We start from the raw sequence: 144,179 nt of genomic DNA, 5'->3' as shown, positions 1-144,179 counted from the left end.
ATAAAGAGAAGACTGTGCTGGGGAAAGTCAGAGAGAGCCACACTGCCCAGCACCACCAGAGAGAGGGCCACACTGCCCAGCACCACCAGAGAGAGGGCCACACTGCCCAGCACCACCAGAGAGAGGGCCACACTGCCCAGCACCACCAGAGAGAGAAAGACTTTGTCACTGCCAGGGTACAGACGGGCTACACTACTGACCAAAGTCAGCCTGGTTAACCCAGAGGGAGCGAATGTCTAAACGGAGGGATCACTGCTGCATTTTTGCTGGTCCTGGCAGGATGGCCTGTCAGCCATTATCCGTTACTGCTCCTAGGGACTGAGCCATTAGGAAGTGCCTAACCTGCTATCCTGTAGGCCTTATTGACCGTCGCAACCTGCTACAAAAAACTCCAACGCTGAGCTGCTGCCCGGCCCGAATATGGGGGGGGGGGGGGGGGTGACACCAAGTTTTACCGCACCAGGTGACACCAACCCTAGTGACGCCACTGCCTACATCATAGGCTCTTCACTGTGATCGGAGATGCGGTGTGTCTAAGTGACACGCCGCACTGCTGATTGCCGCACTGTGCTAGACGTCATACCACAATGGGAGAGCGCCCGATGGCCGACACTATGCTATAGGCCGGGCGGAAAGGTGTTAAGTAAGCCTACGTTAAGGGAGGGTTCTAACCCCTGTCAGTATTGTTTTTTCCATTTGTGTTCCATAGGGGAAGATTTCCCTCCACTTCCTGACCCATAGCCAAAACCAGAAGTGGAAGGAAATCCCTCCAAAATGAAGGAATTTTTAGTTGCACCAGAACTAGTGTCCCCATTAGAAGATTTCCCCTCTATTTCCGTTCTGGTGACAATGTCAAATTTGGGAATTTATTTCACTTTGAGTCTCGGTGATAACAATAAACAGGACACATAGGGGACACAGAACGCAATAAAAAACAGACAGGTGTTTTATTCCATCTCCAATCTATTCAGAATAATAATTATATTAAAAAAAGGTTTGCCTTTAGTTACACTTTAACCGCTTCCTGACCATACGCCACCTATTTACTGGGGCAAGGTGGCTCTCCTGCGCAAACCGACGTAGGTCTACGTTGGTCACTCGCAGGCTGCTAGGGGGCGAGCGCAGGCCCCCGGTGGCGCGCACCCGCTCCCACTCGGCAGCGGGGAAGCTGATGCATGGGTCAGGGGGCTCCGATTGCCACCTGAAACCCGCGATCGCTCCCCGCTAAGAGAGAAGAACGGTCAGCTGTGTTAAAACAGCCGACCGTTCTTTTCCCTGGAATGATAATAGAGCCCCTGTGATCCTTCTATATAGGATCGCAGGTCTTTATGGTCATTTCAGAAGCCACGCCCCCCACAGATAGAATCACTCCCCTAGGCTCACATTTAACCCCTTGATCACCCACAATGTTAACCCCTTCCCTGCCAGTGTCATTATTACAGTAACAGTGCATATTTTTTAGCACTGATTACTGTAGTAATGTCACTGGTCCCCCCCCCAAAAGTGTCAAAAATGTCAGTTAGGGGTCCGATCTGTGCACCGCAATGTCGCAGTCCCGCTACAAATCGCAGATTGTCGCCATTACTAGTAAAATAAAAAAAATAAATAATAAAAATGACATAACCAAATGACATTTACCAAAAATATGTAGCAGAAAACAAATTGACCTAACATGTTAAAAAATGTTGATTTTTAATTTTATTTTTGAGAATGTTGTATATCAGAATGTGAAATAATTTTTTTTTTTTCAAATTTGTTGCTCTTTTTTTAAAAAATTAAAAATTGCACAGGTGATCAAATACCACCAAAAAGAAAGCTCTATTTGTGGGGAAATAAAGACGTAAATTTCATTTGGGTACAGCGTAGCACGACCGCGCAATTGTTCGTTAAGGTAACGCAGTGCCGACTCGCAAAATGTGGCCTGGTCAGGAATGGGGTAAAATCTTCCGGTCTTAAAGTGGATAAAAATACGCTCATTGAGAATATTTTTGTCAAAGACATGTAGCTAAATACATTTTGGTCTAAATATATGACAAAAATTGAATATATTGGATATTTTTTAACAGTCAAAGTAGAAAATGTAAATTTTTTTGCAAAATGTTTGCTCTTTTTTTATTAATATCACAAAAAATAAGAAGCGCAGAGGTGATCAAATACCACCAAAAGAAAGCTCTGTTTGTGGGGAAAAAAAAGGACGTAAATTTATTTTCGGTACAGCTTTGCATGACTGTGCAATTGTCAGTTAAAGTCATGCAGTGCCAAGTTGAAAAAAGTGTCCTGGTCATTGAGCAGCAACATCTGCTGGGGCTAACGTGGTTAAAGAAGAAGTAAACCCTCCTCTGACACTTTTACCTATAGGTAAGCCTATGATAAGGCTTACCTATAGGTACTGTAAATATCTCTTAACATGTACCGTTTAGGAGATATTTACCTTACATGCAGCCAGTGACGTCACTGGCGCACGTGCTCTGAAGGAACGGCCGCTGGTGCCGTTTCTTCAGAGCTCCATGCCGTGACCGTCGGCTCCCGTGCGCGTGCGCAGGCGTGACGTCACCGCGGCTCCGGCCAATCAGATGGCCGGATGCCGCGATCCCGGAAGACGGGCGACTGGACATGTCGCCCGTCATGCAGGTAAGCGGATGGCAAGGCGGGGGCTCGTTCTAAGGTAAGTATTTCATAATGAGCTAGTATGCGATGCATACTAGCTCATTATGTGTTTCTCTTTCAGGTTGCAAAAAGAAAAAAAAAAAAAAAAACATTTTTTCTGGTTTACAACCTCTTTAATAACATTTTTGAGACTAAGATGTCAGAAGATGAAGGGTTAATATTCTCCTATTATATATTTTTCTAATTATCTCATTACTGCCAAGTCCAATAGTGACAGGTTCTCTTAATATCAGAAGAAAACTGCAACCAATCATGTACAAACAGAAATGCTATCAGTGATCGATACACCTAGACAGGACATTGTGGGCTGCTAGGATTCAGTGCTGAGAATAAGAAAATCGTGTCTCTGTAATAATAAGTTACAAACTAACGATCATAAAGAAACACAAAGTTCGGATGCAGATGATAAACTCTGCACAGCATTCCATAGTACAAGGACAGGACATCTATTCATAGATCACAGGCAGGAGACGGATCAGCCAATCACAGGGAGCAGGAAGGAAATCACCGTGCGCTGCATCCAATGAACAATCAGCTTCCTCTGACTGTAAAGAGGAAGGCGGAAGTGTGTACACAGCTGAACAAGAAGAATAACTGAATATCACAGTGCAGGTAATACAGAGAGTGTTATATATATATAGAGATCACTGAGCTCTATAGAGGGGATGTGTTATGTATAGAGATCACTGAGCTCTATAGGGGGGATGTGTCATGTATAGAGATCACTGAGCTCTATAGAGGGGGATGTGTCATGTATAGAGATCACTGAGCTCTATAGAGGGGATGTGTCATGTATAGAGATCACTGAGCTCTATAGAGGGGATGTGTCATGTATAGAGATCACTGAGCTCTATAGAGGGGGATGTGTCATGTATAGAGATCACTGAGCTCTATAGAGGGGGATGTGTCATGTATAGAGATCACTGAGCTTTAAAGGGGGGATGTGTCATGTATAGAGATCACTGAGCTCTATAGAGGGGGATGTGTCATGTATAGAGATCACTGAGCTCTATAGAGGGGGATGTGTCATGTATAGAGATCACTGAGCTCTATAGAGGGGGATGTGTTATATATAGAGATCACTGAGCTCTATAGAGGGGGATGTGATATATATAGAGATCACTGAGCTCTATAGGGGGATGTGTCATGTATAGAGATCACTGAGCTCTATAGGGGGGATGTGTCAAATATAGAGATCACTGAGCTCTATAGGGGGGATGTGTCATGTATAGAGATCACTGAGCTCTATAGGGGGGATGTGTCATGTATAGAGATCACTGAGCTCTATAGGGGGATGTGTCATGTATAGAGATCACTGAGCTCTATAGAGGGGGATGTGTCATGTATAGAGATCACTGAGCTCTATAGAGGGGATGTGTCAAATATAGAGATCACTGAGCTCTATAGGGGGGATGTGTCATGTATAGAGATCACTGAGCTCTATAGGGGGGATGTGTCAAATATAGAGATCACTGAGCTCTATAGAGGGGGATGTGTCATGTATAGAGATCACTGAGCTCTATAGAGGGGATGTGTCATGTATAGAGATCACTGAGCTCTATAGAGGGGGATGTGTCATGTATAGAGATCACTGAGCTCTATAGAGGGGATGTGTCATGTATAGAGATCACTGAGCTCTATAGAGGGGGATGTGTCATGTATAGAGATCACTGAGCTCTATAGAGGGGGATGTGTCATGTATAGAGATCACTGAGCTCTATAGAGGGGGATGTGTTATATATAGAGATCACTGAGCTCTATAGAGGGGGATGTGATATATATAGAGATCACTGAGCTCTATAGGGGGATGTGTCATGTATAGAGATCACTGAGCTCTATAGGGGGGATGTGTCAAATATAGAGATCACTGAGCTCTATAGGGGGGATGTGTCATGTATAGAGATCACTGAGCTCTATAGGGGGGATGTGTCATGTATAGAGATCACTGAGCTCTATAGAGGGGGATGTGTCATGTATAGAGATCACTGAGCTCTATAGAGGGGATGTGTCATGTATAGAGATCACTGAGCTCTATAGAGGGGATGTGTCATGTATAGAGATCACTGAGCTCTATAGAGGGGGATGTGTCATGTATAGAGATCACTGAGCTCTATAGAGGGGGATGTGTCATGTATAGAGATCACTGAGCTTTAAAGGGGGGATGTGTCATGTATAGAGATCACTGAGCTCTATAGAGGGGGATGTGTCATGTATAGAGATCACTGAGCTCTATAGAGGGGGATGTGTCATGTATAGAGATCACTGAGCTCTATAGAGGGGGATGTGTTATATATAGAGATCACTGAGCTCTATAGAGGGGGATGTGATATATATAGAGATCACTGAGCTCTATAGGGGGATGTGTCATGTATAGAGATCACTGAGCTCTATAGGGGGGATGTGTCAAATATAGAGATCACTGAGCTCTATAGGGGGGATGTGTCATGTATAGAGATCACTGAGCTCTATAGGGGGGATGTGTCATGTATAGAGATCACTGAGCTCTATAGGGGGATGTGTCATGTATAGAGATCACTGAGCTCTATAGAGGGGGATGTGTCATGTATAGAGATCACTGAGCTCTATAGAGGGGATGTGTCAAATATAGAGATCACTGAGCTCTATAGGGGGGATGTGTCATGTATAGAGATCACTGAGCTCTATAGGGGGGATGTGTCAAATATAGAGATCACTGAGCTCTATAGAGGGGGATGTGTCATGTATAGAGATCACTGAGCTCTATAGAGGGGATGTGTCATGTATAGAGATCACTGAGCTCTATAGAGGGGGATGTGTCATGTATAGAGATCACTGAGCTCTATAGAGGGGATGTGTCATGTATAGAGATCACTGAGCTCTATAGAGGGGGATGTGTCATGTATAGAGATCACTGAGCTCTATAGAGGGGGATGTGTCATGTATAGAGATCACTGAGCTCTATAGAGGGGGATGTGTTATATATAGAGATCACTGAGCTCTATAGAGGGGGATGTGATATATATAGAGATCACTGAGCTCTATAGGGGGATGTGTCATGTATAGAGATCACTGAGCTCTATAGGGGGGATGTGTCAAATATAGAGATCACTGAGCTCTATAGGGGGGATGTGTCATGTATAGAGATCACTGAGCTCTATAGGGGGGATGTGTCATGTATAGAGATCACTGAGCTCTATAGAGGAGGATGTGTCATGTATAGAGATCACTGAGCTCTATAGGGGGGATGTGTCATGTATAGAGATCACTGAGCTCTATAGAGGGGGATGTGTCATGTATAGAGATCACTGAGCTCTATAGAGGGGGATGTGTCATGTATAGAGATCACTGAGCTCTATAGAGGGGGATGTGACATGTATAGAGATCACTGAGCTCTATAGAGGGGATGTGTCATGTATAGAGATCACTGAGCTCTATAGAGGGGATGTGTCATGTATAGAGATCACTGAGCTCTATAGAGGGGGATGTGTCATGTATAGAGATCACTGAGCTCTATAGAGGGGGATGTGTCATGTATAGAGATCACTGAGCTCTATAGAGGGGGATGTGACATGTATAGAGATCACTGAGCTCTATAGAGGGGGATGTGACATGTATAGAGATCACTGAGCTCTATAGAGGGGATGTGTCATGTATAGAGATCACTGAGCTCTATAGAGGGGATGTGTCATGTATAGAGATCACTGAGATCTATAGAGGGGGATGTGTCATGTATAGAGATCACTGAGCTCTATAGAGGAGGATGTGTCATGTATAGAGATCACTGAGCTCTATAGAGGAGGATGTGTCATGTATAGAGATCACTGAGCTCTATAGAGGGGGATGTGTCATGTATAGAGATCACTGAGCTCTATAGAGGGGGATGTGTCATGTATAGAGATCACTGAGCTCTATAGAGGGGGATGTGACATGTATAGAGATCACTGAGCTCTATAGAGGGGATGTGTCATGTATAGAGATCACTGAGCTCTATAGAGGGGATGTGTCATGTATAGAGATCACTGAGATCTATAGAGGGGGATGTGTCATGTATAGAGATCACTGAGCTCTATAGAGGAGGATGTGTCATGTATAGAGATCACTGAGCTCTATAGAGGAGGATGTGTCATGTATAGAGATCACTGAGCTCTATAGGGGGGATGTGTCATGTATAGAGATCACTGAGCTCTATAGAGGGGGATGTGTCATGTATAGAGATCACTGAGCTCTATAGGGGGGATGTGTCATGTATAGAGATCACTGAGCTCTATAGAGGGGGTGTGTCATGTATAGAGATCACTGAGCTCTATAGAGGAGGATGTGTCATGTATAGAGATCACTGAGCTCTATAGAGGAGGATGTGTCATGTATAGAGATCACTGAGCTCTATAGGGGGGATGTGTCATGTATAGAGATCACTGAGCTCTATAGAGGGGATGTGTCATGTATAGAGATCACTGAGCTCTATAGAGGGGATGTGTCATGTATAGAGATCACTGAGCTCTATAGAGGGGATGTGTCATGTATAGAGATCACTGAGCTCTATAGGGGGGATGTGTCATGTATAGAGATCACTGAGCTCTATAGAGGAGGATGTGTCATGTATAGAGATCACTGAGCTCTATAGAGGGGATGTGTCATGTATAGAGATCACTGAGCTCTATAGGGGGGATGTGTCATGTATAGAGATCACTGAGCTCTATAGGGGGGATGTGTCATGTATAGAGATCACTGAGCTCTATAGGGGGGATGTGTCATGTATAGAGATCACTGAGCTCTATAGGGGGGATGTGTCATGTATAGAGATCACTGAGCTCTATAGAGGAGGATGTGTCATATATAGAGATCGCTGAGCTCTATAGAGGGGGTGTGTCATGTATAGAGATCGCTGAGCTCTATAGAGGGGATGTGTCATGTATAGAGATCACTGAGCTCTATAGAGGGGGATGTGTCATGTATAGAGATCACTGAGCTCTATAGGGGGGATGTGTCATGTATAGAGATCACTGAGCTCTATAGAGGGGATGTGTCATGTATAGAGATCACTGAGCTCTATAGGGGGGATGTGTCATGTATAGAGATCACTGAGCTCTATAGAGGGGATGTGTTATATATAGAGATCACTGAGCTCTATAGAGGAGGATGTGTCATGTATAGAGATCACTGAGCTCTATAGAGGGGATGTGTCATGTATAGAGATCACTGAGCTCTATAGAGGGGATGTGTCATGTATAGAGATCACTGAGCTCTATAGGGGGGATGTGTCATGTATAGAGATCACTGAGCTCTATAGGGGGGATGTGTCATGTATAGAGATCACTGAGCTCTATAGGGGGGATGTGTCATGTATAGAGATCACTGAGCTCTATAGGGGGGATGTGTCATGTATAGAGATCACTGAGCTCTATAGAGGAGGATGTGTCATATATAGAGATCGCTGAGCTCTATAGAGGGGGTGTGTCATGTATAGAGATCACTGAGCTCTATAGGGGGGATGTGTCATATATAGAGATCACTGAGCTCTATAGGGGGGATGTGTCATGTATAGAGATCACTGAGCTCTATAGGGGGGATGTGTCATGTATAGAGATCACTGAGCTCTATAGGGGGGATGTGTCATGTATAGAGATCACTGAGCTCTATAGAGGAGGATGTGTCATATATAGAGATCACTGAGCTCTATAGGGGGGATGTGTCATGTATAGAGATCACTGAGCTCTATAGAGGAGGATGTGTCATATATAGAGATCGCTGAGCTCTATAGAGGGGGTGTGTCATGTATAGAGATCACTGAGCTCTATAGAGGGGATGTGTCATGTATAGAGATCACTGAGCTCTATAGGGGGGATGTGTCATGTATAGAGATCACTGAGCTCTATAGAGGGGATGTGTCATGTATAGAGATCACTGAGCTCTATAGGGGGGATGTGTCATGTATAGAGATCACTGAGCTCTATAGAGGGGATGTGTCATGTATAGAGATCACTGAGCTCTATAGGGGGGATGTGTCATGTATAGAGATCACTGAGCTCTATAGGGGGGATGTGTCATGTATAGAGATCACTGAGCTCTATAGGGGGGATGTGTCATGTATAGAGATCACTGAGCTCTATAGGGGGGATGTGTCATGTATAGAGATCACTGAGCTCTATAGAGGAGGATGTGTCATATATAGAGATCGCTGAGCTCTATAGAGGGGGTGTGTCATGTATAGAGATCACTGAGCTCTATAGGGGGGATGTGTCATATATAGAGATCACTGAGCTCTATAGGGGGGATGTGTCATGTATAGAGATCACTGAGCTCTATAGGGGGGATGTGTCATGTATAGAGATCACTGAGCTCTATAGGGGGGATGTGTCATGTATAGAGATCACTGAGCTCTATAGAGGAGGATGTGTCATATATAGAGATCACTGAGCTCTATAGGGGGGATGTGTCATGTATAGAGATCACTGAGCTCTATAGAGGAGGATGTGTCATATATAGAGATCGCTGAGCTCTATAGAGGGGGTGTGTCATGTATAGAGATCACTGAGCTCTATAGAGGGGATGTGTCATGTATAGAGATCACTGAGCTCTATAGGGGGGATGTGTCATGTATAGAGATCACTGAGCTCTATAGAGGAGGATGTGTCATGTATAGAGATCACTGAGCTCTATAGAGGGGATGTGTCATGTATAGAGATCACTGAGCTCTATAGAGGGGATGTGTCATGTATAGAGATCACTGAGCTCTATAGGGGGGATGTGTCATGTATAGAGATCACTGAGCTCTATAGGGGGGATGTGTCATGTATAGAGATCACTGAGCTCTATAGGGGGGATGTGTCATGTATAGAGATCACTGAGCTCTATAGAGGAGGATGTGTCATATATAGAGATCGCTGAGCTCTATAGAGGGTGTGTGTCATGTATAGAGATCACTGAGCTCTATAGGGGGGATGTGTCATATATAGAGATCACTGAGCTCTATAGGGGGGATGTGTCATATATAGAGATCACTGAGCTCTATAGAGGGGGTGTGTCATGTATCACTTACATAGTTAGTGAGGTTGAAAAAAGACATCAGTCCATCCAGTTCTACCTATGATGTGTGTGTGTGTTTGCTGTTAACCGTACATTGTATACCCCTGTATGTTGTACACTGTATACCCCTGTATGTTGTACATTGTATACCCCTGTATGTTGTACACTGTATACTCCTCTATGTTGTACACTGTATACCCCTGTATGTTGTACATTGTATACCCCTGTATGTTGTACACTGTATACTCCTCTATGTTGTACACTGTATACCCCTGTATGTTGTACACTGTATACCCCTGTATGTTGTACACTGTATACTCCTCTATGTTGTACACTGTATACCCCTGTATGTTGTACATTGTATACCCCTGTATGTTGTACATTGTATACCCCTGTATGTTGTACATTGTATACCCCTGTATGTTGTGGTCTTTAAGGTGCCCATCTAATAGTTTTTTGAAACTATCAACGCTCCCTGCTGATACGACTGCTTGTGGAAGAGAATTCCACATCCTTACTGCTCTGACAGTAAAGAACCCCTTACGTGTTTTAAGGTTAAACCGTTCTTCCTCTAGTTTTAGTGAGTGGCCACGTGTCTTATTGTATTCCCTTTCTCTGAATAGTTTGTTCCCTATGCTAGGGTCACCAGTACAGTATTTGTACATTGATATCATATCCCCCCTCAAGCGTCACTTCTCCAGAGAGAATATTTCAGTGCTTGTAGTCTTTCCTCATAGCTGATGTCCTCCATTCCCCTAATTATTTTTGTTGCCCTTCTCTGGACTCTCTCCAGTTCCAGCACATCCTTCCTGAGGACCGGTGCCCAGAACTGGACAGCATACTCCAGATGTGGCCGGACCAGAGTCTTGTAGAGTGGGAGAATAATCTCTTTATTTCTGGAGTGAATCCCCTTTTTTATACATTCATCACTGAGCTGGCAAATGTTTTTCAACATTGTTAAGGCTGCTAGATAACTATAAACCCAATGTTTTACAATGTATCATTTCCTTCTTTTAGATCAAAGGAATGAACTTCCGTCTGTACGTGAGGGCAGTTTAAACTCTTAGCCCCGGTGTTCCGTGAGAATTACCTACCCGTGAGAAAAACCTACCCTCGTCACTTCAGGGTCGCACGGCAGTGTGTTTAATGCGGCGGTTAAATTAAAACAGCTGGCCTGCAATACGAGTCATCACCGCTCCTGTCCCTGTCACTTCCCTGATCTTGGCTAGTAAATATAAAAGCGGCGGCGGCTGTATGAAAAGATAAATCACGGAGCCGAGAGCCGCTTTTATATTTACTAGCCAAGATCAGGGGAGTGACAGGGAGAGGAGCGGAGATGACTGATAGTGCAGCCCAGCTGTTTTAATTGAACCGCCACACCGGACACCGTGATAATTTCATACTAGTGCGCATGCGCACTAGTCTGATCCTCAGCTGCTCCATTACGTATCGGGAGCTCTGAGCATGCGCACTGTGGCGCTGCTCAGCTGTTTCTGGCCGGAAGTGACGAGGGTAGGTTTTTCTCACAGGGTAGGTAATTCTCACGTTACACCGGTTCACACTTATGCGATGCTGGAAGGCTGCGAATTCGCAGCCTGTTTCCGCATTGCAAACGCACCCCCGGCAGTTCACACTGCCATATGCGATACGCTGGGGGTGTCAATGTAATCTTAATGACACCCCCAGTTTGATCGCATATCGCAGTACGATCTTGCAGTTCGCACAGGATCGGATCGCACAAGTGTGAACCGCAAAAAAGGGTCCTGTGCGTGTTTGCTGTGGGTGCAGTGCGAATTTAGCCATACAAAGTGTATGGCTAAACTCGCACCGGACAGCCGATCGCATGTAATGAAGGAGCAGTGCGCATGCGGCTGCGGCGTTCGACATTACATGCGAACGCCGCAGCCGCATGAGTGTGAACCGGCTCTTAGAGCCAGTCCACACTAGCGCGACTTGTCAGCCTGACAAGTCGCGCTCCCTCGCGGTCCATTGACCGCTACAGGACCCGTTCTAATAGAAGCGACACAAGTCGCTCCGACTTAGAAAAAGGGTCCTGTACTACTTCGGGGCGACCTCGGAGCGACTTGCATAGACTTCCATTATGTAAAGTCCCTGCAAGTCGCTCCGAAGTCGTGGTGCATGGCAATGCACAAATTGCCCCTGAAGTAGTACAGAGTCGTGTCGCCTTAGTGTGAACCGACTCTTAGGGCTCTTTCACACTGTCCCCCTCCGTTGGCGGACTCCGTGCTGCTCAGCGGGGGATCGATCCGCCAATCCCCGCTGAGCAGGCAGGTGACAGCTCCGACTCTGTGTGCAGTGAGGGAGGTGTCAGAGCCCCACTGCTCTCTATGGGGGAATCGGATGAGAACGGACCGCCGGTCCACTCTCATCCGATCCCATCCCCTGGACGGATGGAAAATAAGGATTCCATCCGTCCGGATTTCATGGACAGGATCGGATACGGATGGCAGCAGGTGTCAGCGGACATGTCTCCACTGACATCCGCTGCCCCATAGGGAAGCATGGAGGATCCAATCATGTCTGCCTAAAAAACTGACATTCAGATCTGATCGGATCGTTCGTGTGAAAGGGGCCTTAAAGACTAAGCATTTTTCTGACACTTGTTGCTTGTTGTAAAATCTGTATTTTTTGCTATGAAATTACTTAAAACTCTCAAACATTATATAAATGTTTACCTTAGACTCCAGAGAATAAAATGGTAACCGTTGCACTCTACATACAGTAGGTAGCAGAAAACAAATTGGCCAAAATTTAAAAAAAAATTAGATTTTTACATTTTTTGGGGGGAATTTCATATAAAAAAATGTGAAAATATTGTTATTTTTGCAAAATTGTCGCTATTTTTTTGATTATAGCGCATGATCAAAAAATTGCTCAGGTGATCAAATACCACCAAAAGAAAGCTCTATTTGTGGGAAAAAAGGATGTCAATTTTGTTTAGGTACAGCGCGCACGACCGCGCAATTGTCCGCTAAAGTCACGCAGTGCTGAATCGCAAAATACCCCCTGGTCAGAAAGGGGGTAAAATCTTCCGGGGCTTAAGTGGTTAAAGTGGATGTAAACCCGATTCATGAAATTTGACCTGGGCACATGTACTGTATATCTGTAGGGTTTACTTATCTCTCTCCAAAGCCTTAAGTCCTGTGTCTTTATTCTGCTCAGTTCCTCTGTTATCAACATAATAACTTCTGACAAGTTCTCAGAGAGAGGAGATAAAAGCAGCTAAAAATTTGTGCCGGGTTCATAGAGCTGTATTAACCACTTAAGCCCCGGAAGATTTTACCCCCTTCCTATTTTGCGATTCGGCACTGCGTGAATTTAACGGACAATTGCGCTGTCGTGCGACGCTGTACCTAAACTAATTTGGCGTCCTTTTTTTCCCACAAACAGAGCTTTCTTTTGGTGGTATTTGATCACGTGTGCGATTTTTGATCATGCGCTATAAACAAAAAAAGAGCGTCAATTTTGCAAAAATAACAATATTTTTCAAATTTTTTTCATATGAAACCCCCCCCCCAAAAAAATGTAAAAATCAAAAATTTTTAACATTTTCGGCCAATTTGTTTTATGCTACATATGTTTGGTAAAAAAATCGCAAAAAGCGTATTTTGATTGGTTTGCGCAAAAGTTATTGCGTTTACTAACAAAGGGAAAGATTTTGTCATTTTTGTTGTTTTTTTTTTTAACGCGTAATGGCGGCGATCTGCAATTTTTTTTTTTTGCGACATTGCGGCGGACAGATCGGACCCTTGACTGACATTTTTGACACTTTTGGGGTTACCAGTGACATTTCTACAGTAATCAGTGCTATACATATGCACTGTTACTGTAAAATTACACTGGCAGTGAAGGGGTTAACTTTTTTTGAGAGGGAGGGGTTATGTGTGTCCCTAGGGGCGTGATTCTAACTGTGATTGGCTGTGGCTTGAGGTGTAGGAACAGTGATCAACGGTCCTACATAGTAGAACCGTATAATCACTATTCCTACACAGGGGAGAATGACAGGCGGCTTGTTTACATCAGCCGCCTGCCTTTCTCCCTCTGCACTGACGATCGCCGAGTGACCGGCGGACATCGTGTCCGCCAGTCACACGCGCGCGGGGGGGTCCGTGACGTCGATCTGCCTGTGAGGGGCTGACCGCTGCAGTAAATAGTCGTGCGGGGGTCGGCAAGCGGTTAACAGAGAGCAGGTCTATTCATAGCACAGCTCTGCACATTCCTTCCTTCCTTCCTCTGCCTATGTAGGGGGGGGGTGCCTTTCCTTCAATCAGCTGTCACACAGTGTATGCCAAGACTACACTCCCACAACTGAAACAGGAAACAAAAAATTTAACAAGATGTATACTTTCTAAACAGTATATAAAGCTGAAGACAGCAGATATACACGTAAAACGTATTTAGGGAGATTTGTTTCATCCCTGTATATCATCTGAGGCTGTTCACTTCACTGGGTATATGTGAGGGTTTACATCCACTTTAAGGCTTCATGTACACTGCAGCTCCTAAACTTGAGTTTATGAGCTTTTGGCATTTTTTTTTGCCAAAACTCCTAAACTTAACTCCATAAAAGCCTACAGTATGTGTCACATAGGCTTTTTACAGAGTTTAGGAGCTGCTACGTTTAGGGGAGCTTCAACCTCCCTCTCCTGAACATGGAAGAATTGTGCTCAGGAAAGGAATGTTTGGGCCACCGTAAAAAGCAAACTGCTGTGTCCTGACATCGACAAAAGGGCCGCACATAAACTTCAGTGAATATTTAGCCTCAGAGACAGCAGACAGACAACAGGATAAGGTCAAAAACCATGGACGTGATACAAGACATGTTCAGAGACTGTAAACATAATACAGAAGGTGGTTAGACTGCAGACATGGTACAAGAGATAGTCAGACTGCTGACAGGATATAAGAAATGGTCTCAGAGAATGTGAATATGCTATAGAGGTTGTTGGAGATTGGGGACATGTTTCAGGAGACATTGATTAGAGATATGTTACATGGCACCACTAGAAATCACTGTAAACATGGTACAAGAGATGGTCAGAGACTGTGGACATGGTACAAGAGATGGTCAGAGACTGTGGACATGGTACAAGAGATGGTCAGGGACTGTGGACATGGTACAAGAGATGGTCAGAGACTGTGGGCATGGTACAAGAGATGGTCATAGACTGTGGGCATGGTACAAGAGATGGTCAGACTGTGGACATGGTACAAGAGATGGTCAGAGACTGTGGACATGGTACAAGAGATGGTCAGAAACTGTGGGCATGGTACAAGAGATGGTCAGAGACTGTGGGCATGGTACAAGAGATGGTCAGACTGTGGGCATGTTACAAGAGATGGTCAGAGACTGTGGACATGGTACAAGAGATGGTCAGAAACTGTGGGCATGGTACAAGAGATGGTCAGAGATTGTGGTCATGGTACAAGAGATGGTCAGAGACTGTGGGCATGGTACAAGAGATGGTCAGAGACTGTGGGCATGGTACAAGAGATGGTCAGAGACTGTGCGCATGGTACAAGAGATGGTCAGAGACTGGGGACATGGTACAAGAGATGGTCAGAGACTGGGGACATGGTACAAGAGATGGTCAGAGACTGGGGACATGGTACAAGAGATCTGGAAGAGCCTCATAACCAAATGCAACGCACGCAATGGCAGTGTGCTAGAGTGGGGTTCAAGCGGTTAAAGCAGGCAGTGAGGAGGTCACCGCCTCTTCACCACCTGGCAAATGCTCTTTATAGAGCGATCGAAATGTAGATTGCTCGTTTAGAGAACAAAGCTAGTGTTAATGAGCATAAATCTTTTTTTTTTTTTTTAAGTATGTAGATAGCATTTTAATCATGTACTGTCCTAAGGGCTGCATGTGGTCCCCGGGCTCTCAGGTGAAGAATTAAAGCTCGGATTGGAGTATTTAGTATAAAGAGTTGCTTTAGAGTAGCTAGAATGTATTATTATGCAAAGTGCTCTTAGTGCTGTACTAAAAAACTTCTCATAAAGCATTTAAAAACCATCCTGTTAAGTGAAAGTGCTTTTCATTCCTTATCTCTTATTACAATTTGGCATGCTGTTATTTTCAAGCAAAAGAAATATATATATTATTTTTAGATACATTTTAAATGCTAAAGTACTCTGCTTTACAAACCCGAAAAAGTAGAAAAGTATGTCTGCTAAGAGAAAGAAAAGTGAAAAAAAGAAAAAAAAGAATTACATAAAATTGTGCACTTCAGAAGATTATCCATGGTAAGGCGGAACTTCGGGCAGTTAGCAAATAAAAAAAAAAAAAAGTTGAAATTTGCATGTGAAGTGTCTTGCGTTCTAAAAGTTTTGTAATTCTGATTAGCTGGTCTTGTGGTCCTGACACTTCTGCTAGACAGAACAGTTCTGGACCTCCTCAGCAGTCCGGGACCATCATTTGTTCCAGGATACACGCCAACCTGCTGATTTTGACTGTGAAACACACTAATCAGGGCTCATTATGTTCCCTGTAAGCCTGCATGTTAATGCACACAAAATCGAATGTTACGCCTTCGATGCCATTCATTGTTAATGGCAACTCAAACACAGCAGGCAGACACAAGTGTTTTGCGCAAAAAAAAAAAAAGCTGCTTGGGAAACAATAAAAGAAAAAAGCACAAAACTCAAAAAGGTGCATGAACTACTGTACTTTGCTGCCTTTGTGGTGTGTAGAGCAACCCACTAAAATGGACGAGCCAGCTCATGTACGTAGCACAAGGCACTTTTTTATTCATTTTTTATTTTTTTTTGTACTATTCATCACCGCCGCTTACACTGTATGTGTGGTTAACTTTTTTTTCTCACAGGGATGGAAAGTGTAGGAAACTGGGGACTGCACCGATGTCAGGGAGAGGATCTCTGGCCTCCTGGTCTTTTTTGTCTCCCCAACCAGAGTTCTCTTTTCGGCAGAGCCCTCCACCAAGTACTTGTAGGATTGGTTTCAGCAGGTGCCTAATGACCGGGGTTCACCTGGCTAGGTAGACCATAGACTGCCTTGCCCCGGTCAGGACCCTTGTGCCCGGGGGGGGTTCAGGGAGCGATGCACTTGCTCATTGGAGGTCAGACGAGTGTGCCCTCGTGTGCCGTGATTTCACAGTAAATTTTTTTGCTCCTATGGTTTTTTTGCTCCTAGTGTTAACCACTTCAGCTCCAGGTGGTTTTACCCCCCTTCCTGACCAGAGCACTTTTTGCAATTTGGCACTGCGCTGACTTAACTGGTAATTGCGCGGTCATGCAACGCTGTACCCACTAATAGAGCTTTCTTTTGGTGGTATTTGATCACCACTGGGATTTTTATTTTTTGCACTATAAAAGGAAAAAAAGACAGAATATTTTGAAAAAAAAAAAATATTTTCTACTTTTTGTTATAGAAAAAAAAATACAATAAATGTAATTTTTGTCATACATTTAAGCCAAAATGTATTCGGCCACATGTCATGGGTAAAAAAAATTCTGTAAGTGTATATTTATTGGTTTGCGCAAAAGTTATAGTGTCTACAAACTATAGTACATTTACTTGAATTTACGCACCTTATAGTTTCTGACTGCCTATCTAATTTCTTTAGGTGCAAAAATGGCAGGGCAGTACAAAACCCCCAAATTACCCCTTTTTGGAAAGTAGACACCCTGAGGAATTTGCTGAGAGGCATAGTGATTAAAAAATGCCAAAAAAAGTGTGGAATTTCACCCCAAAATACATTCTGCTGCTTCTCCTGAGTACAGGGATACCCCATGTGTGAGACTTTTTAGCAGTGTAGCCGCGTACAGGACCCAGAAAACCAATCACCGCCTTCAGGCTTTCTAAGAATGTAAATTGTTGATTTTACTCCTCACTACCTATCACAGTTTCGGAGGCCATGAAATGCAAAGATAGCACAAACCCCCCCAAAAGACCCCTTTTCGGAAAGTAGACACCCTAAGCTATTTGCTGAGGGGCATGTTGAGTATTTTGCAGATCTCGCTTTTTGTCACAAAGTTTTGAAAATTTAAAAAATAAAAATTTCCTTTTTCTTTCTTTATTTTCCATATCAAATGAGAGCTGCAAAATGACATGCCTCTTAGCAAACACCTTGGGATGTCTACTTTCCAAAAAGGGATAATTTGGGGGGGGTTTGTGCTGTCTTGGCATTTCATGGCCTCCAAAACTGTAATCGGTTGTGAGGAGCGAAATCAACAATTTACGCCCTTGGAAAGCCTGAAAGCGGTGGTTGGTTTTCGGGGTCCTGTATGCGGCTAGACCGCCAAAACGTTTTTGGCATTTTCCCGAAACTTGTGGCAAAATATAAAATATTCCATGAACTCCACATGCCTTTCACAAATAGCTTGGGGTGTCTACTTTCTGAAATGGGGTCATTTAGGGGGGGGGGCGGGGGTTGTGCTATCTTGACATTTCAGGGCCTCCGAAACTGTGATAGGTAGTGGGGAAGTAAAATGAGCAATTTATTCCCTTAGCCTGATTTTTGGTGTCCACTACACGGCTAGGCTCCCAAAAAGTCTTAGGCTCCTTTCACACGGCCGCTCCGTGTGAAAGGTCCACTGCGAGACTTTTTTTTTTTTTTTTTCCATGGAGCGGATGACATTTCTGTCATCCGCTCTGTGTGCCCGCATATCATCCCATCCGTTTGCGGATGATATGCGGACATAATGTAAGTATATGGCACTGCGGATGTCAGCGGATGACACCGCTGACATCCGATTTTCCTTCCTTTCCGTTTTTTACACGGAAGGAAAAATAGGGTTCTGTTCCATTCGTAAAAACGGAACAGAACTGACAGGAGGAAAATCGGGTGTCAGCGGATGGTATTCCGCTGACACCCGCAGTGCCATTCACTTACATTATGTCCGCAAATCATCCGCAAACGGATTGGATGATTTGCGGACACACGGAGCGGCCGTGTGAAAGGAGCCTTACATGTGTGGTATCCCCATACTCAGGAGAAGCAGCAGAATGTATTTTGGGGTGTAATTCCACATATACCCATGGCATGTGTGAGCAATATATCATTTAGTGACAACTTTGGTTAAAACAAACAATTTGTCATTTTCCCAAAACGTGTGGCAAAATATAAAATATTCCATGGACTCAACATGCCTCAGCAAATGGCTTGGGGTGTCTACTTTCCAAAAAGAGTAATTTGGGAGGGTTTTGAACTGTCCTGGCATTTTATGCCAAATATTAGAAGCTCTTCCCACACATCACCCACTCTTCTAACCATTTGACGACCAAGCCCTTTCTGACACATTTTGTTTACATTAAAACATAAATTTTGTTTGCTATAAAATTACTTTCAACCCCCAAACATTATATATATTTTTTTTAAAGCAGAGTCTCTACAGATTAAAATGGTGGGGGTTGCACATTTTTTTACACAGTATTTGCGCAGTGATTTTTGTAATCGCAATTTAAAAAAAAAAAAAAACACTTTTTTTTATATTTTAATGCACAAAAACACACTATATTGCCCAAATGTTTGGTAAAATTTAAAAGATGACCTTATGCCAAGTACATAGATACCAAACATGAGATATGCTTTAAAATTGCGCATGCCCGTGCAGCAGCGACAAACTATATTTTGTAAAGCCTTTGCAAGCTACTTTGATTTACAGAGGAGGTCTACTGCTAGTATTACTGCCCTCGATCTGACATTTGCGGTGATACCTCACATGCATGGTGCAATTGCTGTTTACATATGACACAAGACCAATGCTTGTGTTCCCCTTTCCGCGCGAGCACGGGGGGGGGGGACAGGAGTGCTTTAATTTTTTTATTATTTATTTTGCTTTTTATTCTATTTTTGCAATGTCCCTTTTAATTTATTTTTATAGTTTTTATTGTTATCACATGGAACGTCAACATCCCCTCTGATAGCAATAGGTAGTGACAGGTACTCTTTTTTTGAAAAATGTGGGGTCTACTAGACTCTAGATCTCTCCTCTGCCCTAAAGCATCTGACCACACCAAGATCGGTGTGATAAGATGCTTTCCCAATTTCCCAATGGTGTTGTTTTATATATGGTGAAACTGAAGTCATGAAATGCTTGTAGCTTCCGGTTTCTTAGGCCATAGAGATGATTGGAGCCATTCTGGTCTCCGATCGGCTCTAATGTCAGCTGACAGAACCACCGGCTGCATTCTCGGGTTCCCCGGTGGGAAAGGAGAGCCCAAAAAAAAAAAACATGGAAGGCAGGGGGAGGGGAGGATATCCCCTCCTGCTGCTTGAAAAAGCAGTCTAGGGGCCAATTAGCTACTAGGATTGCTTTTATAATAAAGCAATACCAAGACGATGTCTAAACCTGCAGGCATCATTCCGGTATAACCACTCAAAGTCCAGCAACTTACCAGTACGTTGCTGGTTCCTGTTGGGCATATATTGTAATGTTGTTTTTTTTCATACAGCCTTTGGGCTGAATAAAAAAAGAGAACCTAAAATGTTCCTCCATTCACATCGATCGATCAGTGGTATGCCCACCAATAGATTACCGCCCTTATCTACCCACTTCTAAAGATGCACTGTTCTTTTTTTTTTTTTTCCATTTTTTTCCATTCCATGAACAAAAAAAAAAAGAACCTAACAGATTCCTCCATTCGCATCGATCAATGTGGATGAAGAAATCTTTGCCAAAAAAAGTGAATAAAAATATATGCCAAAGCATATATAGGGTAGATCTGTCCTCTGTGTCCACCCCCATCCCTTATGTTTCAGCATATATATATTTTTTTAACTACAATGGTGAAATCACCTTCTACAGTGCTGGAGTCATGGATATACGTATCGTGAGAGCAAACCCTGTTGCTGGCAAAATAAACAAATCAACGCTGCGACTGAGAATAGCGTACCTGCAAAGCAAACAACGGTTAACGATAAAACACAGTATCAATAAAACATTAACTCAATAAATCAACTTTTTTTATTGCAATCTGTGCCAAAAAAAGATTTAAAAATATATGGCGAAGCTTGGGGCTATCCACCCCTATGTCCACCCCAGCCCCTATGCTTTGCCATATATGCTCTTTTTTTTTTTACTGTGGTGGTGAAATCACTTCCTACAGCGCTGGAGTCGCTAATTGTACATATTGTGAGAGCAAGCTCTGTTGCTGTCAAAATAAACAAATCAGTGCTGCAGCTGAATGGCGTACCTGCAAAGCAAACAATAGTTAACAATAAAACACAGTAAGGCTCGGTTCACAGGGTGCAATGCGGGAAACCCTGCAAATCCACTGCGGGTTACACTGCACCCGACTTGCAGGCAGTTCACACTGCCATATGCGAAATGCTGGGAGTGTCAATACAGAGTTAATGACACCCCCAGATAGCTTTGCATATCGCAGTGCGAACTGTCAATTTGGACAGGAATCGGATCGCATAGGTGTGAACACCTATGCGATCATATTCTGGTGTGGACCAAAAAAAGGGTCCTGCATGAGTTTGATCCGAATGCGATGCAAATTCATCCATACAATCTGTATGGCTGAATTTGCATCGCAAAGATATCGCATGTGATTTGCAAAGCAGTGCTGTGCGAATCACATGCAATGTCTTCCATTGCACCAATGTGAACCGAGCCTAATAGTACAGTAAAACAGTAGAATGACATACCTGCAAAGCAAACAATGGTTAACATTAAAACACAGTAACAATAATTTTATTTTTTAAATTTTTTATTTTCTTTTTTTTTTTTACACTTTTTTTGTTACTGTAAATGTTCCAGGTTAGGGTCTCTCAAAATGTGATAGCCATCTAACATCTTTCGAGACCCTGTGTGAAAGTGTGCCCTAGACTGTGCCATGCTGTACCCTATCCTAATACTCTACTAGTGTTTGGTAGCGACAGAAACAGTCATAGATGCAGAGACCAAGCCTGGACAGGAGGGACAAAAATAGCGGGTGTCACGCCTATATATGTGCTTGCTACAGACATTGCATCTTCTTTGTGGTGTTCATTGGGTAGGGGAACCAGGGAGGACATCCAGAAAATGCCTCTCATGCAGCCGGCTCACTGCATCTTGATTGGGAAATTGGGCCACAGCACCTTCTGAATACAGAAGGGCTGTGATGATCTTTTCCTGGAATTTTAGGAAGGATCCACTTCTTCCTGACTCTTTGTATAGCACATAAGCATTGAAAAGAGCCAATTGGAATAAGTATACAGACACTTTTTTGTACCAGCGTCTGGCCTTACGGGCAACTAAGTACGGCCCCAACATCTGGTCGTTAAGTTCACCCCATCCCATTTTACGGTTGTAGTCATGGACACGGAGGGGCTTCTCAACAACACCAGTCGCCGTTGTAATTTGGACTGCCGTGTCTGCGTGAAGGTAAAACAGAACAAAAATGTTCCATTTGTCCTTCCACCTCAACTGCAAGCAATTCATCGCACCTCAAGCAGGCTCTCTCCCCCTGACTAAGTGGGGCATTTTCAAGCCATTGGGGATTAGATCACACGGTGCGACATGCAGCAATTCCTAATTGAAAGAGGTGGCTAAAAAGTGGCTTGTATAGAAATTGTCCACGTATAAATGGTACCCCTTTCCGAATAAGGGTAATACCATGTCCTAAACAATCTTGCCATTGCTCCCCATGTAGTCTGGGCAGTTGGGGGTTCCACATTGCTATCTTTTCCCTCATAAACCATAAAACTACATGTATAGCCTGTTGCCCTGTCACAGACCTTATACAGCTTGACCCCATATCTGGCACGCTTGCTGGGGAGAAACTGTTTGAAAGCAAGGCGGCCAGAAAACTTAATCAGGGACTCCTCAATGCAGACAGCTTTTTGGGGGATAAACAAGGCTGCAAATTTTTTGTTGAAGTGGTTTACGAGGGACCGGATTTTGTGGAGCCGGTCACATCTAGGATCACTGCGAGGACGACAGAGTTCATTGTCGTTTGAAGTGCATGAACTGCAATATTTGCTAATATCTAGCCCTGGCCATGGCAGCAGAGAACACGGGCATATGATGAATTGGAATAGTGAGATGTGGGGTGCGCTGACAAATCAAAAAGCTGCTACCTGAATAGTGTTAAATGATCTTGAGATGAAAAAGGTGCGCTAAATATTGTCTGTAGTGGCAATAACACAATGTAAGTGATAAACATATACCAAATACAGTGTAAATAGGTGTATTACAATAAGAGCACTATACAAATGAAAACGCAGAGTTCAAAAGTGCATCAATTGTCCCAAATAAATAAACCGTGGGTAGTATCCAAAATAATTCCAAATTCAAGAAGTGGATACAGGTGAATAAAAGTAAAGGTCCAATGATAATCTTCACCAAGTTCTACAAAAACGCCTAAACCAAATGGTGATATATCCAGTGTTGAATAGATAGAAATCCCACCACCAGCTAGTGTTCCCCCTTACCGGATAAAGTAAGGTGGAACGCAGAGAAGACTCTAAACCTTTAGATGGAAAGAGATACCTTTAAAACCTCACCCAGTGGTATAGTACGAATGGCTTCTTACCAGATGATGGATAAATCAAGTGCAGAGTAAATTCAATAATAGACGCTCATCCAATAGATAAGTGGCCAATAGTACTGTCCCGCTCCTAATGCCGGTTTGTGCTGTTAATTGCTCCCCCAGATGGACATGTGTGGGGCAAGAAGTAAACGGACCATAGTGCATTACCCCAGTAAAACGTTTATTGGATAAAAATTATGCACTTACATGTAGGACAGGAAATACCAGCGGTAGTAGATAATGGATGCGCTTAGCCCAGGCTGCAGACAGGGCTACGCGTGACGTCAGTGGCGGCGCGACACGCCTCCTCTCTAACGACGTTTCCTCTCAATAGGCTTCTGCTGAGATATTGATGAATTGGGTCAGTGGACCAATATGACTGCAACCCACTCTTTTTAGTAATGTCCATGCTGAGGGATAGGTCCAGAAAGGTCTTATATTTGGGAACTGTGATACGTTTCCTGGCAAGTTGTCTGGCAAGGCTCAAATTTGGATATGCAGCAATAAATTGATTAGCCTATAAATTGCTTTGGTCCATTGCTTTGAAAAAGCAGCTAAAAAAAAAATCAAGGGGAGTAAAATCCGCGGTTTCCACCTGAATTTCGGGTTGGCCATTGAATGGGGGAAGTACGGGCGCTGCAGAATCTGTAGACTGCCAATCAGGATTTTCAAGCACACCAGGAAGGACACTATGTCTGCATTCAAGCACATCAGAAAACGCACTATGCCTGCGGGCCAGTGTTCAAATTCTTGGTGGCTGCGGGCCACTACTTGTGCTAGCCAATGCACCAGCTTGAACTGCACTTATAGGACTCGCCACGTCACCAAGTGTTACTGAAGTGCTGGTTTGTCTACGACCAGGATGTACTAGGCCGTTGGTGCTTGCCAGTTCACCAGAAGGTAGAGCGGCACTAGTACCGACAGTCTGCTGCATACGAGAATCATGCAGTTGTTGCACCTCAGAGTTCCGGACACATTTTACACTTCCTATCATACATAACTTTTTTACATGCTAAAAACGATTTGGTGTGTTTTTTTTTTCGGTTCCTTTACCTTATTTTTGCTGAAAAATCTCTTCACTTCCTTTTTATTGCTCTGCGGCCACCTACGTCATTTTCTGCTTTGCATTTGCTCCTGGGAGATGAGTGTCATCAATCCCAGGAGTCAATGGGCATCGCCAGCTGGTAGCAAGCGGTGGGACTCGATTGCGATGCACTGCGCATGCGCGAGAACGGGAGGTGCATGCTGGGTAGCACAGAATCCCAGAAGAAGAATAGTGGGGCTTCAGATGTCCAGACTGCAGATGGCCGCGCTGTACAGGAGAAGAATAAAGTAAGTGAGACATGCTGCACATAAAACAAACAGGGAACAGTTTACAGGATAACTATACTAGGGGTGTTTTTAAAAAAAAAAAAAAAAAGATTCAGCCGAAAGTCCGCTTTAATCTACTGCTCATAGAATAAAAAGACCCATACACTCAATGAGAATTTCAGACAATTTTTTTTTTTTACATGCTAGTTTTTGGTTACAAAAATTCTAGTTAGAATACAACTTCAGAAATGATATATTGTAATGTATCCTTTCATTTACGAGCATGCATGCATTTTTTTTTTTTGTGTAAATACCATACTAATTACATTAAAATTGTTCGTGCTGTTATCTTACAAGAATTTTATTTTAGTCTGCATATTTTGTGATATTTTTACATGAACTGTCGTAATTAGCTCTTGAAATCTATGTACTATAATCAGATTTTAGATGATCACTCCCAATGCGTTTGTTCTTTTCATATTTTCTCATCATGTGTACTAGGCATTAATGAGCATTTAACCCATGCACTACGGAAGGCCCTATTGCAAGTGTTGATTTTTTTTTTTTTTTTTTTTTTTTTTTCCCTGGAATTGGGATTTAAGCCTTTATTATGAAGAAGTGTCAGGGAAGACATTTGGGTCAGACAGGTACTTAAACTGGTGGTTTTATGTATATATGTGAGTGTTTGTATCTGTGTGTATATAAATGTAGATGTTAAATGCCTCATAGGGGGTAAATTAATCAGTCCTAACCTTTGCACTCTATACATAGGTGTAATGATCAGGTGTTGTTTTCAGGCATAGGTAAGATGATTGGTCATGCAAAACCCGGAAGGGGGGGGGCGCAGTTTGGCATGTTCTTCCTGGCACTAAACAATGATGAAAATATCAGTGCTCCTCCCTAACTGCTAGCAGCTGAACACTAAAACAGGCACAGAAACAAACCTGGGTGACAAAGATATAAAACAATAGGCAGTGCAGCGCTCTCTGAAACACTAAATAAAATAGACAACAGTAAAACCAATGACACATGCACAGTCCATTGGAAAGAAACGAATGCAGGATCAGATAAAAGGTGTGATAGTCCTTAAGTGCAGGAATTCCCAATGTATTCCAAAGGAGCCAGGTGCAGACAGCCAGAAGAACACCACACACTCCCTCCACCTTCCAGAGTGGCCTCTCACCTTAATGAATATAATACGGGCATTGCACACATGAACAGATCACTGGCTGCGACCTCTTGTTAATCCTCTCACTGGTCAAACGATGGAAAAGGCAATCTCCCGTTCAACATAAGCCTGCTCCACTTAAAAGCTAAACACTCCTGTATGTCTCCCCAATGAAAGGGTAAGGAAGGAAAGAGATGCCAGGATAGTGTAATAAAGTCTTTAATCAGGCTAAAAACATATAACAGAGTGGCCTCTTACTTGAATAGATGGACATCGGGCATAAAACAGCAAACAGACCGGGACGGCGAGACAGACTCGGTGTCACTCGGTCTCCTCCGTGCCAAGACGCTAAGGTTCCTCCTCCCTCCGCACGCGTATCGCCTCCGTGGGTGGAGGCTTCGTCCTTCCTTACCCTTTCATTGGGGAGACATACAGGAGTGTTTAGCTTTAAAGTGGAGCAGGCTTATGTTGAACAAGAGATTGCCTTTTCCATCGTTTGACCAGTGAGAGGATTAACAAGAGGTCGGAGCCAGTGATCTGTTCATGTGTGCAATGCCCGTATTATATTCATTAAGGTGAGAGGCCACTCTGGAAGGTGGAGGGAGTGTGTGGTGTTCTTCCTGGCACTGTCCATTTTCACTATGGTTCTTTCCTCTTGCCTCCTATATAGTTGAAACCAAGCTGAGAGCCATGAATTTGGAGTGTACAGCCAGTGGGAGCGGTGCCACTTATAACACTGCAAAGCTTATTTAGAATTCTAGGATGCGTCACTAGAGGAATCACCAGCAGGAGGAAGGAGGCTCTGATTCCTCTATATAGATCTTTAGTTATCACTAGAGGGAACACCAGCAGGAGGAGGGAGGTTCTGATTCCTCTATATACAGTGCCTTGCAAAAGTATTCGGCCCCCTTGAACTTTTCGACCTTTTGCCACATTTCAGGCTTCAAACATAAAGATCTAAAGCCCCGTACACACGTACCGATCGTCGGCCGAACGATCGTCCGTCTTTTGTCCGAGGGCTGTCTTGTCTGTTGAAAAGTGCAAAAGACTGCACACGAATTTTGTCGGCCAACAACAGCCGACTGCAGAAGTGATGTCATGTGATGGTTAACTTTCCTTGTCTTTTTTCTTTTCTGAGCATGCCCAGTCTTGCAAATCTGCTGTCTGTCGGCCGAAATCTCTACTGACTGGCGAACAATCGGCCGTTCTGGTGTTGGCCAACAAAAATTTTAATGCTTGCACGACAGATTCTGTTCGGCTGAAAATGCGCTGTCGGCTGTTGGAAGCATCATACTAACAAGCCTACAATCGGCCGGCCGATCTGTCGTCGGCCAAATCTTTACGGCCGACAATCGGTACGTGTGTAGGGGCCTTTTGAACTGTAATTTTTTGTGAAGAATCAACAACAAGTGGGACACAATCATGAAGTGGAATGAAATTTATTGGATATTTCAAACTTTTTTAACAAATAAAAAACTGAAAAATTGGGCGTGCAAAATTATTCAGCCCCCATAAGTTAATACTTTGTAGCGCCATCTTTTGCTGCGATTACAGCTGTAAGTCGCTTGGGGTATGTCTCTATCAGTTTTGCACATCGAGAGACTGAAATTTTTGCCCATTCCTCCTTGCAAAACAGCTCGAGCTCAGTGAGGTTGGATGGAGAGCGTTTGTGAATAGCAGTTTTCAGTTCTTTCCACAGATTCTCGATTGGATTCATGTCTGGACTTTGACTTGGCCATTCTAACACCTGGATACGTTTATTTGTGAACCATTCCATTGTATATTTTGCTTTATGTTTTGGATCATTGTCTTGTTGGAAGACAAACCTCTTTCCCAGTCTCAGGTCTTTTGCAGACTCCATCAGGTTTTCTTCCAGAATGGTCCTGTATTTGGCTCCATCCATCTTCCTATCAATTTTAACCATCTTCCCTGTCCCTGCTGAAGAAAAGCAGGCCCAAACCATGATGCTGCCACCATCCTGTTTGACAGTGGGGATGGTGCGTTCAGGGTGATGAGCTGTGTTGCTTTTACGCCAAACATAACGTTTTGCATTGTTGCCAAAAAGTTCGATTTTGGTTTCATCTGACCAGAGCACCTTCTTCCACATGTTTGGTGTGTCTCCCAGGTGGCTTGTGGCAAACTTTAAACAACACTTTTTATGGACATCTTCAAGAAATGGCTTTCTTCTTGCCACTCTTCCATAAAGGCCAGATTTGTGCAGTATACGACTGATTGTTGTCCTATGGACAGAGTCTCCCACCTCAGCTGTAGATCTCTGCAGTTCATCCAGAGTGATCATGGGTCTCTTGGCTGCATCTCTGATCAGTCTTCTCCTTGTATGAGCTGAAAGTTTAGAGGGACGGCCAGGTCTTCGTAGATTTGCAGTGGTCTGATACTCCTTCCATTTCAATATTATCGCTTGCACAGTGCTCCTTGGGATGTTTAAAGCTTGGGAAATCTTTTTGTATCCAAATCCAGCTTTAAACTTCTCCACAACAGTATCTCGGACCTCCCTGGTGTGTTCCTTGTTCTTCATGATGCTCTCTGCGCTTTAAACGGACCTCTGAGACTTTCACAGTGCAGGTGCATTTATACGGAGACTTGATTACACACAGGTGGATTCTATTTATCATCATTAGTCATTTAGGTCAACATTGGATCATTCAGAGGTCCTCACTGAACTTCTGGAGAGAGTTTGCTGCACTGAAAGTAAAGGGTCTGAATAATTTTGCACGCCCAATTTTTCAGTTTTTTATTTGTTAACAAAGTTTGAAATATCCAATAAATTTCGTTCCACTTCATGATTGTGTCCCACTTGTTGTTGTTTCTTCACAAAAAATTACAGTTTTATATCTTTATGTTTGAAGCCTGAAATGTGGCAAAAGGTCGCAAAGTTCAAGGGGTCCGGATACTTTCGCAAGGCACTGTAGATCTTTAGTGAGACCTCATTTAGAATACTGTGTCCGAACCTGGAGACCTCACTTACAGAAAGATATTGATAAAATAGAATGAGTCCAGAGACAGGTAACAGAAATGATGAAAGGTTTGGGGGATAAAAGATATATTGAGAGTGACTTCAGGAAATTAATACAGTATGTACAATCTGGAGGAAAGAATGGAAAGAGGAGACGTGATTTTTAAATACATCAAGAGGGTGAATAAGGTTCAGGAGGGCAGTTTTTTCAATATGAAACCAAAATCAAGAACACAGGGACATGACCTCAAACCAACTGGAGGAAAGTTCAAAACTAATCTTAGAAAGTATTATTTTACTGAAAGGGTAGTTGATACTTGGAAAACACTACTAGGAGAGGCGGTGAGACAGTCAACAGTAAATGGCTTCAAACATGCTTGGGACAAACCTAGATCTATACTCAGACAATAAAATCAACGAAAAAACGAAAAGAAAAGAAAAACCCTGTAAATTTTCAAGGTTTCTATTTTTAACTATAATCATATTTATTTTTTAAAAAGTATGGTGATGGATAATTCAACATTCACAAAACCACACGGCCTCCCTGTCCCTCTTCCCTGTGTCTATATGCCATCAATTTAGCATGCACCTGAATGTAGCTTGTGGATGGATGTGCTGTGGGGCAATAATAATAACCAGGTATATTTTACATCAATGCAAGATTCCTAAAAAATGGATGTGGAACATTGCTTCAAAACCTCTGATGCAAAATGAAAATCTATGAATCGCCTCTAAATGAAAAAGCCTTCTGAAATGATTTTTCTCCCTCTTTAATAGTGACGTGATGGCTCTAGCTGGTGTTCAGGTGTTGGAGTTGGCAGGACTGGCCCCAGCGCCCTTCTGTGGGATGATACTTGCTGACTTTGGGGCCAAGGTAATCCGGGTGGATAAGGCCAAAAGTGCTATTGCAAGCGACACTATGGCACGTGGTAAAAGGTCTATAGCATTGGATCTCAAGAGCCCAGGAGGAATCAGTGTGCTGAAGAAGTTGTGCAAACGGTCAGATGTCCTTATTGAGCCATTTCGCCATGGTGAGTAATCATAACATAAAATATAACTGAGCTAAACAACATCAAGGTCAGGGGTCTCCACACTATGGTCCGAGGGCCACATCTGGCCTGCTAAAAGATTTTACTCGGTCCTCAGCCACCTTGTTCTGTGTATGCGCCATGTGTTTCCATAGTGCAGCTCAGCCGGCTGCACAACCAATAAACTGAGAGGCCAGGACACGAGGCATCATTTGTTGCTATGGTGCTGGTGTCTGGCCCGACCACACCATAGAAACACATGATGCAGATCCCTGGCAGCAACATCCAAGGCCACCAAAGCATTCAAAGGAGGACCTGCTCCACCTCCCGCTTATCATTCAGACCTGCTCCACCTCCTGCACTGTGCCATGCTGCTACTGTGATGAGGATCGTAAGATAGGATAGGGGTACTGCAGACTCTGATGTGAGAGGATGGTGTTTGGTTTGCGGGGTGGGATGCTCTGATATATAGTGGGGGGACCTCTGATGTAAAATGGGGCTCTGATGAAATGGGGGCTTCTGATTTGATGGGGGGACTTCAAATATTCAAGGTAATTTACGACTGCATTCAAAGTTAGAGAGGAGAGAAGTGGAAGACAGTGTGTAACCCTACTTATATTGCACCAATAAGCCCTGACTGAAAATGAAAATTCTGATATTCTGCCAAATATATGCATCTGAGAAACACATTTCATGACTCAGTTAATTAAAAGGGGCATGGGAATCCGATAAGCATCTTCCTTTGACAGGGTAGTTATAATAGGATTTAGCAGGGGGATGGGAGCAGGTTTAAGTTTAGTTAGGAATAGGCTGAACTTCTACTTTTGTATTGGTCACAACTCCTTCTATTATTTTGTGATGCCAGGATAGAGCCATGTCATGATATAAATTTTGAGCGCAGTTTAGCCCTCCTCTGTCTCCCGGGTGTAGCCTTCCTCTGTCTCCCGGATGGAGCCCTCCTCTGTCTGCCGGATGGAGCCCTCCTCTGTCTCCCGGATGGAGCCCTCCTCTGTCTCCCGGATGGAGCCCCCCCTCTGTCTCCTGGGTGGAGCCCTCCTCTGTTTTCCGTGTGGAGCCGTCCTCTGTTTTCCATGTGGATCCCTCCTCTGTTTACCAGGTGGAGCCCTCCTCTGTTTACCGGGTGGATCCCTCCTCTGTTTACCGGGTGGAGCCCTCCTCTGTTTACCGGGTGGAGCCCTCCTCTGTTTACCGGGTGGAGTCCTCCTTTGTTTACTGGGTGGAGTCCTCCTCTGTTTACCGGGTGGAGCCCTCCTCTGTTTACCGGGTGGAGCCCTCCTCTGTTTACCGGGTGGAGCCCTCCTCTGTTTACCGGGTGGAGCCCTCCTCTGTCTCTCGGGTGGAGCCCTCCTCTGTCTCTCGGGTGGAGCCCTCCTCTGTCCCCCGGGTGGAGACCTCCTCTGTCCCCCCGGGTGGAGACCTCCTCTGTCCCCCCGGGTGGAGACCTCCTCTGTCCCCCCGGGTGGAGACCTCCTCTGTCCCCCCGGGTGGAGCCCTCCTCTGTCTCTCGGGTGGAGCCCTCGTCTTTCTCCCAGGTGGAGCCCTCGTCTTTCTCCCAGGTGGAGCCCTCGTCTGTCTCCCGGGTGGAGCCCTTGTCTGTCTCCCTGGCGGAGTCCTGAAATATAGTCAGCTCTCCTAACATATGTTTTGTGCACACCTGCACAATCAGTCTTTGCTGGTCACCAACAAAATGTGGAACTAGGGTTGGAGGCTTCATCCTATCCAACACTTTATGAAACCTCTGTGCTCGGGGACCCTGAACAGAACTTACAAATCCCAGTAAAAAAATAGCAAAACCATTTTTCCCTTTAAGGAGCTCTTTACCCTGTATGGATGAGAACCCTAGGTGTCACCAAAACGTATCTACACCTCTGGCACAGCCTAAACTGTGCTCCAAATGATATCATGGCAGGTATCGCGTACCTGGTAACAGAGCCTGAAATGATTAGGAAGTTCTCTCTTACACCTCTGACACGGGGCCGCTGGTAGTGTAAACAGAAGGCACATGAGTGCCTGTAGTTCTTGCCAGTAGCAGAGCGGGTATCCACGCCAGGCAGGAGAGGTCGACAGTAGTCTTCAGTGAAGCAGGCAGTCTGGTAGACAGCTGGTGGATGACAGACTGAGGCAGGATGGTACTGGCGACAGTGGAAAGGTAAGGCATGCACTAATAGCAGACTATAGAACAGCAGGCACAGTAGGATGTGTAAGGAAGCAGAGTCAGGCAAGCCAGGTCATACACTGGCATGGCGAATCAGGTACAGAGGAGCAGGCAAGAGCGTGGACTGGGTACAAGCCAGGTCAGGAGCCAATCGGTGGAAGAGAAGCAAATGGGGCAGGCAGAAGCCAAGGTCAAGGCCAAGCTAGTGTTGGTGCAGGCAGAGTTCAGAGAGCAGTCATACAAGCCAGCGGTCATACAGCATCTGGTATCAGGATACAAAAATAACAAGGATACAGGGAAGGCTGAAAGACAAAGCAGCACTGATCCTGAGCACTGACACAGTTTAACCACTTCCCGCAAACAGACGTACCTGTATGTCGGCTTGAAGAAGTGGTTGAACCGGGATGATGCCTGCCGCTGCAGGCATCAACCCGATACTGTTTTTTAGAGCCCGCGATCAGGTTTCAGGATATAACAACCGATGCAGCTCAGCAGCCACTCAGTCGTTATCCCAGCGAGCAGGTGGGGACGTCCCCTTCCGCGGCTCTGCCCGGGTCTCCCTATCCATCCATAAAGAGTACCTGTCACTGCCTATTACTGTCAAGAGATGTTTACATTCCCTGTGACAGCAATAAAAGTGATCAGATTTTTTTTTTTTTAACCACTTAAGCCCCGGAGGATTTTCCTGCTAAAAGACCAGGGGGTATTTTGCGATTCGGCACTGCATGACTTTAACGGACAATTGCGCGGTCGTGCGACGCTGTACCTAAACGAATTTGTCGTCCTTTTTTTCCCACAAACAGAGCTTTCTTTTGGTGGTATTTGATCACCTGTGCGATTTTTTGATCACGCGCTATAAACAAAAAAAGAGCGACAATTTTGCAAAAATAGCAATATTTCTCACATTTTTTTATATGAAATCCCCCCAAAAAAAAAAAAGTTAACCCCTTCACTACCAGTGTATTTTTACAGTAACAGTGCATATATATAGCACTGATTACTATAGAAATGTCACTGGTAACCCCAAAAGTGTGAAAAAATGTCAGTCAAGGGTCCGATCTGTCCGCCGCAATGTCGCAGTACCGCAAAAAAAATCGCAGATCGCCGCCATTACGCGTTAAAAAAAAAACAACAAAAATGACAAAAATCTTTCCCTTTGTTAGTAAACGCGATAACTTTTGCGCAAACCAATCAAAATACGCTTTTTGCGATTTTTTTTTTTCTTTTTTTTTTTTTTTTTTTTTTTACCAAACATAGGTAGCATAAAACAAATTGGCCGAAAATGTTAAAAAATTTTGATTTTTACATTTTTTTTGGGGGGAATTTCATATAAAAAAATGTGAAAAATGTTGCTATTTTTGCAAAATTGATGCTTTTTTTTGTTTATAGCGCATGATCAAAAAATCGCACAGGTGATCAAATACCACCAAAAGAAAGCTCTGTTTGTGGGAAAAAAGGACGCCAAATTCGTTTAGGTACAGCGTCGCACGACCGCGCAATTGTCCGTTAAAGTCACGCAGTGCCGAATCGCAAAATACCCCCTGGTCGTTTAGCAGCCAAATCCTCCGGGGCTTAAGTGGTTAAGTGGTAAATAGCCCATTTGGAGCCAACATGTCACCTCTGCGTGTGCCCATATGCATGTGCATAAGTATTAGTCAAATTCCTACTTGTACAAAAGGAAGCAAGAATTAGCCTGTTAAGAGACACCGAAGTCCGTCTAGTGCAGTGATGGAGAAACTTGGCACCCCAGATGTTTTGGAACTACATTTCCCATGATGCTCATACACTCTGCAGTGTAGTTGAGCATCATGCAAAATGTAGTTCCAAAACATCTGGGGTACCAAGGTTTGCCATCACTGGTCTAGAGGAACCATGTTGTCTACTGGCATGCCCTTCCTAACAGCAGGGCGCTGTTCTGGCACACATAACAATAGGAGCAGTTGTGAACACACAGTCTTCTTGTGATCCCAACCAATTGATATCCAAGTGTATATCCCTATGGCGGATTTGTTTGCTCCCCATAAATGGATATGATAGTAAGCAGTTTAGGTATTGATTAGTCCTTAGAGCTTGGAAAGATTACACTTAAAAAAAAAAAACAAATGCAACAGATAATGCAAACTTCTTTTGTATGCCCTACAGTTCATCTGCTTTGTCAAGGTTATAATATATTATCATGAGCAAGAGTACAAGAGATGGGGAGATAAGATAACAATCTGTTAAGAGTTCAGTGACTTGCAGGTGCTACAGTACTTGTTGGCCATTCTATAAAAATTGTTTCTCTATAGGCTTCATTAATCTCAATATACCCTGCGTATAAGCTTGTCTTCATATCTGATACTGTTTCAGAGTAATGAGTTTGAGAGTGGGTCTGATACAAGGATTTTTGACACCCTAGGCCAGTGATGGCAAACATTGGCACCCCAGATGTTTTGGAACTACATTTCCCATGATGCTCAGCTACACTGCAGAGTGCATGAGCACCATGGGAAATGTAGTTCCAAACATCTGGGGGGCCAAGGTTTGCCATCACTGCCCTAAGCGAAACCTCATTTTGCCCCCCCACCCCGCTCCGCCCCTGACATCGCCCCCTTTGCCCTGCCCATGTAACCTATGTGTTTTACCTGACCACTACACTGACCTACCTGACCAACTACACTGACCTACCTGACCACTACACTAACCTACCTGACACCTATACTGACCTATCTGACCATTATACTGACCTACCTGCCCCCTACACTGACCTACCTGCCCCCTACACTGACCTACCTGACCCCTACACTGACCTACCTGACCCCTACACTGACCTACCTGACCCCTACACTGACCTACCTGACCATTACACTGACCTACCTGACCATTACACTGACCTATCTGACCATTACACTGACACACCTGACCCCTACACTGACCTACCTCACCACTACACTGACCTATCTGACCATTACACTGACCTACCTGATCCCCCTACACTGACCTACCTGATCCCCTACACTGACCTACCTGACCCCATACACTGACCTACCTGACCCCATACACTGACCTGCCTGACCCCTACACTGACCTACCTGACCAATACACTGAACTACCTGACCCCTACACTAACCTACCTGACCATTACACTGACCTATCTGACTATTACACTGACCTACCTCACCCCTACACTAACCTACCTGATCCTTACTTCCTGCAGTACTCACACTCCCCCCCCCCCCATCCCCCACACACACAGTACAATGTAGATTGGAGTATCAATGTAGATTGGAGGATCCATTCTCCTCCTTGCCTCTCCATGTCCTCATCGTCCATCTGATCAGGGCTTTCCCTATAACACAGGTGGGCCCACCAAAATCAAAAAGCCTGGGAACTAGGCCAAAAGCGCTTAACCCCTTTCCCAGCCTGGGCAGGCTACTAGAAATCAAATAAATGCAATTCATCCTGCCTACAAGTTACTTATGCCAAAAAAATTGTTTGGTTTACATGTTAAATGGCTCTTTCACTTTTTGCCTCATGTGGACTCAAAACAAGTTTCAGCACTCTAGACTTCTGCAAATCCATTACAGAGAAAAAAAATAAAATCTAGCAGCCTAGTCAGAGCTTGGGTACAGTTGGAAGAGTTTTCACACTTTTAGGGCAGAAAAGGAAAATTCCTTAAAAGTGTAACAAAATATTGCAAGCTAGTAGAGTGTTAGGTAGAAGAGATGTTGTACGTGTCTTGTGGCAAATTAATCTTTCACCATTCTAGCCATTTCTTTATTGTGTACTAGTGCAGTGCATACACTGTAAGATGCTGAGAAATGAGCCAGGTCTCTGCATAATATAACTCCAGCACAAACACCCAGAAGTTGCATATAGAAAGGTTCACGTCCGAGTGAAACAACGTAGAGGATGGTGGCGATGGAGCGATGATAACAAGCATGGATTTGTCAGTGCTGTAGCAGAATAGAACAGAAGATTAGCCAGCCATAATGTGGCAGTTTACTGTTTACTTGCACATTATGCTTGGAGTTTACTGTTCATCCCTCTGAATCCTGTAGGAATCTTTTGTGCAAGAATGCCCCATCCTCTTCCTGCTGCTGAATTTTTAGCATTGCAATGCTTGATGACTCCAGGATTCCCCGGCCTCTTCCTGCTGCTGAACTTCTAGCATTGCAAGGCCTAATGACTCTGAGTCTTCTGTGAAGCTGCAGTAAACAAGCTCCCAATGTGGACCTGCCACCTCCTCCTCCATTGAGAAAAGTTGTATCATAGTGCACACTGCATGTAAAATGATCTGTGAATGAGGGAGAGTTTGATGAAGACTTGATGCTATTACCATTGCAGCTGCAGGAAGAGGACGGGGCATCCCTGAAAAGTAGATTTCTACAGGATACAGCTGCCTGCATAAAATGAGGTGTCCCTCATTACAGGTAAGTTAGGTTACTAAAGCTATAGAGAATTTGTTCTTTAACTGTAGCACCCTCCTAGGTAGGTGCTAGGAAAATCCATAGGGGGGGTGGGGGCCTGCCTGCTTATTAGGGGGTTCTGATTGTTCAGCAGGCTGTCATGTGTTCCCAGGTGTGTCTGTTGAGCTTGGGGAGTCTCCCCACTGGGTCCAACAAGGGCTCTTATTGGGCAGTGGAGGAAACCTGACCAATAGCACACCAGGGCTTGTATCTATCCCAGAGGGCAGAATCTGCCGCAATGCATCCTGGGATGGGGTAGAAGTCCGAGGGGAGCACATGACAGGGTGTCTTTGTCAGGAAGCAGAGTCCCAGGAGGAGGGTGGACAGCTGTCTCTCCTCTGGTCAGCGCTAGAGAAGGTGTCCTTGGCGGTCGGCCTGAAGGACAGAAGGTTGAGCTGAGCTGCAGAGAGGGATCCAGTGTGCTGAGGACCGAGTGGAGCTGCTGGGGCAGAAGTTTCCAGGAAAGCAGTGTTGTTAGTATTGTACACTGCCCAGGGGTCTGCCTAGGATAGGGGACCACTCCAGAAGGTCAGAGGGATCCAGGAGCCAGCAAACCAGTAGAGAGGGCTTGGAGAGGGGGTGCCAGTGATTAAGCCCTGAAGATAACTGTGTGTGTGAAAGAGGGTGTGTGTGTGTGAAAGAAGTGTAAGCAATGCAGCAGTCTTACAAGTAGCTACCTCAGTGAAGAGGGGTCAAGGAAGCTTTGATTAGGACTTTGTGCCACATGAAAGTGTCAGAAGTCAGTTCAGCGTTAACAGACAGCAAGTCAGTGTTAACCAGCATCAACCGACGTTGACCAGCATTTAGCCAACGTCAAGTCAGCGCCAACGGGCGTTTTTCAGTTGTCCCACTCAAATTGTGTATAGTTGAGCCAGAGGAGTATCCCACTCATCCCTTCTCCCATCCAAGTTCAAAATAAATACAAAAAACCCAAAGATACTGAACTGTTCCTTGTCTCAGTGCTCACACTTGAAGAATATGCTTAAATGTGCTTTTGGTACTAGCGGTAACCCTGGCGGACCCTCATCCAGCAAAATGGCTGGGAATCCTGCTACATAACCTAACCTTGAGTATCCCTAACATTTACTTTTAATTTCCACCCTAAAATGCAATTTAACATTTAAAACCCATCATCATGCAACGCTCTCCCTCCCCCATCCTTCACTCCCACCCCCACTCTTTTCACCATATTTAAAGATTTAACTAGCTTCCTGACTGCGTTCTAGCCAAAAAACAGCTACAGAGCAGTTGGCCAGTTCTGGGAGGGTGTCCATGGATGTTCTCCCATAACCTCGCAGGGGGCGCGCATTTGGCACACTCTTTGGCCGTCTGATCAGTGCTATGATTATCTGTGTAGCTCCATCAGTGCAGCCTCATCAGTGCAGGAGAAAAATTACTTTGTTGCAAAATTTTACAACAAACCTTTTTTCTTTTTCAAAATTTTCGGTCTTTTTTCGTTTGTTTAGCAAAAAATAAAAAACCCAGTGGTGATTAAATACCACCAAAAAGATTTTCATTCAGAGTGTGAGAACGCTAAAAACTGAAAATGGGCCTGGGCAGGAAGGGCATGGTAGTGCCCAGTATTGAATTGGTTAAATTAAAATCCCTTTGCAAAACCTAACCAGCTTTAAAAATGCTCCCTCCCCCTTTGTAACACCTATTCTGAGTAACCTGCATAAGTAGGTCTGTATATTGATCCATTTTTAGGCCACTCTAGTCTGGTCAAGTGATCTCCCTGTGTCAGTCAGCGGTGGCTGAAGGGGAGTGGAGGGAGTGCCCTGACAATGGCTGGCAATGCCTTGAAGCTTGGACATCACACATATAGGCTCCTGTGGCCCATCCTTTGTTGGTGCTCCCTCCTCTCCCCTGCAGCAGCTGCTGACTGACAGAGGAAAATGATCACGTGACTAGACTGGAGCAGTCTGAATATAGGCAAGTGTACAGATCTTTCTTGCACAGATTAGAAAGAATAAGTGTTAGGAAGGGTGAGGAAGCATTTTTTTTTTTTTTAAACATAGTTAGGCTTTGCATGGAATTCTACATTAAGAAAAAAAAAAAATAAGCTTCTGAAGCTGGATTTTCCACACCCAATTTGGCTGTCGGTGTTTCTCTTCGTTGTCACTTTCATAAGTGATGAGTGGTGGTCCAGTGCCAAAGAAAATAGGTAATAATTAGATAAATGGGGTAATATAGCTACTGGAATTAACCTCACCGCATTGTAATTGCCAGGCATGCATGATATAACACAATGCAGGTCACATACCTGATGTCAGCAGGAAGTAGTACATGCAGAGATATTTTTTATTTGTTACATTAAAGAACCCCAGGAAACCCTATTTATACCTAAACCTTTCCCTTAACAAAATCCCACAGCAGCTTCAGAAAAACTGCAACCTTCTCTGTGTGAAAACATGGTTTAACTAAATGCTTTTGTTCACACATAATCGACATACAAAGTGCAGCATAAAGATCCATGAAAGAGTTCAGATAAAGGAATTAATTACTACAAAGAGGAAGCAAAGAATGCCAGGACTGTAATAGTTACTAGTAAAAAGACCAAAGTATAAAACAGTGAGGTTTTATGATATTGTTGTATAGCAAAACATTAAGGCGATTAAAGAAAAATATATAACACTGGCACTCCTGGCTCCTCCCCCACCGCTTGCTATGGGGACATGTGCTCGCTCCTGAGTCGGCTCTGTGTGTCCATTGACACACAGACTAACTCCCCACCTCCCCACTCCCTGCTCACTGGCTGTGATTGAGAGCAGGGGTGGGAGGGGCGCTGCTTACAGAAGGTTTTTTTACCTTAATGCATAGAATGCATTAAGGTAAAAAAAAAAAAACCCTTCTGCCTTTAGAACCACTTTAAAAGAGAATTATGGGCTTTCTAATAAAAACAAACCTTACACTTACCTAGGTGGATGCAGCATTGATCCAATGCTGCATCTGTCCCCCACCGACTCTGTAGTGAGAACTGAGCGACCAAACACTGCTGATCACTCAGTTCTCCCCCATCTGTGACATGAGGGGGCAGGGCCTCCCGATGACGTCATCGGGGGCCACGCCCCTAATGGCTATATAATAAGCTGCAGAGACCGGAGACCGCCATAATCACCGGAGACGTCGTCGGAGGAGGACCGAAGGAAGAAGAAGAGCCGACAGCAAAAGAGCAGAAGACCGGAGAGGAGAAGAAAAGAAGGGAGGACGGCAAAAGAGCAGAAGACCCCGAAGAGGAGAACACAAGAAGAGCGGACAGCAAAAGAGCAGAAGACCCCGGAGAGGAGAAGACAAGAAGAACCGGATGAAGATTTTTAATAAACTTTCCAAAACGTCTCCTGTCGTTATTTCCTTACACTGCCTTTTATGTGGTGAATGAGTAGGGGTACAGTGTACCCCATACCCATTCACATAGGGAGGCGGTCCGGGATCTAGGGGGCTTCCAGATTCTGATGAGCCCCCTGCCCGCAGACCCCCACAACCACCGGCCAGGGTTGTGGGGATGAGGCCCTTGTCCTCATCAACATGGGGGCAAGGTGCTTTGAGGTGGGGGGTGCAGAGCTCCCCCTGCCCCAAAGCACCAACACCCCCCATGTTGAGGGCATGTGGCCTGGTGTGGTCCAGGGGGGGTGGGGCCGCTCGCTCGTCCCCTCCCCTTTCCTGGCCTGCCGGGCTGCATGCTCGGATAAGGGTCTGGTATGGATTTTGGGGGGGGACCCCACGCCGTTTTTTCAGTGTGGGGCTACCCTCAAATTCCATACCGGGCCCCAAGGGCCTGGTTTGGAACCTGGGGGGGGGGCGCAGTTTTTTTCCCATTTTTGGCGTGGAGTTCCACCTCAAGATTCTCAGTGCAGGTCGCGCCGCAAGTCGGATCTGACTTGCGGTGCGACTTCCATTTAAATCAATAGGGAACCATTGTTTTTGAATGGAAGAAAAAAAACTTATAACGTGGCTGAACGTAGGTTCATCACGTTCAGTCACGTTTAGTCACGTTCGGCATTGTTTCTGCGTTTGAAACGCCGGGAAACACACGTTCGAACGCAAATAATTGCATTCTAAAAAAAGTCCCTGAACGCAACTGTCTGCAAATGACTGTAAACGACCATGTGTACATGGACAGATAAGATAACATGGAGCTGCGTTCAGGGGCTTCTGAAAAAAACAGCCATTTCCAGCGTCCCGTGTACATGGAGCCTTAGAGGGCTTCAGCGTCACAATGGGTATATTGGTACATAGGGGAACTGGAATTTAGAAAAAAAGTGAACTTAGCATTTAAAGTAGAACTAAAGGCAAACATTTTGGGAGTAAGGGAGGGTTAATAACCACTGTGAGATTTTTTTTTTCCGCCATCTGTGTCCCATTGCGGAGATTTCACTTCCTGTCCTGTAGCCAAATAGGAAGTGAGAGGAAATCCCTGAAAATTAAAGGCATTCCCTGGGGACCCCCCAGGTCACCAGAACTAGTGTGCCCATTGGAAGATTTCCCCTCTATTACTTCTCTGGGGACAACTCAAAATATGGAATTTTCTTTAACTTTAACTTTTAATGATGATGGTAAACAGGACAAATAAAAAAAAGGTAATTCCCCCCTAATGGGGGCACAGACAGCACTAAAAACTGACAGGGGTTCTAATACCTCTTTACTCTATCCAAAACTAATAAAAAAAAGTTTTGCCTTTAGTTAGTTATTCTTTAAAGGATAAGTTCACGTTTGGGAACATGTTACCTGTTTCATCCAATTTTAGGGTGGAACATGTAACATGTTCCCAGTGCTGCAGAACTCTGGTTTGGCCACATCTGGATTATTCCATCCAGTTCTGGTCCCCAATCCTCAGGAAGGATGTGCTGGAACTAGAAAGTGCAGAGAAGGGCAACAAAATTAATAAGAAGGATTGCAGAACCTCAAATCCGAGGAACGACTACAAGCCGTAAACCTATTCTCCCAAAAGAAAAGACGCTTGAGAGGAGATATGATAGCGGTATACAAATACCTCAATGGTGATCCCAGAGTAAGAAGAAAACTATTCAGTGTCAGGGAGTGTAAGAAGACACAGGGTCACACAATGAGATTGGAGGAGGAGAGGTTTAACCTTAAGATGCGTAGGGGGTTTTTCACTGTCAGGGTGATAAGAATGTGGAACTCTCTTCCACAATTGGTGGTGTCAGCGGGGAGTATTAATTATTTCAAAGACTAGTGGACTTGCATCTTAGTGAACACAACATACAGGGATATGGGAAATTATTATTGACATTGACACACCTACACCTACACAGGTTGAACTGGGTGGACTAGTGTCTTTATTCAACCTTATTAAATAGGAAACTATGAATTACATTTTTTTTTTACTTTTTTTTCATCCTGTTTTGTATCTCAGTACTGGTGATCTCCTCTCGCCTTTTTCAAGTTCTTCCTGTCTACATACTGTTAGGCATTGATACATTGATCTTCTTTTTTTTTTTTTTTTTTTATTCAACCAGCAGGATGGGGGAATCACTCCCACTGTGACATTTTGTTCTGAGGCAGGGAGCTTTTCCCACAGTCAGAACACATTGATCAGCCAGCGGCACTCATCGTTCAGGTAAGAACCCGACAGGCTGCCCATGCATGGATCGAAATTTGGCCGGTCCCTGGTGAACCAGCCGAATTTCTATCCATGTGTGGCTGCCTTAACTCCAGAATCAGCTGCACATTATAGCCCTAGACCTGCTTCCCGTGACAGCAGTGACAATGCCCATGAAATGCATACTATTGGCACAGCTGTCTCCATCAGGGAAGCAACACAGGAGCAAAACTGGAAGACAGTCATCCTAGAACAGGAAGTACCCTTGGCGGCAAGATCATCAGACTTCCTTTTAAAGAAAGCTGCAGACTTTTATCCAAAAAGAAATGTGCAGCTCATTCTCTTCCCCCCCCCCCCCCCTTAACAGTTTTTTTTCTAGGTGGGAGTGTTGTGCAGTTGCCCCCCCTCACCGCCTGCAGTCTCCTGGGACGTGTCACATGCCCCAGGAGGCTGCAGGACCAGTCTCACTGCACTGCTTGCTGTGCAACATTAGGAAGTCCGTTGGCTACCAAATCGAAGATGGCGCAGCTGGAGAGCCAAGTAGAAGAATCAGCTGCAGGGAAGGCCAAAGCTCCTAACTGTCTCTGATTTTGAAGGACTGTCCCTGATTAGGAACAAAGTACCTCTGTCCCTCTTTCCTCCTCATTTGTTTCTCATTTTGATCTGATCTATATAGTTATATATAAAATGCACTATTTAACTTTCGAAAAAAGTGTTTCCCAGTGCTAAACTTTTCATCCAATTTCTAAATTGTTGCATTTGTAAATTTCAAAAGCCAGTATAAAGGAATAGTAGTGGTTAAAAAAGCACTTGTGAGTTTAAAGTGATTGTAAAGTCTCATTTTTAAAAAACCCCCAAAAAAAACAAACATGTTATATTTACCTGCTTTGTGTAATGGTTTTGCACAGAGCAGCCTGGATCCTCCTCTTCTCAGGTCCCTCGTTCCTGTTCCTGGCCCCTCCCTCCTATCGAGTGCCCCCACAGCAAGCTGCTTACTATGGGGTCACCCGAGCTGAGCTGCAGATCCGCGTGTCCATTCAGACACAGAGCTGCAGATTGGTTCCCTCCCCCTTTCTCTCCTGATTGGCTCACAGACTTTTATTGACAGCCGAAGGATCCAATGGCGCCGCGGCTGGATCTCAGCCAATCAGGAGGGAGAGTTCCAGGACGGCTGAGGGACTTGTGGACATTGCATAACAGCCCATTCAGACTGGTGCGACAGGATTTTGTGGGGTGACCTGTAATTGAAGTCAATGCAAGTCGCCTCCAGGTCACCCCAAAGTAGCACAGGACCCTTTTTCTAAGTCGGAGCGACTTGTGTCGCTCCTATTAGAACGGGTCCTGTACTATTCAATGGCGAGCGACCGATCGCGACTTTTCAGGCGACCAAGTCGCCTGACAAGTCGCGCTAGTGTAAATGGACCCTTAAGGTAAAAAAACCTTCCTGACTTTACAACTCCTTTAACTCTTTTTTTTTTTTTTTTTTGTATAATTTTCTTTTGAGGGGGTGTGGCAAGGGATGTGTCCTATGCCTACATACTTTTGCTAATAGGTTTCCCTTGCCATCTCAAAAAGTTGGTAGGTATGGAAGACAGCACTGGACTTTATGGACTGGTGTGTTCCTGTTTCTCTACAAATACTGCAGCTGTTGACTTTAATTTTTTTTTACAACCCAAGTAAAATTCCTATTCAACACGATAGAGCCTAGTGGCTGGATTTGGGCTGCTCTTTTCGCGATTTTGAATTGTGGGCAGAATTAAATAATGCCCATGCAGACTCCTGAGATGTATGGCATCACTTTGGCCTAGGCCAGAAATCAGGAAACGATAAAAGAAATGTAAAAAAAAAAGAAAAAAGTTTAAAAAAAAAACAGTAAATATGACCTAACTTCTTATCCATTTACTAATGCTAGCAGCAAGGGAATTTAAAATAGTTAATGTTTAGGGTTTAGTTTCACTTTTTATGAGGGTATTTGCAAGAAAAGTGGTATGAAACTTTCTGGTGCATGTTCTGGTATTCTTTTGTAATGAAAGCTGTCTGTGGTTTTATGCACAGGTGTGATGGAAAATCTGGGGCTCGGTCCAGATGTCCTACTCAAAGAAAATCCGCAGCTCATTTATGCACGGTTGACGGGATTTGGGCAATCTGGAAAATTTGCCAGGGCAGCAGGTCATGATATTAACTACGTCTCCCTCTCAGGTATGCAGCAACATCACAAATACCATTTACACTTAAGGGGAACGTATTTGAATTTTTTTTTTCTCTCTCTTTTTAGCAAGTTTGCGAACTGTTGTTTTATACAGTGTATATTCCTAAATTGTTTGTATTAAAGGGAAACTCCACTCTTGTGGGAAAAAATAGCAAATAAAAAAAAAAAAAAAAAAAATATATATATATATATATATATATATATATATTTATATACATATAGCATATACAATTATGACACAAATCATATTGAAATTAAATGTTATTACAAATTGCCTTTCCTTTTCAATCTGCAGCTCTGTAATTTTCTGTAGAATGCAATATGGCGACCTGGAGGTGTTCTGTATACAGATGGTGTACAGAATGATCACCAGAATTTTAATTTCCTGCTTGTGTGATTGGTTTACTGACTTTCCCAGAAGTCTGCACTAAGATACAAGTCAGATTTTGGGCATCCCCTGGAACAAAAATGTCATTTTTGGTGGGATACTCCGAAAAGGGAAATCACTTCTATAGGGATGCAGATGCTGTCACTTTTCTCATTAGAATCCTGCAAGTGCAGCAGCTGATTGATAGCTATAGAATCACTTCCATACCGATTCACTGCACACATACACAGACAAACAGCAATTTCTTCAGAATAACAAAAGGTAGGAATCTGCAACAATGTTTGTTAAAATCTCTGAAATGTACAGATCACCCAGTGGAGAATGTTGTTTTTTTTTTTTTTTTACTCTTTAAAGTAGAACTATAGGCAAACTTTTTTTTTTCCATTTTTGGATAGAGTAAGGGAGGGTTATAACCCCTTTCAGATTTTGTTTTGCCATCTGTGTTTTCATTGCAGAGATATTCATTCACTTCCAGTCCCATAGCCAAACAGCAACTGAGAGGAAATCCTTACCAATCAAGGGAATTCCTTAGGGAACCCCCAGGTCTCCAGAACTAGTGTCCCCGTTGGAAGATTTCCCCTCTATTACTTTTCTGGGGACAACCCAAAATTTAGGATTTTCTTTTACCTTCACTTTCAATGATAAAAGTAAACAGGACAAAGAGAGAGGGTGAATCTCCCTAAAAGGGGTACAGACAGCAATAAAAACTAACAAGTGTTCTAATCCCTCTCCATTATATTCAAAACTAAAAAAATAGTTTTGCCTTTAGTTATACTTTAACACTTTTTTGCCAATAAAATTAACCTGAACTCAAAAGTGAAGATTTGCTATCTAAGGAGCATCTAAAAATGTTAACTGTAGACAGCGCCCTGAAAAATCGACCTCTTTTTTTCATTTCAAACCCTGCATAGATATAGCAGATCACTTCCTATGCCTAAGTGCTCTTGTGTTGTAGTTTAGCTGCAGTATGAGATCTTCAAGACACTGCTGTCAGTTCACACCATGAATAGCATATGCTATCTGGCTTCAGTTTGTTTTCGCATATACCCGGATCGCATGTACCTTGCACTTCTGTACCATGTAATCCAGTGCAGGCAAACACACTGCGTTTTGTGACCTGCATTTGGGGTATCGTTAGCATTTCACTGGCACCCACTACAGATCGCAAGTGCAGTGCATTTTGAACATGGTACGGGAAACATGCACAAAGCGTAAGTTTCCTGCACCGCTTTGTGGTGTAAACTGGCCCTGACGGAGTGAAGTTTCCCTTTTAGGCCCAGTTCACACTGGTGCAGTGTGGGAACCCCAAGCGATTCTGACAGGAATTGCACCGCATTCCTGTTCAAATCACATGCGATTCTGCAGCAGTGTGATTTGAGACATGAACCCTATATTGAACCCAGACCGATGTACAGCTGCCTGGGTCTGTCCTGAGGCCTAGGGATCCCTCCTGGGTCCCTGGAAGACTTGTGGTCTTGCGTGGGGCCGCCACTTTGTTGTAGCCTGTGTGTTTCTCTGCATGGCGGCCATGTTTGTGTAGTCCGGCAGCCATTTTGCAGTGGTTAGCCATTGAAAATAGCGGCGGCAATTTTGGCGGTGGGAGCCCCTCCTCATCCCCTGGTGCTGACTCCTGGATCCTTCCACTTCCTGAACGCCGCACGTGGAGTGCAGATTATCCTGGTGGCTGCAGGTGCCTGTTTCTGCTGGGTGGTGAGTCTGGGGGGGTTCTCTCCCTCTCTGCTGAGGATCGCTTGGTGCTTTGTGCCTGGTGACTGGATGGTGCTGCCAGCACGGTGGGGGTTGTCACTTGCAATGTTTTACACCTTTTTTATGGGGTTCCCCACCTGATCCCCTCTCTGAGGCTGCGGGCCCTCCGAGTCCCAACCATTAATCGATGCACTGACGTCTGGAGTCCTTTGTGTCTCGGGTGGAGGTGGCTTTCGAGCGACAGACTAGCAAAAAGGTCTCCCCGCCTTCCCTTTCCTCATCTGTCTCATCAGATCCTGAATCTGATTCGGCCACTGCGGACGTGGGTCACTATGCAACCAGGCACCCGGAATCCTCTGATAGTGAGGATGATTCCTCCACATCTGCAACCGCACACGAAAAGGCGTTGGTGGATGCACTGATTGTATCTGTGCGTGAGACCTTGAAGATGGAGGCTGCAGCTGCAATGGAGGCACAGGTTCACTTTGACGCTCACAAGCCATCCAGAGCGGCAAAGGTGTTTCCTTTCCCCGACTGTTTTGAAAAAGAGTGGGGACAACCAAAACGTCCCCTTGGGGTCCCTAAACGATTTTCTAGGCGTTACCCCTATGAGAAGTCCCTTATTAAGTAGTGGACTGTTCCACTGGTGGGGGACCCTCTGGTTTCCAGGTTGAACAAGTCAACCATGATTCCGGTTGAAGACTCTTTGGCCTTTAAGGATCCAATAGGGTGGCCCGCAATATGTACACTTTGGCTGGTTCGGCACTGAGGCCGGTATTCACCATTGCCCTGGTGTCTGACCGAGTGACCTAAGCCTTCACGCCGTGACCTGGAGGGAGAACCGCTCCCCCCTGCCTTTGCTGAGCTGGCGGTTCAGCTGGTCCAGGGGCTTCAGTTTATCTGTGATGCCTCTTTGGATGCAGCTCCCCTAGTGGCTCGGCTCTCCGTTTCGGCAGTGGTCCTTCAGCGTGTCTTTTGGCTCAAATGCTGGTCTGTGGACCAAACTTCTAAAAAGACCTTGACTGATCTACCCTTTCAAGAAGATCGCCTGTTTGGAGCTACCTAGGAAGACATTTATTAAAGGTCTCACAGGGGGGAAAAGTACCTTTCTTCCGTAGGCTACTAAGAGCAAGAAACCACGTCGTAGACGTGGGCCATCCTCCTCTGCTCATAGGAAGTTTTTTCATCCCTCGGGGTTTCACTGACAAAGGCTCAAAGCCTTTTAGGGCCTCCTCTGGAGGATCCAAACGAACCTGGTCTGGCAAATGTGAGCTTCTCCAGACCCGTGGACAAGGCTCCTTCACCATGAAGGTTCCCCCCTCACCTGTATCGGGGTTGGGGGGACGTCTTCACTGGTTTCTGGAACCGTAGACTTCCCTGGTACAAGACAAGTGGGTCCACAAAGTCATTTGGTCCAGCTACAAGAACGAGTTTCGCTCTTGTCCCCCGGGAAGGTTCTTTCCTTCCAACTTGCTCCTGTCCCCCAGACCGCTTACAGGGTCTGTTTGGGGTGGTACAAGACCTGTTACTTCCAGGGGTGATTGTCCCAGCTCCGACATCGGAACGTTTTCAGGGGTTTTACTCAAGCCTGTTTACAATTCCCAGGGAGGAAGGCAAGGTGCGTCCAATCCTGGACCTCAAGGTGCTAAACTCCTTTGTGCAGGTGCAGAAGTTCAGAATGGATTCCATTCACCCAGTGGTGGCATCCCTGCGTCAGGGGGATTTTCTTGCCTCTATCGACATCAAGGATGAGGAGCATTATTAGTTTGTGGCGTTACCCTTTGGTCTCGCCTCTGCTCCTCGGATCTTCACAAAAGTGTTGGCACCAATGCTAGTTTTGCTACGCCAATGGGGGATCACGGTACTGGGCTACTTGGACGACCTTCTGCGAGCGGAGTCTCCTACTTCTCTGTTGGAAAACCTGGAGATCACCATACGAACTCTGCGGGAGTCCGGCTGGATTCTGAATTTTCTGGGTCTGGTTCCGTTCACAAACTGGTATCTTGGTCTGACTCTGGGCTGTACCTTAGCCAGAGTGCTGCTTCTGTACAAACTCCAGAGATTGCAGGCTGAAATTCATCTCCTGCTGTCCAGCAGATGGTCATCCCTCCAGACTTGCATGCGGTTGCTGGGCCTAATTGTGTCTACCTTTGAGGCAGTTCCGTTTGCATAGTTCCATACAAGGTCCCTGCAAAGGGAAATTTGGGCCAAATGGGGCAAGACTCTGCATTTACTGACAATCATATCCTGGCTGAGTCGGGGATCGAAGGAGTCCCTGATATGGTGGCTTCGTTCTCCGTCTCTTCGTCTGGGCAAACCCTTCTTCCCCTGTGGGGAAGCTGGGGAGGCACCCCCGGCAAACATTCTGCTCAGGGGATCTGGACACTGAAAGAGTCCAGACTACCGATCAATGTCATTAGACGGATTGTCTTCAGGGATGCCCAGTGCACATTCCATCGGACAATGCCATGGCCGTGGCTTATGTCAATTACCAGGGAGGCAGAAGAAGTGTCCTGGTTGCTCTGGAGGTAGCCGGCATTCTAAAGTGGGCAGAATGGTATGTTCCAGCCCTCTCCGCCGTACACATTACTGGGGTTGAAAACTGGCAGGCAGATTAATTCATTTGGCAGTTGTTGGACCAAGGGGAGTGGTTCCTTCATCTGGAGGTGTTTCATCAGTTGTGTCTCCGTGGGGCAATCCCGAGGTGGATCTGTTGGCATCCCGACTCAAAAGAAAGGTGCAGAGGTTTGTGGCCACAAGAGTAGCCAGATTAATTTTCTGCCTAGTGTCCTACTCCTGTAGGGAGCAGTATAACCAATGGTTATGAAGATAAGGGGCTGTGTCCGTCAATGAACATCAGAGAAATGTTTTTTACGGTAAGTCAAAAATCCCATTTTTGCATCTTTGCAATCTCAGTGTGCAGTATCCCAGTTGCTGGTGCAAAGTTGATTGCTTGGTGGAGATGAACCAGCGCCTAAGTTGTGACTGTAGAACCTGACCTTGCCTGAAGTGACTTGGAGTATTAGGCCTCATGCACACTGGACGTTTTTGGAGCTGCTGTTAGCAGCGTCAGCCTTTTTTTTTTGCAGCTGCAGAACGCCCATCAATGTTATTCTATGGCCTCATGCACACATAGAGCTTTTAGGAGCTCCAAGTGGCATAGGCGTTTTACAGCTCCAAAAAAAAAACAGGAACTGTGCGTTCTGGAGCTGCAGTGTCAAGCTGTAAAAACGTCTGACGCTGCAAAAAGCTAAATAACGTTGCTTAACGTGCGTTAAGCACGTTATACGTTTTTTTTCTTCCATTCAAAATCAATGGTTCCCTATGGGAGCCTATTGATTTGAATGGAAGTCGCACCGCAAGTCGGATCAGGATGATCCGACTTGCGGCGCGACTTGCGCTGTGAGAATCTTGAGGGGGAACTCCACGCCAAAATGGGGAAAAAAAAACGGTGTGGGGTTCCCCCCCCAGGTTCCAAACCAGGCCCTTTGGGTCTGGTATGGAATTTGAGGGTAGCCCCACGCCGAAAAAACGGCGTGGGGTCCCCCCCAAAATCCATACCAGACCCTTATCTGAGCATGCAGCCCGGCAGGCCAGGAAAGGGGAGGGGATGAGCAAGTGGCCCCACCCCCCCTGGACCATACCAGGCCACACGCCCTCAACATGGGGGGGTGTGGGTGCTTTGGGGCAGGGGGGGCTCTGCACCCCCCACCTCAAAGCACCTTGCCCCCATGTTGATGAGGACAAGGGCCTCATCCCCGCAACCCTGGCCGGTGGTTGTGGGGGTCTGCGGGCAGAGGGCTCATCGGAATCTGGAAGCCCCTTTAACAAGGGGGCCACCCAGATCCCGGACCCCCTCCCTATGTGAATGGGTATGGGGTACACTGTACCCCTACCCATTCACCACATAAAAGGCAGTGTATGTGAATAACGACAGGAGACGTTTTGGAAAGTTTATTAAAAATCTTCATCCGGTCTTCTCCCTCTCCGGTCTTCTGCTGTTTTGCTGTCCTCTCTCTTCTCTTCTCCTCTCCGGTCTTCTGCTCTTTTGCTGTCCGCTCTTCTTGTCTTCTCCTCTCCGGTCTTCTGCTCTTTTGCTGTCCGCTCTTCTTGTCTTCTCCTCTCCGGTCTTCTGCTCTTTTGCTGTCGGCTCTTCTTCTTTCTCCGGTCCTCCTCTGACGACGTCTCCGGTGATTATGCCGGTCTCTGCAGCTTATTATATAGCCATTAGAGGCGTGTCCGCCAGATGACGTCATCAGGAGACCCCCGCCCACTTATGACACAGATGACCCCCCTGCCCCAAAGCACCCACACCCCCCCCCCATGTTGAGGGCGTGTGGCCTGGTATGGTCCAGGGGGGGGGGGCGCTCGCTCGTCCCCTCCCCTTTCCTGGCCTGCCGGGCTGCATGCTCGGATAAGGGTCTAGTATGGATTTTGGGGGGGACCCCACACCGTTTTTTCGGCGTGGGGCTACCCTCAAATTCCATACCAGACCTGAAGGGCCTGGTTTGGAACCTGGGGGGGAACCCCATGCCGTTTTTTTTCGCCACTTTGGCGTGGAGTTCCCCCTCAAGATTCTCACAGCGCAAGTCGTGCCGCAAGTCGGTTCACCCTGATCCGACTTGCGGTGCGACTTCCATTCAAATCAATAGGCTCCCATAGGGAACCATTGATTTTGGATGGAGGCAGAAAAAACGCTGCTAAAAGCTACTGTGGCCAAACGTGCAATAACGCTAATGGAAAAAAAATACTGAAAGCACGTTTTTTACAGCTGCTTTTTCCCGGCGTCAAGAAACAGCTTTGGAGCTCGTTTTTATGACACCCTGTGTGCATGGAGCCTTACAGTGGTGCACTCTTGCTCCGTGATTCTCTGTTTCTTGCTGTAAAAGCTTTCATCCTATACTGGACCACATTTAGCCCACGTTCACATTGGTCCAATTTGACATGCAAATTGACATATTAAATCGCATGTCAAATCGGAGCCCATTGCCGGCAATGGCACCGTCCAAGTCGGTGCAGCGCTGCAAAGTCCCAAAAGCCGATTTGGGATGGGAGATTTCCATAGACATCTATGCAAGGACCGGCACAGATGTCTGTGAAATCGCCCCCCGAAGTCGGACTGAAATGCCAGGTTGAAATCGTGTGAGTTCAACTGAACTCGCACGATTTCAAAATGGCCTCATTGTGAACCTGGGCTTTACATCAGAAGTTTTCCTAAGTCTCCATTTACAACTTGGCGATTCCAAATCACGGCAAAATGCAGGGTGCATTTGCGATGCCATTACTTCCTAATGGCACCTCAATCGCGGTGAGACAAAATGCGGCAAATCGCAACACGAGGCGCTGTCACCCAAAAGAAGCTTCTACTCAAAGCTTTGCGCGTTGCAATTTTGCCACGGTTGCAGTGTGATTTATCGCTGGAAAATTGCACCGGGATTGGGGGGGCCATTAGGATGTAATGCATCGCAAACGTGTCCCGCGTTGCGGCGATTTGGAATCGCCTAGGTGTGAGTGAAGCCTAATCTTTTTTTTTTTTTTTGTTTGCCAAGATGCATTAAACCAATCAGCTTCCAGGATTTTTAAACTACTGTTTGTTTTTTTTCTAAATCCTGCAAGACAATGTCATAATGTGCTAGTGTGCATCACACACTAGCACATTATGTGAAACTTACCTTAGAATAAAGCCCTCCAGTGGTGCGCTGTCACCGCTAAAGGCGCTTCCATCTTCATCCAGTCCTTTTTCCGTTTTTTCCGGACTCTGGCTGTGTGAGTGGCTGGAGCCATGATGATGTCACTTCTGCGCTTGTGTGTGGGAGCTGCCGTTCACGGCACAGGACTCTGAAGGAACAGCACGGTATGTCGTTCCTTCAGAGTGCCAGTGATGTCACCAACTGCATCAAAAGTAAATATCTCCTAAACGGTGCATGCTTATAAGATATTACTGTACCTATAGGTAAGTCTTACTATAGGTTTACCTATAGGTAAAAGTCATGCATGAGAGTTTACTCCCACTTTCACACTTGTACGATTCCAAAGCCATGCGATTTCCATTGTGACTTTATGATGAAACTTTGGATGGGTGTGACTGTGAATGCGATTTTGGCTTTGACTGTTGCATTTTTAAAATTAAGATGTGACCTTCTTGCGACTTTTGAGAGTTTGCATTGCAGTCTATGGCACTCGAGTCTAATAAAAGTCACATAAAAGTAGTGCAGGAAACTTTTTAAAGTCACTTTAAGTTGCTTAGATGTAAACAGCTTCACTTGAAATACATGTTCTGCAACTTATAATAATATTTAGTAATCATTTTAGATGTTTTTTAAATTTTTAGGCTAAATTCACACTTGTGCAACTTGTCATGTGACTTTCGACACAAAGTTGCATGACAAGTTGCACAAGTGTGAATGGAGCCAAAAAAATTTCAAAATTATTACACTAGGTGATGTGCCTTTTTGTGTTCCTTTTTTTATTACATGTATTGGTGAGCTCGGGCTGGTGTTTCTGGATATTACAGGTTGTCAAAGCTGTGTGTCAGCCAGGCATTCTTGGATCTCTAAGGCTGCATTCACATGTCAGCTTATAATCGCGGGCAGAACCGCCGCGGTTCCGCCCGCGATTCGGAGATTCATTGCAAATCGCGGGACGCCTAGCGTTGCCCGTTGATTTGCAATAGCCCCCCAAACGCCGAGCGATGTTGCCGCGATTTACGGCCGCCGAATCGCGGCAACATCGCGCAAACAAAATCGCGGGACGCAATACGCTCCAAAAAAGTACAAGAGCTTCTTTGGAGCGTATTGCGTCCCGCGATTTTGTTTGCGCGATGTTGCCGCGATTCGGCGGCTGTAAATCGCGGCAACATCGCTCGGCGTTTGGGGGGCTATTGCAAATCAACGGGCAACGCTAGGCGTCCCGCGATTTGCAATGAATCTCCGAATCGCGGGCGGAACCGTGGCGGTTCTGCCCGCGATTATAAGCTGACATGTGAATGCAGCCTCAAGCTGGATACACACTATACAACGTTTGTAGTTCGATTTCCATTAGATTTACCTTCAACTATGTAGTGCAAGGTGTAGTTCAATTCTCCTGCGCTCTAGTGCAATAATGGGAAGGAAGAGGCAAACTTCCAACAAATATCCAACAAATATGGATGGGTAGGACTGAAGGTCTTGCTGCCACCTCAGGACTAGGGGTGTCCGATACAAACTGAAGAAAAGATAACAAAAAGAGGGGCGCACCGACCTAGTGCATTACCACTTAAAATATTCATTAAAATAATAAAATGCACAAAGTGTGATGATACACATGTATCAACAATTCAATGTGTCAGTAAAGACGTCTCCAAGGAAGCCAGACACTGCGTAATGCTGGACGGCGTGCGGCAGAACCGCACGAAGCTGCTGTAGCTTAGGCTGGCCGGAAACAAAAAAAAAATATCAAAATTTATTGCACAATATCTTTAAAAATACTTTGTTGAAATTTAAAAAACATAGCTCTTGTACAGTATATACCACACAATCTAACAATCACTGTATTTATGCTGTATATTCCAAGAGATCGACACGTTTCACGTATAATTGCTTTATCAGGACTTAGGTAACTTGGCAGCACAGATAATTGTCCTAAGTAACAAAAGAGAGACATTATATTCAACAACTTTACATATAAAAAAGTGAGTCATGGGCTGTGTCACTGCATTGACTAACAAAACACCGTCAGAGCTCCAATAATGATGGCTGGATAGCAGTGTCTGTAAAATGTCAGGCAATTTTTCAAATATTGCATATGATTCCTATACTGGAAATACTGAAGTATAGCCTTATATAGTGTCAAACAAAATATGATTATAGCATCAACAAGCCATTTCTCCAAAATCCCACAGAACTATATACTAGGGATAGACCGATTATCGGCAAGGCCGATATGCACTTTTCCCGATATATCGGTATCGGCCCTGGAACTGGCCGATTATTGCCGATATTTTTGTGACGTCATTCTGCCTTCTTAGGCCGCCTCCCTCATCTTGGACAGCCTCGTCTGGAGTGGGGACTAGTCTCGCGGGAGTGTATCACAGCCATACACCGACCCACAGCAGACCGGTGGAGGCCAGCCACTCACATCCACAGGCACTGTACCAGCCAGCCAGCCACAGGCACTGTACCAGCGAGCCAGCCAGCCATCCACAGGCCCTGTACCTGCCAGCCACAGGCACTGAACCAGCCAGCCACCCATAGCCCCTGTGCCAGCCAATCACCCACCACAGGGTGCCAGACAGCCAGCCACCCACCACAGGGTGCCAGACAGCCATCCACCCACAGACAGGGTGCCAGACAGCTAGCCACCCACAGGCCCTGTAGCAGCCAGCCACAGGCACTGTAGCAGCCAGCCGCCCACAGGCCCTGTACCAGCCAGCCACCCCCAGCCCCTGTGCCAGCCAGCCACCCACCACAGGGTGCCACCCACCACAGAGTGCCAGCCAGCCACCCACCACAGGGTGCCAGCCAGCCAGCCACCCACCACAGGGTGCCAGCCAGCCACCCACCACAGGGTGCCAGCCAGCCAGCCACCCACCACAGGGTGCCAGCCAGCCAGCCACCCACCACAGGGTGCCAGCCAGCCACCCACCACAGGGTGCCAGCCAGCCAGCCACCCACCACAGGGTGCCAGCAAGCCACCCACCCACCACAGGGTGCCAGCAAGCCAGCCATTAAGCATTAAACAAAAATGAACATGTTCAGTACCAGATTTGTGTCAAAAATTGTCTTTATTTTTCAAAACTTTAAATGTACAAAATATCGGCCGATACCGATACGTTTTGACCAAAATATCGGTATCGGCCCTGAAAAAAAACATATCGGTCTATCCCTAAGACGTATCTACTTGCTTGCAATTATCCACTTACTTGGTATTCAATTGGACCAACTGGCCCAACCTAATATATATTGCAATCCTCCCACTGTTATTGAGTCAACCTGTGGGGCCATTATAAATAATATTATATCAGTATACTACTCAACTTTTTGATATCATCAACCTTTTTCAGCATAGAAATTCCCCAACACTGACTACAAAATAGTCCACAATACATATAAACCCTTTAATACAACTATAGATCTATGATATAGTCATGGTATGCTTGGTAAAATATTGTTTTACCAGAGACATTTAACAAACACTTCTCCACCATCAGCAGAGTGTTTGTTATTGAGTGTGTCTATTTATGCTAGTTTTGGCACCAAACCATGTGGCGTCGTAATTGTGCGCCCACCAATAGCAACAACTAGTTCACCTTTATGGCTTACAATATATTTTTTTTTTGTTTTTTTTTTCTTAAATTTTATTGAGAAATTGAACATGGAAAAACAGAGTTCACTGTAACTATAAGCAACTTGTACATCTAGACTAGAACAATCTTATTTTGTAACAAGGTGAACATGGTCTTTAGACTAGAGTTGGGTTATAATAACCCGCGCTTCAACTAAGAAGAAAAGAGCAATCATGGCGGATAGCATAAGACAAGGCAATTCTGAGGATGTGAAATGTGAAAAACGTATGCGTATTTCTATCATATAAACAAAATTTCGCTACAATCTCCTTAGTTGGAGGTAAGAGTGACATGTGCTAGTGTGCGATTTGCGAACAGTTGAATATTTACCTCTATGATGGCTTACAATATTAGCCCCCATATTTACAACATGAGAGGTGTCCGGGCAATCCACCCTTAGATACCCACCCAAATCACACCCTGCCCACACTTCCTTCGGCCACCCACCCAACATCAAGCTCCAATCAGGGTCCGATCGCCACGCAAGCGCACCGCGGGAGTAGACCCGCGCATGCGCACCAACGCTGCTCTCATCTGCACAGCGCTGTATCAGCACGCCAGGGCTCCAACCATGGCCCACCCAACACACTCACATCATAGGTTGAACTGGATGGACTGATGTCTTTTTTCAACCTCACTAACTATGTAACTATGTAACACACAGGCCTCGACCGGCCCCCAAAGACGTGTGACGATCAAAGGATTAAATGTGTTCCCTGGGAGTGATTACTAACTGTGTGGGGGATGTGCTTTGACTGGGGGGGGGACTGAGATCTGTGCATTTCCCCTTCTCACGGAGCAGCAATCTGCCTTGTATACATTGGTAGACTACCGTTCTGCCTTTCTCCCAAACGATCAGCGGGTCCCGGCGGATATCGAATCCCAGACCCGGAAGTGTCAGATCACGTACTATACACGATCTAGTGCAGAGCAGCCGCCCTGGCGCAGTAAATCTACGGTGGTCGGTCGTTTAGCGGGTAAAGTATGTGCTTAATAGTAAAGTCCATAAACTATTTAAAATCTGTGGGGTTGATTTACTGAAACTGTAGAGTTTTTTTTTTTGTCAAAGCTTTAAGGCTCTTTCACACAGGCGGACCGTTCAGATCCACCTGTCAATTTTTTTGGCGAATCTGAACGGTCCCCCATGCATCTCTATGGGGCATCTGATGTCAGTGGAGATATGTCCGCTGACATCCGATTCGTAAAATCTGGACGGATGGAAACCCTATTTTCCATCCGTCCAGCGGATCGGATCGGATGAGAACGGACCGATGGTCCGCTCCCATCCGATTTCCCCATAAAGATGTAGGTGGAACTGACAGCTCTGTCTCTGCACACAGTGCGGAGAACAGCTGTCATCCTCCTGCTCAGCAGGGGATCGGCGGATCGATCCCCCGCTGAGATAAACGGAGTCCGCCTGACACACGGACAGTGTGAAAGAGTGGTTTAAATACACCTATGGAGGTGTACAGAGCCGCGCTCATCTAAAGTGCAATAAGTGTAGTGTTTTAATACCATTAACCATTAACGAGTAATAGTATATATAAATATTAATAACAATTAATATGAATATAAATAAATATAAAGTGCATTAACAGTGGTGAATATAAAGTGCAACAACAATAAGTGAAATAATCACATATAAAGTCCCATACACAGTGAAATAAATATAAAGTGCAGCAGCAATAAGTGAAAAAATCGCATATAGAGTCCCATGCACCAACAGACTTCAGTGCAGTCTCCAAAGGATTCTTCCACACACAACCAGATCTTCAATCCCTTCACCACATGGACACCCAATGTGTGAAAAGGCTTACCAGAAATCACGACCCCTTAGTTATAGGGGGTCAGTGTAAGCAGAATGATATTCATCAGAAGCCAATATTCCAGAGTAGATTAGAGCCCTCCTGGAGGATCCACCTTGCAATCGCCAGTATAATATATAACTTCAGAATCCTTAGCCAGCCCCATGTTCCTTAGCAGTGTAGAGTAAAGGAATGGCCAATATAGTGAAGTACATACAGGCAATATTTTTTGAAATAAGGTAGATACACTTACATTTAGCAGGAAAAAAACAGGCATTGCATCAAACAAATACTGGGGATATTGGGTGGCGCTTCCACATCTCAATGCGTCTCATCCGGTCCCAGAAATAACCTGGCAGTGTGATTGCACTCCTAGGTCTCGACCGGTTTCGATAGCACACAGGCCGTCGTTGTCAAGGGTCATAGGGTCGCAATCGCACTAATGGATATCTTAATATACACTTCAACCCCCTCTTTCAGCCAATTGCCTCACGCCAGTAATCTTGCACGCCCTCACGCCAGTAATCTTGCACGCCCTCACGCCAGTAATCTTGCATGCCCTCACGCCAGTAATCTTGCACGCCCTCACGCCAGTAATCTTGCAGAGCCCTCACGCCAGTAATCTTGCAGAGCCCTCACGCCAGTAATCTTGCAGAGCCCTCACGCCAGTAATCTTGCACGCCCTCACGCCAGTAATCTTGCATGCCCTCACGCCAGTAATCTTGCAGAGCCCTCACGCCAGTAATCTTGCAGAGCCCTCACGCCAGTAATCTTGCATGCCCTCACGCCAGTAATCTTGCATGCCCTCACGCCAGTAATCTTGCACGCCCTCACGCCAGTAATCTTGCACGCCCTCACGCCAGTAATCTTGCAGAGCCCTCACGCCAGTAATCTTGCAGAGCCCTCACGCCAGTAATCTTGCAGAGCCCTCACGCCAGTAATCTTGCACGCCCTCACGCCAGTAATCTTGCAGAGCCCTCACGCCAGTAATCTTGCAGAGCCCTCACGCCAGTAATCTTGCAGAGCCCTCACGCCAGTAATCTTGCACGCCCTCACGCCAGTAATCTTGCAGAGCCCTCACGCCAGTAATCTTGCAGAGCCCTCACGCCAGTAATCTTGCAGAGCCCTCACGCCAGTAATCTTGCACGCCCTCACGCCAGTAATCTTGCACGCCCTCACGCCAGTAATCTTGCAGAGCCCTCACGCCAGTAATCTTGCAGAGCCCTCACGCCAGTAATCTTGCACGCCCTCACGCCAGTAATCTTGCACGCCCTCACGCCAGTAATCTTGCACGCCCTCACGCCAGTAATCTTGCACGCCCTCACGCCAGTAATCTTGCACGCCCTCACGCCAGTAATCTTGCAGAGCCCTAATTGAAAAAGCTGAAGTTAGAAACTAGTTGGTTTCTGTGCAGAGCTGCACCTGATTTTGCACTCTCCAGTTTTAGTAAATCAACACCATGTGTCGCTATGAATAAAGAAAGGTCAAAAGATTTGTGAATGGCACAGAACTTACTCATGTGTATAGAAAGAAAAGTAGATAAAAGGCCAAATAAAATGTATGTGCACACTTAATAGAGCATGTAATCGTTGAAATTACTATTATTCTATACCAGGGTTTCTCAACCAGAGTTCCGTGGAACCCTAAAGTTCCTCCTGAGGTTGCTAGGGGTTCCTTGAGTAATGGGCAATTCCTGCCTCTCAGATAAGTTCCCAATGACACCATTGTTCCTTTTAGCTATCTGTAAGGGGGTAATTCTTTCCAATGATAGAAACATAGAAACATAGAATGTGTCGGCAGATAAGAACCATTTGGCCCATCTAGTCTGCCCAATATATCTGAATCCTATGAATAGTCCCTGGCCCTATCTTATATGAAGGATAGCCTTATGCCTATCCCATGCATGCTTAAACTCCTTCACTGTATTTGCAGCTACCACTTCTGCAGGAAGGTTATTCCATGCATCCACTACTCTCTCAGTAAAGTAATACTTCCTCATATTACTTTTAAACCTTTGCCCCTCTAATTTAAAACTGTGTCCTCTTGTGGTAGTTTTTCTTCTTTTAAATATGCTCTCCTCCTTTACCGAGTTGATTCCCTTTATGTATTTAAAAGTTTCTATCATATCCCCTCTGTCTCTTCTTTCTTCCAAGCTATACATGTTAAGGTCCTTTAACCTTACCTGGTAAGTTTTTTCCTGCAATCCATGTACTAGTTTAGTAGCTCTTCTCTGAACTCTCTCTAGAGTATCTATATCCTTCTGGAGATATGGCCTCCAGTACTGCGCACAATACTCCAAGTGAGGTCTCACCAGTGTTCTGTACAGCGGCATAAGCACTTCTCTCTTTCTACTAGGGATGCACCGAAATGAAATTCTTGGCCAAAGCCGAAGCCGAATAATAATAAAATGTTTGGCCGAAGGCCGAAGGCCGAATACCGAACGCGGTGTTTTGCATTTTTTCCATTTATTTTGCCAATTTTTTGTCCTCTCTCTTGTCCTCTCGTGTCTCTCTCTCTCTCTCTTGTCCTCTCACTCTCTCTTGTCCTCTCATGTCTCTCTCTCTCTCTCTCTTGTCCTCTCTCTCTCTCTTGTCCTCTCATGTCTCTCTCTCTCTCCCTAAATGTTACTGTAGGGAATGGGATTCAGTGCACACTGCAGCCTTGTACCATTGGGTTAATGTTAGTGACACTGTAGGGATTGGGAAGGATGCTGGGAATGGAAATCAGGAAGCATGCAGGCAGCCTTTGCCTTGTAAATTTTAATTGCAGATACAGGGCACTGGGCAGGTCAGGGTTAATGTGGTAACATCAATTACTCAGTGACAGTCAGTCAGTGTCAGTGTGGACTCGATCAGATTATACAGTGACAGACAGTCTCTCATAGTGGTAGTAGTAGGAGGCTGGAGGTGGACTAGTAGTAGCCTGGAAAGGAGCACAGCCGCATACATACATTACTCACTCGTGCACTGCAGCCCGCCCCACACATTCAGTGAGTCTTACTTTCCTCCCTAGTTTTTTCAATGGCACATTCAGGAAGCCAATCACGCCGTGAGTAGCGGCACAGCGGAACCAATCAGGTGTGCAGGCACGCGTGATTGGTTCCGCTGTGCCGCTACTCACGGCGTGATTGGCTTCCTGAATGTGCCATTGAAAAAACTAGGGAGGAGAGTAAGACTCACTGAATGTGTGGGGCGGGCTGCAGTGCACGAGTGAGTAATGTATGTATGCTCACCGCTGAAGTGTCCCGGCTTCCCCTGCCTAACACGGAAGTCTGTGAGTCCTCCTGTCCTCCTCCGAGTCCCTTCCCCCTGTAAATATCGTGACCTCGGCGATATGAATATCGCCTACGGCCACAGAACGATAGTCAATATCATATCGACTATCGTTCAGCCCTATTATTCGGCACAAAATTATTCGGCCTTTTGACTTATTCGGCCGAACACCGAAAGTGCTATTTTTTCTATTTTCGGCCGAATAATGTTCGGCCGCCGATTATTCGGTGCATCCCTACTTTCTACTGCTTATACCTCTCCCTATACATCCAAGCATTCTGCTGGCATTTCGTGCTGCTCTATTACATTGTCTTCCCACCTTTAAGTCTTCTGAAATAATTACTCCTAAATCCCTTTCCTCAGATACTGAGGTCAGGACTGTGTCAAATATTCTATATTCTGCCCTTGGGCGTTTCCCTCCAGGAACATCAACCCTGTTGCATATCTTTGTGTCATCAGCAAAAAGACAAACCTTACCATCGAGGCCTTTTGCAATATCACTTATGAAGATATTAAACAAAATTGGTCCCAGTACAGATCCCTGAGGTACCCCACTGGTAACATGACCTTGTTCTGAATGTTCTCCATTGACTACAACCCTCTGTTGTCTGTCACTCAGCCACTGCCTAATCCACTCAACAATATGGGAGTCCATGCTCAATGACTGCAGTTTATTGATAAGTCTTCTATGTGGGACAGTGTCAAAAGCCTTACTAAAATCTAGATATGCAATGTCTACTGCACCTCCACCGTCTATTATTTTAGTCACCCAGTCAAAAAAATCTATAAGATTTGTTTGACATGATCTCCCTGAAGTAAACCCATGTTGTTTTTCATCTTGCAATCCATGGGATTTAAGATGTTCCACAATCCTATCCTTTAATAGGGTTTCCATTAATTTGCCTACTATTGATGTCAGACTCACTGGTCTATAGTTGCTCGATTCCTCCCTACTACCTTTCTTGTGAATGGGCACGACATTTGCCAATTTCCAATCTTCCGGGACGACTCCTGTTACTAATGATTGGTTAAATAAATCTGTTAATGGTTTTGCCAGCTCACCACTAAGCTCTTTTAATAATTTTGGGTGTATCCCATCAGGACCCTGTGACTTATTTGTCTTCACTTTAGACAGCAATCTTAGAACGTCTTCCTCTGTAAAGACACATGCATCAAACGATTCATTAGTCATCCTTTCAAGTGGAGGTCCTTCTCCTTTTTCTTCTGTAAAAACTGAACAGAAGTATTCATTAAGGCAGTCGGCTAGCCCTTTATTCTCTTCTACATACCTTCCGTCCTTTGTTTTTAATTTAGTTATTCCTTGTTTTAATTTCCTTTTTTCATTTATATATCTGAAGAATGTCTTATCCCCCTTTTTCATAGACTGAGCTAGTTTTTCTTCTGCCTGCGCTTTAGAAGTTCTTATAACTTGCTTGGCCTCTTTCTGCCTAATCTTGTAGATTTCCTTATCTTCATTGCTCTGGGTCTTTTTATAATTACAAAATGCTAGCTTTTTATTTTTAATGATTTGGGCCACTTCTGCTGAGTACCACAGTGGTCTCTTCCTTTTTTTGCTTTTACTGACAAGTCTAATGCAATTTTCTGTTGCCTTCAATAATGCACCTTTTAAGTAGTCCCATTTCTCCTGGACTCCATGTAATCCGTACCAGTCTGACAAGGACTCATTTATGACTAATTTCATTTTTGAAAAGTCTGTTTCTCTTACGTCCTCCGACAGTCGCCGCCTCTTCATATTCGTCACATATGGGGTATTAGACTTTGCTCCGAAGGAGTAGCTAGGCAACAGAATATGTTAACATTAAAGCTTTTAACATATCCCACCCTCAAGGGGTGGTCCCCTCAGTCAATACCCTCCTACTTCCTGCAACCATATCTCAGTTTTAATGTCTAGCTTGTCAGGAGTGGCTGGCTTTTCCTGTGCTGGGGCTTTCTGCCCCAGACTCTTTCTTCTTTTTGAAATTTTTTGAAAAGTCTGTTTTTCTAAAATCTAAAACTTTTGTTTTTGTGTGGTGTGACTCTTTCACAGTTCTTATATTAAACCACACTGACTGGTGATCACTGGATCCCAAGGTTTCGCCTACAATGACATCATATACCGAATCCCCATTTGTGAATACCAGATCCAAAATGGCCTCCCTCTGGGTTGGCTCCTCAACCACTTGTTGCAGAGACAACCCCAGTAGGGAGTTTAGAATATCTGTACTCCTGGTAGAACTTGCTATTTTGGTTTTCCAGTTTATATCTGGAAGATTGAAATCTCCCATAATGATAACTTCTCCTTTCATTGTCATTTTAGCTATTTCTTCAACTAGTAGATCATCTAGTTCTTTGACTTGACCAGGTGGTCAATATATCACACCTACACGAGTTACTGCATGATTAGCAAACTGCAACGTAACCCAAACTGACTCTATGTTGGCCTCACCAACTTGTATTAGGTTAGATTTAATGCTATCTTTCACATACAGGGCCACTCCTCCTCCTTTCTTGCCTTCTCTGTCTCTTCTGTATAAAGAGTACCCTGGTATGGTTATGTCCCAGTCATTTCTTTCATTAAACCATGTCTCCGTAACAGCCACTAAATCTACATTCTCAGATGCCATAATTGACCCAAGTTCATTGATTTTTTTACCTAAACTGCGAGCATTTGTAGACAGGACTCTGAGCTTATCATTTCTTAACCTCTGTGCTTCTGACCTGTTCTGGCATTGTTTCGGGGGGCAATTGGACTCTTGTAATTCCACTCTTTTGCCCCCCCTTCCTAGTTTAAATACTCTTTCGCAAATTCTTGGAGTTGTTCACTAAGTACATTTGTTCCTTTGAGAGAAAGATGCAAACCATCTTTTTTGTACAGTTCCTTTCTATTCCAAGTAGAGCTATCATGAGAAACAAAGCCAAATCCTTGCTCTTGACACCATTTACTAAGCCATATGTTGAACTCCTTTATGCGCCTCTGCCTATCATTCTGAACATTATGCACAGGCAGAACTTCAGAAAATGAAATGGTGGATGCAAAATCCTGTATGTCATTTCCAAGTGTGATAAAAGATTTTTTTACCTCTGACACTTCATTGCAAGCCAGGTCATTTGTCCCTAGATGGACAAGAACATCCACGTCCCCTTCCTGCTTTGCTTGCTTAACAATATTAATAATACGTCTTCTATCTCGTCTAGCAGTAGCACCAGGGAGACATCTCACAAAACCATTTTCCTTAAGCTCCACACTTCTTATGATTGAATCACCCAGCAACAGCTGCTTCCTTTGAGACTTCACTTTATCTTTTTTGTCCTTGGCTGCAGTCTTGCATACATTAGACATAGGAGTCGATGGTTTCTCACCCTCTGTGCTTGAGTCCATATCCATGTTGTCCTTACATTCTGAGAGTGCTGCAAATGAATTTTGGAGAACCACCGACTGTGGGACATGTCTTCTATCCACCACTCTAAGTCTTCCAGAACCTACAGTAACCCATCTGCCATTTCTGGGGGTCCTCTGTGGCAGTGGCATTGCAGCAGTCCCAGCTGGAGTTTGTTTAACAGATAATTTAAATATCTCTAATTTCAAAAATTCAATTTCCTGCTGCAGTAAGGAGAATTGTCTACAGATCTGACAGCATCCGAATCTCCAAAGAGTGGAACATGAAATAAATGCAAAACAATTCCTGCACTGAACCAAGTCTGCCATTTTAAAGAGGAGAGAGAAAAAAAAAAAAAATATAAGAAAATTTGTAAATTTAAGTCAAACAAATCTTACCTTTTTTTTTTTATTATTTTTTCCACCTTCCAGCCTACCTCCTGACTATCTCCCGCAATATCTCTTCACTGTACTTAAAATGTTGTACTTGCAATGGAGTACTTGCAGCTAATGAATTAGACCATAGAAGTAAGGAGCATTCTTCCCACTGACTGTCACACTAATGTGCCATGAGCTGTAGATTTTTAATTTTTAGCAGCGGTTCCCCGAGACCAGAAATTTATTTCAAGGATTCCTCTGTGTTAAAAAGGCTGAGAAAGGCTGGTCTATACTATTATTCTAATCTATACTTGTCCCATAGTTTGTAAAAATTAAGAGTCTTTATTGCTTACTGTAACAGAATATATGGAGCGTAGTAATGGAATATTGGAGTTTTGAAGGAACTGTCTATTTTCACTTGTATATTGATTTTCCCTGATTTATGGAAGGGCTTTATTTAGTAACTCTTTTTGTAAGTTAGGATTTGATTGAAAGTACTGCTCTGTTGGCTTTTGTACATTTTATGTATTTCCTCCGTTCATCTGCCACCAGATCAGTACCTTCAAGTCTAATTTGATTTTTCCTACAGGAAGTTGAATCAATAGTAGCCATACTGCCCCAAAACTTGCCTCTTTCCTCGTACCTCTAGCTCTCATTGGGTGAGGAGAGCATCCCTGCTCAGCTGTTGTGCTTGTCAAATGCAAATGAACAGGACACACGCTGATGCTGTCACAGATGTAAAACCAGCTTTAAAGAGTAACTCCACTTTTGTGGGGAAAACAAATAGCAAATAAAGATAAAACAATATAGAATATACAATTGTGACACAAATCATATTGTAATTGAATGTTATTAAAAATTACCTTTCCTTTTCAATCTGTAGCTGTTGTAATTTTCTGAAAATGCAATGCAATATGGCTGCCTGGAGCTGTTCTGTACACAGAATGTATACTGACCACACCCCAGAAACATAATTTCCTGCTTGTGTGATTGGCTCACCAATTTTCCCAGAAGTCTACACTAAGATACAAGTCAGATTTCTGGCATCCCCTGCAACAAAAGTTTCATTTTTGGTGAGATACTCCCAATAGGAACACATCTAAAGGGATGCAGGCCCAGCAGATTTCCTCATTAGAGCCCTGCAGCTGCCACAGCTGATAGATAATTATGAAACCACTCCCATTTCACCCACTCAGCACAGAGGAACAAACAATGATTTCTTCAGTATAACAAAAGGTAGGAATCTGCAACAAAGTTTGTTAAAATCCCTGCAATGTACAGAGATCACCCAGAGGGGAATGTTTTTTTCTCTCAACAAAAGTGGAGTTACGCTTTAACCACTTGCCGACCAGCCTCCGAAGTTTTACACGCCGATTGGTAACAGGGGAGCTAATCAGCGGGTCCGGCGGACACGATGCCTGCCGGCCACCCGTGGTTGTTCCCCTTGGAGACAGAACGGCGGTCTGCCGATGTAAGAAAGGCAGTCCACTGTTCTGATAGAGGTGAACACAGGGATCCTGTGTTCCTCCTACTTCCAGTGAGTCAATTCCCCACACTGTTAGAAAGCACCCCCTAGGGTCACACTTAACCCTTTGATCGCCCCTGGTGTTAACCCCTTCCCTGCCACTGTCATTATTACAGGAACAGTGCATATTTGTAGCACTGATTACTGTAGTAATGTCACTGGTACCCCCGAAAGTATCAAAAATGTCAGTTAGGGGACCGATCTGTCCGCCGCAATGTCACAGTCCCGCTAAAAATCGCTGATCGCCTCCATTACTAGTAAAAAAATAGATAAATGTAAATGGCATAACTCTTTCCCCTAGTTTGTAGACGCGATAACTTGTGCGCAAACCAATCAAAATACGCTTATTGGGATTTTTTACCAAAAATTTTAGCAGAATACAAATTGGCCTAAAATTATGAAAAAAAAATTATTTTTATTTATTTTTTTTTTTATTGGGAATGTTATATAGCAGAAAGTAAAAAATATTGTTTTTTTTTTTCAGAATAGCCGCTCTTCTTTTTTTTGTTTTTTTTTTTTTTGTTTATAGCGCAAAAAATAAAAATCGCACAGGTGATCAAATACAAGAAAAAGAAAGCTCTATTTGTGGGGAAAAAAGGACATCAATTTTATTTGGGTACAGCGTTGCATGACTGCGCAATTGTCCGTTAAAGTAACACAGTGCCGAATCGCAAAAAATGACCTTTGTCATTAAGGGGAAAAATCTTCCGGTCCAGAAGTGGTTAAAGCAACAAAATACTGACACAAGGGGGTGATCCTTTTTCCAACTCCGTAATTCTGTTTTTGACTTTTTAAGTTTTATTTCTGACATGTTGTTGTATCTTTAACTTGGATCTCAAGTTGCACACATACAGCTGGATAAAATAAAAATGGTATCTGTCTTCATTGCAGGCTGCAAAGCAACCAAATTTGATTATTTTAAAGGGGGTGGTTACTTTCTATACCCCCTGTATATCCAAGGGCAATAGTTAGGGGGCTCTTTTAGAGTCATGCATTGATGGGAATGTATTATGTGATGTGTAATATACCGTGCTATATAAATCTGGGATATAAAATAATAACTGAATCATAGTTACATCACTCAGATGTTATGTAATCTGGAGAATTTATGAATCCATTTATCTTATCTACATTTTGTAGTTTGAGATATTTTTTGCAATCTAGCCTAGTAAAAGAAATTAGCATTACTAGGGGTTGTACATTCTTATGTCCCTCTCCATGTATTCCACAGTGAAGAGCCTTCTGTAGAGATGAGGATAGAGTCCCCTCCAGGCGCTCCACCAATGTTATTAGGTTCAGATTGTGCAGCTCAAGTCAAAGACACAGTGTTCATTTGAAGGAGCTTTTTCAATTACACAATAGGACTTGATCTCGTATGTATTCAAATGAGTCACTCCACAGCAGAGGTGTTTCTCACCGGGGCTACCAGTACTTTTAGAAAGTTTGCAGGAGATGGGATGTCCAACCAAATGGAGTTGTCAGTTTTGAAAGGAATAATCCTCTTTAAAAGTATTCCAATATTAATAAAATTGCCATGTTATTCTATTTAAAATGGACATGTTACTGTCTATCGAATAATCTGTCCTAAGATTCTTATCTCAGTTAATTTGTGTAAAATGCTATTTCCTACATCCTTATAGGTTTATTGTCGAAACTCGGAAAGAAACACGAGGCACCATCTTTCCCCCTCAATCTCCTGGCAGACTTTGCAGGTGGAAGCTACATATGTGCATTGGGCATTGTCATGTCTCTATTTGAACGCAGTAAATCAGGACAAGGACAAGTCATTGATTCAAGTATGGTAAGTATTCTTTCTTTCTTGCTAGTCTAGACTATATGAAATTCGTACTCATAGTATTGTAGTCTAAGATCTTTTGCCTGTGTGTTGTCAGTCACCACAAAAAAAAAATGTAATGAAATGCACCTTTCATATATAGAAAGAAATTAGATTCTTAATCTAAAGAGTTGGAATGGACAGGCTGCATCAAAGCGATTCCATCGATCCATGGGAGTCAGTGATTCTACTATGCTGTCTCTCATGTAAGTCGGTAATGCTTATGCCTTCCTGAAGCAATGGTCATGTTGAGGTAGATCATCAGCCTTACTATATCATTAGTTGATTTTTTTTTTATTGGATTTATCCCATATTTATTGGATACACTTTTATAAATGCACAAAGTACAAAAGGTGTCGAACATGAAAATATAGAGTCAATGAGGTATTAAAGTAGAGAAAGTGTAGTTAGGGCTCTTTCACACAGGCGTTCCTTTTTTTTTTGCCCGATCAGGTCCTTTTTTTTTTTTTGTAACAGACACGGATGACACTTGTGTCATCCGGTCCGTATGTCCGTTTTTCATCCCATCCGTTTGCGGATGAAAAACTGACATAATGCATGTCTATGTAAATACGGATGTCTGCGGATGACACCACTGACATCCGTTTTTGCTTCAGTTCTGTTTTTTGAAAGGAAGAAAAAATAGGGTTTACAGACATCTGTAAACACATCTGAACATGGTTTTATACCAGTAAGAAAGTCAAAGAACTTTGAACTGGGAAACGGTTAAATTATTTTCAAGTGCCCATCAAGCGATTATATTCATCAGAATAAACAAAGATATGCCAAGCCTTCTAGGTTTTTTGATATTGGTTTAATCGATCATTAGCCATTGCAATGGTTTCTTCCATTGAATGGCTAATATTAACTTCTGTGAGCCATTCTTTGACCGTGGGGGTGTGGGTGGTCTTCCAAGATCTTAATATTTTTTGCATTGAGTAGGTGTATGACTAGTGAATGTTTGCAACGGTGAATAGGTTGTGCAGACATGTGTAGTAGGCATGTAGCTACATCAAATCAGGTATCCGACTCTTTGGATGAGATCGCATATTTTGTCCCAATAACTGGTGGTCAGGGGGCAATGCCACCATATGTGTAGCAAAGTGCCAGTTTCATCTTTGCATCTCCAGCAAATGTTACTAGAGTTTGGATACCAAACATGCAATCTATCTGGAGTGGCATACCAGTGGGTAAGTAACTTATAGAAAGTTCCCTTTAATTTAGTGCTGATAGAGCCTTTGTGTGTGCGTATGCAAGCTTTTTTCCATTGTGTGTCAGTAAATTCTCTTCCCAAAGCATTTTCCCATTTACTTCTAAAATGTACAGTTTGAGTATTTATAGATGATTGTAGCAAAGCATATGTTAATGGAAGTTGTTTTTCTCACTTCTGAAGCTTTAGGTCATAGAGTTTCAAATTGTGTTGGAATTTTAGAGAAGAGAGGTTAGAGAGTACGAGTGGAAAGAAAGTTGTGTAGTTGCATATCTGTCCTTTGGGGTAGTATTGGACCATTACACACTGTAGTTCTAGCCTAGATTTGATCATTCCTGATTGTAAGCAGTGGGATGCTAAGAGGCTGACCATTTTCCACTAGTTGATTTTTAGTAGATCATTTAAGTTTTTAATATATTTTTACAGTTCGAAGGGAAAAAGTAGTCTATTTTAGTGCATGCAGATTTACAACTTATCTGAGGCCACCCTGGTTATGTTGAGAAATCCATTTATTTTCTTTGAATTCCAAGGCTTTGTAGTTGAGATCACTTCTAGTTTCCCCTCTTTACAGGGCAGCAAAGGTTTTGAGTGACTACTGTGGGTAACCTGTGCGTTCTTGAACAGTACAGCCACCAGCGTGTCCCAATGCTTCATTGACAGCAACAATAAATTTACAGACCACATAGTAGGTGTTACAGGGTTGGTAAAGGCAGAATGGTAGAAGCCAATTTATGAACAGAACTTGAAGCACATCCTTGTAAAGAATAAACATAGGAATGACATTTTCAGGGAAAAAAAAAATTCAAGTTAGACATAGGCCTCATGTACACTACAGCTGCTAAACTGAAGTTTAAGAGCAGTTGGGCGATTTTTTTTTTAACAGCCCCTGAACTATGTTCTTCTAAGTGTACATGTACACTCAAGTCGTTTAAAGTAGTTTAGAGGCAATTAAGGTTACAGGCATTTTTTTTGAAAGCAGAAAAATTGCATTCGGGACTGTAGTTTACCGGCATTTCAAATGCCAAATGCTTGTAACCACGGTAAACTGCGTTTATGTGCGTTTGACTTTATAAGCTTTTTAAAGGGGAAAAAACTTCTGATGCTTTTTGAAACATATAAAAATGTTTTAAAAACACAAATTTCACCACATGCTGTTGCCTGCATCAATGGATGAGTCCAGTATCGACAAACTCAGGTCCTCTCATGCATATTCCTACGTCTTCGGAGCCACAGCAACATCAGGTGCATTTCCTAACACATGCTCATGATGAGATCCATTGTGAAAAAAACAAAATATAAGAGAGCTATCTACAAGCACACTGCTCTCTCAGCTCTCACAGAATGGCTGGAATTTTTGTAAAATCTTACCGTAAAATTCCTTTCTCTGAGTCCTCTGACAGTCGCCGCCCCTCTTTTGGGGTTTTATGGACTTTCACTGCTTGCTACCAAACTGAGTTGGGAAGGCTGATAGCAGGGGGGTATTGGGCCTAAGGGACAGCTCCCTACAGGTGTGTCTATGTAAATGACTGTCAGAGGACGTAAGAGAAAGATAATTTACCTGTTTTTCATGCATTGTGGGCCTTTGGGAAACTCTCCTAAGGTTATCTTTAAAGTTATTATAAACCTAAAATTCTCATAACCGCTGCTAAACACGCAAAAACGTGGTATGTAAAAGCTGTAAAACAGACGTTTTTCACTGTTGATTTCCAGCTGTCAAGTTTCCAGCATTCAGAAAAGGGTTTCAGCTGCCCTGTGTACATGAGCCCTTACTGGTAACTTGTTTTCTAGTAGTCTTTCAGGACAGCACGTGAGAGAACACACACAGTTCAAACTTGAAATTGGAGGCCTCTCCCCACAGCCCTCATATGTCGAAGAGTACCTCCGACCCATCTGAAAAACATAAGCACAACAGCATAACCAATATCAGGGCAGGCAATTATTGCTGCCATGAAAGGCTACTAGAAAACAAGTTACGATTAAGTCTAACTTGAATTTTCTAAAAACCACTTTCAGTACAGCAAATGAGGATAAATGAGAATTTACCCCCTTAGGGTGGGACCACAGCTTGCAAGACCTTCCTACTGAAGGCCTGCTCCCCAGCTGACAATAAATTTAGTCTATAGTGGCGCATAAACATGAACATGCTTAACCTCGTTGCTGCTCTACAAATTTGTTCTGGGGTGGCACCAGCCTTCGCTGCCCATGCAGATGCCAGAGCTCTCATGGAGTGAGCGTGAATACCCATAGTTCCTGTGTTCCTACCTGGCCGGGGGAAACACAATAACTGGGGCTGTGGTGAGAAGCCTTTAATTTATAGCTTGAAGTGGGTGTGTGTTTCTTGTATGAGGAGGAGAAGCTGTGTTCTCTCATGTGCTGTCCTGACAGACGTTATAGGAAAAAACAGCAGTCCAGTTCTAATGCGTGTAGTGAGGGAAAATCTTAATTTCTAAATGCACTACAGATTTCTAAATTCATACCCTCTCTCAGCCCACTATGGCCAAAATGTCATGAATTAGTGGGTCATTTTTGGCACATGCCCAGGGCTACTGTTGATTATTCTAGCCATTTTGGCAGATCAACTGAGGAGTAATACTAGCAAATGAGCATACTATGTTTTTAAAGAAAAAAATTTCTATATGGAATGTCTGTATGATTGTCTTTTTTTTTTTGCTGATTTTTTTCATTTTTTTTTTGTATGTCAAGAAATGCAATAAAATGTACAACTTTTTAAGAATTTGTTGTTTATCTGGTGAATATGTACCATTAAAGTCCGCCTAAAAAGCCCTCAAACTAAACCACCATGTGGTAGGACCTTTCTAGTCCTTGATCTAGATTTATAATTGGGATGTAGGTACCAGGTTATCTTAATTTAGTACTAATTACTACCCCAGAGACACACAACAATTTTTCAACTTAAATGTTTACTTTATTCTGATCACATTTGTATTTAACAAAACACTTCCAAAAATAGTATTGATTTTTCTAAGAACTGCAAAAAACATTTGCCTTTAAAAATATTTGCTTAAAAAAAAAGGACAAAATAAAGAAAAGACTAATTAATTATCTTAGTGTATATAAGCTAGGCAGAGTATCATAGGATAGTTGGGTTCTTAGATCTATCTTCCAGTGCAGCTCAGATCATTTGTACACTGGTAAATTGCCTAAGCTGGCTGAAGTACACAGGCAGTTTGTGGCCTAATAATCCTTCCTATGTATTTAGTTCTAATTAGTATATATATACAAAATTAGATGCGCCTTTAATCAGCCTTCCAATTTTCCACTTCAAGATTCTCATACAAGAAAGTATTTCATGCTGTAGATTTTTTTAGGATTCATTTCTTCATATTTTTCCCTGTAAAATAGTGTTTTAGGTTTAGCATGAAAGCCCTCCAAGCAGATTAAAGCTGGGGATATATGGTAAAATCCAGCCACCCAGTAAAATCTTGGCTTAGAAAAGAACAGCAGAGTAATTGATTATCTGTATAAGATGTAATGATTTAGCTACGAAAGTGTATTTTGTGGCTTTGCTGGTTCTGGGAGAACTCCTATGCCCATTTTTGCACCTTCAGGACTCCTGACAGCCTTACATATTTTTTTTCTATCCTGTTCATGCCTCAGGATGATTGTGAAGCAAATTTTCCATGATGATCCCTAAATTAGACATGTTTTTGGCGATGCCCTACATACTTCACATCAATAGATGACAAGGAGCCAGGTTGTCAGTTTATGTTGCACGCTTCTGATGCAGATTACAATCCGATTGCTGTCAGTCATGTCCACACTTCCAAAACACCCACCACTGCTTTACGCATCATCTGCTCTAGGTCTGTAATGACAAATAAAAGACTGGTACCATTTAATAGAGTTTGAGGTTTTCAGAGCTGTAAAATGTGTAATCAATAACTGCAGATGAGCTAACTTGAAGCAAACGTGTGGCCATAGCCTACTAAAGGAACTGAAAGTTATATTTTGTAGTTTGCATCTTCTGGTTATACATGGAGGTGGAAGCATCTCCCCATTGCTGCTCCTGCTTTTAAACCACAACATGGAATACCAGTACTTAGTCTGTTCCTGCTGCCTGCCAACCGTGACTTTGGTCCCCTCTTGTCATCCAACCCTTTTTGAGGCTCGGGAGTACCTAAGCCCTTTCCTTGTACCCTAAGCTTTAAATTGGATTTCCAGTCAAAATTTAAAATTTGCCTTTTGTTTCATACAAAAAATGAATAAACTTTCATATCCATTAATTGGATTGCTAAATTTGGGATTTAGAAACAACTGTCAGAATTAGAAAGTAGAATTGAATGCATCAGGCAATGCGTCAAGTGACAGACAGTAGATGGTACTACAAAAATGTAAAACTTGACGATTTTGGAAAAATGCAGCATAAGGATGACTTTGGTTTACATGAATGATTGCAGAGGGAGCATGTAAGTGTTTGGCTTTCCTTCCACTTTAAATTACCCTACTGCCATACAGTTGCAACATGTCTAGTTTTGGACATGGAGGGGGACAGTCCCACTGTAACATGTACCCCCAGCTCACACTCTTCTAATGGCCCTGGAGATGCTTGCAGAATGTACTGATGCTGCTGACATCTGCAGTCTAGATTCCTATCACTCTCTGGTCCTAAAGTCTATTCTAGCCAGAACACTCTGGTCAGCCCTGTCAACCATTGGCTGAGATTGCTGATTGGGAGCCGATTGGCAGACCTTTTCCAGTTGTGCCCCTTCGACTGCAGAGCACATGAGCCAAATGTCGGCCGGTTTCTATTCAACACCAATGCTGCCTGACATTCAGCCCATGTGTACTAGGCTTTAATGGTCCAAATCACCCAGTTATTTGCTGTCCTCTGACCTGACCACAGAAGCCACGAATGTGCTTGTGTGCCTTTCCCCGTAGAACCTGTATCTGATTTGCTTGTGGCCTTAGTGGTTGCTCAACCATCAGTCATAGAGACTTTGTCTGATTCTGCAATTACTACAAAATTAAGAAACCTTTTCAACTTTTTTGATGTTGCGTGCACCACTCTAAAACTAAAGGATCACTCTGTTGTTTCTACCAGTGTATTTTATTTTTACAGTCCTGGGTCTTAGAGCACCACTCTAAAACTAGAGGATCACTCTGTTGTCTCTACCAGTATGTTTTTTTTTTTTTTTTCCAGTCCTGGGTCTTTTAGAGCCTAAGGCTGTAATGGTCTTCCAATCAATTTTTTTTCTACAGATATTGGAAAGACTCTAACAGGCTCTTTGCTCCCCTTAAATGCTTATTAGCCTTGTTTTTGGAGAGGAGTGGGCTATCCCCATTGTGGATACGAGTGGATGTACCTGTCCTTAAGAAAACAACCGATAAGCAGTTGGAAACCATTTCAAGAGCGCTGTTTTTTTTAACTTGTGGGTCCTTCTCTTCACCCCTCTTGGCTGTAACTTTATTTTGCCATACCATGGCTGACAGGTAAAATTCCTTAAAAGGGTTTCTACTGCTGTGAAAACAAATGGCTGTAGCTTTGAACTTCAGTTATGACAGTTTGCAGCTGATATTTTGCATGGATCTCATGTCAATACACATGCCTAGCACACTTTGGCCAAATTCCTGGGCTGTGGAACCCTCCTCTAAAAGGGTCTGGTCCACATGGCCTTTGTAGCAAAGAATGCTACTGGTGGCAAAAGCGGAAGAAGCCTTTGGAATAGATTGGGTCTTCTCCCTCCTTATCTGTTAAGAAAATGTACCTTTAATTTCTCCACTCCCTTGAACTCCACATCCAGAACTGCCCAAGATTGGCTCCCAGTTCATCTGCAAGGTCTGGGGTGCAAAGCATGCCAAATCCTCAGACAAGGCTTCCTCTGCATGAAGATACACCCCCACTTTTCATGTGGACATTTATTAACCTTCTTGACACTTGGACAACTTGCATCTTAGATGCTTGGGTGCCGGAGGTAAACGCCCTGAGTCGCAGTGTACTCCCTGGCCGTCACCACCCCCACCCCAGGGAGAGAGGTAGTCTGTTTGGAGTGGTGCCCACCTGGTGCCACTGGTATGTAGGGACGCCACCACCGTGCGAATAGACTCCATTCAAAACTTCTGTACCCGCATGAAGTGGTTGCAGGAGAAAGGAGCTAAGCCATTCAGGTCTTCTGGGGGTCCCAAGAAGACATGGTCGGGTAAGCGGAAAACAGGCCAATCCGGATCTGCAGGAAAACCCTCGTCTGCAGGAAGGGACGCCCTCACCCGTTTCTGGGGTGGGGGGAACATCTTTGCTTATTTCTGGAACTATGGACTTTCTTGATTCAGGAAAAATGGGTTCACAAACTGATCCGATCAGGTTACAAGATCGAATTCAGGTCCCGACCATCGGAAAGGTTCTTCCCCCTCCAATCTCCGCCTATCTCCAGATCAGTTAACGGACCTACGAAAGGCGATGCAAGATCTGTTTTCACATGGAGTGATTGTGGCGGTTCCCTCTCGGGAAAGTTTTTAGGGTTTTGCTGTGCTCAGGAAGGGTGGCAAAGTGCGTCCAATCCTGAATCTCAAAGCTCTGAACCACTTTATGTGGGGTGTGGGTACAGAAGTTTTGAATGGGGTCTATTCACACTGTGGTGGCTTCCCTACATAAGGGAGACCTGTTGGCCTCTATTGATATCAAGGACGCATATCTACACATCCCTATCTATGCTGGACACCAGCGTTTTCTTCGGGGGGAGGAGCACTTTCGATTTTTTTAGCGTTACCCTTTGGTCTCACCTCTGCTCCCAGGGACTTCTATGTTGGAGGACAATCTCCTGTTAAGAGCAGATTCTCATTCATCTCTGTTGGGGGATTTTGCAATCACTGTAAGGACTCTGCAAGAGTTTGGTTGGGTCATCAATTTCGCAAAATCAGCCCTAGTACCATCCTTAATGCTGGTCTATCTGGGTCTGACTCTGGATTCCGCTTCAGTGAAGGTTTTTCTTCCCCTGGACAAGCTGCAGAAGTTGCAGGGGGCGATTAGTTTGTTGTTGTCCAGCAACCTGTCCTCTCTGTGGACTTGCATGAGAGTCCTAGGCCTGATTGTCGAGGCGGTTCCATTTGCTCAGTTATACACCAGGTCATTACAGAGGGAAATTCTGGTCAAATGGAACAAAGATCCAAAGTCGTTGGATTCTATGATTCGGTTGAGTCACAACAGAAAGACTGCTCTTCTATGGGGCTTCGCTCATTGGCATTCCGCCAGGGCAAGTCTCTCCTTCCATATTGGACTGTGGTCACCACGGACGCCAGCCTGTCCGGCTGGGGAGGAGTGCTGGGGAAGCTGTGTGCCCAGGGGTCTTGGACAGTGGAAGAGTCCAGACAACCAATCAATGTTCTGGAACTCAGGGCAATAAAGCCTATCGTCTACAGGGTTGTCCAGTCTGGGTTCAATCGGAAAATGCCACGACCGTGGCTTACATCAATCATCAAGGGGGCACCAAGAGTGTCTTAGCGGCCCGGGAGGTGGCCGAAATCTTAAAATGGGCAGAGAATTTTTTTCTGGCTCTCTCCGTAATACACATCCCAGGTGTGGAAAACTGGCAGGCGGACTACCTGAGCCATCGGGTGTATGATCAGGGGTAATGGTCTCCACACCCGGATGTGTTTCATCTCCTGTGTGCTCGATGGGGGACACCCAATGTCGATCTGTTGGCGTCTCGGCTCAATAAGAAGGTTCAAAGGTTTGTAGCCAGGTCACGGGATCCCCTAGCCGACGCCGTAGATTCACTAGTGGCTCCTTGGGGTCATTATCGGCTGACCTATGTGTTTCCACCGCTGAAACTCCTGCCGAAACTTCTGCACAGAATAGAGATGGATGGGATACCAGGCATTCTGGTGGCTCCAGACTGGCCTCTCCAGTCTTGGTACGCAGATCTAGTAAGCTTGGTCGCTGATGCTCCTTGGAGACTTCCTCTTAGGGAAGATCTGCTGTCTCAGGAGCCAATCTTCCATCCTGCTTTACAGTCGCTGGCTTTAACGGCGTGGCTGTTGAAAGCCAGGTGTTGAAGGATAGGGGTCTTTCTGATTCAGTGATTCCTACACTGTTGAAGGCCAGGAAGTCTACTTCCAGGAAGATCTATCATCGTACGTGGAAATCGTACATTTCATGGTGTGAATCCATGAAGGTGCATCCTCGCCTTTTTTCGGTTTCTAGGATCTTGGCTTTCCTTCAAAGAGGTGTCGAACAGAAGTTGGCCTTGGCTACTATTAAAGGCCAAGTGTCAGCCTTGGCTGTGTTTTTCTAATGTCCTTTAGTCTTGCATGCGTTGATTCACACTTTTATCCAAGGGGTCTGTCATGTGGCCCCTCCGAGGCGATCCCTGTTACCTCCGTGGGATCTGAATTTGGTATGTCTGTTCTTCAAAATCCTCCTTTTGAGAACATTAGGGCGATTCCTCTGCTTACCTTGTCTCAGAAGGTTGACTTTTTGGTGGCTATTACTTCTGCTTGCAGAGTATCAGAATTGGTTGTTTGCCTTATTTGCCTTATTTGGTGGTCCACAGAGATAAAATGGTACTTTGACCTAGTCAGTCATTTCTTCCTAAGGGGGTTTCTGATTTCCATCTAAATGAAGACATTTTAGGGGCTTGTTTACTAAAGATGTAGAGTGCAAAATCAGGCTCACTTCTGCATAGAAACCAATCAGCTTTCAGGTTTTATTGCCAAAGCTTTTTTGAAGAAGATGAGGTTCAAAGCTGATTGGCTACCATGCACAGCTGCACCAGATTCTGAGTGCACAAGCTTTAGTAAATCTACCCCTTAGTCTCTTTGAGGGTGTTTGTCCAGGTGAGCTCCTGTTGTTCCTGGTTGATCTCTATATTCTCTGGTTGGCTAAAGTTTTGGCCTTGTTGGGAATTACATTCTTTTCTGCTGCGTTTTTCCCTCCCCTCATGCAAATGCTGCTTTGGGACATCCCAATGGTCAAGAATTAAATGGAGCTGCGTCTGTCAATAAACGATAGAGAAAACTGGATTTTTGTCTTACTGTAAAATCCTTTTCTCTGAAGTTCATTGACAGACGCTGCACCCGCCCCTCCATCTTGAGTGGGTTGGGGTATTTCCTTTAAACACTGCTTGCAACGAAACTGAAACCTATAGCAGATTGTGTGGGTGTATGCCTGCAGGGACGGCCCCATAGGCGTGGTAAAACTTTTTCCTGCCTAGTATTCTACTCCTGTAGGTGGCAGCATAACCCAATGGTCAATTATATGGAGCTGTGTCTGTCAATGAACTTCAGAGTAAAGGATTTTAGGGTAAAACAAAAATCCAGTTATTTTTGCCCACAGGAGCCTACAAAGCATTGTACTCATGATCAGTCACCTGCAGACAAGGCCTTCAGCTTTCTGCCCATACATTTTAAATGTGCCAGCAGCTGTGGGGGAGAGGAACCCTTGGCTGCTGTCATGGTGGGTAAGGGAGAAGGTAACTTGCTGGAACATGTTAAAAGGTACACCCTAAATATGGGTTTAACAATATTACAAAGTTGAGCTTATACTTTAAAGTAGATGCTTTTCTTGGTGGAAATCAAAACTAGGACCCTGGTCACTAAGCTGCTACGTAGACACATAAGAAAGCATTGGAATGCGGGAAACCCATATTTATTAAAAGTGTAGCATATTTGTACTGCTGTTTTCATTTAAGAACTTAATGAAAACTGAATTAAAAAAAATTGTCTAGTTTTGTTTTGATGTTATATCTGTATGTGTTATGCTTTTTCTTGTGTGGGACTTAAAAGGGAGGACTATTTAGGTAACATAAAAGAGAATCATTTGTCATAGGAGGACAAATACTATGCTATAATTTCCCTTTATAATACTTATCTCTGTGATGTAAGTACCCATCTCCAAAAGTCAAACAGATTGTGATGTGAAATCCAAGGTTTTCTCTGACAGAAGGCCAGACAGATCTGTTTCACTTCGAAGACTGTCATATCTTTTCAGAAACCTGCCAACCTTTTCACCAAAAGGCCTGTTCTAATTGAAGGAAAAAAAATTAGTCAGACTTCTCACGCCTGTCACAAGCCTTTCAGGTGGTAGAGACCTACCATGCTTCGCTGTCTCCATATAACAGGGCCTATGACAGGCCACAACTGCACAACACAGGCCTGGAAAACATCTGAAGAGCCATTTTGATCAAGCACTTGGCCTTTTATGTGTGGGCCTGATAAATAATTCAGTGGCAGATGCTCTTGAGAAAAAGAAAATCATATAGCAAGGTTTATCCTTTGGCCTTAGTTCAGAGGCAGAGATATACCTCCTGAATGCTGTATACAGTAATCTCCCGCTCCATCGCGGTTCAGTTTTTGCGGTCCCGGTAATTCGCGGTTTTTTTTGTAATGTTATTTTACTATATAAATCATTAAAAATGAAATATTTTTGTGTTTTCCATAGCTCTTGCTCTGTCTCTTAGTATCTTTTATGTGTTTAAATGAGTTTCTATTGTTTTAAAAGTGTGTTTAAAGACCTTAAAATGCTTCTACACGTACAGTGACAGTAAAATAAACATGCCTACAATGCATTTTAACCTTCCTAGCGGTATTCCCGAGTGTGACTCGGGGTAAGATTTTAGTGCCAAAAGCGGTAACCCCGAGTCACACTCGGGGTAGCGCTAAGAAGATCGCTGGATGCTGGAGGATGTTTTACTTACCTTTTCTCCGGGATCCAGCGAAGACTGCGGGCGGTGTGCGGCGGCGGAGCTTCCTCCCGATCGTCTGCGAGCCCCGGCTTCCGTCTCCGGCGACGTGACGTCCGCTGGGGGGTGGAACCGGCGGCAAATTCAAATGTAAAATGCACCAAACACACTGATACCGTTCAAAATAAAATAAAATCACATTACATTGCCCCCAAGTGCCCTTTCCTGCAGTTTTACTGTACTTTTTATGTAAATATATGTATATATATATATATATATGTATATATATATATATATATATATATATACGTATATGTATATATACACACACATTATATATATATATATATATATATATATATATATATATATATATACACACGTAATTCTTGTGAATGAGCAGCCCAAACCAACTGTATACATTATATATATATATATATATATAATAAATGTATACAGTTGGTTTGGACTGCTCATTCACAAGAATTACATGCAAAATAATGGTACCGCTTTCAGCACCTAAAATCCAAAAGAATCATACCGCCAGGGAGGTTAATAGGGTTTTTCTATTTAGCGGAATTTCACTTTTCGCGGCTGGGTCTGGAACGTAACCCCCGCAATGGAGGGGGGTTTACTGTAGTGGGCTTCTGTTTGAAGTCCAATGGATAACTCCTTTCTTCTGGGCAATAAAACCAAATTAGTCACTATGCCTGATCTGAGAAAGTGAGATGTGAGGCTTGCAGCTGTTCTGGGGTATTCTGCAGCATCTAGAGTGTAGTAATTACATGTCATGTTCTTCAGGTTAAACTGTTCAAAATAATGGATGACCTGGTTTACATTACATGGAGAACAACTTTTTCATGGTATATGATAACCAAACTTTTTGTATTAATGACTTATTTTCCAACATTTATTAAAAGTCAATCTGTACCTGTTGAATTGAGATTATTTTGACTGAAAAAGACATTCTATTAGGAATGAAAAAACAGCCAATTTTAATTTTAATTTTCTAAACAGTAGAGAGTGTCGATCCTCTGGTCCCTCTCTATGCTCAGTGGTTCTTATCACTGACCACTCTACTGTGTTCTGTAGTGATGTAGAGGTTAGCGAGAGGAACCATTGACCACAATGAAGGACAAAGAAAGTGACCCTTCCAGCTATTTGGGTTGCAAAGCATTTACCTTGTCCTTTGCAGAGATCTCTTGTATGGCCACAGCCATTTGCTAATTTCAGTGCTTATATTTTATTGTTTTTAATTCGGAAGAAAAAAGTGGGGTAAAAAAATAAATTTTCTAGTTATGTTAAAACAGTGTTTCTCAACCTTTTTAAATTGGAGGAATCCTTGGCAAAAGTTGGTGTGATTGATGTGATCAGCAAGCTGTTGATATAACAATTATTTTTTTAAATACTGTAGCGTTAAATAATGGAATCAATCTTAAAGTGTACCTGTTTAATGTAAAACTTGTGTTTTCTCAGTTCTGGGTTAAACTTGAAATAAGCAGTGTACAGAGGGGCAACAGGGGAAAGCACAGGGGGTTAGGAGGGCACACTATGAAGGGGGCAGCAGGACACATTACGTGGGGCAGGGCAAATTATAGGGCACACAGCCGGGCACATTACATAGGATCAGGGCATCTTACATGAGATCAGAGCACCATATATGGAATCAGGGCACCTTAGATGGGAATATGGCACATGGAATCAGGGTACCTTAACATGAGCTTAGGAAAAATGGCAGGGCAGCAGTCATTTCATTTGCAGAGCTAAGGAGGGAAACGGTGCTGTGCTGTTTCCCACTGGCCCCTTCTGTCAGTCCTAGATGATGTCACATACAAGCACCCGGGTGGACAGGAAGGAAAGAGAGGCCAGTGGGAAGCCGTTTGCTTGTGCAGCTGTGCATGAGACAGCAGAGGGGATGCAATCTACCCACTAACTGCCTGTGACTGACAGATCGCCACAGAGCTCCTGGGGACCTCTCGCTGAACCTCAGTTGAGAAATAATGTTAGAACAACTAATGCTGTTTCACCAATATGAATTTAACAGCACAAGGATACTTGTTTTTTTTGGCTATACTACTTTTGTAAGTCACAGGAGTGCACATAATTTTGCTCTCCAATGACCAAGAGTCAGCTGACAGCAGGCAGAGCCACTTCAGGATCTGAAACGTTCAAACAATTTTTTTGGGATCCATCTAGATTCCCGAATGATAGCTGGCTCCGGCTCTCAGCTTGCAGCAGAGAGCTGCAGCCAGCTACATCCACCCCCTCTGCTGCCCATCACTCCAGTGAGCACTGGAGGAGTAGAGCATAGAGTGGTGACTGGTAGTCTCTTCTCTCTGCTCTGAGCAGACCTAGAACTTAGTGATCAGTGGTCATGTGTCAGTTCTCGGTCATAGAGCCGATGAGGCTGATGCTGCAGCATAGACGGGAGTAAGTAAGCTTCTATTCTTTTTATTCTGAAAATCCCAAACTTCTCCTTCAATAAAAAAAAAATACATTTACGGAGATATTAATACATACAGAATGCTCTGTAAATCCTGTCTCGTGGGTAATCTGTATTGAATTTTTATTTGGAAAATAGAGATGTTGTATAAATTGTAACCAAAAAAATATAATAGCGTAGTTTAAAACATATCAGTTTAAAGATATAAATAAAATTGACCTAAAACCATCATAGTTTGTCTTTAATAATAACCATCACATTTCTCGTTTAGGTAGAAGGTGCGGCCTACCTGGGGTCTTTTGTCTATAAGACAAAGAACATGGGCTTATGGGACCAGCCAAGAGGGGAGAACTTGCTGGATGGTGGAGCTCCATTCTACAGCACCTATATAACCTCTGATGGGAAATACATGGCTGTAGGTGCAATCGAACCACAGTTTTATAAAGAACTTCTAAAAGGTAAATTTATTGCAAGACTCAAATGCCACTCAGTAACCAGTTCAAGTGTATCCTGAAACCCAGTTTAGTATTTTTATTGCTTTTTTGCTGTCCGCGTCCTATTGAAATTTCCCCCCAATTCCTGTCCTACAAACACAATAGAAATTTGAAGAGCTGTCTCTCCAAAGTGAGGGGAAATCCTCTCTTAAGCTAGCCATACATTGTTAGAATTTCTTATGAACATTCATATGAAAATTCTTATGAAAACATTCTTAAAATGTTCTTTCTCTTACGTCCTCCGACAGTCGCCGCCCCTTCCCAAGTCTTCACCAATTGGTATTGACCTTTTCTCCGCAGGAGTAGCTAGGCAACAAGATTTGTTAATAACAAAAGCTTTTAGCATAGACACACCCCTAGGGGCTGTCCCCTTAGTCAATACCTCCCTGCACCAGCATTCCCAACTCAGTTTGATCTTGCCTAGCTTAGGAGTAGCAGGCTTTCCTGTGCTGGGGCTTCAGTCTCAGCCTTCTACCTTTTTTTTTTTTTTTGATTTTATTTCAAGTATTTTTCTTTTCTTTACTAGCTGTTATTTTGTCAGCTTTAGTTTAGGGATCTTCGGATGAAGATGATCATGCGGAGCTCGGTCTCGGACTGGCCGCCCTGGATCCCAGGGCTGAGGGCCAGATGGATCCCCAGCCTGCCATCGAGCGTTCAGCTACGGTTCGCCCTGGCGCTATGAACGACCCATCCCTGTTCACTGCAGGGATGCTGCCTGTGAGGTGGCTACCTCACTGGATGCCATTCTGCGGTCTTGTGCTGCGGTCCACTGCGTCCTGGCTGCGGCACTCCCTGTCATCCTGATAGCGGTTTGTCGCTTGAGAAGGCTCCCCACGCCATCCGGTACGGTAAGCACCTTCTATGTGGGAACCATCTGTGTGGGTGTCAGTCTTTGGCTGTGTGTACCCTCATGTCTGTGTGCTATGCGGGCTCCCTGTCAGATCCCTGTATGGAGCTAGGGGGGGGGCCCTCCCGCTCTGCTGTGAGTTCGGTGGAGCTGAATAGACAGACATGCCTGAGCGGCGACCGCTATGCGGCCCGCCATTTCTTTTTGCAGAAAATGCTATGGATGGCCCTGTCCTGTACAGCACTGTGTTTTGGAGCCAATTGCCGCCATTTTGGCGGGCCGCGCTCGCTCGAGCACATGTTGGCGCCATTTTCTTGTAGCCTCGATCCCTCAGTCTGAGCGGCCATTTTTGCGGAGCCTTCATAGGCTATATCACTTCCTCTTTCTCTGGGACATCGATCGGTGGCAGTAGCCTGGTTGTGCTCTCTCCAGGTTTTTTCCTTCTTTGTCCTGTCATTCCTGTCAGTGTTCTCTATCCCTGTGGGATCGGTGCATGCAGTAGTGTGCGGTGGGCTGCGCTCGCCGTGGTGTTAAAGGGACAGTACCCTTTTTTTGCTTTTATTACTGGGGGCATGGATTCTCAGGATAGCAAGTTTCCCCCCGCCCTGGTGGGGGACCAGGGGGCTGCTGCACCCCCGAGGGGGCTGATCTGGCCACTGTAGTGGCATCCTTAGTGTCTCAGGTGCAGATGCTGATGGCTGAACGATCCGCAAAAAGGGCCAGGTTTTCCATTTCCTCTGATTCAGAGGGCGATGTGGCTGCTGGGGCTGGCGTGTCCTTCTCAGGGTCTCGCTCATCTCTGGACCTCGTGGGGTCTGAGGGGGAGGCGGAGGTGGAAGGGGTTGATACTTCTCCCCCTGGCTCGCCTGAAGAGCTTGCACTCATGGATGAGCTGATCGCCTCCATTAAGGATACTTTGCACTTGGAGGATGAGCCAGCTCTTCCTACTAGGGTGTCCTCCTTTGGGAGGCAAAGGATCCGCAAAGCTGCGCAGGTTTTTCCCTGCCCTGCTGAATTTCACCATATGGTTAATGAGCAGTGGCGCAATTTAAAGAAGCCCTTTACAGTGCAGAATAAGTTTAAACTGCTTTATCCATTTGCGCCATCCACCGACGAGCGTTGGTGTGTGGCGCCTCGGGTGGATCACGCGGTAGCCGTTTTAAACAAAGCTACTGCGATTCCTTCTGAGGATACCCCGGTTTTCCGGGACCCTATGGACAGGAGATTGGAGTCTCTTGCCCGTCATGCCTACATGGTTGCTGGTTCTATGCTAAAACCTATTTTTGCTTCGGTTATGGCGGCCCAGGCGGTTGCCCATTGGACGAAGGTGCTCAGGCGCACCCTGGTGGCTGCTTCGGCTCCGCCTACCACATTGGCCATGGTGGATCAAATCCATCAAGGCGTCATGTACTTGTGTGACGCGGACTTGAATTTGGCTCCTTTGGCTGCACGCCTGTCTGGCGTGGCGGTGCTCAACCGTCGCCTGATATGGCTGAAGAATTGGTCTGTGGACCAATCTTCTCGCAAGACGTTGGCGGATTTTCCCTACGTGGGATCTCGCCTTTTTGGCGAGGCTATGGATACTCTGATTAAGGGTGTTACTGGGGGCAAGAGTACTCTTTTACCCCAGAATCCCAAACACAAATCTTTCCGTGGCAAACGGAATCCCTCATTTAGGCCCTCCCAGGGGTCCTTTCGTGCCTTTCGTTCACAATCCAAGGGCAAGCCCTTCAAGAGCCAGGGCTCCCAGAAGAAGCCGTGGGCGGGTAAGCAAAAATCCGGTCAGTCCGGTTCCACTACCCACGCTAGTTCTGCCTGAAGGGACGCCCTCACCCGTTTCTGGGGTGGGGGGACGTCTGCGCGGTTTCCTCCAACCTTGGCTGATCCGCATTCAGGACAGATGGGTTCAGGAAATCGTTCGATCTGGTTACAAGATCGAATTTCTCTCTCGGCCGGCGGGCAGATTTTTTCCCTCAAATCTTCAGCTGTCTCCGGAGCGTTTGCAGGATCTGCACCTGGCGGTGCGGGACCTGCGGACCCAAGGAGTGGTGGTCCCGGTGCCTCATCGGGACAGATTTCGGGGGTTTTACTCCAATCTGTTCACTGTGCCCAGAAAGGAGGGCAAGGTGCGTCCGATTCTGGATTTGAAAGCTCTGAACCGCTTTGTGCGGGTGCGCAAGTTCTACATGGAATCCCTGCGCTCGGTGGTGGCTGCCCTGAGTCCGGGGGAGTTCATGGCCTCCATCGATCTGAAGGATGCGTACCTACACATCCCCATCTTCGAGGGTCATCAACGGTACCTTCGATTCGCCATTGCGGAGGAACACTACCAATTTGTGGCGTTACCTTTCGATCTCGCTTCGGCTCCGCGGGTTTTTACCAAGGTGCTGGCGCCGGTCCTGGCCCTGATGCGGACACAGGGTATTGCGGTCTTGGGGTATCTGGACGATCTCCTCATAAGGTCAACTGCCAGCCAGAGCCTGATGGCCGACCTGTCTGCCACGGTGCAGACCCTGCAAGAGTTCGGTTGGACCATAAACTTTCCGAAGTCGACTCTGTGTCCTTCGGTTCGCCTTCCCTATTTAGGGATGGTTCTGGACTCTGTACAGGCGAAGGTTTTCCTTCCGGAGGACAAACTTCGGACGATTCAGGACGAGGTCGGGGCCCTCAAGGCCAACCACAGCTCGTCCCTCAGGACGTGCATGAGATGTCTGGGGTTGATGGTCTCAACCTTCGAGGCGATCCCCTTTGCCCAGTTTCACACGCAGGGTCTCCAGGCGGAGATTCTGGCGGAGTGGGACGGGCGTCCGCAGTCCTTGGATCTGCGGATCTCGTTGAGCCACCGCACCAGACAGAGTCTTCTGTGGTGGCTCCAGTCCCCGGCAGTGTCGGGTGGCAAGTCTTTTCGTCCTTTGCTGTGGACGGTGGTCACCACGGATGCCAGCCTGTTGGGCTGGGGTGGTGTCCTGGGCGATCTGTCCGCCCAGGGGACATGGTCGGAGGAGGAGTCCTCCCTTCCGATCAACATTTTGGAATTGCGAGCGATAAAGCTTTGCCTTCTGCAATGGTCGGAACGGCTTCAGGGCCGTCCGGTTCGGGTTCAGACGGACAATGCCACCGCGGTGGCCTACATCAACCATCAAGGGGGCACCAGGAGTGCCCGAGCGGCTCGAGAAGTGGCCGACATTCTGTCTTGGGCCAAGACGCACGTCCCGGCGATAACGGCAGTTCACATTCCGGGGGTGGAGAACTGGCAGGCGGATTATCTGAGTCGCCAGACCCTGGACCAGGGGGAATGGTCCCTTCACCCGGATGTCTTCCAGATGTTGTGCGTGAAGTGGGGTTCCCCAGATGTGGACCTGTTCGCGTCTCGTCTAAAGAACAAGGTGGAAAGGTTCGTGGCAAGGACGCGCGATCCTCTGGCGGACGCCTCAGACGCGTTAGTGGCGCCCTGGCATCAGTATCGTCTGATGTATGCCTTTCCACCGATTCAGCTGCTGTCCAGGCTCCTTCGCAGGTTAGCCTCGGAACCGCACACGGTGATTCTGGTGGCACCGGACTGGCCTCGCCGGTCTTGGTACGCAGACCTTGTAAATCTGGCAGTCGACGCTCCGTGGCGTCTGCCGCTTCGAGAAGACCTCCTGTCTCAAGGGCCGATATTCCATCCTGCTTTACAGTCGCTGGCTGAAAGCCAGGTCCTGAAGGACAGAGGTCTCTCCCCTGAAGTCATTCCCACTTTGATTAAGGCTAGGAAAGCCTCTTCGGGAAAGATTTACTACCGTACTTGGAAGGCATACTTTGCCTGGTGTGAGTCCAGGGGGTTTTCCCCTCGCTCGTACTTGGTGTCCAGAGTGTTGGCTTTCCTCCAATCTGGAGTGGACCAGCGTTTGGCGTTGGCCACGATTAAAGGCCAGATTTCTGCACTGGCCGTCCTTTTTCAGCGCCCTGTGGCATCAAACTCGTTGATCCGCACTTTTGTTCAAGGGGTTTTTTTTTTTTTTTTTTTTAAGCCCGTGGTGTGTGAAACACACTCCAAAAACTTAACACCCGGTGCATAAAAAAGTGCACACACGCAAATGTGGACACACAAAAAGTGCACAAGGCGTACACATGGCCCTCCTCCGAAGAGGAAGGGCCCTGACCCTGATCCCCCGGGGCGCGAAGCTCCTGACAGGGACTGAGGTACTCACTTTGGTCCACCCAGCCGAGGCCGGGCAGACCCCATTCTTCAGGGGGACTGCCGAAACAGCCCACCCCGAGTACTAGGTGGGGCTCCCCCGAAGGGAGACCCCATGGGAGAGGGCGAACTAAGCCAAAAGGCCATATCCACCCCCTCCCAAGACTTACAGGGCAGGCCCGAGGACCTACGCCATCAAAGTCGTGCAAAAGTGCTCAACCAAAAGGGACAAACGTGACACACAACAAAGAAAAACAGAGTGGGGAAAAGGGAAGTGGAGAAGTGCAGGGTAGTGCCAAAGTGCAAGACCTTGGCAGGGGTGCGACATTTGGCCCCCCCCGCAGAGGGAGCCTTTGCCTCCATGGGATTTGAACCTGGTTCTGTCCGCGTTGCAACATGCTCCCTTTGAAAAGATCAGGGAGATCTCGTTGCCTCTGTTGTCCAAAAAGGTGGCCTTTTTGGTTGCGATCACTTCGGCTCGCAGGGTGTGGGAGCTGGCAGCTTTGTCCTGCAGCTCTCCCTACTTGGTGATCCACAAGGATAAGGTGGTCCTGCGACCTATCCCGTCCTTTCTGCCGAAAGTGATCTCGGATTTTCACCTTAATGAGGAAATTGTCTTACCTTCGCTCTGCGCGAAGCCAAAGCACCCTAAGGAGGTTGCCTTACATTCATTGGATGTTGTCCGGGCGATCAGGGTTTACCTGTCGTCCACTAAGCCGTTTCGCAAGGCGGATTCCCTCTTTGTCCTTCCTGAGGGACCTCGGAAGGGCATGGCGGCGTCGGCTGCGACTATCGCCAAATGGATTAGACAAACCATTGTGCAGGCCTATGCCTTGAAGGGGAAGGTCCCTCCCTTCCCTGTGAAAGCGCACTCTACCAGGTCTTTGAGTACATCTTGGGCTTTCCGGCATCAGGCTTCTGTGGCCCAGGTGTGTAAGGCGGTGACTTGGTCGTCCGTTCACGCCTTCTCAAAGTTCTATAAGGTGGATGTTCAGGCATCGGCTGATGCCTCCTTTGGCCGTAAAGTTCTCAGTGCGGCAGTGCCTTAGGGACCCCTGTTTTTGGGTCTCTGGCTGTTGGGGTGTTTTACCCCTGGGTTACTTGTTTTTTCCTGGGTTGTTGCTCCTGTTGAGCACGTTTTCCTGTTGCCCAGTTGGTTCTCTTACTTTGTGTAAGGTTCCTTTCTCTGCTGTGGGTACTGCGTTGCTTTTCTGCGGCTGCGTCTCCCACCCCTCAGGTCTACACTGCTTTGGGACGTCCCATTGGTGAAGACTTGGGAAGGGGCGGCGACTGTCGGAGGACGTAAGAGAAAACTGAATTTTTGTAAAATCTTCCTGTAAAATTCCTTTCTCTGAGTCCTCCGACAGTCGCCGCCCCCCACCCCTCTTTTGGGGTTTTTGTGTACTCTTACTGCTATGCTACCAAACTTAGTTGGGAATGCTGGTGCAGGGAGGTATTGACTAAGGGGACAGCCCCTAGGGGTGTGTCTATGCTAAAAGCTTTTGTTATTAACAAATCTTGTTGCCTAGCTACTCCTGCGGAGCAAAGGTCAATACCCATTGGTGAAGACTTGGGAAGGGGCGGCGACTGTCGGAGGACTCAGAGAAAGGAATTTTACGGTAAGATTTTACAAAAATTCAGTTTTCATGACATCATGGAGTCAACTAATTTAGCTTGAAAGCTAAATTAGGTTTAAAAATTTGGTTCAGATCTACTTTTTGAATGGAATCCCAGACATATTAAACAACTTCACTACAATATGTATGATTTACTAACCACTAACCATTAGAAAATGTATCTATACTTCAAACATTACAAAAACGAAAACTTTCATATGAAAGTCTATCAGTGTACGACCAGTTTTATATTGTTGTCACTAGAACAATGGTGATCAGAGAGAAAAGATTTTCAATTAACCATTTGCACACTGATATTCACCCTTACTTGTTTCTAGCAAACATTTGCCTAAAAACAGAACATTCTTGATTTACATATTTAGAAATACAAGCTGGCCAAGTCCATCAAAGTGATCTTTTGTGGCCGGTCTACTTTGCAAAATTCCAAATCTCTACATTTGGAAAACAAATATTACAAAACATACTTTAGTGAACATACTAGGGTTGATTTACTAAAACTGGAGAGTGCAAAATCTGGTGCAGCTTTGCACAGAAACCAATCGGCTTCCAGTTGTTTTTTTTGTCAAAGCGTAATTGAACAAGCTGAAGTTAGACGCTGATTGCCTACCATGCACAGCTGCACCAAATTCTGCACTCTTCACTTTTAGTAAACAACCCCATAGTGCCAAATTGGGATGCACTGACAGTTAGATGAGTGCTACAGAACCCCATCTAGTCACTGAACCAAACTATACAATGGAACTTGATACCATGTCTCTGCTCAAATCTAAATAGCTCTTGTCCACTGTATGGCCAACGGTTTGCAGACACCTGACCATCACACCTATGTGAGACTGATATCCCATTCCAAAACTTTGGGCAGTAAGATAAAGTTGACCACAGTTTGTGGCTATAACAGCCTCAACTCTTCTTTGTGCCCATTTAACCAAAAGAGCATTTGTGAGGTCAAGTAGTAATGTTGGACGAGAAGACCTGACTCATTCCAATTCATCCAAAAGGTGTTCAGTAGGGTTGAGGTCAGTACTCTGTGGGGGGCATTTGACTCTACAACATTCTCATCAAATCATGTCTTTATGAAATTGGATTTGTGCAGAGGGCAGAGTCATACTGGAACAGAAAAGGGCTTTTCTCAAACTGTCCTCACCTAGGTTGTAGGCCTACAATTTTCAAAAATGTGTTTGTACCCTTCACTGGAAACACCTAAACTTTAATAAGTTGGTGGGATGTATAAATACTATTAATCATATTGTTTGCGTGTTTATGTAACATTTATGCACATGCATACACTCATCTCAATCAAGTGAGGTGCTTGAGAGGTGTGTCCACATCTGAATCCTTAAGATTCTCAGTTAACCCTGTCCACACATCCATTGACTCTTAAGCACACTCCGGCTGCATAGTAGGCTTTAGGTTGATGGTCAGGGAGCAGTAAAGCTATTGTTCAACCATCTGTTTTTTCTTCCCTTACTGCACCCCTGGCAACCCATGTAAAAGAGGCCTTGCAAGATTCCAGTAAATGCAAGTAAGTCGTAAGACAGAAGGTGGAAACACCACACACCAGAACCCAGACACTATATAAAGAGGTAAAGATACAGCTTCAGGCTCAATTCCTTTTGGCTATGCTCCTCGGACATGTTTCGCCCTGCCTACAGGGCTTAATCATAGGGCGGGGCAAAGCATGTTAGAGGAGTATAGCCAGGATCAGTTCAGGCTGAAGCCATATCTTTACCTCTCTACATAATGACTTAGTTCCAGTGTGCAGCATTTCCACTTTGTCTTCTGATCTGGTTCAGCTAGCCTGGATAAACTTGTGTGAACATCAGCTACCAATCTGTGCTTTGGAATACAGGGGGGAGTTTTGCAGTGCTTTGAGTGGCGCTCCAAGTTTTTTTATTTGGGTCAAAGTGCAAGTATTTAACCTCCTCACTGGTGATGTCAGTGTCAGTTAGTTTAACTACCTTCCATCTAGCTTCAGTTCATGTCAGGATTACCCGCCACACTATCACAATTCCACTATAAGCCGCTGATCACCGCAAATACAAATATAAAAAAGAATAAATATAAATTTCCTGTATATTGTATATACCATAGTTTGTAGACACTTTAACGTTCACACAAGTCAATCAACATACACTTATTGGGAATTTTTTTTACCAAAGGCATGTAGCAGAATACATTGTGGCCTAAATTTATGCAGAAATTTGAATTTATTGGATATGTTTTATAGCAGATAGTATAAAAATCATTTTTTTTCTTTCAAAAATTTTGTTTTGTGAAAAAAAATATTTTTTTTATCTGCAATAAAACATAGATATAATATACAGTATCTCACAAAAGTGAGTACACCCCTCACATTTTTGTAAATATTTTATTATATATTTTCATGTGACAACACTGAAGAAATTACACTTTGCTACAATGTAAAGTAGTGAGTGTACAGCTTGTGTAAATTTGCTGTCCCCTTAAAATAACTCAACACACAGCCATTAATGTCTAAATGCTGGCAACAAAACTGAGTACACCCCTAAGTAAAAATGTCCAAATTGGGCCCAAAGTGTCAATATTTTGTATGGCCACCATTATTTTCCAGCATTGCCTTAACCCTCTTGGACATGGAGTTCACCAGAGCTTCACAAGTTGCCACTGGAGTCCTCTTCCACTCCTCTATGATGACATCACAAACTGGTGGATGTTAGAGACCTCCACCTTCCATTTGAGGATGCCCCACAGATGCTCAATAGGGTTTAGATCTGGAGACATGCTTGGTCAGTCCATCACCTTTACCCTCAGCTCCAGTGGTCAACTTGGAAGTGTGTTTGGGGCCGTTATCATGTTGGAATACTGGCCTGCGGCCCAGTCTCCAAAGGGAGGGGATCATGCTCTGCTTCAATATGTCACAGTACATGTTGGCGTTCATGGTTCCCTCAATGAACTGTAGCTCCCCAGTGCTGGCAGCACTCATGCAGCCCCAGACCATGACACTCCCACAACCATGCTTGAGTGTAGGCAAGACACGCTTGTCTTTGTACTCCTCACCTGGTTGCTGCCACACACACCTAACACCATCTGAACCAAATACGTTTATCTTGGTCTCATCAGACCACAGGACATGATTCCAGTAATCCATGTCCTTAGTCTGTTAGTCTTCGGTAAACTGTGTACAGACTTTCTTGTGCCTCATCTTTAGAAGAGGCTTCCTTCTGGGATGACAGTCATGCAGACCAATTTCATGCAGTGTGCGGTATGGTCTGAGCACTGACAGGCTGACCCCCCCACCCCTTCAAACTCTGCAGCAATGCTGGCAGCACTCATATGTCTATTTCCCAAAGACAACCTCTGGATATGAGGCTGAGCATGTGCACTCACTTTCTTTGGTCGACCATGGCGAGGCCTGTTCTGTTCTGTGTGGAACCTGTCCTGTTAAACTGCTGTATGGTCTTGGCCACCATGCTACAGCTCAGTTTTAGGGTCTTGGCAATCTTCCTATAGCCTAGGCCATCTTTAAGTAGAGGAACAATTCTTTTTTTTTTTTTACATCCTCAAAGAGTTCTTTGCCATGAGGTGCCATGTTGATCTTCCAGTGACCAGTATGAGAGAGTGAGAGCGATTAACACCAAATTTAACACACCTGCTCCCCATTCACACCTGAGACCTTGTAAAACCAACAAGTCAAAATGACATCGGGGAGGGAAAATGACTAATTGGGCCCAGTTTGGACATTTTAACTTAGGGGTGTACTCACTTTTTTTGCCCGTGGTTTAGACATGAATGGCTGCGTGTTGAGTTATTTTGAGGGGACCGCAAATGTACACTGTTATACAAGCTGTACACTCACTACTTTACATTGTAGCAAAGTGTCATTTCTTCAGTGTTGTCACATGAAAAGATGTAATAAAATATTTACAAAAATGTGATCGGCGTACTCCTTTTGAGATACTTTATAGGTGTATATTATATATATATACTCTCACACACACAGCTCAAAAATTAAAGGAACACTTTGAAAACACATCACATGAAAGATATAATAAAATATTTACAAAAATGTGAGGGGTGTACTCACTTTTGTGAGATACTGCTAATGTTGATTGGGTACAGCGTTGCATGACCATGCAATAACCAGTTAAATTAGCAGAGTGTTAAATACACAAAGTTGGCCTGGTCATGAAGGGGGTAAAACCTTTCAGAGCTGAAGTGGTTAACACTCTGCAAAGTAGAGTTGCCACGCCAAGTCTCAAAACGCCCAACAAGCAAAATCCCATTCATTTCGATGGCCCCTGTTCACATATGGGCGTTTTGTCGCCTGAAGCAAAACACCTGAAGCTCAAAAATGTACATGAGCTTTTTTTTTTGGCAGATTACAAGCATTTTTGTTAAATATCAATGCCTGCCTGAAAAAAAGCCTGAAAAAGGCCCAAACAAACTCCTGAAAACTATACGCTCAGGTGTGAATAGAGCCTAATGTTTCTAACTGGCCCCTGCTCTATCCAAAAGGAAAAAAAAAAAAAAGTTTTATTTTGGGATACACTTTAATTCACCAAGGCAATTGATGTACATACAGGTGCATTTCAAAAAATGTATTTATTTTAAAAGTTAGTAATTTAAAAGTTAATTTATTTCAGTAATACAATAAAGTGAAACTCATATATAGATTCATTGCACACACAGTGATATAATTCAAGCATTTCTTTCTTTTCATTTTGATGATTATGGCTTACAGCTAGGGAAAACCTAAAATTCAGTATCTTAGAAAATTAGAATATTGAGAAAGTTAAATTTGTAGACTCATGGTTTCACACTCTAATCAGCCAATTAACTCCAAACACCTGTAAAGGTTTCCTGAGCCTTTAAGTGGTCTATCAGTCTGGTTCAGTAGGTTACACAATCATGGGGAAGACTGCTGACTTGACAGTTGTTCACAAGACAGTCATTGACACCCTCCACAAGGAGGGTAAGTCACAAAAGGCCATTTATAAAGAAGCTGAAGCATATATCCAGGGTGGGAACCAGCACCGAGGCAATTGATGTACATATATCCAGGGTGGGAACCAGCACCAAGGCAGTTGATGTACATATATCTAGGGTGGGAACCAGCACCGAGGCAGATGATGTACATATATCCAGGGTGGGAACCAGCACCGAGGCAGATGATGTACATATATCCAGGGTGGGAACCAGCACCGAGGCAGATGATGTACATATATCCAGGGTGGGAACCAGCACCGAGGCAGATGATGTACATACATCCAGGGTGGGAACCAGCACTGAGGCAATTGATGTACATATATCCAGGGTGGGAACCAGCACTGAGGCAATTGATGTACATATATCTAGGGTGGGAACCACCACCAAGACAATTGATGTACATATATCTAGGGTGGGAACCAGCACCAAGGCAGTTGATGTACATATGTCCAGGGTGAGAACCAGCACAGAGGCAATTGATGTAGAGATATCCAGGGTGGGAACCAGCACTGAGGCAATTGATGTACATATATCTAGAGTGGGAACCAGCACCAAGGCAGTTGATGTACATATGTCCAGGGTGGGAACCAGCACAGAGGCAATTGATGTACATATATCCAGGGTGGGAACCAGCACTCAGGCAGTTGATGTACATGTATCCAGGGTGGGAACCAGCACCAAGGCAGTTGATGTACATATATGCAGGGTGGGAACCAGCACCGAGGCAGATGATGTACATATATCCAGGGTGGGAACCAGCACTGAGGCAATTGATGTACATATATCCAGGGTGGGAACCAGCACTGAGGCAATTGATGTACATATATCCAGGGTGGGAACCAGCACTGAGGCAATTGATGTACATATATCCAGGGTGGGAACCAGCACTGAGGCAATTAATGTACATATATCTAGGGTGGGAACCACCACCGAGGCAATTGATGTACATATATCTAGGGTGGGAACCACCACCGAGGCAATTGATGTACATATATCTAGGGTGGGAACCAGCACCAAGGCAGTTGATGTACATATGTCCAGGGTGGGAACCAGCATAGAGGCAATTGATGTACATATATCTAGGGTGGGAACCACCACCGAGGCAATTGATGTACATATATCTAGGGTGGGAACCAGCACCGAGGCAGTAGATGTACATATGTCCAGGGTGGGAACCAGCACAGAGGCAATTGATGTAGAGATATCCAGGGTGGGAACCAGCACAGAGGCAATTGATGTACATGTAGCACTACTCCCTTGGGAGCTGCTGGTTATGGATTCCCCTGTTTTACCTATAGCAACAACATCACAATAAAGCATGTTCAAAGTACTTGGCTCAGTGAGAAACAGTCTAGGGGTTTTGTTTTTTTGTAGTTTTATTTGAGAACTCGGATAGGAGAAGGGATGAGTGGGATACTCCAACTTGAATGAACTATGCACAATTTGCTGGGACATCTAGACATAACTGAGTGCAGCAAGGCCGCTGCTTCACCTTGTCGCTAGCAGTGAAGAAGAATTTAATGAACTTGTATTGCTCTGTGAATCGCTCTTCAGGGCCCAACTAGGCACCCCTTTATCCCTATCCTTCAGGGTTCTACACAGCACCCCCTTTACTGTATCTCTCTCTGTGTGAGCTAGCTCCTTGATCCCCTGACTTCATTGGAGTGGTCCCTGTTCCTTGGCCGACCCTTTGGCAAGTCCCTTAGTACTCACAGACACTGTTTTTCTCGAGAGAATCTGCCAGCAGCTCCACCGTCTGCTACACTGGATCCTCTGCAGCTCAGCGCCACACCTGGTTCACTAGGCTGACTGCTTAAGACCACCTTCCTCACACACAGCAGGAGGAGAGACAGCCGTCTACCTCCTCCTGGGACTCTGCTTCCTGTGAAAGACACCCTGTCACATGTCCCCCCGGCTTTTATGAGCAATCCCAGGAGGCATTGCAAGAATGCCCTCCCACTGGAACTCCCACAAAAGCCAGTGTGTCACTTTCTGGGTTTCCTCCACTGTCCAACAAGCTCCCTCATTGAATACAGTGGGAACACTCCCTGAGACCCAGTAAATCACACCTGGAGACATGCAACTGGCAACCTAACAGATTAGGCTCCCCTGATAAGCAGAAGGAGCAATATATACTTATTCCTAGCACCTACCTAGGAGGGTGCTACATATATATACACCCAGGGTGGGAACCAGCGCTGAGGCAATTGATTCCTCTTGCCATCAGACCAAAAATTGGGCTGCGGATGATAAAAATAAACACATACTTCGCAGCATTCTCTACTGAACACAGAAGATAAGGAATTTTTTTTTCCAAAAAGAATTCTATGGAAAATGTTATCCAGGTTACAGAAAATGACATTAGCATGGCTCTTATGTATGATAATGCTTCTGTTCATTATATAAATGAAGTCTTTTGGAATAAACATGGAGGTAGAATCCAATTTGCAGTCTATTGACTGCAAGACCGATATCAGTCAGTCCCAGGTGTGCGAAGTGATATTGCATGGCAATCATTTGCGGTCTCAGTGATTCATTCGGTATGAAAACACTTCAGCGATCCCTGTCTTCCCATGCAGTGACTGTGACAGGTGAAATCAATGCAGTCCGAGGGCGTAATCTATGGACACTTACTGATAGAAGAACTCTTTGTCCTCTTCCTTTCCAAACTCACTTTACTCATTTGCAAATATCCTCTCATTTAGTGAGTCACAGGACATGCTGCTAGATTAAATTATGTAAAACCGATGACTGAGATCTCATACAAGCTTTAATATGGAAATGTAATTCCAAAAATGAGTTCACAAAATTTCAATATCTAAAGCTTCCATTAAAGTGGTACATTTAGGGTTTTCCAGCACACGGGATGGCTGAGCCCATTCAGCGTAATTCTCAGCCTATTTCCCTTGCCTGGGCTGTCTAGGTGCAATGTACAGCCTGTCATTGACATAACTAACTGTGTGCCGCTGTACTTGTGTATATGGCGGCGCTATAAATTTCCGTACAGCATATGGGGTGTATGCAAATAATAAAAAAGTACATCCTGCCCAACTATATTTATTAAAGCTTTCTATAAATGATGGACGAGCAGATGATTGATAGGTCTGCCCCCTCCATTCATCGATCTGGTCTCATTCATAGAAGCTGTAGTACGGCTTCTATGAATGGAGCAAGGGCAGATGATTGATATCTCCGCCCCTTCCATTCATGCACCACGTTTCATCAATAGAAGCTGTAGTATGGCTTCTATGAATGGAGCAGCTGGGTGTAAGGAGCGGGTATAGTCAGACATTTTTGATGAGAGCCTGTGACAGCTCATTTGTTCTATTAACCCCCAGCGGTTAACAGTGGCAGGGTGAAGGGGCATGGATGGAGCAAGATTTCATCTGAGGCATCATCAGCACAAGGGACACATCCTACTGACAGTAAGTTCTGTCCCTTGTGCTGATCTTTCAATTGTATTTTTTTGTTTGGCTGCACCTTAAGTAGTAAGGCAGATATGAGCATGGCAAACCCCACTAGCAGTCATAATCCCAAAATTTCTATCTTGTCAGCTTCTCCTTATACCCCTGTTGACATCGGAACGATTTGACATGCGGCCTATTGCCGGCAATGGGAGCGTCCCAATTGGTGCAACGCCGCACAGATTTCCAAAAGTAGTCCTGCAACCTACTTTTGGTGACTTCGGGGGCAATTTCAATAGACATCTGTGCATGAAGCTGCAAAGATATCTTTTATTGAAGAAAGGAAAGACACTGCTCCAGGTGTATAGTGTGTGGTGATTGCAAGGAGATAGGATATCCAGTAGAGTGCTGGCCCCGGCCCGCCTCCATGGGAACACTTGTAGGAAAAGAATTAGCCACACATCCAGGGATTCCAATAGGTTTCAAATACCTTTATTTCCAAAAAGTTGCAAGTGATGACACCAAAGACACCAGCATGAAGTCTCGTAGACGCGTTTCACACATACATCTTGTGCTTAATCATTACGGTAATTGCTCCCACTCGGATGTTCATTTCGAGGACCTCATATGTCTGGCGAAATGTATATATACGTGTGGGACCCATGTGCAAGTTTTTATTTGTGTGTATGTGCGGGGGGGGGGGGAGGGAGTAATTAGAGATTTTATTATTTTTATTTTATTAAAAAAAAAATTTTTGTTCTACTTTATTGATATCAAAAGGGATTTAACCAGCCCCCTATGTGAAAGCATTGGGCTGGTGACGGGTCCAGCTGCTTAAAGATCCATAATGCAATGATGCATAGAATAGGACATTTTCATTTTGAGTGCAGTAATTTATGCATATACATGTGTATATGCAATTATATAAGAACACATACATGTAGATTGCAACACTGGCAGCTAGAAGAGGATGAAGAAGTATTTTATGCAGGTACAGTATCTCACAAAAGTAAGTACACCCTTGCATTTTTGTAAATATTTTATTATAACTTTTCTTGTGACAATACTGAAGAAATGATACTTTGCTACAATGTAAAGTAGTGAGTGTAAATTTGCTGTCCTCTCAAAATAACTCAACACACAGCCATTGATGTCTAAACTGCTGGCAACAAAAGTGAGTAAACCCCTAAGTGAGAATGCCCAAATTGGGTCCAATTAGACATTTTTCCTCCCTGGTGTCATGTTACTCATTAGTGTTACAAGGGCTCAGGTGTGAATTGGGAGCAGGTGTGTTAAATTTGGTGTTATCCCTCTCACTCTCTCATACTGGTCACTGGAAGTTCAACATGGCACCTCATGGCAAAAAACTCTCTGAGGATCTGAAAAAAAGAATTGTTGCTCTACATAAAGATGGCCTAGGCTATAAGAAGATTGCCAAGACCCTGAAACTGAGCTGCAGCACAGTGGCCAAGGCCATACAGCAGTTTAACAGGACAGGTTCCACTCCGAACAGGCCTCACCATGGTTGACTAAAAAAGTTGAGTGCACGTGCTCAGCGTCATATCCAGAGGTTGTCTTTGGGAAATAGACGTATGGAGTGCTGTACACTGTAGCTGTACACTCACTACTTTACATTGTAGCAAAGTGTCATTTCTTCAGTGTTGTCACATGAAAATAAACAATAAATTATTTACAAAAATGTGAGGGGTGTACTCACTTTTGTGAGATACTGTATATGCATGTACATACCTGTACGGGTATAAAAAGGAGCACTTTACAGAGCATAACCCTAAATAATATTTTTTTACTCTGGAACATTCTGCCAGCATGATCTGCCAGCAGTATAAACATTAGTAAATGATTATATCTGTGTGCAAGAGGCTTTATAGGAGGATATGTAAAGCTTTCAGAGGTTTATCAGCACAGATGTGATTAAATCTTCTAAACTGAATTAATATCATTTTGATAAACTGAAGGTGCCATGGTGGAGCAATATTTTCAAGCTCTTATTTCCAGTTTAGTAATCCTGTAAAAGAAAATGACTGTCGTGCTGTTGCCTGTTTCATTTTTGATGAGCAATAAACTGCATAGCTAAGTTGCCCATATCCCAGTTTCTGGGCAGCTGATGAAAAACAATGGGAATTGCTGAGGGAACAAATATGGCAGCTGTCATTGCTGATCTGCATTTTAATGACCCTTCAAGGCTGTCGGATGGATGCTGGCATCACCAAGAAGACATATCTGACTTGGAACAAACACTCCCTGTGCACATCAAACTTTATAGGCCTCATCTTTCTACCCTCTAAGGAGGACATTCTCAACCAGGATTCATGAAACCCAACACTTTCTCCAGAGCTTGCCAGGGTTTTCTTGAGCTGTGGCTGATTGACCTCCCATCTGATGGTGCCTGCATAGTTCCAGGGCCAACACCACTTAGCAAAGCCTGCAGAATGACACCAATCATCTTTTTATCTTAACCACTTCCATACCGCTGACATATGACATCCTTAGGTTGAAGTGGAGATATGTGTAGCTGCAGGCATCATTCAGCTTTTTTTTTCCCCTGCATAGTAAATAAAAATCATAGTGACAGTTCAGCCGCTTGATTGTTTTTACAGGCGGTTGGGGGGGGCAGATGTCCCTTTGGTGCTTCTACCCCGTCTCGCCCATGCGATCGGCAAGCCTGAGAAGTAGAAGAAATCCTCCGGTGGCAGAAGTTTACCATAGAGCTGACCAACAACCAGATGGTCATCGGTCATCTCAATGACTCTCGGAGGCTAGGTGCAACGTTATGACATCACGCCCGGCCCCGGCAGTTGTAAACACTGCCGTGTGTTTGGCTGGAAAGCCTGAGATTGTTTTTCAGCCTAGAGGAGAGATCTGGGGTCTCTCCATAAAGAGGACCTGTCATCCTTATTCCTATTACAAGGGATGTTTACATTCCTTGTAGGAGGAAAAAAAGTGATTAACCACTTTGCCACTGCTCACTAGAGCTTTACTGCAGCAAAGTGGTTCGTTATCGTCTGGCGACGTAGACCTACGTCGCTGAACTTCTCCCCTTTCTCGGCGGCGCGCGCGCGCCGCCGGAGGCTCGCTCCCGCTGTACTCAGTCACAGCAGGAGTCGGGCCAGGGGAGGAGTAGCGGTGATCGCCGCTGCTCTTCCCCGATCGTCGGGGAATCGAGTCTGGAGATCCGCCCGCTTGTGTAAACAAAGCGGGCGGATCTCCTAAGTGACAGGCAGGGTCAGATTGCAGGGTTCAGCATAGCTGAACCTGCGATCTGTCCCTGTGTCACTCAGTCACCTCCCCCCCACACATGTCAGTAAGCACCAGGCATACATTAACCCCTCCCTCTCCAATAAAATTAACCCCTTCCCTGCCAGTGTCATTTTTACAGTAACAGTGCATATGTATAGCACTAATTACTGTAGTAATGTCACTGGTACCCCCAAAAGTGTCAAAAATGTCAGTCAAGAATCCGATCTGTCCGCCGCAATGTCGCAGTCCTGCAAAAAAAATCGCAGATCGCCGCCATTACTCGTTAAAAAAAAAAACACCAAAAATGACAGAAATCTTTCCCTTAGTTAGTAAACGCAATAACTTTTACGCAAACCAAAAAGAATCAAAAATCAAGATCAAAATCAAAATACGCTTATTGTGATTTTTTTTACCAAACATAGGTAGCAGAAAACAAATTGGCCAAAAATTTAAAAACATTTTGATTTTTACATTTTTTGGGGGGGAATTTCATATAAAAAAAATGTGAAAAATATTGTTATTTTTTCAAAATTTACACTCTTTTTTTGTTTATAGCGCACAAAGTAAAAATCGCACAGGTGATAAAATAAAGGGACAGTGTAAAAATAAAGAGTAAAAAAAACAAAAAAAAACAAATTTAAAGCGCCCCATCCCTCCAAGCTCTCACACAGACGCAAATGCATACCTAAGTTGCGCCTGCATATGTAAACGGTGTTCAAAACCACACATGAAGAATCGTCGCAGACGTTAAAGCTAGAGCAATAATACTAGTGCTCTTCTGCAACTCTAAACCAGTAACCTGTAAAAAGTGTCGCCTATGTAGTTTCTTAGTAATGTAGTTTGTCACCATTCCACGAGCGTGCGCAATTTTAAAATGTGATCTGTTAGGCGTCTATTTACTCGGTGTAACATCTTTCACATTCTACAAAAAAAAAAACGGGCTAACTTTAGTGTTTTTTTTTTTTTAATTCCTTAAAGTGTATTTAAAATAAAAAAAAATGATTTTGAAGGACCGCTGCGCAAATACAGTATGACATGCTAAATACAGATACACTGTCTCTGCTAAAAAAAAAAAACATATAATGTTTGGGGTTTCTAAGTAATTATCTAGTAAAAAATACCAATTTAAATTTGTAAACAAAATGTTTCAGAAAAGGCCCGGTCAGCAAGCAGTTAGTCCCGGTTCACACTTGTGCGATGCGGGAAGGCTGCGAATTCGCAGCCTGTTCCCGCATCACAAACGCACATCTGGCAGTTCACACTGCCATATGCGATACGCAGGGAGTGTCAATTAAATGTTAACGACACCCCCAGTTTGATCTCATATCGCAGTGTGATCTGACAGTTCGCACAGGATCGTATTGCACAAGTGTGAACCACTGTGCGATCCGATCCTGATGCGGCTGGAAAAAAGGGTCATGTGCGTGTTTGGTGCGGATACAGTGCAAATTCAGCCATACAAAGTGTATGGCTGAATTCGCATCCGCACATCCGATCGCATGTAATTCGGAGCAGTGCGCTCCGAATTACATGCGATCGCCGCACTCGCACAAATGTGAACCGGCCCGTAAAGTATAACTGAATGGAAATGCTTTTTATTTATTGATTTATTTTTTTTAAGTTTTGGATAGATTGGAAAGAAATTAGAATCCCTGTCTGTGCACCCTCTCTATTTGTCCTGGTGACCGATATCACTGAAAGTGAAAGAAATCCAAATATTTCAGCGGTCACCATAGGAGGAATAGAGGGAAAATTTTCCGATATATGAACACACTAGTTTCTGGTGACTACCATGGATTCCCACACTTTGTGGGATTTATTACTTATTTCTTGTGGCAGCTTTGGGACAAAAGGTGAAGGGCAATTTCCCTAATCGGACATAGGTGGAAGAAAAAAAAAAAACTGAAAGGGGTTATAACTTTCCTGTACAAAAGAGAAAAAAGGTGAACTCGCTACATCCTCTCCACTTGCCCGGTTTTTGCTGCACTTTCCTCCTTATTTTAATATCTTCTGTTGCGCACACAGCCAGTATACAAATATACAAGCCCGGAGGCTGTGTATCATGGTGGTGTGTAGGCATTGGTCGGCACCAGCACATGACCATGCTGACCAATGAGAATTGCTCGGAGCCATCCTGGAAGAAAGAAGGGTGCTGAGGTGCACAGGTTTGAAATGCCTGGACTGCTACATGCGCTAGCATGGGCGGTGAAAGATAATTATTCAAGAAGGTAAGGGCAACGGGGACTGGGGGTGTGGGGAGGGTGTTGTGAGATAATTCACCTTTTCATGTTTTATGAAAAGATAAACTAAATTTTAAAAGATCAACTTCTCCCACCGCCCTAAAAATACAGTTAAAGCGTGACAAAAAACATTCTCCCTTGCGTGATCTCTGTACATTACAAGAATTTTAACAAACTGTTGCAGATTCCTACCTTTTGTTATTCTGAAGAAATCACTTATTAGGGGAAAAAAATTGGCCTTCAAGAAATATAAATCAGAGGGCACAGTATCGGCTTTCGAGCAATACAAGGAGGCAAATAAGAAAAGTAAACACGAAATCAAGATGGCTAAAATCAACTTTGAGAGACAAATAGCGGAGGATAGTAAAAAAAACCCAAAGAAATTCTTTAACCGCTTCCATACAGAGCAGTTAGACACCCTTCCTGCCCAGACCAATTTTCAGCTTTCAGCACTCTCACACTTTGAATGACAATTGCTCAGTCATGCTACACTGTAACCAAACAAAATTTTAATCATTTTTTTCTCACAAATAGAGCTTTCTTTTGGTGGTATTTGATCACAACTGGGGGTTTTTTTTTTCGTGATATATGCAAAAAAAGAGCAAAAATTTTGAAAAAAAAAACACTTTTTTTTAGTTTCAATTATGAAATTTTGCAAAAAATAAATTTTTCTTCATACATTTGGGCCAAAATGTATACTGCTACATGTCTCTGGTAAAATTAACCCAAATTAGTGTATATTATTTAGTCTGTGTGAAAGTTATTGAGTCTAGAAGCTATGGTACCAATTACTGAAAATTGATCACACCAGATGTACTGACGGCCTATCTCCTTTCTTGAGGCCATGAAATGTCAGGACAGTACAAATACCGACCAAATGACCCCTTTTTGTAAAGTAGACAGTCCAAGGTATTTAGTAAGAGGCATTGTGAGTTTTTTGAAGTTGTAATTTTTTCCCCCAATTCTTGGGAAAATGAAGAAAAATTTTTTTTTTTCTTTTTTTTCCCACAAAGTTGTCAATTTATAAGCTATTTCTAACACATAGCATGTACACAGCAAAAATTACACCCAAAAATACATTCTGCTACTCCTTCCGAGTATGGCGATACCACATGTGTGAGACTTTTACTCAGCCTGGCCACAAAAAGAGACTCCACGTCCAAGAAGCACATTCAGGCGTTCTAGGAGCATAAATACACATAAAACTTTCTTACTACCTATCACACAAGCTTGCCCTCACTCGACATCCTGTCTGTGAGGATTCGGGACCGGATCGTTTTCCCCGCTGCCGGCGGGTCCGGTAAGCGGGGAAAAGGACCGGAACGCGTCGGGAGGGGGGGGGGGCGCCTCTTCCGCCATCCCGGAAGGGTGATCCCACGGCGAATCCGCTGCTGGGACCACCCTTATCGGAAAGCCAACCGTCGACCGTTTAAAAAAATACCAGGGTTATGGCAGCTATCTGCTGCCATAACACCGGTATTTAGGTTTAAACGGACGACGTATATAAACCTTTTTGGACTTGGACATGGTGGCTGTATGAAGGGTGACAGGTACTCTGGTACTTTGTTGGGCAGGTGACAGGTACTCTGGTACTGATGAGCAGGTGGCAGGTACTCGAGTACTCCGATAGGCAGGTGACAGGTACTCGGGTACTCTGATGGGCAGGTGACAGGCAGGTGATAGGTACTGATGAGTAGTACTCACTGACTGATAGGTGATACTGTACTGATGGGTACTGATGATCAGTACTGATACGTGATAGGTACTGATGAGTACTGATGAGTAGTGATGGGTAATGATGAGCAGGCGGCAAGTACTTGGGTACTTCAGGCGTCAGGTACTCTGATGAGCAGGTGGAAGGTACTCGGGTACTCTGATGGGTAGGTGACAGGTACTCAGGTACTCTGATGACGGGTACTCCGTTGACAGGTACTCAAAGTACCCGAGTACCTGTCATCAGAGTACCCGAGTACCTGTCATCAGAGTACCCGAGTACCCGTCATCAGAGTACCCGAGCACCTGTCATCAGAGTACCCGAGCACCTGTCATCAGAGTACCCGAGTACCCGTCATCAGAGTACCTGAGTACCCGTCATCAGAGTACCCGAGTACCCATCATCAGAGTACCCGAGTACCTGTCATCAGAGTACCCAAGTACCTGTCATCAGAGTACCCGAGTACCTGTCATCAGAGTACCCGAGTACCCGTCATCAGAGTACCCGAGTACCTGTCATCAGAGTACCCGAGTACCTGTCATCAGAGTATCCGTCATCAGAGTACCTGTCATCAGAGTACCCGAATACCTGTCACCAGCCCATCAGAGTACCCGAGTACCTGTCATCTGAGTACCTGATGGGCTGGTGACAGGTACTCGGGTACTTTGATGGGCTAGTGACAGGTGCTCTTTATTGGGGGGGGGGGGCAATCAGTGTGTTTAGGGTGCACTGTAGTTGGTAACTAGCTGTTACCACAATCTCCTCCTCACACAGGATCAGTGTGTGAGGAGGAGAACACGGTGACAGCTAGTTACCGTGTTCTCTGTTGACATTTGTGACCGGCTGTGATTGGACACAGCCGGTCACGTGGTAAAGAGCCAATTTCATTGGCTCTTTACCTAGATCGGGGATCGACTCTGTCCGAGAGACGAGCCTCGTCCCCGATCGCTGCTCTGCGCGCCCCCGGCGGCGCGCATTGCAGAGAGAACGAGCGGCTCGTGCTGGAGCCGCTCATGTGATCGGCTGTGATTGACACAGCCGATCACGTGGTAAACAGCCAATTTATATTGGCTGTTTACCTTGATCAGGGATGGGCTATGTCCGAGGGACGAGCCTCATCCCTGATCGCGCCGCTGCGCGCCGCCGGGGGCGCGCAGTAGCAGCTAGAGCGGGCCGACGTCATATGACGGCGGCCCGGATCTAGACAACCACTTTGCCGACGTCATTTTACATGACTCGGTATGGAAGTGGTTAAGTATATCAACAGCAAAAAAACTAAGGCAGAGCATATTGCACACATAATTAACAATGATGGGAGGATGGTTACAGAGGACACTGAAAAAGCAACCGTGCTGAATGCTTTTTTCTCGTCAGTTTTTACACAGGAAAAGGAGGGGTACACTGACCATGACTGTATGGTTAGTAGTAATACAAAGGACTTGCCACTATGGCTAACAGAGGGTGAAATCAGGGAAAGGCTGGATAAACTTAACACAAACAAATCACCAGGCCCGGATGGCGTACATCCGAAAGTACTCAAGGAACTCAGTAAGGTTATATCTAGACCACTGTTCCTGATCTTTGCTGACAGTATTAGGGCAGGAGATGTACCAGGGGAGTGGAGGAAAGCAAACGTGATTCCAATATTCAAAAAGGGCCAGAGGCATATCCCGGGAAATTATAGGCCTGTCAGTTTGACATCAGTAGTATGTAAACTTCTGGAGGGGATGATAAGGGACTATATCATAGAGTATGCTAAAGACAACAACATCATCAGCAGTAACCAGCACGGGTTTACAAATGGGCGTTCTTGTCAAACCAATCTCCTAACATTCTATGAGGAGGTGAGCTGTGAGCTAGATAGGGGGAGACCAGTGGATGTGGTGTACTTGGATTTCGCTAAGGCGTCTGATACAGTTCCCCACAAGCGCTTAATTTATAAAATAAGGTCTGCAGGTATCGACAGCTCTTGGATACGGAACTGGCTAAAAGGGCATGTCCAAAGGGTGGTAATAAACAGCGCATACTCAGACTGGTCTGAGGTAGTAAGCTGGGTGCCCCAGGGCTCAGTCCTGGGACCAACCTTGTTCAATTTATTCATAAACAACATTGAGGACGGGATCAGTAGTTCGTTATCATTTTTTGCAGATGACACAAAATTGGGCAGGCCAATAACTTCACAACATGAAGCAGATATCCTACAGAATGACCTGGAGAAAATAACGGAGTGGGCAACGAAATGGCAAATGAGGTTTAATGTGGAGAAGTGTAATGTTTTGCACTTGGGGACTAAAAACATAAAAGCACAATACACGTTAGGAGGGGAACCCTTGGGGGAATCAAAAATGGAGAAAGATCTGGGAGTCTTGGTTAATGATAGATTAGGCAACAGCATGCAATGTCAAGCGGCAGCTGCCAAAGCCAGCAGATTATTAGCATGCATAAAGAAAGGGATGTATTCCAGAGATAAGACTATAATCCTTCCACTTTATAAAACTCTGGTCCGACCGCATCTGGAGTATTCTGTCCAGTTCTGGTCACCAGTCCTCAGGAGGGATGTGTTGGAGCTGGAGAGAGTCCAGAGAAGGGCAACTAAACTGATTAGGGGGTTGGAGGACCTTAACTATGAAATGCGGCTGCAATCGCTCGATTTATTCTCCCTGGAGAAGAGACGTCTGAGGGGGGACATAATAGCAATTTATAAATATCTTAATGGGGATCTCAGCTTAGAAAAAAAGCTGTTCATTCGAAGGAATTGCATGAGGACTCGGGGGCATACAATGCGATTAGAGGAGAAGCGTTTTAACCTCAGGCAACAAGGAGGGTTCTTTACTGTTAGGGCTACAAGATTGTGGAATTCTCTACCACAAGAGGTGGTTTCTGCGGGTAGTATGGTGGCTTTCAAAAGACTCATAGACTTACATCTCAAGGATCAGGACATTAAGGGCTATGTGAGATGATTACAGCCACACACACCTACACAGGTTGAACTGGATGGACTATTGTCTTTATTCAACCTCACCTACTATTTAACTATGTAACTGTTTGTCTGTATCCATGTGGGAAAGTGAGTCTAATGGGAGTGGTTTTATAATTATCAATCAGCTGTGCACCTGCATGGCACTAATGAAGAAAGCTGCTGGGCCTGCATCCCTTTAGATATTATTTCCTATTTAGAGTCTCTCACCAAAAATGACATTTTTGTTGTAGGGGACGCCTGAAATCTGACTTATATCTTAGTGCAGACTTCTGGGAAAATTGGTGAGTCAATCACACAAGCAGGAAATGATGTTTCTGGGGTGTGGTCAGTATACATTCTGTGTACAGAACAGCTCCAGGTAGCCATATTGCATTGCATTGTCAGAAAATTACAGCACTGCAGATTGAAAAGGAAACGTCATTTTTCATAACATTCAATTTCAATATGACTTGTGTCACAATTGTATACTCTGTATTATTTTTTCTTTATTTGCTTTTTTTTTCCCAAACAAAGTGGAGTTACCCTTTAACAACTTCAGGACCGCCCGCCGCAGTTTTACGTCGGTACTTTGACGTTAAATACCAGTGTTATGGTAGCAGATAGTTTCACTCTTTAGCATGTTGGCTGGGGAAAGGCTTTTCTATTAAGGCTGTGGTTAATTTAAAAAAAAAAAAAAGGGCTTTAAGGTCGCCATTATGTAGCAAATTTAGAAAGAATTCCACACCGGAGAGTATTTCATTTATTGACCCTTTAAATTTGCTGTACAATGTTTGCCTTCCTGCCTACTTTCTTTATGATATTTTCTTTTTCCATGAATTGGCTCCTTCCTTTGTTCGCAGACAAATCAATTCTTGAATACATGCAAGGTATTCTTTGAAGGAGAGACGTCTTCTGTTATGTAAGATTGGAGCCCTTTCTTTCCTATATCAGTCAGTTCTCTTTCCATGAATGAACACTGATTATCCCATATGAATGGGTCCAGGCTGTGCGCAGTGAATAGCGGCTGGATCTAGCCATTTAGGTATAATAAGAAACTTGTGGCAGCTATTTACATAGGGAGTGGGATTGATATCGGCCTCACGTGTGCGGTCGCATGTTGGTCACTGGAGGTTTTCATTTGAAAACCTATTTTAGTCATATTTGACAGCAGCAATAGTTACCATATGAACAATATTTTCCAGCTAGACAAACGCACAGTAAACATACTTGGTAAAACACTTGTTATCGTTTCCTTCATGCTTCCCCGAACAAAAAGACGATGTCAGGATTTTTATGAAACATTCTTTTTGTAGGTGAGCAGTGATCTCTCTGCAGAGGTCCAACACGCCCCTTTCTGAGTCAGAGGCAGAGCTCTCCAATCAGTGGGGAGCACAAATTATGCTTCAGGGGGATGAAATAGACTGGTACCCACAAACATTTGGTTGGACTGCCCAAAGATCAAAAGATTTTGAATGAATGACCACCAGCTCATTCACATGGATGTACTTTTGTGTACATTCATGCCAAGGGCCATCAGGAGTTCAATGCATCTGCGTGCAGGCAGTCCCAGGGGTTCAATGCATCTGCGTGCAGGCAGTCCCAGGGGTTCAATGCATCTGCGTGCAGGCAGTCCCATCTATGTAAATACATGCGTAAGCTGCGGAGGCTGAAACAAGGCACCCCATTATTATCTGCAGTCCTACTGGAATACTGGTGAGGGGACGCACTGGACACCTTTGCTGCCATTGTGCTATATTCTGGGTGTCCAGTGTGCCCCTGTGCCTTTAAGGCGGCTCATCTGCCCTCTGTCTGCCTATTCATTTTAATGCATGTGCTTCTACTATGGAGGCTTAAAAATGTATAAAGTCCCATTTATGTCTACTGGGATGAAGTGGCTGCATGGACACAGCTGCTGGTCCCAATTTGTGGGTGCGTGTTCCCAATGCACACTGCCTGCACCTGCGCAACTGTCAAAAAACATTAAGAGGACCTTCTTAACCTGCACCTAGAAGACTTAATTCGGAACTCTAGCTCTTGTTACACTTTACATAGTTCGACGAACTAGGTGTCTTGCTAAGATGAGAGGCCACTGGATGTGCTGTGTAAACCTACATACAGCACTGTTCCTACATACAGCACTGTGTTCTGGGTTCAAGCCGAGACTTCCTACCCATAACACATTACAGTCTATCTGAGCAACTTTCAGCCATTCATAGAAAGCAATTTATTTATTCTAGTAATGAATACAAAGCTACCACTGATTGGTTGAGTCAGAGAGGCGGGCTGATGATGTCACAACCTCTGACTCAGCCAATCAGAGGAAGTTTTGTATTCATTGCTAGAACACATTGCTTTCTATGAATGGCTGAGCACCGCTCAGATAGACTCTAATGTGTTCCGGGTATGAGACGGGAAGGTCTCGGCTCGAACCCAGAACACAGTTCGGCATGCTGTATGTAGCCTCAGCTACATACAGTGTATACAGCACATCCAGCGGCCTCATGTGCTAGCGAGGGACACAGTTTGTTTTGGCCAGCTTGTAAAGTGTAACAAAAACTGGAGTTTAGCTTTAAGGAAGCATTTAATAAAAATACTTACTGTTATTTTCACTGCAGCTAAGCAGAGTATTGTGGTCCAAGCAATCAGCCACAGGTCATAAACAAAATGGCCTGGTGTGTAATAAATGAGAAGGCTTCTGCTACACTAGGAGAGTCTTGCGAAAAAAATTTAGGAAAGTCTGGACACCATGGATAACTAGGGTTGCCACCTCATCCCTTTAAACCAGGACAAATATGAATTACACAGTTTCTGAGGCTAATATAATGCACATAAGGCACTGAGTTTAATTACCACCTTAACAAGCCACAGAACCTGTGTAATTAATGTGTGTCCTGGTTTGGGATGAGGTGGTAACCCTTTCTATAATCCCTTACTTCCTTTACCAACTATAGAACCTTCACCCATTCATGGTATCCATTGAAATATCTTCGCTTGGGGGGTTGTTTTGCTCTGGTGTTTTCCTTTTATCCCCTTCCTACCTCCTATCCCCACTTTCTAGCTTTTTGTTACGGTGTACCCAGCAGTTTCCTGCCTGTGTTACCTCCTTGTTGCAGTGGTGCAGCTAAACCTCTGATTCTTTTGTTTTCGTTTGTTTGGCTTCTGTGCTCACATATGGGTGGCAACTGTTATTCTGTAATTTGTTATTTCCTTTCTCTTCCATCACTTCCTGGCCCACCTCCCAGTTTGCTTCGCTATCTACTTAAAGACCAGGCCTTTTCTGACACTTTTTTTTTCATATAAAAATCTGTTTTTTTTTTGCTAGAAAATAGCTTAGAACCCCCAAACATTAAGGTATATATTTTTTCTGTAGCAGAGGCCCTATAGAATAAAGTGGTGGGATTTGAAAAATTTTAATATCTGGTATTTTTCTAACGCAATTGTTTGGGGGGGGGGGGGGAATACACTTTAATGAATTTTATTACATACAAAGACAATATAATACCCAATTTTGTTGATAAAATATAAAATATGGTGGTATGCTGAGTAAATAGAAACCAAACGTCATGCGTTAAAATTGTGCACACATATGGAATGGCGCCAAACTACGGTATTTAAAAATGTCCATAGGCGATGCATTTTAAGCCTTTTTTCAGGTTACCAGTTTAGAGTACAGTGGAGATCTGGTGCTAGAATTATTGCTGTTGCTCTTATGTTACCAGCGATACCTCACATGTGTAGTGCAATTGCTGTTTATATCTGCGTGCGTGATCAACGTGTGCATTCGCCTTTGCGTGCAAATGCAGGGGGGTGGGGTGGGGTGCTTTTAAATGTATTTTTTTTTTTACACTTTCTTTACATTTTACATTTGTGACAGATACTCTTTAGGGAGAGATCTGGGGTTTATTAGACCCCAGATGTCTCCTCTGCCCTAAAGGCATCTGATCTTACCAAGATCTTACCTTAATCTTACCTTAAGATCTGATCTTACCAAAAGGCGGCCCCCGGGTTACAAACATCTGACTTACAAACGGAGGGAGACAACAGAAGGTGAGATGAAATCTACCTCTAGGAAAGGAAATTCACTCCTGTAAGAGTTGTTATGGGAAAAAGGTGTCTCAACTGAAGCTTTATCACCAAACCTTCTTTCCACAACAACCCAAAATATTGAAAATCCAATTGGCATAGGGACAGAAAGTGAGGGGAATTTTTCTGAACAGGGGCACAGACAGCAAAACAAATGTTAAAGGGGTGGTAACCCTTCCCTATCCAAAAAACGTAAAAATAATTTATTTGGCTGGAGCTACACTTAAAAAATGTACCTGTTCCGACTTACAAACAAATTCAACTTAAGAACAAACCAACAGACCCTATATTGTTTGTAACCCGGGGACCGCCTGTATGGTCAAATGCTTTCAAGATTTAAAAAAAGTGCTGTTTACTTCTGGGGAAACCAGAAGTGATGATAGCACTCGTTGCTTCCAGTTTCTCGTACCATAGAGCTCATTGGAAGACCTTCTGTTCCTTCATGGGCTCTGTGATAAGCTGGCAGAATTGCCGGCTTTAGTTCTGGGTTCTCCACAGGGCGACCCCTACTGTGCCTGTAAAAGCAATCCAGTGGCTAACTAGCCGCTCAGATGGCTTTTACAAAAAAAGACGATTGCCTCTTAAAAAAAACAATGGCGGGATGATGCCTGTAGCTGCAGTCATCATCCCGGTATACTTCTGGAATGTTAGGCAGTTTCAAGTGGCTATGCAGTATAATTCATGCTCAGTCAAAATACCACAATATTTACAGTACCTTCTCTTAGGTCTAAATAGATCCAGAGGCAGAAGTCCCAAATAGTCCAATAAAACAATCCAGTATATGAGGGGTTAGGTCTCTGGTTAAGATCACCACCTTGCTGCTCTCAGAGTCAGCAGGCACTGGATACTGCAAAGACACAAAGAGGAGAAGAGCGCACAGGCTCTGGTGCAAAGCCTTTTATTGAATAGGTAAAATATGTAGATAAAAAATATTACACTCACAAGCATGGGTAGTAAGAGGCATGAAATCCACTACAATCGATCTCTCTGATTAGGCTTCCCACCGTGAGCTCCGGGTATAGTAGGAAACAGGTATAACTTGTCAGTCTGCACGCTGACCACTCTCACTCGAAGGAGACTCGCTGGCCAGGTAAGTGGAGCTGCCTGCCTTGTCACGTGACCCAAAGGAAAGGCAGCTGACAGATAGCATACGTGGATTCTAGGACAACGCCTCCTTCTTCAGGTCTGGACGCATTGTAGTGGATTTGATGCCTCTTACCACCCATGCTTGTGATTGTAATATTTTTTTATCTACATATTTTACCTAATGAATAAAAGGTTTTGCACCAGAGCCTGTGTGCTCTTCTCTTTGTGTGTTAACATATGCTCAGTGCAGCCTGTGTTGCCTGAGCAACTTCCTAGTTCTCAGAGCTCCTGGTTGCCCAGTATTTCTTATATTTAGTGCCTGACTTTCTGTGTACTGACTCCGCCTTTGTAATCTGTTTGTGCTTGTTGGCCACCTTCCCTGACCTAGGCTTGTTTCCTGAATCCTCTTCTGTCTCCTGCCATCTGTACTTTGTATACACGAGTGGTCTCCATATTGTCACCTGGGTGTATCTGGGGGCCACCACCTTGTTCCAGCTTGCTGCAAATCCATCCTCACTATCAGGGGACTGGGTGAAAATCGATTGGGGAACCCCCCAATTGGCGTTCTACAAGGGCTGACTACCACTGAAACCTAACACCTTTCCATTGGTGTGTGCAGCCTGTGGAATTAGGGTGTGTACCACAGAGCACAAACACGTGTGTATATCAGCAAAGCAGTGGACAGTGTCAGCATAGCCGAGATTGGTGTCAGTAGGGCAGTGGATGTTGTCTGTAGTTTTTTATTTTTATCATTTTTTAATAATTTTTTTTTTCGATATAATGTTTTTATTATTTTTTTTACAATTTTTTTAGGAGTACCATTGGGGGGCTTTGGTGAAATCTCAAAGGTCCAAACAGACCTCTGATGTCACTCTTTTGAGACAGAGAAAGGGACTGAGGAAAGAGATTCCCCAGTCCCTTTCTATGCAGCCTCAGCTGCACTGGACAGTGAACAAATGGGAAGTGCTCTGTGCTGAGCGGCTTCATGTTCATTCACAAACTAAAGCATAGTAAACATAATTTACTATGCTGTAGTTAAGGTGGTTGTTAATCCTTAAAGTGCAACTAAAGGCAACATTTTTTTTAGTGCTGGATAGAATTGAGATGGATTAGAACCCCTATCAGTTTTTATTGCTGTCTGTGCCCCTATTGGAGCAATTCACACTCTCTATCTGTCCTGTTTACCATTCTCATTGAAAATGAAAGTAAAAGAAAATCGCAAATTTTGAGTTATCCCCAGAAGAGTAATAGAGTGAAAATCTTCCAATGGGCACACTAGTTCTGGTGACTTGGGGGTCCTCAGGAAATTCCCTACATTTGCAGAGACTTCCTGTTTGTCTATGGGACAGGAGGTGAAGGCAAATCTCCGCAATGAAACAGAGATGGTGAAAGAAAATCTGACAGGGGTTATAAGCCCTCCCTTACTCTATCCAAATTGGAAAAAACATTTTTGCTCATAGTTCTACTTAACCACTTGCCTACTTTGCACTTAAACCCCCTTCCCATCCAGACCAATTTTTAGCTTTCAGTGCTCTCACACTTTGAATGACAATTGCGCGGTCATGCAACACTCAACCCATATAAATCTTTCGTCCTTTTTTTCATAGAAATAGAGCTTTCTTTTGATGGTATTTATTCACCACTGGGCTTTTTATTTTGTGCGCTATAAATGAAAAAAGACCGCAAATTTAAAAAAAAAAACGTTTTTTTTTTTTAGTTTCTGTTATAAAATTTTGCAAATTAGTAATTTTTCTTCATAAATTTTAGCCAAAATGTATACTTCTACATATCTTTGGTAAAAATAACCCAAATAAGTGTACATTATTTGGTCTGCGTGAAAGTTAGAGAGTCTACAAGTTATGGTGCTAATCATTGAAAATTGATCACGCCTAATGTACCGACAGCCTATCTCACTTCTTGAGACCCTAACAAGCCAGGAAAGTACAAATGACCCCCAAATGACCCCTTTTTGGAAAGTAGACATTCCAATGTATTTAATAAGAGGCATGGTGAGTTTTTTGAAGTTGTCATTTTTTCCCACAATTCTTTTCAAAATTAAATTTTTTTTTTTTTACAAAATTGTCATATTCAACACGTTATTTCTCTCACATGGCATATGCATACTTACAACTACACCCCAAAACACATTCTGCTACTCCTCCTGAGTATGGCGATACCACATGTGTGAGACTTTTTTACAGCCTGGCCACATACAGAGGTCCAACATTGAAGTAGCACCTCCAGGCGTTCTCGGAGCATAAAATACACTTTTCATTTCTCAACCACCTATTACACTTTTGAAGGCCCTGGAGCACCAACACAATGGAAAAGCCCACTAAATTACCCCATTTTGGAAAGCAAACACCCCAATGTATAATCTATGAGGCATAATGAGTCTTTTGAACATGTCATTTTTTTTCAGAATCTTTCGGAAAATGTGGAAAAAAAATGAAAACGCATTTTTTTTACACAAAGTTGTCAATTTATAAGATATTTCCAACACATAGCATGTACATAGCAAAAATGACACCCCAAATACATTCTGCTACTCCTCCTGAGTATGGCGATACCACATGTGTGAGACTTTTTTTATAGCCAGGCCACATACAGAAGTCCAACATTGAAGTAGCACCTCCAGGCGTTCTCGGAGCATAAAATACACTTTTCATTTCTCAACCACCTATTACACTTTTGAAGGCCCTGGAGCACCAGCACAATGAAAAAGCCCACTAAATGACCCCATTTTGGAAAGCAAACACCCCAACGTATAATCTATGAGGCATAATGAGTCTTTTGAACATGTCATTTTTTTCCAGAATCTTTCGGAAAATGTGTAAAAAAAATGAAAACGCATTTTTTTTACACAAAGTTGTCCATTTATAAGATATTTCCAACACATAGCATGTACATAGCAAAAATGACACCCCAAAATACATTCTGCTACTCCTCCTGAGTATGGCGATACCACATGTGTGAGACTTTTTTACAGCCAGGCCACATACAGAGGTCCAACATTGAAGTAGCACCTCCAGGCGTTCTCGGAGCATAAAATACACTTTTCATTTCTCAACCACCTATTACACTTTTGAAGGCCCTGGAGCACCAGCACAATGAAAAAGCCCACTAAATGACCCCATTTTGGAAAGCAAACACCCCAACGTATATTCTATGAGGCATAATGAGTCTTTTGAACACGTCATTTTTTTCCAGAATCTTTCGGAAAATGTGGAAAAAAAATGAAAACGCATTTTTTTTACACAAAGTTGTCCATTTATAAGATATTTCCAACACATAGCATGTACATAGCAAAAATGACACCCCAAAATACATTCTGCTACTCCTCCTGAGTATGGCGATACCACATGTGTGAGACTTTTACGCAGTCAGGTCACATACAGAGGCCCAACATGCAAAGACACATAGCATGCACATACCATGAATTACCATGAATTACACCCCACAATACATTCTGCTGAGCAAAGGGTAAACAAAAGCTTACCTGTAGTTTTAGAAGCGCAGTTGTCCACAGGAGTTGAGTCCAGGCAGCAGGCAGGGACTTGGTCAGCAACAGTGCATGCAATTCTCCAGGCAAGGATACCAGTCCAGTGTCAGTGCATGCGGCAGGCAGAGGCATGATGGTAGTCCTGCAGGCAGAAGTAGGGCCTCTGTCGGGATAGAATGGGGACAGGGGTAGAGGCTTCTCCCACCCAAATCGCTTTGAAGCCTCCGGGATCCAGACCCTAATTTGAGAAGAAGAACAACAAAAAAAATAGTTTTCTTCATCCAGAAAAACAATTCTGGTCCCCTCACATATGTGAGACCCCTGTGGTATGAATCCCACTACTTCAAGAGGCAGGCAAAAATCGTGGTCAAACAGTCCAGGGTCAGTTCCAGAGCAGGCAGAGGTAGGTACAAAATCAGCAGGCAAAGACATGGTCAAATAACAGTCCAGGGTCAGTTCCAGATCAGGCAGAGGTATGAACAGAATCAGCAGGCAGAAGCATGGTCAAAAAACAGGCCAGGGTCAGTTCCGGAGCAGGCAGACATAGGTACAAAATCAGCAGGCAAAGGCGTCGTTGAATAACAGTCCAGGGTCATTTCAGGAGCATACAGTGGCATAAGGGGTGAAAGCGGAGGACTACGTTTACCATACTAATAATTTAGACAAGTATGGTAACGGCGGAAACAGTCGTCTACACAGAGGCCTGGTTGGGAAGGACACTGGGGACAATAATAGCGGGTGTCTTTTCGAATTCCTGCCTTGGTACACACCCTACATTTTTTCTGCCGTTTTTGGTCTCTTTGTGTGGGAGGGATTTTACTTGGAAAATGGAGTTCAGACAGTCTGCTTATTACATCAGATCTAATGTTTTCTGGTGGGCCATTTGGAAATATGAGGGTTGTGAAGATTTCCTCCAGGTAATAAAGGAAGGGTTGGGGGCTTTCGGTGGATTTGCGGTATAAAATGTAGGAATTGTATATGGCCAAATGAAAAATATAAATTGCTACTTTTTTGTACCAATGATAGGTACGTCTTGTGGGTAGATAGGGTTCCATCATTTGGTCGTTGAAATCCACTCCCCCCATGAATAAGTTGTACTCATGTACACATGTTGGCTTTCGGACTGGGCCATTCCTTCGTCGGGATTCCACATAGTTGTCATTGTGGATCGAAGACAACATGTAGACGTCTCTTCTGTCCCTCCACTTCACAGCCAGAACTTCCTCATTTCTCAGACTCGCCGTCTCCCCTCTTCTCAGCTTGGTGTTTACTAGCCTTTGAGGAAAGCCTTTCCGTTTTTTTTGGACCGTGCCACGTGCAGGAGTCTTCTTTCTGTGAAGGTTTCGGAACAGGGGCAAACTGGTGTAGAAATTGTCTACGTACAGGTGGTAGCCTTTTTCAAGGAGAGGGTAAATGAGGTCCCAAACAACTTTCCCGCTTGATCCCATGTAGTCCGGACATTCAGGGGGATGCAGCTGGGTGTCCTTCCCTTCGTACACCCTGAAGGCATAGGTGTACCCTGTGGCTCGGTCACATAGTTTGTAAAGCTTCACCCCATAGCGGGCCCGTTTGCTGGGAATGAATTGTTTGATGCCCAGCCTGCCGGTAAATTTCACAAGGGACTCATCCACACATATATTTTGGTCTGGGGTAAATAATTGAGGGAATATTTCTGAAAAATAATTTAGAAGTGGCCGAATTTTGAACAGCTTGTCAAATGCTGGGGAATTTCGGGGAGGGCACTGGGTATTGTCGTTGAAATGGAGGAACCTCATGATCATCAAATACCTGGCCCTGGACATTACTGCAGAGTAGATGGGCATATGGTAGATTGGTTTGGTTGACCAATATGTTTGCAGTTCGTTTTTTTTATTGAGTCCCATGTTGAAGGTGAGGCCTAAAAATATCTTGAACTCCTCCACCGTTAGGTCTCTCCACTCAAAGGGATGGGAATAAAAAGATGTGGGGTTACTCTGGATAAATTGTTGTGCATACAGGTTGCACTGGGCCACAATGGACGTCAGCAGGTCCTCCGTAAAAATTAAACGGAAGTAGTCAATTGGGGCAAAGTTCTCCGTGTTGACCTGGACTCCTGGCTGGGCAGTGAAAGGGGGAATGATGGCTTCTCCTGAGTTGGGAGGAAGCCACAGGGGGTTCAGAAGGGCATAGGGAAGGCTGGCGTTGGTCCTAACCCTTTGGGGGCGAGGTGACACCCCACTTGAGCTTGGCCTTTCTTGCCGAGGCACTGTGGTGCTGGAGGATGGCACTGCGGAGCTGGTGGATGGCACTGCGGAGCTGGTGGATGGCACTGCGGAGCTGGTGGATGGCACTGCGAAGCTGGTGGATGGCACCGCGGAGCTGGTGGATGGCACTGCCTCCTCCTCACCAGAACGCCTTCGTTTGGCAGGCGGGCAGTATTCCTCCTCGTCGGAGTCGGTCTGCGTCCCGCTGCTAATGACCGGCTCGTAATTTACTTCGGAGTCAGACTCTGACTCCGAAGATTCCGAAGCAGAAAGCTCCCTGTCCATGTCCTCACTGATGATATCGAAGGCCTCCTCGGCTGAGAAAATTTTTTTTGCCATCGGTGACACTGATGGGCACGGTGACACTGATGGGCACGGTGGGACTGATGGGCACAGTTAAACTGGCTCACTGATGGGCACTGTGATAGGCTCTGTGGGCACACTGATGAGCACACTTATGAGCACTGATGAGCACGCTGATGAGCGCTGTGGGCACACTGAGCACTGGGCACACTGATGAGCACTGGGCGGCACTGATGAGCACTGGGCGGCACTGATGAGCACTGGGCGGCACTGATGAGCACTGGGCGGGCACTGATGGGCACACTGGTGGGCACTGGGCACACTGATGAGCACTGGGCGGCACTGATGAGCACTGGGCGGCACAGATGAGCACTGGGCGGCACTGATGAGCACTGGGTGGCACTGATGAGCACTGGGCGGGCACTGATGGGCACACTGGTGGGCACTGGGCACACTGATGAGCACTGGGCGGCACTGATGAGCACTGGGCGGCACTGATGAGCACTGGACGGCACTGATGAGCACTGGGCGGCACAGATGAGCACTGGGCGGCACTGATGAGCACTGGGCGGGCACTGGTGGGCACTGGGCACACTGATGAGCACTGGGCGGCACTGATGCATACTGGGCGGCACTGATGCATACTGGGCGGCACTGATGAGCACTGGACGGCACTGATGAGCACTGGGCGGGCACTGGTGGGCACTGGTGGGCACACTGGTGGGCACTGGTGGGCACTGGGCACACTGATCACTTGGCACACTGATGGCACACTGGTGGGCACACTGGTGGGCACTGGTGATCACTGGTGGGCAATTTTTTTTACACTTACGGTCTCTCCTCTCCTCACACTGCAGTCTGTGTGTGAGGAGGGAGAGCTGGCAATGAGTGATGATCTCAAATGTTTACATTTGAGATCATCTCTCATTGGATGCCTCGATCGTGACGAATGGCCGCTGTGATTGGCCATTCGTCACGATCTGTGATTGGCTGTGTCCAAGGGACACGGCCAACACAGATTATCCCCGGTGCACGCTCGCGGGAGCGCACAGGGAGTCTGTTACTACCGAGGCAATGACAGATGATCTCATATGTTTACATATGAGATCATCTCTCATTGGATGCCTCGATCGTGACGAATGGCCGCTGTGATTGGCCATTCGTCTCGATCTGTGATTGGCTGTGTCCAAGGGACACGGCCAACACAGCTTCTGCCCGATGCGCGCTCGCGGGAGCGCGCGGAGGGCGTGTTTATGGGAGGCCGTTTAAAAACGGCCTCCCGAAAATTCAAGTCCGCGCTGCAGCCGTATATAGGCTGTAGCGCGGATGTGAGCTGGTTAAGGTTTCTTGGCTGTTGCTTGACAACTCAAAGTTTCAGCCCCCTCCATAAATCTTCTATAGGATTAAGTTCTAGAGACTGGCTAGGCCACTCCATGACCTTAAGTTGCTTCTTCTTGAGCCACTTCTTTGTTACCTTGGTGGTATGTTTGGGTCATTGTCATTCTTGAAGACCCATCCATGACCCATCTTCAGTGTTCTGGCTGATGGAAGAAGGTTCTCATCCAATATTTTACAATACATGGCCCTGTCCATTGGCCCCTCAATGGGGCAAATTTGGCCTGTACCTTTATCAGAGAAAAAGCCCTAAATTATAATGTTTCCACCTCCATGCTTGACTGTAGGGATGGTGTTCTTAGGGTCATAGTCAGCATTTGTCTTCCTCCAAACAAAGCGAGTCGAGTTAATGCCAAGAGCTGAATTATGGTCTTATCTGATCACAGCACTTTCTCCCAATCCTTCTCAGAGTCATTTAGATGTTCATTGGCAAACTTCAGATGGGCCTGTACAAGTGCCTTCTTAAGGACGCTGAAGAATTTTCAATGCATGGTGTTACCAATGGTTTGTTTGTTGACTGTGTTCCTAACTAGGGATAGACCAATATGGTTTTTTCAGGGCCGATAACAATACCGATATTTTGGTCACAACGTATCAGTATGGGGCGATATTTTGTACATTTAAAGTTTTGAAAAATAAAGACAATTGTTGACACAAATCTGGTACTGAACATGTTAATTTTTGTTTAATGCTTAATGGTTGACTTGCTGGCACTCTGTGGTGGGTGGCAGGCACCCTATGGTAGGTGGGTGGCTGGCGGGCACAGGGGCTGTGGGTGGCTGGCTGGTACAGTGCCTGTGGGTGGCTGGCTGGCTCGCTGGTGGCTGGCTTTTACAGGGCCTGTGGATGTGGGTGGCTGACTGGTATCGGGCTGCTGTGGGTGGGTGTATGGCTGTGATACACTCCTGCGAGACTAGTCCCGACTCCAGACGAGGCTGTCCAAGGTGAGGGAGGCGGCCTAAGGAGGCAGAATGACGTCACAAAAATATCAGCAATATCAGCCAGTTCCGGGGCCGATACTGATATATCGGGAAAAGTGCATATCGGCCCTGCCGATAATCGGTCTATTTCTAGTCCTAACGGCCTTGAGATCATTCACAAGCTCCTCCTGTATAGCTCTTGCTGATGGTCTTGTAGCCCATTCCAGCCTTGTGCAGGTCTACAATCCTGTCCCTGATGTCTTTTGACAGCTCTTTGGTCTTGCCCATGATGGTAAGGTTTGAATGGAAAAAAGAGATTCTGTGGACAGGTGTCTTTTATACACATAAGAAGTTGTCGTTAGGAGCACCTTCTTAAATTGACAGGACTGATCTGTGTACCACATGAGCACATACTGTGGCCAGTCTGTGCGAGCCAGAATTATTGTTGGTTGGTAGATCAAATACTTATATTACTCACTGAACTGCAACTCAGTTTATAACATTTGTATCATGTGTTTCTTTTCTGGATTTTTGGTTGATATTCTGTCTCTATCATTTAAAATACACAAAATTTAAAATGTAAAATATGATAACAATTCTAGACCTTTAATTTCTTTTTAATTGGGCAAATTTACAAAATCTGCAGGGGATCAAATAATTATTTTCCCCACTGTATATACTTTATGTTCCATTTCTTTTGATGGGTAAATAAATTCCTATGCATGCTTCAGTGGTGTATTTAGTTGATTTGTTGAAGTTGATTTTTCACTTGACAATGTAATATGTCCTCTTGCTGCCTTTCCATGAATATCTCAGGATCTCAGTCATGAGTGACATAAGCTGGGGAGGTTAGACTGATAAGTGGATTGGTGATTCAGCCTTGCAGTCACTGGTCCAGTCTCTGGCAAGGAAGGATAAGCTGGGTAGTCAGAGGAGGATTGTGGTTTATCATTAATTGTTCCAGCATGTCTTTAAAAAAATTATTTCCGTCGAGAAAGTAAACCTGTGATTTGCACATGTAGAGCAAGGACAAAATAAAAATCATGTTTACCAAGGTACATTTATGAAAGGCATGTTATACAAGGGGTTAAAGCTGAAGCTGTGAGCTTGGGACCCACCTTAAAAGCTGCTAAAGAGCTATCTGATAAATGTGATCTGAGTGGCTCTAGAGATCACTTTAAAGCCCAGTTCACACTAGTGCTACTTCTGATGGAACTAGAGTCGCATAACAAGAGAAATCCCGTTGTTTTCAATGGTTCCCGTTCGAATTGATGCAATTCCGAATGGTGCGATTTTGGAAAAGGTTCCCACGCTACTGAGGTGCGATTTACAGTACGACTTTGCCCCATAGAATATGCAAAGTCACAGCACATAATCACACTGTAAAATCACATAGAAGTTGCATTGCAGTTTTGCAAACCAAGCCTTATGGGGCTCTAAAAGTGTGCCCCCCCCCCCCCTTACTATCAGCAGTGCCAGTGGTGGTTCCCGGGGCTCTCCTGTTCCTCTGGGGAGCCCAAGACCACAGGATTCTGCTCCTACAGTTAGAGCAGAAGGTGATTGGGGAACCTCCAGTTCCCCCCGTGACTAGTAAACTTCTAAACTCCCAAAGTGTCCCCTGTCCTCCAAAAATGCTAATCAGGTACAAATTGTGCGTGATTAGCTGCATCCTGGGGTACAGTAGCCAAGGAATAACAGCAGCAAAATTGGAATGACATAATACACAATGCTTCCTGGTTCACAGCATAATTCTTGCTACTGCAGCTGAGGATGCAGCTAATTAAGCACAATCTATACTTACATAGCTGCAATGGAGGGCAAGGAGACATTGGGAGGCTTAATGCACTCACATAATAATTTCCCTTGGGATTAATTAAGTATTCTGAATCATTATCGCATGGCGGCTTGTTAGCCAGGACATCATTTCCTTTTTTCCCCTGCTGCTCCATTTAGTTGCTGGGAGGAAAGACAGCCCTTGTAAGCTCTACTTGGAGCTTACACATGGTTTGCTGTCTCCCCACTCACAAGCACCAACACTGCCACATGATCATCCATAGTCGGATGTTGCAGGCTCTATCTACGTTCGTTATTGTCCCAGAAGTGTTCTATTGGATTTAGGTCAGGCGAGCATGGGGGTCATTCACTGGTATCAATTCCTTCACTCTCCAGGAACTGGCTGCATACTCTCCCCACATAAGGCCAGGCATTGTCGGGCACCAGGAGGAACCCAGGACCCACTGAACCAGCGTAGAGTCTGACAATGGGTCCAGGGATTTCATCCCGATACCTAATGGCAGTCAGAGTGCCATTGTCTAGCCTGTAGAGGTCTGTGTGTCCTTCCATGGATATACCTCCCCAGAACATTACTGACCCACCACTAATCCGGTCATGCTAAACAATGTTACAGGCAGCATAACATTCTCCACGGCTTCTCCAGACCCTTTCATGTCTGTCACATATGCTCAGGGTGAACCTGCTCTCATCTGTGAAAAGCTCAGGGGGCCAGTGGTGGACCTCCCAATTCTGGTGTTCAGTGGCAAATGCCAATTGAGCTCCACCATGCCGGGCAGTGAGTTCAGGGCCCACTAAAGGATGTTGGGCCCTCAGGCCACCCTCATGAAGTCTGTTTCTGACTGTTTGGTCAGACACATTTACACCAGTGGCCTACTGGAGGTCATTCTGTATGGCTCTGGCAAAGCTCATCCTGTTCCTCCTTGCACAAAGGAGCAGATACCGGTCCTACTCATGGGTTAAGGACCTTCTATGGCCCTGTCCATCTCTCCTAGTGTAATTGCCTGTCTTCTGAAATCTCCTCCATGCTCCTTCTGAAAATGGCATCTATTGATGTGCCATCCTGGAGGAGTTGGACTGCCTGTGCAACCTCTATAGGGTCCAGGTATCGCCTCCTGCTACCAGTAGTGACACTGACCTCCTCTATAGGATCCAGGTATGGCCTCTATAGGGTCCAGATATAGCCTCATGCTACCAGTAGTGACACTGACCTCCTCTATAGGATCCAGGTATGGCCTCTATAGTGTCCAGGTATGGCCTCTATAGGGTCCAGGTATCCCCTCTATAGGGTCCAGGTATGGCCTCCTGCTACCAGTAGTGGCACTGACCCTAGCCAAATGCAAAACTAGTGAAGAACTGTCCGAAAAAATGAGTATGGAAAATAAATTTCAGTGCCCTCCATCTTTAAAACCGTTCCTGTTTTGGGGGTTGTCTCATTTTTGCCAATCTAGTGAACCTGTTAATTTAATTAACACCAAAGCAGCTGAAACTGATTAACAACCACCTCCGCTACTTAACTGACCAGATGAATATCCCAGGAGTTTGATTGACTTGATGCTATACTCTGATTAAAAAGGCAATTATATGCAATATATTACCAAAAGTATTGGGACGCCTGCCTTTACAAGCACATGAACATTAATGGCATCCCAGTCTTAGTCAGTAGGGTTCAATATTGAGTTGGCCCACCCTTTGTAGCTATAACAGCTTCAGCTCTTCTGGGAAGGCTGTCCACAAGGTGTAGGAGTATGTCTATGGGAATTTGAGGGTTTGACCATTCTTCCAGAAACACATTTGTGAGGTCAGGCACTGATGTTGGACGAGAAGGTTTGACTTGCAGTGTCCATTCAAATCCATCCCAAAGGTGTTCTGTCCGGTTGACGTCAGGCCAGACAAGTTCCTCCACCCCAAACTCCCTCATTATCATGTCTTTATGGACCTTGCTTTGTGCATTGGTTCAAATTATTTGGTGGAGGGGGGATTATGGTGTAGGTTTTTTTTCAGGGGTTGGGCTTAGTTTCAGTGAAGTTTGGGATGGAGGAACTTGACTGGCCTGCACAGAGTCCTGACCTCAACCTGATAGAACACCTTTGGGTTGAATCAGAGCGTAAACTGCAAATCAGGCCTTCTCATCCAACATCAGTGCCTGGCCTCACAAATGCGCTTCTGGAAGAATGGTCAAACATTCCCATAGACACTCCTAAACCTTGTGGACAGCCTTCCCAGAAGAGTTGAATCTGTTACAGCTTCAAAAGGTGGACCAACTCCATATAGAACCCTACGGACTAAGACTGGGATGCCATTAAAGTTTATGTGTGTGTGTGTGTGTGTGTGCAAAGGCAGGCGTCCCAATACTTTTGGTATTATAGCATATGTTGTTTGATTTTTTTTTTATATCAAAAGTGGAACTTTCTTTCAAACCTACAAGTGTCATCACCCAACCCTTTACTAGAGAACTTGATAATTTGATTCTACCTTTCTGCTGATTTTCTCTGGTTTCTAGTATGTTTCCATGAAATCCAGTTGTGCTCTTTTATGAAACAACCCAACAATTATACAGAAAATACGTGTCAAAAAAATTACACGACCGCTTGAACTAACCTTTAGATTTTATGCTTTGTCTTTATCTATTTGGAACAGAGTACATATTAGTCTACTCTGTAATACCCTTCCCAGTGAGGCAAAAGGCTTTCCGTGTGACACAAAGCATGGGCTTTTGCTCTATTTATTAGTTAAATTGAGTGTGCTTTCAAGTTTTTCCTGTGGATCTAAAAGCTTAAGATTCTTCTTCTGAAGTTCAGAAATTCCTCTGCTTTATGAGATGGAAAATTGTTGGAAAAGGAGGAAAAAAATACATGGAGTGAATGATAGAAATACATTTTGGACTCTCATTTAGATCCTTATAGTAATTTTATGAGACAGTAGTATTCATACACTATATTGACAAAAGTATTGTGACGCCTGGCTTTACACGCACATCATTTATTATAGCATCCCAGTCTTAGTCCATAGGGTTCAATATTGAGTTGGCCCACCCTTTGAAGCTATAACAGCTTCAACTCATCTGGGAAGGCTGTCCACAAGGTTTAGGAGTGTTTCTATGGGAATGTTTGACCATTCTTCCAGAAGCACATTTGTGCGGTCAGGCACTGATGTTGGACAAGAAGGCCTGGCTCGCAGTCTCCACTCTAATTCATCCAGGTTGAGGTGCAGGCCAGTGAAGTTCCTCCACCCCAAATTTTCTCATTCATGTCTTTATGGACCTTGCTTTGTGCACTGGTGCGCAGCCATTGTGGAACAGGAATAGGCGATCCCCAAACTGTTCCCACAAAGTTGGGAGAATGAAATTGTCTAAAATGTCTTGGTATGCTGACGCCTTAAGAGGTCCCTTCACTGGAACTAAAGGGCCTAAACTAAAGTCCAACCCCTGAAAAACAACCCTACACCATAATCCCCCCTCCACCAAATGATTTTGACCAGTGCACAAAGCAAGGTCCATAAAGACATCGATTAGCGAGTTTGGAGTGGAGGAACTTGACTGACCTGCACAGAGTCCTGACCTCAACCTGATAGAACATCTTTGGGATGAATTGGAGTGGAGACTGCAAGCCAGGCCTTGTCGTCCCACATCCGTGCCTGACCTCACAAATACGCCTCTGGAAGAATGGTGAAATATTCCCATAGACACTCCTACACCTTGTGGACCGCCTTCCCAGAAGAGTTGAAGCTATTATAGCTGCAAAGGGTGGGCCAACTCAATATTGAACCCTAGGGACTAAGACTGGGATGTCATTAAAGTTCATGTGTGTGTAAAGGCAGGCGTCCCAATACTTTTGACAATATAGTGTATATTAATTTGCAAGACTTGACAAAGCGCATGTGCGCGAAACATGTATTTACGTCAACCAGAAGCTTGTGCTCCACGCTCCACATCCGGTTTGCGTTCCACCCCTGTCTCGGCCGCCACTTCCGGTGACGCTGTGAGGAGGAGGTTCCCGGAAGCAACGAGAGGTCCGGCGCACTACCCGTGTTACGGCCGACACAGGCTTTGTGCGGCAGCACCCTTCCCTGTGCTCCCTTGGACCCCCGGGATTCCTTCCCTTCTCCTCCCTTTGGATTCGGCCACACTGCTTTGCGAACCCATTGAGTGGGAGACTCACAGCACTCCAGGTGATGCCGAAGACTCCAGGACTGGTCGGTGCTTTTATCATTATCAATAAACCTTTATGTTATCCCTTTGCCATAACTTACCATCAGTGGTTTTATTCAAGAGACACAGTATTTTATTACACTGTAGTGCGCCATCCCTCCTTCCAGCCATTCCACTATTTACATATCATCCTATGTTAGGGATTTGGCAGCCTCATGTGAATTCAATTCCTGTTTCCATCTCCACACCATTGGGACTTTTGGTTTCCATCATCCTATAGGAGGACGTCCAAAGGACTAGCGCCAGGACTTTTCTTGTTTATATTAATTTGCAAACCCACATTGATCCTTGGACACCCAGTGTAAGTCATACATGCATGATATGTATAGTAAATGAATGTTAGTGTTTTGTAGCTATTGTCACATCTTTGACTAATATAATATCTAAATGCTCAACAGTCCTGTATTTTCGTTGTCGTATTTTTTCTTTTCAAGATGTGCCAAATATTGTCATTTGGTGAAAGGTCTGGTCTGCAGGCAGGCTAATTAAGCACCTGGACTCAGCCATGCTGCCCTAGATGCAGTATGCAATTTAGCATTGTCCTGCTGAAATATGCAAGGCCTTTCCTGAAAAAGATGTTTTTTTGAATGGGAGCATATGCTGCTATAAAAGCAAATTATATCTTTCAGCATAGAAGGTGCCTTTCCTGATGTGCAAGCTGCCCATTCCATACTCACTAATGCACACCCATTCCATCTGAGAAGCAGGCTTTTGAGTGCTGACAACAAGTCAGAAGGTATCTCTCCTAATTTTGCCCATAGATGCTAAAAAAGAATGTCAAATATCGATTCGTCTGACCTCAGAATAGTTTTCTATTTTGCAACAGACCATTTTAACCACTTAAGCCCCGGAAGATTTTACCCCCTTCCTGACCAGGGGGTTTTTTGCGATTTTTTTTTTTTTACTGCGTGACTTTAACGGACAATTGCGCGGTCGTGCGACGCTGTACCTAAACTAATTTGACGTCCTTTTTTCCCCACAAACAGAGCTTTTTTTTGGTGGTATTTGATCACCTGTGCGATTTTTTACTTTTTGCGCTATAAACAAAAAAAGAGCGTAAATTTTGCAAAAATAACAATATTTTTCAAATTTTTTTATATGAAATTCCCCCCAAAAAAATGTAAGAATCAAAATTTTTTAACATTTTTGGCAAATTGGTTTTCTGCTACATATGTTTGGTAAAAAAAATCGCAAAAAGCGTATTTTGATTGGTTTGCGCAAAAGTTATTGCGTTTACTAACTAAGGGAAAGATTTCTGTAATTTTTGGTGTTTTTTTTTTTTTTAATGCGTAATGGCGGCGATCTGCGTTTTTTTAAAATTTTTGCAGTACTGCAACATTGCGGCGGACAGATCAGACCCTTGACTGACATTTTTGACCCTTTTGGGGTTACCAGTGACATTACTACAGTAATCAGTGCTATACATATGCACTGTTACTGCAAAATGACACTGGCAGGGAAGGGGTTAACTTTATTGGGGAAGGAGGGGTTAAGTGTGTCCCTAGGGGCGTGCTTTTTACTGTGATTGGACATGGCTACTAGTGTAGGAACAGTGATCAACGGTCCTACATAGTAGAACCGTATGATCACCATTCCTACACAGGGGAGAATGACAGGCGGCTTGTTTACATTAGCCGCCTGCCTTTCTCCCTCTCCACCGACGATCGCCGAGTGACCGGCGGACATGGGGTCCGCCGGTCACACGCACGGACTTCCTAGGGAACGAGCCGTGGCAGGCGCGCGCCCCCGCGGGCCGGGGCTGACCGCCGCCATATATAGTCGTGCGGCGGTCGGCAACCGGTTAAAGGAGCTTTGGCCCAGAAAAGATGCTGCATTTCTGGATCCTGTTCAGATATGGCTTCTTCTTTGCTTTAAGGAGTTTTATCTTGCATTTTGAGACGGCGCAGTGAACTGTGTTCAGACAATGATTTTGTTTTGAATGCAGTGCCATCTGAGGGCCCAAAGATCACAGACATCCAATATTGTGTTTTGGCCTTGTCCCTTGCACACAGAGAATGGCTCAGATTTGCAAGGCTGCTACCTGGTCTTCTGTGCATACATTCACTAGGTTCTACCAGGTGGATGATGGAGCGTGAGAGGGGGCTCAATTTGGAAGTAGCGTGCTACAAGCAGCAGTATAAGATCCTTGTTGTCTGAGGGCGATCTTGGGATTACTGTGTTCCCTTCCCTCAGGGGCATTGCTTTAGGACATCCCAGATAGTCATTATTATACCCTTATCTGTGTCCCATGATGTACCAAAAAGAAAATTGGATTTCTCTTACGTCCTCCGACAGTCGCCGCCCACTCATACAGTCTTCACTTATGGGTATTGACTTAATCTCCACAGGAGTTTCTAGGCATAAGACTTGTAAAAGAACAATAAATCTATATAGTCACACCCATGGGGGCTGTCCTTCTAGTCCAATACCCCCTGCAATAGCCATCCCACTTCAGTTTGTCTTCTGCCTAGCTTCAGGAGTGGATAGGCATCCCTGTGCTGAGGCTACAGTCTCAGCCTCTTTTCTTTTTTTTTTTTGTTACCCAGAAGGTTACCTTCTTGCACATGTAATGTTCCTTTCTCTGATGTGGGTACTACGTTGCTTTTCTGGCAGTTACGTTACCCAGCCCTCACGTCTACACTGCTTTGGGACGTCCCCATAAGTGAAGACTGTATGAGTGGGCAGCGACTGTCGGAGGACGTAAGAGAAAACTGAATTTTTGTAAAATCTTACCGTAAAATTCCTTTCTTTGAGTCCTCCAACAGTCGCCGCCCCCGCCCCTCTTTTTGGGGTTCTTTGTTATACACTTTCACTGCTTGCGACCAAACTGAAGTGGGATGGCTATTGCAGGGGGGTATTGGACTAGAAGGACAGCCCCCATGGGTGTAACTAAGTTGATTTATTGTTCTTTGACAAGTCTTATGCCTAGAAACTCCTGTGGAGATGAAGTCAATACCCCATAAGTGAAGACTGTATGAGTGGGCGGCGACTGTCCGTTTTTTCCTACAACTTACCTGTAAAATCCTTTTATTGTAATACATCATGGAACACAGAGGTCCCTCCCCTCTTTTCTGGGATCTTCATTGCTTGCTACAAAAACTGAGGTTCTTCCTGTGTGGGAGGAGTTATATAGGGGGAACTCCCTGTCTATTGGTTTGCCAGTGTCGCCCATAGGTGGCGTATAACCCAGATAGTCATTATTAAAGCCTGCTCGGTGTCCCGTGATGTACTCAAATGTACACGGTGTCCCGTGATGTACTCAAATGTAAGGATTTTACAGGTAAGTTCTAGAAAAAAATCAAATTTTTGCCTTTAGTTATACTTTAACACAGGCTTTATTTCAGGCTGCCAGGAGGTGACACAATGCCTCCTCATTGCCTGTCAAATATCCTCTGAAAAGCAATCTAATGAGGAACGCTGCTCAGAGGGCACTTCACGTGTGAATGAGCCCTTATGGTCTTTACATTTGACATTTTTTACAAAACTATCCCCTTTGCATTTTTTGTTCCATGTTCAATATAGTGCACATGATAATACCAAACAGCAGAGTGATTACTTTTCTCCATATAAATAGGCTGACTGACTTGTCACAAGTTTGGAGACACGTGTGATATGAATTACAGAAACTAGCTTGAAATATCACTTTGATCCAATCAATTATAAGAGTGTCTAGGCGTACCAGCAAATCTGTCCAGGCCGTTTTAGAATATCATTGTAGAATAAGGCAATGATTTATCTTATTTTACACTTTCTTTGACCAACTCTGACATACCAAAGTCATGCGGGTATACATGAGACAATTGCTTTTAATGTAATCACTTTTTTTTTGGAGAATAAAGCATTGACCTTATACTAGTAAAATTTAATTTAAAAGTTTTAATTCTATGGAATGTTCCTTTGGTTTTCAAATGGTTAGTGTTGGTATTGTCAAAATGATGTTTATTTTCTACCATAGTGACAAGATCATTCTTGGGAAAGAGTGCCTTGACTGATGGGGCATGGCCAGGACCTGGGTGGAGGAAGGAGTGATAAAGTGGTCGGAGATGATTGGATAAGGAAGGGGGATTGGGCTGGGCCTGAGCTCAAAAAGTTCTGCCCCAGCGAATTCTGGGCCTTTTGAAACACATGTGGATGCAAGAGCTGAAGACCTTGGAGTGGCATTCCCTGCATCATGGACGCTGATTTTCTACTATCCAGGGTCTGGGAGCTATTGGACAGAGGTCAGGCTGTCTGGCTTCTCCCCTCCTCTCCCCTGATCTGTCATCCCCTACGGCTGCCCCACCACTTGAGACTACTGATTTGGGCCCTTTGGCCTGCAAGACCAGGAGGCATTCTTGCCCACCATCCCGCTTTGGTCCCTAGTCCTTCCTGGGCCAGTTACAGAGAAGGGACTGCTCACCTGACCCCTGGAGCCACAGGCACTGATGGTGCTGTCTCTCCTCCACTCGCGGCACCCCAGTCTTCTTCCCACAGCCCCCTGGGTTCTTCTTGGCGGGCCCCTCCACCTGCAGATGTGTCCTGCACGGTCCATACCCGCTCTCCTCATTCCCGGAGTCTTAGGACCCCACAAAGGTCTTCCCAGGGTCCCCCTGCTGCAGCTGTCAGTGTCACTGCTCCCGTCTCCTGCATGCCGCCTTCTGCACCCTCCCGGGTGAGGGTTTTGACTTTGGCTGCTTCACCAGCGAGCACTAGGGTACTGGAGGCAGCTGCTTCACATTTTGCCCCCTCGCTCCCTGTGCCCGACATGGAGGGAGACATCCCTGCAGTGCCTTCACCTGCTGGCTTCTCGCTCCTCTCTGCTCACCACTCTGCCTGTCCTTCGGAGTGGCTCACATTGCCCCCTGCTGGCTGGACACAATCTGATACTTCTTCGTGCGGTCCAGCGTAGGGCGGGAACTTTGAATATGTCTTCTGCTACAGACCTGTCTCTGCCAGCAGCTCCTCCTCATCTCCCAGCGCCCTCCTGGGCGGGAGACTCCAATGCTGTATCTGCCACTGCAGACTTGGCCCTACCAGCTGATGGTTCTCATCTCCCTGCGCCCGGCTGGGTGGGAACCCCAAGTGTTATGCGCCCCCCTGCAGACCTGACTTTGCCAGCTCCTCCTTGTCTCCCAGCTCCCGTAAATGTTCTAAAAAATTTTACATACTGCAATCAGACTTGCTTATTACATGGATTCAATTTGAATGGCAAGTCTGGTTGAAAATGTAAGGGACTTTGAACAAAGTTAGTTGACTCAATGATGGCAAGACAGAATGTTCTGACAAACAATTTTTCTCCGAACATTTGATTGCAGCTAACACAGATCCCACCTCTTGTGCTAAATATTTGGGAATCAAACCTAATGGATTGTTTGGAAACCATTTGAACATAATTAGCTGGTTGCTAGCGATCAATAGTTCTATGTTAAGGGGTACTTTATCTTTGATATTCTATACCTAGGGGTACTTGGAGACCCCTAAAGAACAGCTAAAGTCCACCATAATTTCCTCTGCTTCAACAGTCCAACATCCATGAAGTCTTTCTTCCTGACTTAATCCAGGTGCTGGGCTTCAGCCACCTTGATTGGCTGTCATAGGATGGCGTCAATACAGTCGTGCATGTGCAGGAGTTCAGTCTTTTCGGCACACTGCCCAGTGTACCTTTAAAGAAGACTGCTGCTTTATTTTATTGTAGAAGAGACGATTGTAGAGGAAATGTGTACATCTTATATATTATTGTATTTTATTTTGTATGTATTGCACACTGTACTCATTGTGCACATGGCACTTATAATGTTTTCATTACTTGCTTGCATTCTTTCGAGTCCTGATTAGAATTAGCCTGCCTATGTTACGCCCCTTGTTACCATAAAAGTACAATTGTAATATTAATGTAATACCTACATGAACATGTGTATACAAGCCTTCAATTGCGTCAAATAGAACAGAACAGTTAATTTGGGAAAGATGCGGAGTGTATCTTTTTGTGTCTGTTCCCCACTGCAGTAGTTATTAATTTGGAACCACTAATCAATATGAGGGTAGGAGTTGCCTACCTATAAAATGTCCAGAACACAATGCATGTCTCTTCTGCAATAAAGAGCCTGTCTGCTCACATTTTTTGAATTTGAGACTTTAGTTCTGCTTTAATTTTTCTAAAGGGATACTTAAAGAGTTAGTTTTTCTTTACCAAAAAACGTTCTATACAGTTAAGGGGCACATGTAGATTAAAACAAACTGTGCAGCTTTGACCAAGGTAAATAATGTCCTTGCTTTAGGACAACACGGACCTCTGAAGCCTGGCTGAAAAACACCCAAAGTCATCATTACAACCTGCCTTATTGCTAGGATGTTGCTAAGACATTCCAAGCTAATTCAAACCCTCTTGCATGTGCTGATGCTCCCATGTTGCTGTTGCTCTGAGCGCAGCTATGCTGCAAAAAAGAAAGTAGTGGACTACATGTGGGGAGGAAGGGGGTGTTCGAGAGCTCACTCCTGTAATGGTGAGGGGTGAGCAGTAACTGCTGTGATTGTCTTTGCAACGTCTTAGCAACAAGGCAGTATGATTTTCAGCCAGGCTTCAGATGGTACGTAAATGGCCTACTCCTATAACAAGAGCATTATCCTACTTTAGTCAAAGCTGCACATGTTGTTTTTAATCTACAGGCGCTCCCTGTATAGATGTTTTCTTGGGGAAGGTGAAAGGGAAATCAGTACCTGAGAGAAATATGAAGACAGTCATTGATGTCCTATTCTTCAACATGCTAGTATGTCTGGGACATTGGCTCGCTGTCTTTGGTTTCAGTACTTTGAATCACTGCTGTGGTAGAAGAACTAAAAGAAGAGTGAAGTTATAGTAACTCAAAGTATTGAAACAATGGATCAGCATGACAGACCGGGCAACTAGCATTTTCAGAAGGTGAGGTCAGCTACAGCAGCCTATAATTTACTCTTTACAGGTTACCTTTAGTAAAGTTGAAAAACCTTAATCTACAGCAGGTTTTCTAAACTACTTGGCACCCGCGCTATACAGCTTCCTTTGCCGGGAGGGCGTACATGGACGTCCTCCCGTTCTCGTGCGCTCTGTGATCACCGCCTCCTCGGGACTCAGCTGATCACAGATCGGGGTAACGGCCCACTTACAGCAGGCCCTTTACCAGGTGATTAGCTGTCAGCCGATGACAGCTGATCACAGAAGTAAACAGAAGCCTTTTATCGACTTTTGTTTTCCTCACACTGTCTGCATTATGAAAAGAAAAAAGACGTTAACTGGCTTCTGGTAGAGGGACATCGGTACCCTTAGTGCTCATCAGTGCCACCTATCAGTGCCCATCAGTGCCACCTATCAGTGCATCATCATCAGTGTCACTTATCAGTGCCCATCAGTGAAGGAGAAAAGTTACCTGTTTGCAAAATTTTACAACAAAATATGAAAAACATTTTGCTTTTTTTTGTTGGTTAGCAAAAAATGAAAACCCCAGTGGTGATTAAATACCACAAAAGGAAAGCTCTATTTGTGTGAAAAAAATGATAAAAATGCCATATGGGTACAGTGTTGCATGACCGCGTAATTTTTCTATAAAAAGTCGCGCTAACTTGAGTAATGGAAACTAAAGTCCATAAAGTCCATATAAATCAGGAACACAGTGTCCAAACAAGCTCCCTATGGGTATACGCTTACCAGAGCTGGTAAATCAAAAGGCAGGTTCTCAGAAGCTAATCTCGTCCCTTTGATAGTAGACTGGAACCAATATCTCGCGTAGACTCAATAAATTGGAGGAAAGATAAAAACGCAATAGCATAAAACCCAACAAAAACGGATGAACAAATACACCAGAGTGAGTGACTAACAACTGGATGAATAGTGTGAACTCCACCAGTGTATGAAAATCAGAAAAAAGAAGAATGCTCTAAAAGGGACACCTATAGGTACCCCTTACCAAAGGTAGCTGAAAAACATGCAGTCATATATGTGCAATCCTGTGACAGCCGGTGTCGCCTCTTACCACAGTGTAGAAATATGTTTGCCAATGTGAATGGAAAATCCTAAATAAGTGTCTTCTATGTAGATAACCACCACCAATATCACTCGCCTCTTACCAGATAAAAAATCAGATTGAGCCAAATAAAGCAAGAGAGTCAAGTATGACAGGACGCCAGCCTTCACCAATAGGATTTGCCTCTTACCCTAAGGGGATGGTAAATGAGCCTATGGGAATGATGAGCTTCACGGAACCTGCAGTGGACTCCAGGGTCCACTGTCCTTACGACGTTTCGTCACAGATGACGTTTTCAAAGGACGACGTTTTACCTTTGAAAACGTCATCTGTGACGAAACGTCGTAAGGACACGGCGTACTGACGTCATCCGATCGCGACCAGGAAGTGCGGACGAGCGGAGACCGTCCGGCCGGCGGCCTTGATATACATGCTCCCCATTTCCTCGTTTTCTGTAAGTTTTATTCTTTTCTCTTCAATAAATCGTATGGTTTTACACTATGGAGGTCTTTTCTTTCATTTGGTGGTGATTACCCTGGCTATATTGGAGTCACTCGCCCTGGAGTCCACTGCAGGTTCCGTGAAGCTCATCATTCCCATAGGCTCATTTACCATCCCCTTAGGGTAAGAGGCAAATCCTATTGGTGAAGGCTGGCGTCCTGTCATACTTGACTCTCTTGCTTTATTTGGCTCAATCTGATTTTTTATCTGGTAAGAGGCGAGTGATATTGGTGGTGGTTATCTACATAGAAGACACTTATTTAGGATTTTCCATTCACATTGGCAAACATATTTCTACACTGTGGTAAGAGGCGACACCGGCTGTCACAGGATTGCACATATATGACTGCATGTTTTTCAGCTACCTTTGGTAAGGGGTACCTATAGGTGTCCCTTTTAGAGCATTCTTCTTTTTTCTGATTTTCATACACTGGTGGAGTTCACACTATTCATCCAGTTGTTAGTCACTCACTCTGGTGTATTTGTTCATCCGTTTTTGTTGGGTTTTATGCTATTGCGTTTTTATCTTTCCTCCAATTTATTGAGTCTACGCGAGATATTGGTTCCAGTCTACTATCAAAGGGACGAGATTGGCTTCTGAGAACCTGCCTTTTGATTTACCAGCTCTGGTAAGCGTATACCCATAGGGAGCTTGTTTGGACACTGTGTTCCTGATTTATATGGACTTTATGGACTTTAGTTTCCATTACTCAAGTTAGCGCGACTTTTTATAGAAATATTGCTTGGGGTGTGGTCACACTTGAAGTTGCTGCTGTTCTCCTGTACCATTAGCGCGGTTATTACTTTCTATTTACCTTATGACCCCGTAATTGTCATTCAAAGTGTGAGCACTAAAAGCTGAAAATTGGCCTGGGCAGGAAGGGGGTATAGGTGTCCAGTAAGCAAGTGGTTTACAAGTGTTCCATGGAATCCTAGGGTTCCTCCAAAGGTTGTTAGGGGTTCCCTGAGCAATGAGCAATTTCTGCCTCTCCCGGTTCCCAGATAAGTTCTCAGTGACACCATTGATCTATTTGGCTATCTGTAAGAGGGTAGTTCTTCCCAATGACCACAAGTGTACGGAGCATTCTTCCCACCGACCATCACACTAATGTATCATGAGTTTTAGATATAGTCATTTTTATAAGAGGGGTTCCCTGAGACTGGAAAGATATTTCAAGGGTTCCTCAGTGGTGAAAACGTTGAGAAAGGCTGACCTACAGTATTATGTAAGTGAACCTGTAAAATTATATGTCATGTGGTGATATATATATTGTTCTCTGATTCCCTGCAGGTCTGGACCTTGACCCCTCTGACCTCCCTAGTCAGATGAGCTACAATGAGTGGCCCAAACTCAAGAAGATATTTACTGGAAGATTCCTGGAAAAGACACAAGGACAGTGGAGTGAGGTGTTTGATGGCACTGATGCCTGCGTGACGCCCGTTCTGACCTTTGACAATGTAGCAGAACACCCACACAATAAAGAACGAGGTTCCTTTGTCTGCAGTGATGAAGGGGAAGTGAGCCCGAGGCCGGCACCTCTCCTTTCCAGAACACCCGCTGTTCCTGCAATGGGCAGGGATCCTTTAGTTGGAGAGCACACGTATGAAGTACTCTCCGAAAATGGCTTTTCCGCTGAAGAAATTTCTAATCTTCAGGTTTCCGGAGCAATTGCCCTCAATAAACCAAAATCACAATTATAATTTTACTCGCAGAACTGGAAATTGAGGATTAATTTAATTATATATAATCACTACTAGATTAAAAAACTAATATTTTTTACAATTGCAAACAAATTATATATTTTTTAATAAAAGAAACAATTTCTTCATTTATGTTTATACTGGTTATTACATATTTATTATATTTACTTTCATTTGTATGCAGTGCTCAGTAGATGATAAAAGTCCATAACCATAGTTTACTACATATGTAGGTTGCATGTACACTAGTGGTTTTTATAAGCTCAATAAACACTAGAAAAAAACACTGGATGAAAAACGCTGATAATGGGGTATTTGTGCTAGCTTGTAATGACGTTTTAGCAGCTTTTAGAAACGTTTAGTAACATTAGCATTTTTACAGTACATGTTAAAAAAAAAAAAAATCGAAAAAAGCTGTGTTTTAGGAGCGTTTAGTGTTTTTTTTTTTTTTTTCGGCCGGGAAAACGCTCCCAAAGACTCTACAAAAACAGTTTATTCTCTGCTCCTAAACGGTGAAGCTTGAAAAATGCTTCTAGGATAAAATAGTGTGCATGGACACACTATGGCATGACATGGCATTCTAGGAGCGGGAAAAAAAAAAGCCCATTATAGCTTCTAGGAGTTTTTAAAAAAAAACTGCTAGTGTACATGGAGCTGTAGACTGCTGAAAATATGTGTAAATCTCTGCTCTTCCTGTAAGGATTGAAATAAGTCTACCTGTTCATCATGTAAGGGAATTTGTTTTGCTATGCTATATAGCTTTATTTCTTTCAGAACCCTAAACAGATTTGAAGGAAATGCAGTATATTCCATATGAAATGCATATACAGTACTTGTATTTACAGCCAGCGACTTGGACTGAAACCTCCTCTTCAAATGTTTACTTGTCTATTCTTAGCTGCTCCGTTGACGGAAGTCTGTTGATAACAGAGATTTAAAGTTAATCTGCTGGCAAAGATGTACATTGACCTGTGATGCCTCCAGTCTCCAGCTGGCTGTTGCTGCAGCACCCGCTACTTCTGAGCCTAATCCAGGAACATGTGCAATGAGAATGTTGACATTAGATAAGGAAAGGTTTTACAAGCCATATGCTTTTCCTCCAGTCCGATTGATGTACAGTTTTTAATGTCTATTGCTAAAGACAATGGCAATCATCGGCGTAATTCCGTAACTGGCAAAACAGGCCTTGGTTCCTACATTTGGTTCTATAGTTATATTGGATCCCAGTCGCTTCTCCACCCTGGTTCATCTCTTCTCCAGTTTTTTGTCCTGAGAAGAGTTAGCCCCGGTTCACACTAGGGCGACCTGTGAGGCGACCTGGTCGCCTCACAGGTCGCCGCAGGTCGCCTCCCATAGGGAAGCTGCGGACCCGTTCTAATAGGAGCGACACAAGTCGCTCCGACCTAGAAAAAGGGTCCGGAGCTTCTTTGGGGCGACCAGGAGGCGACCACCATAGACTTCAATGTTATGAAGTCCGTGGCGGCCGCTCCGAGGTCGCGGCGCGCTGCTCGCTCCGCGATCTCAGAGGTCGCCCCGGGAAGTAGCGTTGCGTGTATGTGAACCGGCGCTAAGACTAATCAGCCTTTGTTGTTTTTCTCTAAGCTGATATCTATAAATCCTACAACAGCATTTGAATAAAGCTTGTTCAATGTGGACTGCTTTGTTTTGATTTGCTTCAATGCTCAGGTCAAGGACATTCTGGAATTCAACTGATCTTCAGCTCTCCTGTCATCTCCAATGTCTCATGGGTGAACCTTTACTAATCCAGTTCCTTGGTGGGGTGCTAGAGCAAAGACTCTCTACATGTGATTTACTACCAGCTCCAAATGAAATCTCTTTTCGGTCCAGCTGGAGTAAAGACTCAGCAGAACCAGCAGGATAGAGATATTATCCTGGATCATTACTGGACGGGTCATGTTGCCTAGCCAACTGGCTTATAGGGCTTAAAGTAATTGTAAACCCTCACATATACCCACTGTGCTCACACCCCCCGGTCCCCATGCCACGAACCTGGTATGTATGGCCCCATATATTTCCCTTAGTACTGCATTTAGATGCCTACAAAACTATAAGCTGTATGCATCTAAACTCAACATTTTAGACACCATGTGTATAAGCCATAAGATAGACAGCACTCATTGTACATATCTAGCATGTAAAGAAAACAGAGACCCTCCGCTTTAAGGATAGTTTTCCTACTGCTAAGGACATTTTACACCCAGTAGGGGGACTGTGGAACAATGTCTGAGAATCATGTCATCAGCTACAACAGTCTCAGGTTGCAACCAAGGACTTCAGCACTATGCTGCACTAGCTGTTCTAAATCCATCTTTCCACGTTGCTTTATTTTGACCAGTGCACCGACCTCTAAAGATACATTACACACCTTCTAATTCAGCGACCAACTCCAACATGAAGCAGACTTTTCCATATCCTGCCCACCTAAGAATGTTAAAAAAATAAAGTAGCGCTCTACAAGTGTACTCTAAGTGCCAATTACCGGAATAAAAAATGCGCTTACCCATCTCTTTACCAATATGCATTCTTCATCATCTGCAGTGTCATTGACTAAACAATTATGGATTTTGGTCTGGCTTTTTAAATCAAACAGAAGATTTCCTAATCTGCAGAACACTCAAGCAGCTGCAGTAACTTTGCCATACTTGAAAGGAGAAAAAGCTGTAACTTATTATAAAAGCTGAGCAAATCTTAATTCATCTCTTTTTTCATACGCTATTTCTTTTAGCAGGAGCTTTGCGAATATTTCATGCAGTTCGTAATGTAGAGCAATGGCAGTCTAATAAGAACTATCCAGCAAATGAAAGACAAGGATGTCTTTAGTTTCCAAAGAGATATTTGACAACTGAAGAGTGAGAACAAGCAGTGTTGGGGTAGTTACTCAAAAAATGTAACTAGTTACTAATTACTTCTGTAAATTGTAACGAGATTTCTTTACTAGTTACTGCATTTGAAAAGTAACTTCACTACTTATTACTTTACTTTCCTCTTTCTTAACCACTTAAGCCCCGGAAGATTTTACCCCCTTCCTGACCAGGGGGTATTTTGCGATTCGGCACTGCGTGACTTTAACGGACAATTGCGCGGTCGTGCGACGCTGTACCTAAACGAATTTGACGTCCTTTTTTTCCCACAAACAGAGCTTTCTTTTGGTGGTATTTGATCACCTGTGCGATTTTTTGATCACGCGCTATAAACAAAAAAAGAGCGGCAATTTTGCAAAAATAACAATATTTTTCACATTTTTTTATATGAAATTCCCCCAAAAAAAAAAGTAAAAATCAAAATTTTTTAAAATTTTCGGCCAATTTGTTTTATGCTACATATGTTTGGTAAAAAAAATCGCAAAAAGCGTATTTTGATTGGTTTGCGCAAAAGTTATCGCGTTTACTAACAAAGGGAAAGATTTTTGTAATTTTTGTTGTTTTTTTTTTTAACGCGTAATGGCGGCGATCTGCGATTTTTTTTGCGGTACTGCGACATTGGGGCGGACAGATCGGACCCTTGACTGACATTTGTGACACTTTTGGGGTTACCAGTGACATTTCTACAGTAATCAGTGCTATACATATGCACTGTTACTGTAAAAATACACTGGTTGTGAAGGGGTTAACTTTATTTGGAAGGGAGGGGCTGTGTGTATCCCTAGGGGCGTGCTTTCTACTGTGATTGGCTGTGGCTTGAGCTGTAAGGACACTGATCAACGGATCTACATACTAGATCCGTTTTATCAGTGTCTTTACAGCGAGGAGAATGACAGGCAGCTTGTTTACACAAGCTGCCTGACATTCTCCCTCTCCCCCGCCGATCGCCGAGTGACCGGCGGACATCGGGTCCGCTGGTCACATGCGCGGGGGGGTCCGTGACCACGCGGGAGCGCGCCTCCGGGGGCGCGCGCTCGCTCCCTAGACCTTCACAAGCTAGTGACGTAGCCCTACGTCACTTTGCCTGTGAGGGGCTGACTGCCGACGTAGATCGGCGTTAGGCAGTCGGCAAGTGGTTAATTGACCGTGTAGAAGAAGATACATGACACTCTTTCTGCATAGAGTTTATTGTATAAACACAGGCTTTAGAAAAACATGAGAACAAAACCTGAAAAAACAGAATAAAATATAAAGTGCAACAAAAAGTGATAAACTTCATCCCTCTCTATTCTTCGAAATAACGATTGTATCGCACGGCTTGGGTAACGCAGGAAAGCGCGTTCCTATAGCCTAGTAAAGTAGTGTAGTTACCTCCTATAGCCTAGTAAAGTAGTGTAGTTACCAATATTAGTATTGTAACTAGTTACGTTACTTCGTTACCAAAAAAAGTAATGTAGTTACTGTAATCCATTACTTTGTAACTCGTTACCCCCAACACTGAGAACAAGTGAGGAAGAGATGCAGTTCTGAGGCAAAGTTCTGAGTTTCTGAGAAACATTACATTGGTCTCTAAAATAATAGCTCCAAAATTTGGCACCTTGCTTCCACATCGTTCCAGTTTTAGTTTGATAAATTTGGCCAATTGGGGAATCGGGGATATGTAATCAGAGAATTTCTGGTGCAAAACACTTTGCCCCAGAACTGCTCTTTATGCATATGACCCATTGTATATAACCACACTGCTCCACTCTAAGTTCTATATGTATTGATCCTGTGATCTAATCACAAATAGATCTTCAGCTTTTTTTTGAATATTAAAGAAACATTCGAGGCACCTATACAACTTATTCTAAATAAAGTTGTTATGGTGCCAGGATGTCCTTGGCACTGGCTCATCATTCTCGTATAGTTTAACCCCAAATTCTGTGTTCCAGCACCAATCTCCCAGCATCCTGACTCTTCCAGTTTAGAAATCTCTCTAAATTGGAAGGCTCCTGCAGGCCAGGCAAGCGGCGCCTCTGATTGGCTGAGAGCGGTTAGCTGACGTTCTAAGCCATTCAGTGACTCCCATTCATAAAACTGGCTTGAAAAAGTAACATACCTTTTTCAAGACAGTTTTATGAATGGGAGTCACTGGTTGGCTGAGAGTGTCAGCTGGCTGCTTTCAGCCAATCAGAGGCACTGCTGGGAGATCGACGCAGGAACACAGACTTTGGGGTTAAACCATTCCTGCGTGAACCTACGTAAGGGTATGTTGGTCGCAGAAGTGGTGCTGAGGGGCGAGTGCACCACCGTCAGCGTGCTTTCACCCCCACTCGGCAGTGGGGACTCTGATGACACCGGCAATCGCTCCCCGCTGAGAGAGAAGGACGGTAAGCTGTTGTAAACACAGCTGACCGTTCTTCTCTCTGAAATGATCACAGAGCGCCTGTGATCCTTCTATGTAGGATCGCAGGTCTCTGTGATCATTTCAAAAGCCCAACCCCCCACAGTTAGTAAACACACCCCTAGGCTTATATTTAACCCCTTGATCACCAACTAGGTTAACCCCTTCCCTGCCAATGTCATTATTACAGTAACAGTGCATATTTTTAGCACTGATTACTGTAGTAATGTCACTGGTCCCCCCAAAAGTGTCAAAAATGTCAGTTAGGGGTCCAATCTGTCCGCCGCAATGTCGAAGTCCCGCTAAAAATCGCAGATCACCGCCATTACTAGTAAAAAAATAAATAAAAATGACATAAATCTTTCCCCTAGTTTGTAGACGCGATAACATTTGCGCAAACCAATCAAAATACTCTTATTGCGACTTTTTTTGACTATAAATATGTAGCAGAATGCAAATTGGCTGAAAAAAAGGATGATAAATTTTGATATTTACATTTTTTTTTTGGGGGGGGGGGAATGTTATATAGCAGAATGTGAAAAATATATATATTTTTTTTCAGAATTGTCGTTCTTTTTTGGTTTATAGCACAAAAAATAAAAATTGCACAGGTGATCAAATACCACCAAAAGAAAGCTCTATATGTGGGAAAAAAAGAACATCAATTTTATTTTGGTACAGCGTTGCACGACCGCGCAATTTTCTGTTAAAGCAACGCAGTGCCGAATCGCAAAATATGGCCTGGTCATTAAGGGGGCAAATCCTTCCGGTCCAGAACTGGTTAAAGGCAAAAAGAGTAGTAGTCCAAATGTTAGGCCTGAGGTCTGTCTTCACCGGCAGCATTGGACATTCCCAGGTTATGCTGTCTGCATGCAGTGTCCAAGTGTGGTATGCTACTAGCAGGCAAGAGAGGTTTTGGATATAAGCCCCCTCACCAGATCCTGAAGACAGCTGCCGTTCACTCAGGAAGCAATGCAGGTCTGTTCACCATCCAGCAGGGAGCCAGATGTGGCGATTCAGTCAGTGGATTCAACGATCTGTGTTGTCAGCAACGGTTGCTGACAACACAGATCGCTGAATCCACTAACTGAATCGGGCAAAGGGAGTCTTTGGCGTGGCCAGGGCCGCTGATAGGGGGGGACCACCAGCCCTCTTGTAGGGGGCCCGAACACACACGAGGGCCCACACAAGGAGGGGGATTAGTGATGGACAACAAATACAGAAATCTTCCTCCAGCACAGTGGCGTACCTAGAGCATTTGGCACCCGGGGCGGATCCTATATCTGGCACCCCCCCCCCCCCACTTTAAAATGTAAAAACACCCGCAAAAAATTGTAATGTCTCCAAGAATATTTATTGCACAAATTTCCCAGCCCCCCTATCACAGTGCCCTTTGCAGTCTGCCCCCCCCCCCCTGTCTCTCTAATCACAGTTCCCCCTTTTGCACTCTCTGCCTCCCTACCTTTGGCATAGACAGATAGCTAATACTATTATCAATGTGTTTAGGTTTGAGTAGGAGATTGGAGACATGCTAAAGGAGATAGTCAGAGACTGAGGACATGA

At 44.4% G+C, this 144,179-nt stretch overlaps 1 protein-coding gene across 1 annotated transcript; it reads left to right on the top strand.

The window, feature by feature from the left end:
* The first annotated feature begins 29,401 nt into the window (after positions 1–29,401).
* AMACR (alpha-methylacyl-CoA racemase) lies at positions 29,402–137,349 on the top strand. The gene is made up of 5 exons (XM_082253529.1): positions 29,402–29,658; positions 43,895–44,038; positions 67,462–67,622; positions 82,214–82,400; positions 136,939–137,349. The coding sequence occupies exons 1-5, from the start codon at positions 29,412–29,414 to the stop codon at positions 137,346–137,348; spliced, it is 1,149 nt and encodes a 382-aa protein (XP_082109655.1). The 5' UTR covers positions 29,402–29,411; the 3' UTR covers position 137,349.
* Positions 137,350–144,179: the final 6,830 nt, after the last annotated feature.

Source organism: Pelophylax lessonae, assembly GCF_965119305.1.
Source record: "Pelophylax lessonae genome assembly, chromosome: 1".
Classification (NCBI taxonomy): Eukaryota; Metazoa; Chordata; class Amphibia; order Anura; family Ranidae; genus Pelophylax; species Pelophylax lessonae.
This window is presented reverse-complemented; position numbering and strand designations above follow the sequence as displayed.

What these genes read in the sequence shown, in the direction of transcription:
- AMACR (XM_082253529.1), top strand. Translation starts at nt 29,412, where the DNA reads ATGGCTCTAGCTGGTGTTCAGGTGTTGGAGTTGGCAGGACTGGCCCCA. An exon ending in TAACTACGTCTCCCTCTCAG is followed by an intron (nt 44,039 to 67,461) that starts GTATGCAGCAAC and finishes ACATCCTTATAG; the next exon opens with GTTTATTGTCGAAACTCGGA. An exon ending in AAGTCATTGATTCAAGTATG is followed by an intron (nt 67,623 to 82,213) that starts GTAAGTATTCTT and finishes TTTCTCGTTTAG; the next exon opens with GTAGAAGGTGCGGCCTACCT.